Below are 130,987 nucleotides of genomic sequence, written 5' to 3'. Positions count from 1 at the left end.
CTACAAAGTTGAAATTTGCACACTAGGTTGCATTTATAAAGTGTATAAGAGATAAGAAGCGATTTTGAAAAATTCAACCCCTAAGGGGGTTAAAAAGGGGATGAAAAGTTGTATGGGGTACAAGTTTTATTTTAAGCTAGGAATTTGAAACTTTGTAAAAATGTATTATATTAAAAAACAAGAAAACTAATTTCAGCGTTTTTGAAAATTCATCCCCCAAGGTGGTGAAAAAGGGGTTGAAAGTTTGTATGGAGATCAAATATTTTTGTGAGTGTGGGACTTGAAACTTTGTATATGGGGATATTATTATAAGACAGGAAAAGTAATTTCAGCGTTTTTGAAAATTCATCTCCCAACAGGGTTAAAAAGGGGTTGAAAGTTTGAATCCATTACAAATGCTTTGAAACTTCTTAGAAAGGCATAGTAGCCGATTACAAAATAAAGTAATTGCGACGTTTTTGGAAATTCAACCCCTAAGGGAGTTAAAAAGGGGATGAAAGTTCGTCTTGGGGTGCAAATGTCATTTTAAGCTAGGAACTTGAAACTTTGCAAATAGATATTAAATTTAAATACAAGAAAACTAATTTCAGCGTTTTTGAAATTTCATCCCATAAGGTGGTGAAAAAAGGGTTGAAAGTTTGTATGGATATCAAACATTTTTTCGAGCGCGGGACTTGAATCTTTGTATTTGGGGATATTATTAAAAGACAGGAAAAGTAATTTCAGCGTTTTGTAAAATTCATCCCCTAACAGGGTTAAAAAGGGGTTGAAAGTTTGTATGTGGTTCAAATTTTAATTTAAGCTAGGTATTTGAAACTTCGGAAAAAGATATATTATTAAAATACAAGAAAACTATTTTCAGGGTTTTTGAAAATTCATCCCGTAAGGTGGTGAAAAAGGGGCTGAAAGTTTGTATGGATATCAAACATTTTTTCGAACGCGGGACTTGAATCTTTGTATTTGGGGATATTATTAAAAGACAGGAAAAGTAATTTCAGCGTTTTGTAAAATTCATCTCCTAACAGGGTTAAAAAGGAGTTGAAACTTTGAATCCATAACAAATGCTTTGAAACTTCTTAGAAAGGCATAATAGCCGATTACAAAATAAAGTAATTGCAACGTTTTTGGAAATTCAACCCCTAAGGGAGTTAAAAAGGGGATGAAATTTCGTCTTGGGGTGCAAATTTTATATTAGGAAGGAACTTGAAAATTTGCAAAAAGATATTAAATTTAAACACAAGAAAACTAATTTCAGCGTTTTTGAAAATTCATCCCCTAAGGTGATGATAAAGGGGTTGAAAGTTTGTATGGATATCAAACATTTTTTGAGCGCGGGACTTGAATCTTTGTATATGGAGATATTATTATAAGACAGGAAAAGTAATTTCAGCGTTTTGTAAAATTCATCCCCTAACAGGGTTAAAAAAGGGGTTGAAAGTTTGAATCCATTACAAATGCTTTGAAACTTCTTAGAAAGGCATAATAGCCGATCACAAAATAAAGTAATTGCGACGTTTTTTGGAAATTCAACCCCTAAGGGGGTTAAAAAGGGGATGAAAGTTCGTCTTGGGGTGCAAATTTAATTTTAAGCTAGGAACTTGAAACTTTGCAAATAGATATTAAATTTAAATACAAGAAAACGAATCTCAGCGTTTTTGAAAATTCATCCCCTAACGTGGTGAAAAAAGGGTTGAAAGTTTGTATGGATATCAAACATTTTTCGAGCCCGGGACTTGAATCTTTGTATTTGGGGATATTATTAGAAGACAATACAAGTCATTTCAGCGTTTTGTAAAATTCATCCCCTAACAGGTTTAAAAAGGGGTTGAAAGTTTGTACGGGGTTCAAATTTTATTTTAAGCTAGGAACATGAAAATTCATAAAAAGGTATTATTTTAAAACCGAAAAAAAAAATTCAGCGTTTTTGAAAATTTATACCTCAAGGTGGTGGTTTGTATGGAGTTCTAACATTTTTGTGAGAACGGGGCTTGAATCTTTGTACAGAGGCATATTATTAGAATACAAGAAAAGTAATTTCAGCGTTTTTAAAACTTCATCCCCTAAAATGGTTAAAAAGGGGTTGAAAGTTTATATAGGGTTCAAATTTTATTTACTTCAAACTTCGTAAATAGGTAGTTAGGTAGTAGGTTTTATTAAATAGAGGACATGAAAATCTTCTAAGGGGGTTGAGAGGGATTATGTCGAGAACAGTTTTATTTAGTTAGGGGCTAGAAACTTCGTAGGTTGTGAAAGACAAGTCTCATGCGTTATATAATATTAATAATTAACAAATGATTAACCGTCCTAATGCAATATTTTGCTGCATAATGTTCTAAGCTAATGTAGAATATATAACCACCAATATACAAATCCACGCGTACGAAGTCGCGGGCAGCAGCTAGTTATGTAATATCTGGGAGACCGAGCTGCTCGGAAAACATATAAAAACTCAAAAATGTGCGTTCTGCCAGAGATAAGACCTAGCTAGATCGGTTTTTCGTCCCCGAACACCTCCATATAGCAAATTTCATCGAAATCGTTAGAGCCGTTTCCGAGATCCCCGAAATATATATTATTATTATTATTAGAAGAAAAAGAAGAAATACATTTATTTAACATCTGGGTATAGAATAAGAGAATAACACACAAGTTACACAAACTACTTAGATGCTAAACAGGATCCCCACTCAGCATAATGCCACGGAAAGCCATGACGCTGATTTTCAGTGGGTACCTGACTTAAAACTAAACGAGTGACGACACATAATTCAGACACAGATTACAAAATACATACAATACAAGAGGGAAACTACAGCAAATTATATCATATTAATTAATACACTAGCAGTTTCATATTTCAGTGGCAAATTTTGGGTTTTGCATTTGTATGGCCGAGCCTTAGGAGGGTATTATACTTCGTTTTTTTTAGCATTAGAAATTTGGTAAACAATCTTAATGTGTCTTTTAATTGAAAAACACATTTTAAAAACAAGTTACGGTAAATATGTAACAATTATGAATCTAATACGATCTTTTATAGTCTTCTGCTTTCATAAGTAACAGTTATTGATTTTTAAAAAGTGTTTTTCAATTAAAAGACATGTCAAAATCGCTTACCTTCTTTCAAGTTCTTTCTAATGCTAAAAAAAACGAACTATAGTATGTGTATCGGGTGATACCAGATCCTTAACTTTACTATATAATATATCAAAAAAAGTGAAACACACATAAATCTAAATAGACTACGCATTGTGTCATATTTTTGTACAGTCGCCATCAGATATATCGGAGCGGCCGAGGCGCTCAAATATCTGAACACGCACTCTAAAGCCTTGACAATAGAGGCGTGTTCAGATATTTGTGAGCACCTTGGCCGCTCCGATATATCTGATGGCGACTGCACAAACGGTTTAATACGTAGTGAGCTTTTTGAACTACACCACAAAATTGGTTGAAAAAGAAATAAGACATTCCAATTTTAGACCATATTACACTTATTATAGTTATCATTATTCACTGTATCTGTAACATTCAAGTCATTTTCTTTATTATCGTTATATGAGTTCTCAAAAATATAATTTGGTTCTCTTTTTATCTGTACTAGATTATCTTTATCACAGCTATTTTCAGAGCTTTCCTCAATTAATTCTCTCTTTATATTTATGTTCATATATTGGAACTCTCTTTTTATGTTTATTATATTATCTGTGGCTATTTGGTTTTCTGGGGGTTCATTCGAAAGTGCTTGAATATTACTACTAATATCATTCATATTAGTAGTTTTTGATGTATCTTTTGGAACGGATGTCCAAGAATCCAAATCTTTTTCACCAACAATAGTCGTTTTCGGTATGTATTCCAGAACGGATGGCCGACGATCCATATCTTTTCCGCCAATATTAGTGTTTGTAGGTGTGTCTTCGAGAACAGATGGCCTAGAATCCATATTTCCATGTTCACCTACATTGTCAATTTCTTTTTGATTTATAATGTTGTCTGCATTAAGGGAATCGTCATTTTCATTCTCAGGTCTAGTATTGTGGTCTGTTTGTTCTGCATTCTCTGTTGGGTTCTCTGTTTCAACATTAGTTGTGTCATTAGCTATCAAGCCATTCGATAAGTTTACTTGGTTAAATACTTGTTCTTCACGCATATCTTTAGGAACTTCCTTTTGATTATTATTAAGCTCCATGTGTCCACGTTTTTCAATGCCTGGTGGTAGAGATGGAAGAAAAAGATCGTCGTCACTGTAATCATCTTCATTATTTTCTATTTCTTCATTTAGAATTCGAGCTGGGTTATTCAAATTATCTCCGTGACCATCATTTTTATTCAAATCTGTTAGAGCATTACCTCCATTATTAACATCAAGTCGGTCGCGTATTTCTTCAATGTTGTTTAAAGAATCATGAGTATTATCATTGTTAATATGTGATATTTCATTTAATATTTCTTCATCATTTATACCGTTATTAATAGTCTGTTCAATAACTGTTGGCGCATTGCTAGATACATCGTTATCTGTATAATCATCGCACATATTACTATGTCCTGCTTCTTCATTCTCTGGATTGATGTCTGTTTCCTCATCATCTGTTAACAGTGACTCCACTAGAACTAGTAGATTACTAGAACTTGGACGCATTTCTTGCCTCAAAGACTGACGTTTAGAAATATGAGAAAAGTCAGTAGGATCATACAACCAAGATTTCTCTTTTTTAATAGCAATTTCATTAGATGGTTTGGCAGTCGTAGTTTCAATTTGTTCTCTTATATTTTCGATATCAGTGTTTATTTCTTTGTTTAACGCACCTATATCCCATGCATTTAAAAACCCGTTTTCAAATGGGTTATGGAATGGGTTTATTAACAAATTTGACGCAACTAATTTTAATTGACCCTGCTTGTTTACATCAGGGGCTTGGGTAACAGCATCTGAGCCCCTTTCTGTAGTTTCATAAGAAATTGTGTCTTGAGATTCGTCGTCAGTCATATCATTATTAATTTCTTCCATTTCGTGATTCGATATATTTTCATCTTCTTTTGTATCATCTTGCTCTGTTTTTTCTATAGCTAATGTTGCGGCTTCTAAAGCCACATGTTCTTCGTTTCGGACGCCTGCGTCAGCTGCTGCCATCCCTACCGTATTCACGTTCTGGTTGCCAGCCTGGCAACCAGTGCCAGCCTCATCACTGGAACTTTGGATTGCATGTTCAGTTTTTATAGCTCTAATCTGAATATTGTTTAAACCTTCATTTTGTGCTTCATCTTCATCACTTGAATCAATTTCAATGACTTCCCCGTCCGAATCAACCTCAATAACTTCAGGAGTAATATTTTCAATAACAATTGGTATTCCGTTCTGATGATGTTCATAGGCATGTGCCACTAACTCTCCCTGAGTGAAGAAATTGTCGCATTTTAGGCAAGGATATTTGGCATCTTTTCCCGGGCATACAATTATGTGTTTATCAGCGGTTTCTTTTCTTACGAAACAAAGGCCGCATAGGCATTTATACAGTACTTTGGAATGATTAGCATTACTGGTGCTCGCAGTATTCTGTAATTTGTTAGCATTAAGTACTTCATTGTTTTTTTTATCATTTTCATGGTTAAATAACACAATCTTATATGCTTCTTCGCTTTTGTGATTCTTTGTATGATTGTTTATAGCCAATCGATTGTTGAAGGTCCTTTTACAAAACTTGCAAGGATAACTACTTTTTACTTTGACACAAGTGTCGTAGTTCACAGTATGGTTGTACACCGCGGCCGGATCGACAAAATTATCACATTTACAACATCTGTAAAGGCTGTATGAACCTTCACGCAAGACCCTCATTTTGACAGATCGTGTGTCAGCATAAATGCTTTCAGAGATCATTTTTTTCACTACAGGCTCGGCCATATCAAAACAATTGAACCAATTTTCAAAGGACAGGAATTCATATCTGTATTTAAAGTATTTGAACGATTCTCTGTGTATTTCTTTGTTCCTGTAATGCAAGTCAATGTGTTTCTTGTAGCATAATGGTTCAAACTTCAAATCGCATATTTCACAAATTTGCGTCACGAATTGTATATTATTCGTTATATGGTTTTGTGAATGCTCAACAGCAGCGTCGTAGGAACCTGTAGAAATATCACAAGTGGTGCATGTAAGTATAACATTAACATCATCTGAGCTCACTACTGGAATGCTTTCTTCAGCATTTGTTACTCTGTTTCTTGGAGCTACATTTATTTGAAGTCCCTTTTTGTGGCCTCTAGCATGTCTCTCCGCTTCCATCTTGTCATACATTTGAGTATTACATTTAGTACAAATAAAAACTCGAACCCTCCCATTTCTACTTTTCATCAGTTTCTCAACAATTATTTTTTCATCGTCATCTTTCTTCTTCTTTTTATACACTGAAGGATGTTTTTCTCTAACGTGTCCATCAATGTCTTCAAAGAGGAAATTCTTGTTACAAATCTTGCATACAACTTCAAAACCGTGTTGTATTTTCATGTGCTCATCGAACTTGCTTTTTTCTTCATAATAACAATCACATTCTTTACATTTGTGCATTTTATCTTTAATGTTACCATTATTCACATTAGTAACATTATTATTAGCTGTAGCTGTATTTGGAACTACATTGCTATTAGTAGTATTTTGAGTGGGAGCTACAGACGCATTTGCATTAACTACATTGCTATGAGTAGTTCTATTATGTGCATCTAGTGCACTTTGCGTGGGAGCTACATATGCACAGATAGGACATTGTATCTCTCTGAAAGAAGCATCGAGACTAACTACAGTGCTGTTAACAGTGCAGCCGTGTAACCTCTCTGGGTTCATCTCCTTATGAATACCTTGGTAGTGTCTGAAGAGTGTCGTTTTGTTGGCGTAAAGTTTGTGGCAAATCCGACATTCTTCTTTGATGTTCGGCTTAGGTTCTGCTGGTCGCTTGATGCCCCTGAGAAAAGTTAAGGTATAATAAGTGATGGATGCCCCAGGCCCTTGTTTCAAAATGGTAACTGTACAAATGTCAGTGTGGTGAAATAGGCCCTGTACTGCTGTATGGTTAAGGCGGATTTGCGTGAACTCCTAGTCAATAATTGGCGACAGATAGCGTAGGACCGAGAAAAGTGGTGCTATCTTGTGTCAGAGGCAAATTTTCATTTTGGGTCACTCAACCAATGGAGTAAGAACATACTAAAATAACAATAAGTTTAAAAATGGTACACTCATTGTCATTTATGAAAATATGTCATAGGTCGAAGGCTGTGAGGCAGTTCAAAAATGTTAATGCGCACAGAAAAATTTGAAATACGCGCAAAATACAATTACGGCTTAATGGCAATATTTCCGTGCATGATTGAGAAGTAGAATATTTTTGGTATATAATGTGCTAGACCTTCATGCTGTGGCAATCATTTCATAAAATTATTACATATTTGTCTATTCTAAAATGAATGAAGTGTCTATTCTAAAATGGCATTTCATGAAATGATTATATTCTATGTTCTGGTCACGACATATACGAGAAAACACACATTTAATCCCATCTCTAATCCAGATGCATGTTGCTAACATTCTGGCCTCTTAGCCCAATCGGTATAGTTTGTCGATTGGGTACAGGCCCCGAACAGCTTATCCTTTGTCTATTGTTAAGTGAAACCGCACGTGCTTCTACCTGCCTAAAAAATAGTTTGGCTGTTTTTACCGGTTATTGTATTACCACTCTATGGAGATAGCCATAAGGTTCAAAATGAACGAATGGAAAAAGAATTTTCTAGGCTGTGTGTGGTCCATTTGACACGCCGGCACTCAGTACCACGTTACTATAAAATAGAAAGAACGAAAGAGGCAGATATAGAAATTCAGATTTTTGACAATTTGTCTACTTCACTATTGGTATACATAAGTACTGAATGATTCAAGGGAGCTCACAAGTGTGATGAAAAACATTGTGCTTGCCACGTGCGGTACAGGAATTACGACGTAAATTCTTGTTTACCACCCTTAATCCTTAATTACAGTAAAGAGGGATTATAACGCGGTTTAAGAGGAATTTCCTCCCGCGATGCTCGGCTGTGGAATGAGCTCCCCTGAAGAAGTTTTCTCGAGGGGCTACAGTATGGGGTTCTTAAAGAATTCTCGAACAAGATAGGAGGATGAACTCAATCTCACAGCGGGCCCGAAATGGAGAAGAGTGGCCTATGATAGACCCCAATGGAAAGAGCTAGAGGCCTTTGCCAAGCGGCACACTGAGCTTAGAGTAAGTAAGTAATCATTTATTGTCAGATTGTGCATGTCAGTTTACAGATATTACAATATTATTAGATTGGTGAGTGTCACAATCAACCGGTTTACGGTATACAATTTCCTTATACCTAAAATACATACAGAGAGACATACTCTTAACTCTTAATAATAGATCAGTGGTTCCTAACCTGGGGGTAATTACCCCCGTGGGGGTAAAACTGGTATTTTACGGGGGTAATAAGCTAACCTAATATAAAAATACAACAAACGTACACGTTTTATTTTATTTTTACCATTGGGAGGAGGGGTAAAATCAGGTTCCCTCGTTAGTCATAGGGGTGACCGGACTGAAAAGGTTAGGAACCACTGTGATAGATAGATAGAAAGAAATGAAGGAGTTCACAGATTTTTAAACAGTCTGCAATGTGCATGCAACACCCCTGGAGTTGCAGACGTCCTCAGGCAATGCTGACTGCTCACCATCAGGCGGGTCATATGCTTGTTTGTCGCTAACGTGGTATAAAATAAAAGGGTAAAATTACCTGTCTCCAGAAAGCTGTTGTATTCTCTCCGTAAGGAACCTCAGCCCGTCTTGGATCTGCGACAGCTCGCTCTGATATGATGGCTGACTGCGGGCCTGGTTCGGCTGGCTCGGCCTGACTTGCGATGCGCTGGGTGACGGGTTCATGGTGCTTGTGACCATTTGGGAGCGATTGGTGGAGTTGCTGCGTTGTTGTGTCCGGGAGAACTGAGATGGATCAAGAAAGTCCTCATCCTCCATCTTTGAACTGTAATGACAGACAGACAGAGTTAACATCACATTTATATTATAACAATAACAATTATATTAAATCATTTTCAATTTTACACTCTAGGAACCGTGAAATTAACTGCCATCAGCATCACCCACACTGTTAACTGTCCATCGGTGGACCTTGTTACAAATGACATAAGGTCCACTGATGGACAGTTCAGAGTGGTGCTGTTTATACAAAGATATCAGACCATGCTAAGGCCCACTTGCACCATCCCACTAACCTAGGGTTAAGCGGTTAAACCGTTAACCCAGTGTCAAATTGTACTGGTAACCATGGTAACTCCAGGTTTAACCGGTTAACCCCAGGTTAGTGGAATGGTGCAAGAGGCCCTAAGTATTCATGGCACATGCTATATCAAGTATTTAGCTTATAAGGATATGTATACACTGTGTATGTATATATTCTTACTTGTGCAAAGTTAGAGTGGTCAAAGTTTAATATTATTGATGTTGTATCACAACCATGGTAAGTCAGTATTCTAAATTTCTAATCACTACATAGTATAAAACAAAGTCGCTTCCCGCTGTCTGTCTGTATGCTTAGATCTTTAAAACTACGCAACGGATTTTGATGCGGTTTATTTTAATAGATAGAGTGATTCAAGAGGAAGGTTTATGTATAATTTGTTAACCCGTGCGAAGCCGGGGCGGGTCGCTAGTACTTATAAAGGAAGTGAGCAAGTAAATAGTCCTAATACTCATAACTAAAAATTGTGGCATTTGATTATACTTATCTAAAGATTCTAAAGGAATGTACAAAACTGACCCTACTATCTACTATTGCAGTTGGACGTAGTAAGCGGCAACAGACAATCGTGACACTAAAACTGTGAAAAAGTAATTTAAAATGTTACCTTAGGACACTATTAAATGTATAAAACTATTTTTATGCAATGTACACACCTTTAAAGATAAATTTCTTAACTATTATTCGTTTTTAGCAATGTACGCACAATATACAAAATGTGGCGGCCCGGTAGGATCCGTTTTTCCATTTGACATTTGATTTGATTCGGGTTGCCATTACCATGCTATTCTTTTGCCAAAATTTTCAAGATCTGGTTGACCAAGTATATGTACCAACTCGTTCTCTCTAGGACTGTGTACAGCCAGCATAATTGAACTATTAGGACCAGCTCGTCATGGTTATATATTATATAGCTGGTCAACCAAATCTTGTCAGTAAGAAAAGGCGCAAAATTCAAATTTTCTATGGGACGATATCCCTACGCGCCTACATTTTTCAAATTTGCCGCCTTTTTCTACTGTCAAGATCTGGTTAACCAAGTATTATATACTTATATGTAATTGCGTAGCATTAACAACAGTAGAGAGTAACATTTTTATAAACAAGTGTGTCGGTCCAGCAGTTTGACCATGTGCGAATGTGACCCACACGATCTGCGCTGTGGTAAGTTACTCACGACCTACCATAGTGTATAGCAAGTTTGTGTCGTGGAATGAAGAAAAATGAGTGTGAAGTGTGAACGAACGCGAGTGTGAAGTGGGCTTTATATGGACTCTCAATCGCTCATAAAAATCGGAAATTGTCAGGATTTCCAATATCTGGCAACTTCTACCAAGGTCACCTTCTCCGGAAAGACCCGATTGTAGACAAGTTCGCCAACAAAAAGGATTAACAAAAAAAATACTGTAAAATTTTATATTCACTTTACTTTTTGACGAAAGATAAATTAAGTGAAATTCTGTCTTTAATTTTATTTAAAGCTTAAAGTTAATTCATAAAATTTTATTAGTCTTCATTACTCTCAAACGAGCCGTCATTTGACTACCGAGCGTACGTTCAAAAGTATACAGATTTTATGTTAGGTAAGTACGTAATGCAATCAATGTATCACCTCACGGTGAAAATAATTTATCTTTACAAATCTTATCTGTTTTAAATCTCCTTGTCTTATATTACGTACTAAAATAAAGCAGCAAAATTGTATATAATTTAGAAGTTTGTTACCAATTTGTTACTGAGTCTGAACGTGGTCTGAACTCCGAACACTCCTCAGATATTCTATATTCTATTCAGGAATTTCAGGAGAATTCCTGGAATAACTATTCCAAGGCCAAGCCAAGTAAATAGTATTGATTGTTGATGTTATTGTTATCTATCACGCACACGCTTCCTTTATGCCCAGTAAACGCACTGGTTATGCCGCTTTGGCTTAGTGCGCATTTCCTGTGTACGGGAGTGGTGTAGTGAATTGGTGTTATTTACATTGGGACCTGAAATTACAAACATAAAACTTATTATTTGAACTTGAACTTGGATTTCACGAGATATACTGAATTTATTACTGATGTGACAGACTTGAGACTAGTTTCCCGCGTATATTGAGCGATTCTGAAGTAAGTATATTTTGTTTATGATTATGAGTCATTGTTTGTTGTATACCTATACATGTTCCTCTTCCTATGGAATCTATAATATGAGGGGACTTGCAAGTGCTGATTGTACGTAAATGAGATAGTTTTGTTTCAAGCCATTAGATTGCTTTTATTTATATTTTAGATATTTTACAAGTATGTTTATTTAGTGCAGTGCATAAGTATTTTATTTTTAAAGGGGTTTTCTTTTCACAACTTCGTTTAAGTATGTATTTTAGTTTTATTTATTTTTATATTCGTTTTAATTTTTTAAGTAGTTTTCAAAAATGCTCATCAGACTGCTTACCTGTCAGCTCCCAAGGGCTCAAATTTGCGTCAGAACGCTTATGGGTGACGTCATATCGTGGGAAATGACGAGTTGTGCTCAATCCAACATGATCTTATATTATAAATTCAGAAAAGTCCTAAATTGAGAAGTTAAAATTATCAATTTTGTCTAGTCTAGTTTGATTGAAGGTTTTGAAATTTGAACAAGTTAAAGCCACTTAATTTTGCACTAAAATTATATTTTTAATCTACTTCTAAAAGAAGGAGCTTATATTTTTGTGTTTGGTTGTTTTTCTGTGTCAATAATTCAATAATTCTGAGACTATTTTAGTACCTAATTGTTTTTTAGGGCTCTATACCTCAAAAGAAAGACACTGGAACCCTTATAGGGTCACTAATGTCTCTGTCAGTCCGTCTGTCACAGCCAATTCACTCAGAAACGACTCAACCAATTCAGTTGAAATTTTTGTACACATATGTAAGTCGACAATGATGGTAGGCGATACTTTTGTTAGGAAACTGACTTTCTCACATGCATTAGATACTTTTGCATGACATTATGACTCTAAATCAGACATGTGAGAGTCATAATCATATCCAGCACCTACCCGAGTGTGCGATCAGGGTAGAGCGAGATTAAGTTTTGGCGCTCCATGCTCAGTATTTATTCCCTAGTTACCCGTCCGTTTTTTCAAGATGTTTGTTTTCACAGTATTTGCCATTTTGGCGCCCCCCTATCATTTGGCGCCTAGAGCGGCCGCTCCAATCACTCTACCCTAGATCCGGCCCTGATCATATCATAGTCATAAGTCATTATTCAGAGACAATTTCAATGTGGCGGTTTGCTTACAAAGTTAACAAGTTCCATAAAATGACACTTTAGGACTGTAACTGTACAATGTAGTGGCGACTTAGTAGTTATTTTGGCTTAAGGTTCCGTCACACAGGCGCGTTTTCCGGGCGGGCTTTTACATATAAAACGCTCACGCCCCGCCCGGAAAACGCGCCTGTGTGACGGAACCTTAAGACATGGTGTTAAATATTAGTACAGTCGCCATCAGATATATCGGAGCGGCTAAGGCGCTGAACACGCCTCTATTGTCAGGGCGTTAGAGACGTTAGAGTGCGTGTTCAGATATTGTGAACACCTTGGCCGCTCCGAAATATCTGATGGCAACTGTACATGACAAACAAAAAAACACATATACAAGAAAATTAAGCATGCATAGGTACACTAAAAAAGCATAAAAGCATAGTCTTTTTATTTGAAATTTCAGTGTTTACTATAAAAAAAAATATTTTATTAAAACAAACTTTAAAAGGTTTAAACTAGAGATGCCCCGAATAGTGGTTTTGGCCGAATACCGAATATTCGGCGACCGAATATTCGGCATAAGATGCGAACATTGTGAGTCACAATTATTACGAAAACTGTTCGCCAACAAAGCACAACGTTTGCTAAGGTCCTATATTTTTTGTAAAACAGAACTAATGAATGTAGTTAGAGTTAATCAAATCAGACCCATGATAAAAATAAAATATTTCATAATCAAAAAATGCTTAAAAAAGGGTCTTCCTATTTAACAACTTTCCAATAAAACATTTTAAATATTTTACCTAGACGAAACTGCTTGTTAAAAAATTGATTTACCTAATTTTTGGTATTTTTTTTGTGTAATTTTTCTTATTACGTAGGGCCTACAGATATTCTCGGCCGAATAGTAGGCAACATTCGGCCGAATACCGAATATTCGGCAAAGTGGCCGAATAGACCGAATACCGAATAGTTGCCGAATATTCGTGGCATCTCTAGTTTAAACAGTACAAGAAGACTTTGAAATGGGAGATGAAATGACATATGGTACATGCCATTCCCTATATGGAGAGCACGCGCGTATGGCACATGACGTATTTATAAAGTAACTTTTAGTTAGGTAATAAATCCAAATTAAACATAAAATTATTTTCCACTATTGTCTTATGCAACTGGCTTGTGTACTCACTTGCACGGGAGCTGAACTAAGGACACCAGCAACTCCAGACCATGACCTTAAGCGACGCAGCGGCGCAGCGCTACCTACGCCAAAAAATAACTCATGCCTTTTTAGTCAGAAAACCAAACATTATTTTATGTGTCGTTACAGGTAAACATGGATCACGACAGTTCAGATAGCGACGATGATCAGAACAATCATAATCGCCAGTTTAACGCAAGACAAACGGAAGCAGTGATTAAATGCGTGGAGTGGGTATTAAAAGTTATATCCAAAAAGGCCACGCAAATTAAAAAAGAAGTTAAAAAACCCACTCGAAAACAAAAAAAGGCAAAGCTAATAAAGTTCAAAGTTACTGATGTAAACATTCATATTCGAGCTTTGTGCGATACGCTCAAAAGCATACCTTCTTCATCGAGATGCCCTCAAGTAGAGGTTCGTGGCCCTGCTAGACACAGTGAAGCGGTTCCTGTAACTTCTAGACACAGTGAAGTCATTCCCGGAACTTTTAAACACAATGAAGCGGTTCCTGGACCTTCTAGACACAGTCAAGCAATTCCTGTAACTTCTAGACACAATGAAGCGGTTCCTGGATCTTCTAGACACAGTGGAGCGGTTCCTGTAACTTCTAGACACAGTGAAGCCATTCCCGGAACTTCTAAACACAATGAAGCGGTTCCTGGATCTTCTAGACACAGTCAAGCAATTCCCGTAACTTCTAGACACAATGAAGCGGTTCCTGGATCTTCTAGACACAGTGGAGCGGTTCCTGATACTTCTAGACACAATGTAGCAGTTCCTGCAATGTCTAAACACAGTGAAGCAATTCCTGTACCTTCTAGACACAGTGTAGCAGTCCCTGGAACTTCAAAACACAGTAAAGCGATTCCTGGACCTTCTAAACACAGTGAAGTTATTCCTGAATCTTCTAGACACAGTGAAGAAATTTCTGAATGTTCTAGACACAGTGATGTAGTTCCTGGACCTTCTAGACATAGTGAAGCAATTCCTGGGTCTTCTAAACACAATGCAGCGGTTACTGAACCTTCTAGAGACAGTAACGCAATAACTGGAAATTCCAGACCTAACATCGAAACAGCTCCTGTATCTTTAAAACATGGCACAGAAAGGGTTGTACCTGAAACTTCTAGTTTTAAAAAACAAAGCGAGGACATTACAAAAAAACACACGGACACATCAGAATCTTTTGGAGCAGGTCCTAAAACTGGTACAAGTAGCACAATAGACGACCATGGAACTTCTGAAAATTGCACAAACGCAACTTCTGGTATTCCTAGAACCCATGTGGAAGTGGCTACTGGATCTTCAAGAACTCATTCTGAAAACATTATCCCCGAATCTTCACAAAATCATACAGAAAGATCAGAATATTCAACAAGTCATTCTACTGTAGCAGAGCCCATAACTCACATTAAAACAGTTCCTGATATTTCAGGCAGTACTACAAAAACAATGCCTGGTACTTCTAAAAATCCCTCTACCAAAGCTCCAGAAACTTCGAATAATCACCCTGAAAAGGTAGCAGAAAGTTCCAAAAGTTTTACAGACGCCGTTAAGGAAACTTTCAAAGAAGCACTTAATAGAACTGCTGAAAATCCTATCATAGTCGGTTCTGGAATACATCTCAAATCTTCACTACAAAACATGGAAACCGAGATATCTGGGACTCCAGCAAGTCAGTCTGATGTAACCAAATCTGAAACCTCGTCGCAAACTGAAGTAGTTGTTCCTGATATTCCAAACAGTTCTACAAAAACAATGCCCAGAACTTCTAAAAGTCCGACGGAAACAAGCCCTGTCATTTCAAAGAAATACCCTGATACTGTTGTAACTGAAACTTCTGCAAGATTTGTCAAACCCGTTGAAGAAATTTCAAAAAGTCGCACAGAAACAACAAACCCTATAATTTCCCGGAATCTTACAGAATTGATGGTCTCTGGAACTACTGGAAGCTGCACTGCAGACCGTGAAACTGCTGCATGTCACACAAAAGACCACCATGGAACTGTCGAAAGTCGGACTAAAGTAGGGTCTGAAAAGTCGGGAAAGCATATGATAGTAGGTTCTGCCACTAAAACAGTAAATTCTGAATCCATGCCTGGAACAACTAGAAATGATTCTAATGCAGAACTACATGGGGCTTCAAGTAGTAAAGCAGTTACAGAATCCTCCGAAAGTAACAATATAGCTGTTGAATATAATTATTTAAATAGACACGACGAAGTCCCAGCTATAGAAGGTAATTCACAGATCAAAACTGAAATTAGAGTGGCTACTACAGAGAGTGAAGAAATAAATAATAGAGCAGCAAAGAAAAGAAAAACAAGAAAAAAGAAACGTACCAATTCAATTGACGATGGGCCGAAAAGAGCTAGAATTAGTAATAAATGTCCTTTATGTGGTAAATCAATCAATAATGAGAAATTTGTCAAACATTATAAGAAGCGACATGGCATACACTATGAAATTCAATACAATAACAGGAATTTTGAAAACAAAACAACAAACACAACAACAAACAATGAGCAGAACAATAAAATAACAGTTGATAGCAAAAAAAGAACGGCAACTAATTCAACATTTGTTATAATGGCAAATAATGATGATTTCGAAGAACCAGCAGATAAGAAAAAAAGAAAATCAACGAGGTTGGATTCTGCACCAAATGAACTAATTGAACAAACAAGTTCTATAATACTTAAAGAAGAGACTAACCAAAATAAAGTATTGGATGGCTCTGTCATTGATTTGACTGAAGACGATGATCTTGGTGATCCCAAACCATCTACAAATATAACAGTTACGAAATGTAGTCCAAAACCTGCAGATGAGGACCAAATATTGAATGATAGCAAATTCATTGATCCCAGTGATGATACTAGTTTATACGAGACATCTGGTGAGAATGATACCAAAATCGCCGAGGCTCTATTATTGAAAAATGTTAAAAACGAAGAAACTGTCAACAATCAACTTGATAGTGATATTGAAGTCGTGAGTGACGTGTTCCCTACATTGTCAAATACTGAAAAACCGTCTGGTATAGAACGTTACACAACTGCTAAACAAAGCACAAAAAACAAAAGGCATACAACAAAAGGAAGCGATCAGCGTGATTCTTTAAAAAAACAAAATTACAGTGAAGAAATTGTGTCTGAAACATCCGGAAGAGGAATAGCCGTAATCCCTGGGTCTCCAATAGGTAACCCAAAAATAAAAGATGAAACTTCTATAAATCTCTCAGAGCCAGGAACTAATCGGTTTAATTTTACTGAAACTAACACCAAACCTTATGACGTTAATACGTTAAATGCTAATAATACGTCGACTGGAACTATTCTCGCGAGAACACCAGTGTCTGTGTCCAGTCCAGATTCAACAAATGACACATCTAAAGTATTGAAAGAGGAAGCTAAACAGCCCAATTCTGCTAGAATGCATACTTCCAACACAGACAAATTAAAAACTAGTTTGCCTGGGCTTTCTATCACCCTCAATAGCCCTAAAGATTCTGTACCAAATTCATCTCTGTCTGTGTCTTTGCCGCCTTCGAGTACTATCACGTCAATACCAGTGACGCCAATAGCCAGTCAATCTTCTGCTGTACAACATAGTACCAATGCTTGTACAGATAAAGCCCAATTGAGTACATCTTTACGCCCAACGACAAACACCCAAATTAGCCCGAATATAACTATATCACTCTCGGCCGGGCATTCAGCTTTAAAGCAACAGTCTCTGCCTCAAGAACGAATTCAACAAAAGAACATTCAACTGAATTCCGTAAGCACATCCAGACTTGCTTCTGATTTCGCCTCAGTTTTGCTCCCAAGCCGACACTCAGATATAAATCCAAGAGAGCATTTACAAAAACAAAAGAATCTCGCGAACGTACAAAACGCAAAAAAGCCTGTTATAAAGTCGACCAACAGGCGTCCCGTGACTCCCGTGTCGCCAGTATCACAGGCTCGGGATATTTCTCAAAATACTGAAAATATTTTACCTCGCAATACTAATCTTACTCCATCTACTAGTAGATCAGCACCAAAGCAGACTTCAAGTACAACAATACAAGCGAACACATCAGTTTTTCAGAACACTCCAGCATCATCGGCTCCTGGCTTTACACAATCATGCCGTAAAAAATCAAACACGGCTGTTAATGTACAGTCTCCTCAAACACAATGGTATTCACCATTTATAGTAGACGCTTCAACACGGGAGCTAAACACATTAAATTCAAATTTAGCTCCACGAAACAGAAACGCAAACCGAGCGTCCACCGCGGTAAATACTCATATTGCTCATCAACAACCACACAGCTGGCATATACCTTTTGTACCGCACAATCGGACAACAGAAGGAATCGCTCAAACATTAGAGGGAAGAACTCAAAACAATGTACCCTCTTTATCGAATCTAACACCTATAATAAACCAAAGACCCGCAGACAACCAAAGAATAAACACAACCCAATCTTCGTCAAATTTAGTAATTCGGCCAAATCTCTTCCCAAGACAGCAGTCGACATTGTTAGACCAAATACCACGCCCAATTCAAAACGGTCGTACTTGGCATACACCAGTCCGCGAACCTAGAACGAATAATTAATACTTTTTAAAATGATGTTTTCAGACCCATTACAAAATGTAATTTAAAATAACCCAGATATTATCTTACCAAGTGCAACTCTTAAGTTTTCATGCAAAGTAAGGTAATGACACTGCTTGGGATATATATTTAATTACATTTATATTCTTTATCTTATATTTATGTATTGTTACTGCTAAGGCGATTAGCGTTATTGGAGTCCCACAATTTGGTATACAATCTGTGTTAAAACTTGATTTACTTGCATTCCAATGGGGTTGGCCGGTCCAAGTACAGTCAACAGCAGAAGTTGCTAAGCGGGCTAGTTCGAAATTATCTTTACGCGACTTTATTGTTAAGAGAATAAGAGCGTGTCACTGTCAAGGTAATTATGAACACCTCGCCTGCTTAGCAACTTCTGCTGCTGACTGTACTTTACAGATGGCGCCAGGCGCCAGCATAGGTTTACCTGTCAATCCCTAGAATTGTGTCAAATTCTTTTTTTAGCATTTTCTGGCCAAGATGCCCTTTAAGCCAAATCTCTGAACAAACTACAGACAAGGAAAACCTACCCTGGCGCCATCTATGCAAATCTTTGACACTTGCTAACCCCATTGAAAACTACGAGGAATGATTTTTAACCGACTTATTTCATAGGAGGTTCTGTATTCGGTTTGGTGTTTTTTTTTAATTACTATAGAAATTCTGATGCCATGATTGTCACATTGATGTGACAATTGATATTGATAAGTAAATAGTTATAGAAATGACATTTTTTAAGATTATTCGATTCTTTTGTATCCACCGCCTATCGTATTAACGTATTATCGTATAATATTTGATTATAATATACTCGTAAGTAATAACATTTGTTTAGCAACTAAGCTTTGACAGTTAATAATTTACGAACAAGTTCGTATATTTATAGGTAGGTACCTACTTATATACTAAAGTTTCGCTGTGACGCAATTTATTTGTGACGTTATCTATGAAAAGGGACCTTATTGTCGCTGGGGCTTACGCCGTTATTAACGAAGCTCCGATATAAATACAATGCCTCGCGACGCTGTGCGGCGTAAGCGCCATCGACGATAAGGTCCCTTTTTATAGATAATGCCCCATTCTTTGCAATTTATTTTTAAATGTTTAGATGTTAAGTACTTTGCTAGAAGTGCCATTATAAGAATATGTTGGCTATAAGTGTATTATTCGTATAATTTAGTGTTTAAGTTAAAAGACTAAATCGTCTAATATGATTGTTAAAATTGTCATTTGTCTACCAAAGTGATTTGTCAAAATGACAAAAGAAATATTTTCAGTTTCAATGTTTTGTGTAGTTACTATACTACCTATAGGTATGTGTGTACCTACGTTATTCGTGTCTTTTTGCTAGTCTTTAAGAAGTTAATAATTTAATGTTATATTTTATTAAGAACATTTTTTACCGCCAAATATAAGGTGCCAAATATATCTCTCATCTGTATGCTGGATGTACAGCGGCCATCAGATATATCGGAGCGCCAAGGCGCTCACAAATATCTGAACACGCCTCTATTGTCAGGGCGTTAGAGTGCGTGTTCAGATATTGTGAACACCTTGGCCGCCCCGATATATCTGATGGCGACTGTATCTATATTTAACTTTGTTCATTTTTAAATATATATATATATATATATATGTCTGTCAAACTAATTTTTCAGTAAAAAAATGGCGTAATTCTAAAACTTTATGGTAAACCGACCCATCGCACCAATTTTTCAAAATTCCCGGCGCGCCGTTTATACTGACTAAATTAGTTTAAAGACTTTAGAGTCAGGCCAAGCTCTGAGGGGCTACCGCGAAAACCGAAATACGCAAATTGCGGGGATCTTTCTCTTTTACTCCAATGCAGGCGTAATTAGAGTGACAGAGAAAAATGCCCGCAATTTGCAAAATTTGATTTTCGCGGTTATATCCCTGCATGGCATTTGCTAAGGGAGGTATTCCGTCTGTCCAATATCTTTTTCCAATGGCATTGCACCTCACTCTTATTAAGCAAAATGTGATACAAAATAGAAATATACATTGGACAAAGAAATTGAACCGGTGGAAATACCACCCTAAAAGTGCTGAAATGACATTAAAACTTTGTAGTATTGTTTAGATATTAAGGATTGCAATAACTCCAAATTTGTGCAGCAATGTAGGTTTATTCAAATAGATTTAGTCAAGTGGACGAAAACTGAAGTGGAGTCCAGACGAGACAATTTTTCGCCAATCTGATGAAATTGTCCGATCGCATCAGGCCGTGCGGACGTAAACGCAAATTTGATTCCCCGATCAAATCAGCAGGTGCGGACACAAAAATTACAATTTTCGAAGTTAGTATCTATGGAATGCAAATTGGTGATTAAATTGTGTACGTGTGGACGCTAGATGAGATTGGCGCCAATTATTTTCCTGATCAAATCAGTTGATTTGCCCAGGTCGGCTGGATACGGCTTAACCTTTTCAACGCCGTGTCAAACACAAAAGCTGTCACTCAGACGCCACGTCATTGAAATGTCAAATCTGAATTTGAACTTTATGCATATCCACGTAGGTATATGTTGCTCTGTGGTCTGTGACCGATTAATCGGTCTTTAGCGTTGAACCTACGGTGCGGATATATCGGTCATTGGCGTCCAAAAGGTTAACGCATGTGCACCTACCCTACGGACTAAACGTTTCGTGCTGTACTTATATTTGTGCCATAACGTAACTTTACTGGTCATGATGTCGGTATAATACCCGGAGAGCTAGTCACGTAAATAGGTATGCAATTTATAGAGCAACGAAATCCCGAAAAAAAAACGAAAAAAAACAGCTGCCAGGCGCCCGGATTAATTAATAATGATAGTATGGCACACTAACTAGAAAGATTTCGTTGCTCTATAAAGTGCAAACCTATTTTGGTAGTTTTTCGCGAAATCTTGTACGTCACCTGGCACTACTTTTCCCCCAATTAAAACGCCTGGCATTTATATATTTGAATTAAATACATAATTAGCTATCATATCACACCAAAATCAGAGCTCTATAAATTGCACACCTTCAATTGATTTTACAACCCCTTTGTTGCCCATCCACTCCCGCACCCACCGCTAAACAGCTGCCAGGCGCCCGGATTAATTAATAATGATAGTATGGTATAATAACTAGAGGGATTTCGTTGCTCTATAAATTGCATACCTATTTACGTGGCTGGCTCTTAGACCATAATTAAAGCTCGCAATTATAGTGCTATGGTGCTATTAAATTCATTTATCTTTATTAACGATAAGCGCATTTTGCTAAATTAATCTAATTGATACTCGTAAAATTATCAAATACAGGTCAATTACCTCTGGTTTGAGATTCGGCATTTTTTTTAGAAGAGTAAGGTAAACGTACTGCTCGACATGCTAGTGCCCAATATATGGCACCCTGCTGTCACCTTTATTGACAATGATTTAAGTTTCAAGATGACATGTACTGGGACCTCGTCATGCACCAGTACGTTTACCTTACACGATAAAAATAACACGAAATAATCTTCTCAATTGTGATTGTGTTCTTTTCTCAATTGTGATTTCATCATATCCTTGCAAAGGGTCTACCTCGAAAATCGAAATTTCGTTCTCTGCCTCCTGCCTCTGTATCGCTCCGATGTGTCGCGATAATTTCGATTTTCGCGGATTACTGGCCATTAGGCCAGTTATGAGAGTCATCATCATTCTCTTGCCCTTGTCCCATTTACTTGGGGTCGGCGCAGCATGTCTTCCTCTTCCATACCTCTCTGTCACCCGTCATCTCATCATTCACTTGCGTTCGTTTCATATCATCTCTCACACAGTCCATCCACCTTTTCCTCGGTTTTCTTCTCCTTGTACGTCCCTCCACATTCATTCGTAATACCTTTCTCGTCACATGACTTTCAACACTCCGCATCACATGTCCGTACCAGGCTAGGCGGTTTGCCCTTACTTTTTCTGTTATGGGTGCAACTTTCAGGCTTCCTCTTATATACTCATTCCTTATCCTATCCATTCTTGTCACGCCACACATCCACCTTAACATTCTCATCTCCGCTACATGCAATCTCTTTTCATCCGTCACCTTTAGGGGCCAACACTCTGATCCATACATGACGACAGGTCTTATGACTGATTTATAAATTTTACCCTTCAACCGAAGAGGCATTCGGGCATCGCAAATGGTTCCCGTGACCTGTCGCCATTTCATCCATCCAGTGCTAATCCGGTTTTTTACGTCACGATCGATATTGCCATCGCACTGTATGAGCGAACCGAGGTACTTGAAGTCGGAGCAAACCGGCAATGTAACGCCGTCGAGTTTTATGGCAGCAAAACTGGAGAGACCGCCAAAATCACAGAACATGTGTTCTGTTTTAGATCTGCTGATCTTCAGGCCAACATTCTCCAATTTTTGCCGCCACTTCTCAAGTCTGTTTTGCACCTCGAGTTCGTTTTCACCTACAAGCACAATGTCATCGGCAAACAGCATACACCAGGGTGCCTCCTCCTGTATTTCCGACGATAGAGCGTCCATAACAAGCAGGAAGAGGTAAGGACTTAAAGCCGATCCCTGGTGCAAGCCTACCGTGACACTGAACTTGTCGGTAGTGCCAGCAGCTGACCGGACGCGTGTACAACATCGGTTGTACATTGACCGGATTAGCTCCACATACTTCCCAGGCACGCATTTCTCTTTCAGAGCCCACCACAAAACCTCTCGGGGTACTCGGTCGTATGCTTTATCGAGGTCAACAAACACCATATGCAGGTTCTTTTTGGCATGTCTGTATTTTTCGCACAGATGGCGAAGTGCAAAAATGGCGTCTGTTGTTCCTCTCCCCGGCATAAACCCGAACTGGTTTTGTGTCATATCACTCTCATCTCTCAGGCGTCTCTCTATCACTTTTTCCCATACTTATAGTTATGAGTGTTAGGCCAGTTATGAGAGTATAGTTCTGAATCAGGGATGTTGCGAATATCCGCATCCGCAACCGCGGAACTTCCGCATTATTTTCAACATCCGCATCCGCATAAAATCGATGCGGATTTAATGCGGATGCGGATGTGGAACAGGTCGGTACAGGAACGTCTTAGCATCGGCGTAAGTGCTAGACTGCTAGGTAATTTAGTCATTAACCAAAAAAACCTATTAGAAATGAGCAGTCAAGCGTGAGTGGGACTTAATGTACGGAACCCTTGGAACGCGAATCGCACTTGGCCGGTTTTTTGAAATAAAAATTACTAAAATGTAATATTTGACGTTTTTTATGGTACTATCTTGACATCCGCGGATGTGAGCCTTTAAAAATCCGCATCCGCGGATGTCAAAAAATCGGCATCCGCAACATCCCTGTTCTGAATCACAAAGGAAAAGTTAACATCTATTTTAAGGTGTTATTACATTTATCCTTTGTCAGGACACTAGCAGTTGAGGGGCAGAGTGGTATACCTACTTTGGCATAGCACCAAGATACAGTCAGCAGCAGAAGTTGCTAAGCGGGCGAGGTGTTCGAAATTACCTTGACACGCTCTTGTTCTCTTAACAATAAAGTCGCGTCAAGATAATTTTTTACATCTGGCCCGCTTAGTAACTTCTGTGGCTGACTGTACCAAAAAGTGTCCGACGAAAGGATAAACGTAATATTTTTAAAATTAGTCATTTATCGTAATTCTGCATTTGTGTATGTGTGTCGCATGTGTACGTGCCTATGGTTGTGCCTAATAAGTAACTGTACGTGTCAATGTGTTAACATTAAATGCTATTTTTATATTTTGTTACAAATTAAGAGTACAACATTGTTGATGAAAAATGACGGTAGAGTTAGGGCTCATTTAGACGATGCGAGAACTCGCATGCGAGTTTCATTACATTGCGGGTTTTGATCGGTGGGTTGAATTGGGCAAAACCAATCAGTCCGCAATGTAACTAAAATCGCATGCGAGTTCGCGCGCCGTCTAAATCAACCCTTAGGGCTCATTTAGACGGCGCACGAACTCGTATACGATTTTAGTTACATTGCGGACCATTGTGGTTACATCAATTTAGCCGACCGATCAAACGACGCAATGTAATAAAACTCGCATGCGAGTTCTCGCACCGTCTAAATGAGCCCTTAGACCAAGCTAAATTGGCAGCGATTTCGATAGCACACACTGTGCTAGTGTTATTTTAAACGTCATAATTTCATACAAGTTTGACGTTTAACCTTTTCGACGCCGTGTCAAACACAAAAGCTGTCACGCTGATGCAACGTCATCGAAGTGTCAAAACTGAAATTGAACTTTATGCATATGCACGTAGGTCTATGTTGCTCTGTGGTCTGTGACAGATTAATCGGTCTTTGGCGTTGAACCTACGGTGCGGATATATCGGTCATTGGCGTCCAAAAGGTTAAAATAACAACTTGCATAGTCTGTGCTATCAAAATCGCTGCCGAGTTAGCTTGGTCTGACTCTACGAGCCATCTTCGAGAACTAGAGCTCCTAAGATATTTTTTCTACCGCATTTATTTAGAAGAGAAAGATTTATTTTTTTAAAGTATTAAATTAATGTCATTGTCATTGATGATTATTACACTTTTGTTTTATTTCTTCCTTCCCAAATAGCCTCACGAAAATATGCCCTTTGACCGCCAAGGACGTCAAATGACGCGCGAGGCTACAGCTCAATCAGGGATGTTGCGAATATCCGCATCCGCAACCGCGGAACTTCCGCATTATTTTCAACATCCGCATCCGCATAAAATCGATGCGGACGCGGATGTGGAACAGGTCGGTACAGGAACGTCTTAGCATCGGCGTAAGTGCTAGACTGCTAGGTAAATTAGTCATTAGCCAAAAAAACCTATTAGAAGTGAGCAGCCAAGCGTGCGTCGGACTTAATGTACGGAACCCTTGGAACGCGAGTCCGAATCGCACGTGGCCGGTTTTTAGAAATAAAAATTACTAAAATGTACCTAATATTTGACGTTTTTTATGTACCTATCTTGACATCCGCGGATGCGGATGTGAGCCTTTAAAAATCCGCATCCGCGGATGTCAAAAATTCGGCATCCGCAACATCCCTGAACCCAATATCAACCTTCGTGCATTTCGACAAGGTTCACAATGACGCGCCGCACACGATAGACGTGGTGTTCATAGGAACTGACACATATTTTACGAACTAAACATAGAAGGTAGGATCCTATAGAAGTGGTCTACGCGTGCCTCCGTGAGGGACAAAACATACGCAATGCGACGCTATGATTGGTCGAATAAATTATTTGTTGCCCATCATAATCCATACTAATTATTTATTTAATCGTATGGCGTAGTATAGTAAACAGAAAACAAACAGTTATAAATTCAAATTAAGTCCAATCAGCCACTTGGTGGCCATACTAATTTATGGTTGGGAATAAAAAAAATGTGAGACTGTGACAAGGACAAACAATAATAGCGCTTTCGCTGCTACTCCTACTGAAAGATACATATAAGATTATCCCGTTCGGTCACTTCCCCCCACTCCTCATCTCATGCCTGGTCCAGTTAAAATACTAGGTTCATGGAACTAAATATTTTATAGTTTGTTCCTTTCGGAAATGAATTTTGATGTCTTATTATTTCAGGGGCAGGTAAATTGTCAAAAATTTTGAAAAAATAAAACGAACGCACTGGATTTGTATAAATTATATTATAATAAAAACAACCAATAAATGAAAAAATACTCTTCAAAAATACTTTCAAGGCTAGGAAAATAAGTCTGGAAACATAAACTATCAATCCTGCCTACAACCGACATACATTAAGTTCTTTCTTTAGTACAAAATTAAATTATTATTAGTCTTATTATACAAAGAGTTGAGACGAGTTAATGATAAAGATTGGTATCCATGCAATTTTAAACGTTTTACCATCCGCAGACAGAACTCTACAATAAACATATGACACTATACCTATCGCGTGGAATGATGATCCCAAATCCCAATGACAGTGAACTAAACATATAAAAGTGTTTAACGTAATGGACCCTATAATGGACGTGGAACCGGTAATGGGATATAAAACCACAAATCCTCTAAAATAAGTATGTAAAAGTAGTTTATAAACACTGGCAATATTTTACCATAAATAAGAGTCATAGAGCTGTTTAAGTTCGACTTTTTATTAATTTCGGTTAATTTTTAAGAAATTGGCGCCAACCCAAAAGTTGTCGTGTCACTGGAAAAAATAACCAGTAAGAATTCTTAACAACTTCGCTAAGAGAGGTGAGTTCATATATTAAATTGTAATTAATTATTACTTGGTGTAAACTAGAATGTGTTTTGTTAATTGCATTTACCATGAGATAAGGTATACAACACATTATGTTGTGACTCTAGAGATGTATAAAAAATAGTGGTATTTTGCCCAATCCCATTATAGGAGCTGTAAAACTGCATACCTCCTATGATGGGATAATTTACATAATGATGCTTGCCATGGCGTAATTTCATGTTTAAACAATACAGAAGTATAATGTAGTTACTCGTACGAACTATGTCAGGAGGTCATCTCGGACTTCGGATAAATTAATATCGTTTTTACAAAATTTTATTTAACTTGCCCTGTTAGTTTGTATACAGGGTGGATTTTCTTTTTGGGTCAGTGAGGGCAGCTACCAGATCCCGTGCTGCGACGAGAAAACGGTCTTAGAAAACCTTCCCTCGATTTCAAATTAATGACGATTGGCTTTTACAGATTTTGGAAAAAACACACAGGGTGCGAGAAAAAGGTAATTTTTGACAATCTTTTTTTTGATGCCAATCGATCCCATTCCTATTGAGGATCAAAAGCTTGTATGGAACTAAAAAAAAAATTCCGGCTAGAAAAGCCACAAATCGAGGAAAACTTTTCCCAAACAATTTGTATGAAAATCAAAACTTTTATTTTTCACATGCTTTTTTTCTATGCCAATTGATTCCATTTTTATCTAGTATCAATAGTTTCTTTGGGGTCAATTTACGATAATGTACTAAAAAGCCACAAATTAATAAAAACTTTTTCCATAGGTACATTTACTATGGAGAAAATGTGAAATTTAATTTTGACCCCAAAAAAACTATTGATACTCGATAGGAATGGAATCGGTTGGCATACAAAAATAGCATGTGAAAAATATAAGTTTTCATTTTCATACAAATTGTATGGGAAATGTTTTCCTCGATTTGTGGCTTTTCTAGCCGGAATTTTTTTTTTGTTCCATACAAGCTTTTGATCCTCAATAGGAATGGGATCGATTGGCATCAAAAAAAAAGTTTGTCAAAAATTACCTTTTTCTCGCACCCTGTATGTTTTTTCCAAAATCTGTAAAAGCCAATCTTCATTAATTTGAAATCGAGGGAAGGTCTTCTAAGACCGTTTTCTCGTAGCAGCACGGGATCTGGTAGCTGCCCTCACTGACCCAAAAAGAAAATCCACCCTGTATTAGTTAGTGTGGTTCAAATCTTGGAAATGGCATTTGAGCCACTTTCGGATTTCCGATTGAGTTGAAATTTTGGATACGTATGCAAATCGGATGACAATGCAATCGGGTGACAAAAATGACTAATAACTAGTTTTTTGCCAAAAACTTATTCCCTATTCCAATATCTTATACTGATAGGGTATGCCCATTATAGGGGGCCCATTACTGGATCCACGTCCATTACCGGGGTTCCATTACTGGAGCTTTGGTGTCCATGACTAGAGAAAAAAAACATACTTTTAATTTATTAATTATGTGGAAACTAACTGCAGTATCTTTAATACAACACGCCTGAAACATAAAAGAAGGATAGGATATTCATCTTTTAACAAGCTAAGCGGTAGAACTTTTACATGTATCAGGGAAATATCACAAATACTCCAAATTTCCTCTTAAATGTCCCATGACTGGTGCCGTTACTATATATGGAGTAACTGTCCCGTAAAATGTTTACATTTTTTGGAAGTTTAGCACATAAACTTATTTATACGGTAAAAAACTCGTGTCTTTAACCTTTTCGACGCCGTGTCAAACACAAAAGCTGTCACGCTGACGCCACGTCACCGAAGTGTCAAAACTGAAATTGAACTTTATGCATATGCACGTAGGTCTATGTTGCTCTGTGATATGTGCCCGATTAATCGGTCTTTGGCGTTGAACCTACGGTGCGGATATAGCGGTCATTGGCGTCCAAAAGGTTAATTATTGAACGAGCTATTATTGTTGTTAATTATTGTCATAGTAGAGAGCATCATTCGACGCGAGGTTTAGCAGTCTTTATTATTTACTCGTCTTTGGTTTGCAACTGTTACACAGTTAGTTATTTCAGAGTTCTTACATTAGTTTAGACAGTAACATTGTAATTTTAATGTGTTATTTCACTAAATATCTGCTATCTTAAGGTGTATTTGACTAATTCCGAATCACTCCCAAACGTCGGCTAAACAAAAATTGTTTATATACATAGACAGACAGAATCATACTGTCTTTGTCTTACCCTAGTACTGGCACCCAAAAGAAAGGGATAAGCATAGTTTTCTTTGTTCTTATTTACCGGCAAGTTGTGTTTGCCAGACTATAATTCCATCATATCAGAGTCCAGTTTCGGAATTATCCAAATATACCTTATTTCATTTTCAGGCATAGGTACAGTCAAGTGTAGAAATATATGTGCACAAATCATACTCAAAAATATGTCCCATAGCTCAGGAACATAATATTTTTGAGTTACTATAAGTTGTCTACACCTATAGGTAATTTACACTTGACTGTATAAGTGTACGACTAGTCACCAATGATTCTGAAATTAAAAACTATCTAATTACAAATATTTTTTCTTTGCTGAAAGGTATTGATCAGAATAAATAGGTAAGCGGACGAGGTGTTAATTAGTTATTTACGATACACGTGCGGAAAGTAGGACATTCGCAACGAGTGGCGATAAATTAAGACATGATCGAAGAGAGTGTTTTAAACCGACAAGAGTTGCGAATAACCTATTCGCACGTGTATCGTACAACGTTTTACAATACATATGGCCCTTTAAATTTTCGACAAAGGCACGGAAAGTGCTCATTCCCGCACTAGTGCAGTAAAGTAGCACCATATGTACTGTAAAAAATATTTACATTACATTAATTGCATTTACATTGAAGTAGTTTTAAAAACAATTTTATCACCTCGTCAGCTATATTATGCTTTTTGACCTCCTAGCATGGATGTTTTTTTTTGTATTTATTTCATTTACAATATAACAATATGTCTGATACATGTTTTGTGCAATCTAATTAAAAACAACACAACATTTACCTTAAAATTATGTATTTGCGCTTTGGAATTACAAAATAATTACATATACTTGGTGAAGCAGATCTTGTCAGAAGAAAAAGGCGGCAAATTTGAAAAAAGTAGGCGCGAAGGGATATCGTCCCATAGAAAATTTGAATTTCGCGCCTTTTTTACTGACAAGATTTGGTTGACCAGCTATATATACATACAAAGATGGAAACGACGTTAGATTTGTTGAGTCCATTTCCTAAATTCTAGTTACGAAAGTGAAAGTAGGTATATATTTTAAAATTTAATTGTCATTAATAAAAAAACTGCAATTAACACTACTAATAGACACGAGAAAACGCTAAACAAATAGAATCAAGACAAAGTAACTAACGGATACATATTTTCCTACTTCGTAACTGAATTAAAAAAAAATACTCGAAAGAAAATGTTTACTTTAGGCATTATTCGATGTGAAATTAGGCATACATATGAATAGACACGTTGAATTGATAATAACCTCCTAACGCATAGCCATACAAACGAAACATCCAAAATTTGAACCTAAAGGGTAGGACATAGAGTTGATTTTGCGTTGTTTGAAAATTGAACGAAACAAAGCAAAAGCGACTCTGTTCCAATTGAACATTGTTTAAATTACATCGAACCGAATAGGTACTATAGGTAGGACCTTGGGCCATAGGAGGATAAATAGTGAGAAATAAGCTGAAATACTTTTAATGTGGTGAGTAATAATGTAAAAGGTACATTGGGGCAATTTCGAAAGTGTAATTATGAAAATGGCAAATATTTACTAAACTAGAAGCAGCCTTGGTAAGCGTTTAGCGTACCCAAGTGTTGCTAAAGTATGGACAGGCGTGGCTCACTCCGCGATTTCGTCGCGTAGCTACAAGTACCTACAAGTACACGCGGCCCACACCAATTTTGGTGTCTAGCCATAGTAGTTGCCGCGCACCGCTACGGAACGGACGCCTGCTCGCGCTTGCGCCACCTAGCGGTCATATCTGTCGGAATAGACGCGTTTTGTTAGAGAGTGAACCTTCTGTACCTAGTACTATTATTTATTCTGTGGTATGAAGTACTTATGGCTTTATAGATATTTGCCAATTTCAAAATAACCCCGCATTCGAAGTTATCCCAATGCAATGCCAAGCAAAGAAGAAATGATTTAGTGAGATAAAACGCTGAAGTGTATTTTTGCTTATATATTAAGAAAACATTTAATATTTAAGATAGACAATACGAGAATAATGAACGACGAATCTCACTTTTGGAATTACTTACTCACAAATTAAAATACAGTTCATTTGAGAAGTAAAGGTACGATATTTATATCACACAAACTTATTGATGATGATGATTTAACAATTAAAATTGATTAATACCTATATTAAGTTTTGATTTTTTCCTCGCAAGTGTTTTCGTATGAAACACGTGTGCTTTGGTCATTACACACATCGGCTTACTTATTGTGCGCGCTTGTTACGACCAACTACGTAACATACCTGTATCATACTCGTAAATGTACTACCACACCATTCTCGAAAGCCATACTTTTAAGGACGGGATTTTAATTATTTAGATAAAAAAACTGACCATAGCATATATTTGAACTCTCATTGCACTAATATGGCCGGACATAACTCATTTTCAAATAAAAAATAGGTACAAAAACACGACAAAAACGCACTTAAACATGTGTGATCATGATAAACATTGTGCGATATACAAATCGCTTTCTCGCGTTCGAGTCGTTTGTCACTTATCGCTGTGGATAAACCATCTATTATGTCGTAAATTATACAATATAAATACTGATAAAATCGAGTAATAGGTACAATAAAGAGAAACAAAAATATAATACTTAAAAATTAAATACTTTGAACAATCATTTCATCAATGGCGATTGGTAACAATTCTCAACAAAACGTTATATATTTACAGAAAAATTCAAATCCTATCTACTTTAAGTACATTTAATACATATTCCGAATACTTTTAACTTAATACTTTACAACATTTCTAAATCAAATCTCGCTTTTTTTATACAAATCCTTGGGATTTCTTTAAAACCCTTTGGCTGCGAAATCTGCTATTTTGGTATCAAAACCTTTGTGTCATATACAGCCGAAATTGACTTAGAATCCCAAGAGCTACAATATCTCACCGACGTAGGTACAGTCATAGTCATAAATATCTAAGTAGTCAAGGTCAAATACATGCAAAAACTACTTTTTTGTCAACATTTACAATATCATTATTTAACTCTGACTGTACTTTTCAAAATATAATCGAGAAGAATGGACATGATTTTACATTTATAAACTCCCTGCCGGGCTAGCACAGTATCTCGCCCGTGATATAGACTACCCTTCCCTCTAAGTAATAGTTAAAAAAAGACGAGTTGTCTAATTTGTCTATCTCGCGGGCGAGAAACTGTCGCGTCAATCATGTGCTAGGCCCACATGTGTATGAAACATCAATTAATATTTAATATTATACTTACGTCTATAACTACAGTTCTTTTTTTTTAGCATTAGAAAGAAGGTAAGCGATCTTGACAAGTTGACATGTCTTTTGTTATCAAATTTCCATTAGCGACAGAAAATACATATTTGTCCGGTATTTATAGTTCTTAACATGACCTTTACTTATTTTAAGTTGAATCTATGAATGTACTAGTATTTAAGCATAAATTGGATAATTACCATTGTATCAATCAAATTAGCATAAGTTTTAAATGAATAAATATTATCTTATATTATATATTTTAATTGAAAAACGCTTTTTGAAAATCAGTAACAATTGTTTATGAAAGCTGAAGAATATAAATGATCGTATTAGATTAGATTCATAATTGTTACATATTTGCCGTGACTTATTTTTAAAACCTGTTTTTCAATTAAAAGACACATCAAGATTGTTTACCTTTTTTCTAATGCTTAAAAAAACAAACTATACTACTTCCCATTTCCTTGGAAGCTACGGTAAATTAGTACAAAATCTTATGATAGCCTGTCCCACTACAAGTGATTAAATACTTAGATTAAGCGTCAATATGTCAATACAATTATAAAATATCTGTCAATTTAATAAAAATAAAGCTAGATTGAATTAGATCATTCTTATTCGTTTGACCGCTATACAGGGTGATTCAGGAGACGTGAGCAGGATCAAACCCACGCATACAGTAAGTTATAAACAACTGGTTCGTACCAGTATTTGTGAGATTAACTTTAATTTATTTTACACTGTTTAAAAAAACTGTTAAAAATTTATTTACGACATTTATGGTCACCCTCTTTGTTTTATCCATAACAAGTGCCAATTTGAATGTCATCGGAGTCTGGTTACTTTTGAAAAATCGTATCTCACTCGAGTGTGACATTTTATTTTCTTCATACTCAAAGTGCTGTCATAACGGTTAAAAAGGTCTTTATCTTTGTTCATTAAATGTTGTACGGTATCCATGATTGTAGACAATTAAATTTGTCCTTATCAAAAAGTATAACAACAGAAAAAAAGCGTGATTGTTTTACTTAAATATTGTGGTGAACGATTCTTTTACATTTACTGATTGTGTAGGCTTAGTCCTGCTCACGTCTCATGAATCACCCTGTATGTCGAGTGGATGCCCGTATGGAATGCACCTTCATACTTCACGTTTAAGATTCAAATGTTGTTGTCGCAAGGTTGGCAAAACTATTAGCCCTATTAACCCCTGCCCCTGCATATTTCAATGTATACAGGGTTCTAGAGTGGGACAGAGCTATTTCTGTCTCAAACTTGACGCCTAGCGTCTACTTGAACATGTCAAAAAGACTAGCACTAGTCATTGCGACTTTCCGTCCTTTTCACACTTTACAAATATTTATAAGTTTATTTGTGCTAACATGAGAATACTTCTTTTAGCGTAGCGTTAAGTAATAAGTAACAAAGTGTGGTAGCGTCATAATTAATGTAATTTCTTTTTTATAATGACACTCCCTCACTTTGTTATATTCAAGTCCGTGCAAAGTGTGCTTAATCGGACGCTAGCATGATTTTTCTCTGACCAATTATTTCTTTATCGACTATATTTAAGCAAAATACACGTATCTCTTCAACTGCCGGTCTACCTTGGTCATGTTGGTGCACATCTCTTGATCTCTGAAAAAAACGTTGCTGTTAATAAAAGTGCAATGGGGTTGGCAACTGTCAAAGGTTTGCGTAGATGGCGCCATCATAGCTTGCCCCTTTTTCTATGAGATTTGGCTTAAAGGGCTGGCATCCAGGGCATTTAAAAAGCAAAAATTAGACACAATAGGGTATTTGTCTGTATTTAAAATATCCTGATAATTATTAGAAAAACACATGTAGGAGTTATTTTTAAACACAAGTTTTATTTAATAAATCGGATAGAAATATAAAAACCGGCCAAGTGCGAGTCGGACTCGCGCACGGAGGGTTCCGCACCATCAACAAAAAATAGAGCAAAACAAGCAAAAAAAAAACAAAAAAAACGGTCACCCATCCAAGTACTGACCCCGCCCGACGTTGCTTAACTTCGGTCAAAAATCACGTTTGTTGTATGGGAGCCCCACTTAAATCTTTATTTTATTCTGTTTTTAGTATTTGTTGTTATAGCGGCAACAGAAATACATCATCTGTGAAAATTTCAACTGTCTAGCTATCACGGTTCGTGAGATACAGCCTGGTGACAGACGGACGGACGGACGGACGGATGGACGGACGGACGGACAGCGGAGTCTTAGTAATAGGGTCCCGTTTTTACCCTTTGGGTACGGAACCCTAAAAAGTAGGTGAGTTGACCGTGACGTCACGATGTAATGTTTCATATAAATTCCATATTAGCAAATTGTTTTGACAATTCTAAAAAAGTAACTGATTTGACTATTAGGAAAATACCATAGAAGGTAGGATCCTATAGAAGTGGTATACGCGTGCCTCCGTGAGGGACAAAACATACGCAATGCGACGCTATGATTGGTCGAATTTATTTGTTGCTCACCATAATACATACCAGGGATGTTGCGAATATCCGCATCCGCAACCGCGGAACTTCCGCATTATTTTCAACATCCGCATCCGCATAAAATCGATGCGGATTTAATGCGTATGCGGATGTGAAACAGGTCGGTACAGGAACGTCTTAGCATCGGGTAAGTGCTAGACTGCTAGGTAATTTAGTCATTAACCAAAAAACCTATTAGAAATGAGCAGTCAAGCGTGAGTGGGAGTTAATGTACGGAACCCTTGGAACGCGAGTCCGACTCGCACTTGGCCGGTTTTTTGAAATAAAAATTACTAAAATGTAATATTTGACGTTTTTTATAGTACTATCTTGACATCCGCATCCGCGGATGTCGGCCTTTAAAAATCCGCATCCGCATCCGCATCCGCGGATGTCAAAAAATCGGCATCCGCAACATCCCTGAACATACTAAATTTACGGTGGGGAATAAAAAAAAAAGTGAGACTGTGACAAGGACAAACAATAATAGCGCTTTCTCTGCTACTCCTACTGAAAGATACGTAAGACTATCCCGTTCTGTCAGTTACTCCCACCACTCATGCCCAATCCAGTTTAATACTAGATTCATGGAAAATACCCTATTCTAGGGATAAATACTTCGACCGGCCGAATGGGATTGCCATTAAAAAAAAATCTTTCCAAGTTATTGTAGATTTCAGACGATAAGATAAGATACATTGAAATAAGATAGCCAGTTTTAATATTTTTTTTCTCGTTACACTTGCATACAATTTGGCACCGAACTATTCGGCCGAATACGAACATTGAATCTCTAGTCCAGTGGCTAACCTGGGGGTAATTACCCCCGTGGGGGTAAAACTGGTATTTTACGGGGGTAATAAGCTAACCTAATGTAACAACACATCAAACGTACACGTTTTATTTTTTATTACCATTGGCAGGAGAGGTAAAATCAGGTTCCCTAGTTAGCCATAGGGGTGACCGGACTGAAAAGGTTAGGAACCACTGCTCTAGTCCATTGTGATGTAATTTTGACAGTTTCCTAGTGACAGTTGACTTACCTCCGGTCCCCCCCCCCCATTCCCCTTCACCAGTTTCTTGTTGTGCTTGGCGCCGCCAGGGTTGGACGCCGTCAACCCCTTGGGGTACAGGGGGCTCAGCACGGTTCTATTTTTATCGACTATCACTATGCCCGTCACTTCGCACGTACATACTTGTTAGAACGTGACAGGCATGGTGGTAAACGATAAAAAAACGACCGTGCTACTAGGGCAGAAGGTGCTTCGTGCCTTGTCCACATTACCATTGTGATGTCATCTTGACAGTTTGCTAGTGACAGTAGACCATAGACTAGGAATCCTCTAGACGGAGTTTAGAGCATTTATTCCATGGAACCGATGCTGCCAAAAATACTGGGGTGCGGGGGACGAGGTGAGCGAGTCCCGTGCCGTGATTGGTCCGTTCAAAGACACGGACGTCACACAAAGACACTTTGACTCGAGAATGGAGTAAAACTACAGTATATTTGTGGTACAGGGGGTAGTGTTACTAGAGTTAGACCGACAAAAGTCTGCAGCGATTTTGATAGCCCACGCAGTGCAAGTGTCATTTTAAACGTCAAACTTCTATGAATTTATGACGTGTAAATAACACTTTCACTGCGTAGGCTATCAAAATCGCTGCAGACTTTTCTTGGTCTAACTCTATGCTCAGTCTAGAGGATGTCTTGTCTGTGCAGTTGACTTACCTCCGATCCCCCCACCCCCCATTTCCCTTCACAAGTTTCTTGTTGTGCTTGGCGCCGCCAGGGTTAATGGATGCCGTCAATCTCTTGGGGTATAGCAGGTGCTTCGTGGTCTGAAGGAGCTTCTGGACCTTGCTGATGACTAGATTAGCGTTGCAGTTGGATTTCTTGTGGTGGAGGCCGCTGGGGATACAAGAAAAAACACGTTAATCCACTAAGCACTAAATCGTTAAGCACTGTTACTAATGTTAGTGCTTGAGAAAGGAGACCTAGGCTCTCCGAAACCTGTTGCGCGAGTGACTAAAAACATAGAGAAATATAGTAAGAACTAAGAATAGAGTGCTCACTCCAAACATCAGTTTTGGTACCAAAAAGACTATTATTTTCGTAGTTTGCGTCCTAAAGGTTAATCCAGTTCCCCATCAACCAACAGTTTTAATTTAACCATGGTTTTCGTAGACACTGTGCGAGTGCTGGTGGCCTAGCGGTAAGAGCGTGCGACTTTCAATCCGGTGGTCGCGGGTTCAAATCCCGGCTCGTACCAATGAGTTTTTCCGAAGTACGAGCCTACGAAATATCATTTGATATTTACGAGTCGCTTTTCGGTGAAGGAAAACATCGTGAGGAAACCTGATTAATCCCAATAAGGCCTAGTTTACCCTCTGGGCAGTGGGAAGACACTCCTGACTTCGGGCAAACTCGGCTCCGTTCGTCTCAGCATTGCTCCGAGCAATTATTAGGGTTGACACAACTCGACGTCACTGCGTGCACGACCACAGATAAGATAATGACTTGAATTTTGACAACCCTAAATATCCGAAAGGGATAGTGCCATACATTAGAGAGGGACAGCATGTGTCCTTCCTGAATCGCTGTAAAACTTCGGTTTTGTATGAAGTGTCCTTTCTGTACGGTAGTACTATTATTTATTCTGTGTTTTTTCATACTTTTTCTACTCCCGTACTTTTGTCATTTAAAGGGTCGTGCACACATCTTTAAAACCCTACCTTTTAGTTGTCAAGACAAGTCTTTAGTATATTCCCTGAAAAAGCATTTGTGCATACACGCAGTATCTTTTTGGCACTTTTTCGATACTTCGTGTAATGACCACTTAAAAAATATGGTATGAAATACATTGTTGCCAACCTTATAGTCGTAACACTATCGCACCGCCACGCGACCTTTTTGACCTCTCTTAAACAACGGTTGCATAAAATACTATTTTCTACTACCGTACTTTTATTTGTCATTTAAAGGGTCGTGCACACACCTTTAAACCCCTACCTTAAAGTTGTCAATACAAGTCTTTAGTCTATTTCCCAAAAAAGAATTTGTGAATACACGCAGTATCTTTTTGGCGATTTTACAATACTTCGTGTAATGACCACTTAAAAAATATTGAATGAAATACAGTGTTGCCAACCTTATTTTAAATGTCATCTCTGACAAATAAGTGAACCATAGACATGTTTTTTTTTAATTTAATTCATTCATTCATTCTTTTCCCGCCCGTACCCTCCATTTTTACTACTTCTTGAATTAAAAATATTTGTTAATGTACAATTTTATTTCAAAGTAAGTGCGGTCGTAGAAAAAGTATTGTATGCAACGTTGTTTAACTGAGTCAAAAAATACTCGTGGCGTCTTTATTAACAATTTTCGGCTTCGCCTCAAATTGTTACTCACGCCACTCGCCTTTTTTGACCTCTCTTAAACAACGGTTGCATAAAATACTATTTTGAAGGTCTAGTAACTCACCACTCCCCAATATGGAACACCCTCGGGCCCTTGCACATCATGACCTTGAACTTATCCCGTCCCTTTCTGTTCTGAGAGAGATGCAACAACGAGTAGTCCCAGTTGTAGTCGTCGTACTCACAGAACTGATCCTGAAATGCATTATTATTTAGCATAGAGAAAAAAATAATCATAATCATAATCATTTATTTGCGTTAAAAAAGGTTATATACAAGTTCTTTCTTTAAAATATACATTTTCAACTCCCATCTTTCTTAACTGACTATGCAGCATGCAAATGTTAGTGTAATATATTTCTATCTTAACCTATTTAAGCTTGTTTTGTAAAATTAAATATCAACGAAATTAAAAATAAAGTAAAAATAAAAATACACTGTCACTACTGTCAGAAAATAATAATATATCACATATCTCAATTGTCATAACTAGATGGTTGATTAACTAGGTATTCATTAATAGTATAAAATGTCGAATCCAGCAGCCATTGAAAGAGTCCTCTATTAAATTTACTAGAATACATAGAGTGCTCACTCCATACATCGGTTTTAGTACCAAAAAGACTATTAGCATCTAGCATCGAGTAGCGGAACTATCAGTACTGCTACTTGACAATAGATGTAGCACCGACCGGAAAGTCTTATGCTGTTGAGATAAGACTTTCCGGTCGGTGCTACATCTATTGTCAAGTAGCAGTACTGATAGTTCCGCTACTCGATGCTAGATGTAGACACTGAAATTAATAGTCTGAACTGATGTATGGAGTGAGCACTCTTGTCTTACTATATTTCTCTATGTTATTTAGTTAGATAGAGGAGAGTTTCGTGATGCACAATTATTGATTTCTTATTTTCTTGCTGTTGTTGTCCGTACATGTTTTGTGAGCGTCTCTATTGTTTCCCAAATAGTTTTAAGCCATAATGTATTGTTTGCCCGCATTTTCGTTAGTCGTAATTCATTTGGTTCAGAAACGCGTGTACAACTGTGAAAAGTAGGGAATTCGCAACGAGTGGCGATAAATTGAAACACGACGACGAATGGAGTAATAATGTATTGTTTGTCATATTATCATTAGTCATAAAACTGAAACCGTTAACGTTTCAGGATTTTCGTTAGGCTATCCTATAGATAGGTTAGGTTAGGTTTGTTTTATGGCAATCCTGAAAAGTGACGCGTTTCTGAACCAAATTAGGTAATTATGACTAACGAAAATTCGGGAAAACAATACATTATGGCTTAAAACTATTTGGGAATCAATAGAGACCCAGATAATATACCTGCCGAGCCATGATGGAATTCCACACGGTCCTATTGAAGACCATACCCATGTTGTGGATGCTCGAGTGCCACGGTGTGATCTCAACCTGAAAATGTTATACGTTGAAAAACATCCATGGGCACAGAGAAAAAAAAAACAGATTGCTCACTCCATACATCAGTTTTGGTACCAAAAAGACTATTAATTTCAGTGTCTACATCTAGCATCGAGTAGCGGAACTATCAGTACTGCTACTTGACAATAGATGTAGCACCGACCGGAAAGCGTATGTAGCATAAGACTTTCCGGTCGGTGCTATGCTATATCTATTGTCAAGTAGCAGTACTGATAGTTCCGCTACTCGATGCTAGATGTAGACACTGAAATTAATAGTCTTTTTGGTATCAAAACTGATGTATGGAGTGAGCACTCTTGTCTTATATATTTCTCTATGTCCATGGGATAAATGTATCAAGGAGGTCATTAATTTTGGAAATTTGTCATCGAAAAATATTTGTGGTATCCGCGTACATATTAAAATTAGAAGTCATTCGATAGCGTGACGTGACGAACGCGTTTGCGTTAAGTGTTATTTTGTGTGGGACTTTGAGTTGCCTAAACGTCCCGCTTGGCGCGCTGTTCAAAATCCCATACAAATACTTAAAATACGCACGGAAAGTGCTCTTTCCCGCACTAGTTCGGGAAAGTAGAACCATGTTCTGTAAATACTTTTACCAACCGTACATATTTGAAAATCTTGTTTATTTTTTGTTAATTATATATAAAAGCATGCACAGACGTGATTAGTAATTAATAATAAACTAAGGCTTAATTAACTTTCGGTTATTTCATAATTACCAGGCAAATCACAACCATGAGAAGTGCTAGCATCGAAAGCAATACAGACTCAACTTAAACTTAAACATGCAAATATTAATTTAACTAAGATCTATGGCTGTCTACATATTGGATGCGGATCCACACGCCGCTCCGGTGTGAGAGCGGGACGTCGCTATAAACGTGCATAGCGCTGTCTAGCTCGCACACCGGAGCAACGTATGGATCGCGTCAGCGTCAGTGTGATTACATGAAGGCGCTACTGTAATTTATATGTATAGTTATGTAGCATGAAAAGTAATGTTTGCGCACAGAAAATTTTATTTTAATCGTAGTACTAAGTAGTTAAGTTATTTAAGGCAATTGTGAAATAGGTCACGATACATAATGCATAAAAGTATATTTTATCATAAAGACATACAGTACCAGGTCAAAGATAAAAATAAGGCAACGAAAAAAATACATTTTCAGGAAAAAGGTACCGTAAAATGGGGTGAGTAGGGGCAAAACTGATATTCAAACCTCGATAACATTTTATTTTTACATATGCAAACTGAATGGTGTATATGTCGGCGGCCGATCGTAAGATCAGGCATATCGTGAAACGTGAAAGTCTTTGACCCGTTCCCTGAGTCGACGGCTCCTATTTCTGGGCAGTTTGCCCTTCGGGCATCTAAAGCAACCTAACGAACCTATCCTACCTATATATTGGTTTAATGTCAATATCGTCAAAACATTACACAGGAACATTACGATCTGCCTGATCTTACGATCGGCCGCCGACATATACAATAAATAAGTGTTCCGGACGTTTGTATTTTAGTTTTTATTTTATTTTGGGTAGTTCCATTTCATAATGAAGATAAACAGGAAATCCCACCTCACCCCGTAGGCCCTCTTAATTGGGGTGAGATGGATTTTCATACAAAGGTGGTTTTGGAAGATTGTTGGATCGTTTTTTTTTATTATGAGTATTACTATAGCTCTATTTTAAATTGGAATACATTATTTTTGTAGCCTTAAAATCCCATCTCACCCCTCTTTCATCCCTTCTCTCCCCATTCATAACCCAACTCTCCCCGCGAACCCTACTCACCCCATTTTACGGTACCACTTGGCTAATTTAAGTTATTACAGTTTCCTAGTTAATATGAAAGAAACAACAATATTAACAAATAAAACTAAACATAAACACAAGTTTGTCTACATTACAGAAAAGGCAATTTAAATAAAACTCTTGATAAGAAGATGACAGCAGAATTTCTTATTATCGTTTCATATTGTGTTTGTTGGAAAGAGACAGAATGTATGAGGCCTGTTCGGTTTCTCAATAATGGCGTTAAAGCGTATTGTATCTACAGCTATTCCTATTTACAATAAATTGAGGTTTTGAGCAATATTTTAGCTTTAATAATGCTTAACACATTCAGTGCCGAAAACCCGACTATCGTGTATTTTATGATTTCGTTCCCAGGCCGGACGACCCGATAGTCGGGATCGTGGTACTACAGATTTATATGACGAAATTTTTGTGGCCTGGCGCGGATGTCTTGTTTGGCTGGGTGGCAATGAATGTGTTAATAGTGATTTCGACTAACCACCCATTCGATATTAAACTAAAAAGCAGAAAATTTAAGGCTAGAATGTGTTGTGGTTTACGATATTATCATGCCAACCACCATCTGACTTTTCAACACAAAATATTTGATTAACTCAGCATTCGATTCCTCTAAATAAAAACATTACCTGAATAAGCGTTCATTTAATAGACTCATTTTAATGTCAAGAAGGTTAAATATTCACTTCGAAATAATGGTAAAAATATCTTGAGAACTTATACGTTAATCACTACATAGTATAAAACAAAGTCGCTTCCCGCTGTCTGTCCCTATGTATGCTTAGATCTTTAAAACTACGCAACGGATTTAGATGCGGTTTTTTTTAAATAGATAGAGTGATTCATGAAGGTTTATGTATAATTTGTTAACCCGTGCGAAGCCGGGGCGGGTCGCTAGCTTTTTGTAAAACATGCTCAAAACCCTAAACCAAACTACCGTGCTACCTAAGCGTTAAGCTTCTTAACCTTTTGCGTGTACCCGTACAAATTCGGGTACACCTGGTAGTTCCAGCTCGTCGAGTCCATCTTCCGTCTCCGTCGCTCCTCATTAGCTGCCCGCACTTGCTGGATGTACGACAGAGTCAGCTGCTTCTTTCGCTGTTGCGTGTGAAACATGTTTTAGGGTGGAAGTTGCCAAAGAAAATATCTATTTCGTAACTAGTTACGAAACTAGTCCCTAGGGAACGTTTTCGTAACTATTCGCCGTGGTAATATTTTAGCTCAAATTAAGATTGCTTTATAATGTACAAATGTGTATTGCAGTTAGACTTTTTCCTTGGCCAATTATAAACATAATACACTAAAGGAGAAAAGAAATATAGGTTAAAAAAATATTGTACTGATCAAGACACTTCACTTGTCCCACTTTCGTAACTTTAAAAAAACAAAAGTTACGAATGTGTACCAAATTTTCAATTTAAATAAACAAAGAAAGTAAAAGATACCTTGATAAAATAATTTCAATTGTATATGTTTCTCCTTTTAGTGAATATATAAACGAAATGGTGCGTTGGCAAAAACACAATTGCACTTGTATATTTGCAATTCCAGTGTGTAATCATATAATCAAATTGCATATTTCTTAAACAAATACTAATAATAAAATATTTATAAAAGAAGTGGTTTTCTGGATTTAATTTTCAGTTATTAGTATGTGTTTAGTGCAAAAACGCTATACCAAGAAATCCATAGACTAAGAGCGGTTTCGCACTACGTCCGATTCGACTCCGTGAAAATATGGTCCGAAGTAGCCGTAGAACTATTTCTATGATAATTTACGCACTAGATCTGGCAGCCTATTATGGATAGCTTTATCCATCTTTATCCACGTGATAAAATAACTGTCACTGTTTAACACCGTGGGAAAGAAAGTGACGGACACCGTTTTATCACGCTGTCACGTAGACAAGAACGACCATCATATCCGTATCTCCGTCATCCGATTTCGGAAAGAAATCAGACGGATCTAGTGCGTAAATTACCATAGAAATAGTTCTATGGCTACTTCGGACCATATTTTCACGGATTCGGATCGGACGTAGTGCGAAACCGCTCTAAGGGTCGGTTGCACAAAACTGTTTGTCACCGTTAAAGCGTTCGCAAAATTTTATTGTATGGGAACTTTCATAGTTCTCTGTCGAGTGATGTTGATCAGTCTGTCAATTGTTGTGGCCTGTACGGCTACCATCAGTTTGTCACTGACATAAACGCCGTCGAGAACGTAATTTACTTTCTATACATCTCGCTCGCACTCGCATATTAGTGCAAACGAGATGTATAGAAAGTAAATTACGTTCTCGATAGCGTAAATGTCAGTTTTGACACTGTCAGTGACTCATGGTACGGGCTCTGGTGCCGATGTTTTGTTTAGCTGAGTGGCAATGAATGTGTTAAATCGACGCATTAAGGGTAACGGATTGTGATTTAATCTAATACCACATTTTACAGTTTTTTTTAATTTTCTTGGCATAACGGATGCTTGGTTACAAGCAAGCTTTTTTTGAATTAATATCAAAGTACATTCAGTGCTACGCACAGTTAGCGAGTGTCAACATTAAAGAAAAAGCTTGTGTTATATCAAAACGAACAACAAAAAAATCTTTTAGTCTTTATCATATTTGTTTTTTTATACATTATAACATATAGCTGGTCAAGCAGATCTTGTCAGTAGAAAAAGGCGGCAAATTTGAAAAATGTAAGCGCGAAGGGATATCATACGATAGAAAATTTGAATTTCGCGCCTTTTTTTACTGACAAGATCTGCTTGACCAGCTATAATAGGACTTATACTCTGGCAAAACCACTTTGTCAGTAGAAAAAGGCACCAAATTTAAATTTTCTATGGGAGGACCAAGCGCCTGCATTTTTAAATTCGCCGCATTTTCTATTGACGGAAATGGTTTGCCAAACTATACGCACTTAGTCACGTCAAAGGAATTTTATCATCTGTCATCATGCCTGTCAGGTTCTAACAAGTATGTAAGTGCGAAAGTGACGCTTGACATGACAGGTGATAAAAATGCGACCATGATACCGCCGCAGAAATAATTTGACTGGGGTCTCTTTGTTTCCCATAAAGTTTTAAGTCAAAATGTATTTTTCATTTTATCATTAGTCATAAAACTGAAACCGTTAACTTTTCAGGATTTTCGTAAGGCTATCCTATAGCTGGTTAGGTTAGGTTTGTTTTATGGCAATCCTGAAAAGTGACGTGTTCCTGAACCAAATGAATTATGACTAACGAAAATGCGGGCAAACAATACATTATGACTTAAAACTTTTTGGGACACAATATATACCCAGTTTGACTCCATGTTTATATATTTTTGACGTGATAACGTCTTATAAATCGATGAACACCAGTAGCATGCACGAAAAAGTGTCACGTTGTGGACAGATCTCCATGGTAACGTTGTGGACAGATTTACCATGTATAAAAGTATGTTTTTCATCAATGTTTTCTTATGACGTTAAGTATCACGCAAAATTATCGTCCGTAAACCGACTTTACAGACAACCATATTTTTACATTATTAAATTGTACAACGGGACTTAATCGCGTATCTAAGTTTTAAGACTCCTAGTGAGCAAAACGTTCAAGCTGATAAACAAGACCAAGTGTGGGTAGTTCGAAAAAGCGCGGTTAGAAGATACTGATGTCAACTTAGCCAGTCTTCTCCGAGACCACGGGGACAACGCCGTCCTCGAAACGTCGGAGGTAAATCTTAAAACATAGATACGCGATTAAGTCCCGTTGTACAATTTAATAATGTGTAAAAATCGTGAGAGTTTAAATCAGTGTTAACCATATTTTTTCTTACCTTGTCTGCCGTGGCATGGTACTGATAAGTCTTGAGATATGTTCCTAGTGAGAGTAGCTCGCACTGAGGGCACGTCTTGTCGGCCGTAGTCCTCATGAGGTTTAGGACGTGCAGGAAGTCCTCGGCCACGTAGTGATCTTCTTCCAGGAAAACCACCATGCCTGTAGTGAATTTAGGTATACAGGATTTTGACTCTTGGAGACCCTATACATCTCTAAGGATAATTTGATTAACTATCTAACTAAATAGTAACTTTATTTTTTAATTTAATTGCAGTGAGACGCCTCATTCGGTTCTCGTATATTTTTTTTTCTCGTAATGTGTTAATCATACAGGATTCTGACTCTTGGAGAGATAATTTGATAAACTATGTTATTTTTTAGTTCTGACACTTAGAGACATTTACACCTCTAAATAAGTTTAGTTTTTTTTTCATGTATCCTTTTTGTTTTTATTTTAATATTATTATTATAGTTTTTTTATGTAATTCGACATTAAGAGACCTTATACATCTCTAAGTAGGTAATTGTATTACGTTAGTTTGATTTGGTAGTTGTAGTTGTATTTAATAATTATTGATGTATTATTATTATTTTTTTGCTTGTATGTAAATTCAATGTTGACGTGTAAAAGTGCCCTTGTGGCCTATTTGCTGAATAAATGTTGAAGTTGAAGTATACTTCAAAATATATATATTGTAATCTTTTAGTTATGACACTTAGATACATTTACACCTCTAAATCATTTTAGATTATATAGCTGGTCAAGCAGATCTTGTCAGTAGAAAAAGGCGGCAGATTTGAAAAATGTAGGCGCGAAGGGATATCGTCCCATAGAAAATTTGAATTTCGCGCCTTTTTTTACTGACAAGATTTGCTTGACCAGCTATAGTATTTGTATCTTTGTGTTTTTTTTTAAATACTATTATTATAGTTTTATTGCTATAAGTTTTAATTCGACATTTAGAGACTTTATACATCTCTATGTAATACTTTAGTTTGATGTTTGATTTGATATTTGCGGTTTAGATGTATTTTAGATATAGATGATATGATATTAAATGTTAACACAGCAAACCTTCGAAACACTAGAAGTAAATATAAGATACCGATTAGGAACAGCGCTGCAGCTAGGAGGCACTACTCATATATTGGACCTAGGCTTTTTGACAAATTACCAGGTGACCTACAGGATATACTGCAATTGAGCTATGCAAGCGTGTCTACTCAAAATAATCAAAATTACATAATTAGGCTAAATAAAAAAACCAAAGTGTTTCTCCTGAGTTTTTCCTTTACAGAATTTAAAGACTTTTACATACAAATATTTCCTCAATAAATACAAAGCTACGTAACTCCGTGTCATATTTCTCTATTTCTCTATTCTTCCATATAATATATATATATGTATGTGTATATTGTTAATATTTATAGTAAAAGATCAAAATTAATATTTATATCTAAAATTACAAATTAAAATTATAAATTAAAAAAAAAGACAACGCTTCAAGTCGTTCCCGGCGCAAAGGTGCCCATGATGCTCGCAGCATTGCCACGCTGGATCACCAGGGACAGCCTTTCAGCCTTTTAGCCAGCACGAGGAACGACTCGGAGCGGGGGCCTTCCCCTTTCTGTCTGAGTCGACGTCCTAAGTCGCGTGTGAAGCGTTTCGCGTCGGCTCCCCAGCAACCCGCCGTTTCAACTGCGAAAGGGACGATTATGTAGGCAGGGGAGAGGGGATCATATTTACGACGTTTCACATCCGCTTGTGTTTCCGCTGCCGCTCCGGCCACGCGTGAGGTACGGCTGACATGGGAGGCGGCGAAGGTGCTGACGCACGTAGCGTCCCATACCAAACACCGCCCCCTTTCCCAAGGTACCAAAGTCAGGCCATCAGGCCGTTTACCGTCGGTACGACTAAGACCTGGTGGCTCAAGTACCGATGGCACACCAGCTGATCTAAGGGCCCGCTGGATCGTATCGTTTAGGGCATGGTGGCGCGGATGCCTACCTGCACATCGGCGACAACTCAGTGCGTGATGACCGTCAGCACCCACCATGGAACCGCAGATGCATAAATGTGGTTGGCATACATCGCAGCCCAGGCGGAGAGCAACGGCCACGCGCAACGAGTTGCCGTCGAGTAAGGTACCCAATTGGGGCGAAGGCAATGCGTGGAGCCATGCCCCTGATTCTGGTTGTGATACTGCCAGAAGCCTCGCACGGTCTACACCCGCGGCACTCTCAATAAGGTTGTCAATCGAGGCTTTAGAGCGGGTGTCGTCCCACGCACGCTGTATTTTGGGATTCTCTGGCACAGTCGCTCCCTGGTTGATGCACAACCATTCCCTTAAGGCGTCAGCCACAAAGGGAATGCACACCCTGTCGCCATTTTTAGGTAAAATACGAGCAACGAGGTCTGCCACGCCATGGGCCGACGCCAAAAAGGCCTGTAGACTCACATCTTGAATACGACGCACACCAAGGCCACCGTGACGGACTGGAAGATAGTAGATAGACTATTATTATAGTTTTTTTATGTAATTCGACATTAAGAGACCTTATACATCTCTAAGTAATTGTATTACGTTAGTTTGATTTGGTAGTTGTAGTTGTATTTAATAATTATTGATGTATTATTATTATTTTTTTGCTTGTATGTAAATTCAATGTTGACGTGTAAAAGTGCCCTTGTGGCCTATTTGCTGAATAAATGTTGAAGTTGAAGTATACTTCAAAATATATATATTGTAATCTTTTAGTTATGACACTTAGATACATTTACACCTCTAAATCATTTTAGATTATATAGCTGGTCAAGCAGATCTTGTCAGTAGAAAAAGGCGGCAGATTTGAAAAATGTAGGCGCGAAGGGATATCGTCCCATAGAAAATTTGAATTTCGCGCCTTTTTTTACTGACAGGATTTGCTTGACCAGCTATAGTATTTGTATCTTTGTGTTTTTTTTTAATACTATTATTATAGTTTTATTGCTATAAGTTTTAATTCGACATTTAGAGACTTTATACATCTCTATGTAATACTTTAGTTTGATGTTTGATTTGATATTTGCGGCTTAGATGTATTTTAGATATAGATGATATGATATTAAATGTTAACACAGCAAACCTTCGAAACACTAGAAGTAAATATAAGATACCGATTAGGAACAGCGCTGCAGCTAGGAGGCACTACTCATATATTGGACCTAGGCTTTTTGACAAATTACCAGGTGACCTACAGGATATACTGCAATTGAGCTATGCAAGCGTGTCTACTCAAAATAATCAAAATTACATAATTAGGCTAAATAAAAAAACCAAAGTGTTTCTCCTGAGTTTTTCCTTTACAGAATTTAAAGACTTTTACATAAAAATATTTCCTCAATAAATACAAAGGTATAGTCCGTCAACCAAATCTTGTCAGTAGCAATGTAAAGCAAACTAAAGTAGGGCAACACTCAAAGAGCAGTATTGCGCTAAGAAAAGCAGCAATGTACATCGAACATAAAGATTTTTTTTCCGCTGAGCGCGCCCTGCGTACGTCAATTCAAATTGTCACTCGCGGTTTATTGAAAAAATTTGAAACGGAAGGACAATTTAAAAGCGATGTTAAAACAATGTTAATCAAAATGATGAACAAATTTGAAGATATCAAAAACAACTCCCTATCGTAGTGCTTATATTCTCTTTGTTCCCTATCTATGTCTTCTAAGTTTACTAAAATAAAATCATATCAAAATGCAGATAATTAGATAGTGCATATATTTGTTATTTACAATATAATATGCCACTGTTATTTATTAGGTACAGAAATTTACAAACTTAATATACTTAGGTAAATATAAAAATTAATTGTTACTGTAAATTAGTGTACTCTTCTGGATGAATATGACATACCTGTGTAATTTTTTTGATTGGTATATATTGTACAATAGGATTACATATTAAAAATAAAACAACTGATATTTGGGTGTTTATTTAATTTAAAGGTAAATAAGATAAGGGTCACTTTAGCTTACACTATAATTCAGGTCATTAATTGAAAAAATATAATGAAGTTACCAATGTTACCGGGTCACTTCAACCAAGCATAATACTCTGTAGTATTCTATTGCATCTTTGTAAATAGTCACAACTGATTGCTGAAAATATTAGACATGTGGGCCTATGGACGGTTTCCAGGACACAATTTATGGTCTTGTTGGATAGATTTAGGCATACGTTTTAATTTTATTTATGCCTTTTAACCCTAAAACAAAAAAACTGAACATAATCTTAAAAGTTCGAAAGAGTTCTTCCAGTATGTACTTGTCATAACCTCAATTTTTAGTAATGTTTACCATCAACGAGCATGATTGTACATTGTAGGCCCCTTAGCTTTGCTTATTCTTATTTAATGTATTGGTATTTAATGGTGACAGCAGAAATATCTCTTGAAACAGAAACGATTCAGAATGAAAACCAAATGAAAACAAATAAGGTGACGGCTGTCGTTCACGATCCACATTCCACAGATAAAACACAGATGACACGCATTTTGGAATTATTCGAACACAGTGTTGCTAACCCGCGATTTTTCAAATTTGCCGCCTTTTACTACTGACAAGATTTGGTTGACGGACTTTACGTAACTCCGTGTCATATTTCTCTATTTCTCTATTCTTCCATATAATATATATATATATGTATGTGTATTATATAACAAATAATATATATAGCTACTTACATAATTATAAATCCAGTATACGTATATAAAGTCTATTTTTTTATTCGGTAGACTGAAATGACAGTTAATAGTATGAACATGAAATGTCATTCCATACTATTAACTGTCATTTCAGTCTACCGAATAAAAAAATAGACTTTAGTATGTTATATACGAACATAAAATAAAAATAAAAATAAAAAAAATATAGCCAGTAATGCATGTTTAATTAAGCATTTTTCGTTGACTAAGTAAATTTTATATTAGGTATAGGAAATTTATTTATCCGATCGCTCTCTAAACTTGTGTCACATATATTGTAACTAGCCCTAGCACAGGCCCCGGTCTTTTTGGGCTGTTACTGCACACTATGTCTTTAAACGCTGGCTTCAATTAAAATGTATAATTAGATATAGTGAAAAGTTTCCTGTACATATTTAATGAATAAACGAATAAACGAATTTTATAATTGTTGATGTGTTTTTTTTGCTTGTATGTATATTCCATGTTGACGTGTAAAAGTGCCCTCGTGGCCTATTTGCTGAATAAATGTTGATGTTTGAATAAATCAACGATTTTATTAATCAAGCGAGCTTTGGCAGGCGTGGGTCACTCCGCGATTTCGTCGCGTCGCTACAAGTACCTACAACTCCTACAAGTACATGCGGCCCACACCAATTTTGGTGTAGTGTCCGTGCAGATATGGGTGTAGTTGACTGACAGACGACTAACCTGTGTGGGAAGCTGTACTCTGCAGCTGGTTGAAGATCCTGTTCGCTTTCCACCACCAGTGGTGTTTGGTCTGAGTGTACTTGGCTTCCCTGTAGTGCCCGTGCAGATCTGGGCGTAGTTGACTGACAGATTACTGACATATTACTGACAGATGACTGACAGATGACTGACAGATGGCTCACAGATGGCTGACAGACGACTGACCTGTGTGGGAAGCCGTGCACTGCAGCTGGTTGAAGATCCTGTTCGCTTTCCACCACCAGTGGTGTTTGGTCTGAGTGTACTTGGCTTCCCTGTAGTGCCCGTGCAGATCTCGGTGTAGTTGACTGACAGATGACTGACATATGACTGACAGATGACTGACAGATGGCTGACAGATGGCTGACAGATGACTGACAGATGGCTCACAGATGGCTGACAGACGACTGACCTGTGTGGGAAGCCGTGCACTGCAGCTGGTTGAAGATCCTGTTCGCTTTCCACCACCAGTGGTGTTTGGTCTGAGTGTACTTGGCTTCCCTGTAGTGCCCGTGCAGATCTGGGTGTAGATGACTGACAGATGACTGACATATGACTGACAGATGGCTGACAGATGACTGACAGATGGCTCACAGATGGCTGACAGACGACTGACCTGTGTGGGAAGCCGTGCACTGCAGCTGGTTGAAGATCCTGTTCGCTTTCCACCACCAGTGGTGTTTGGTCTGAGTGTACTTGGCTTCCCTGTAGTGCCCGTGCAGATCTCGGTGTAGTTGACTGACAGATGACTGACATATGACTGACAGATGACTGACAGATGGCTGACAGATGGCTGACAGATGACTGACAGATGGCTCACAGATGGCTGACAGACGACTGACCTGTGTGGGAAGCTGTGCACTGCAGCTGGTTGAAGATCCTGTTGGCTTTCCACCACCAGTGGTGTTTGGTCTGAGTGTACTTGGCTTCCCGGTAGTGCCCGTGCAGATCTGGGTGCAGCGCGTTGTTGCATTTTAGCTTTATCGCTCTGAAAATTAAAATCCATGGTATTATATTAGTCATTATATTATAAAAAACACCAAAAAGTATAGGTAGATAACAAGCGAAACGTTTGAATACGAGTAAGTGTAAGGCCTGAGTGGACGCTCTTGTTGTGCGTGCAGCGGGGCGGGGCGTGCGGCGTGCATGTTAAACAAATGCGCACGTATAGGAGCGGCCTTAGTGCACGCTGCTCACATCACGCGTGAGCCCACAGCCACGCTGCACGCGTCGCCGAGCGAGCGTCCACTCAGGCCTTACACTAAGATATATTCGTATATTAAAGCTACCTAAAGTTCTCATTAAATGTTCTCGGTATGTTTTTCGGCACGTTTATTGCCAAATCTTCTCACAGTTAGTTTCGATCTTTGTGACACTTGACTTACTATTTCTTTTATACTATAGTTCGTTTGCGTTAATAATGCAGTAAAATCATCATTGTCTATGCTTGTACCTAACCGCCAACTCGTCAGATGGCAGTCACTTCCGTAAAAACTGTGCCAATGATAGTACACTCACCTGCAATAATACGCTACACAACGAAGGCCGCAAAAATATCTGGCACGATCTTATTTGCAGAGCCATAAGAGCGTGTCACATATTTTTGCGGCCTTCGAAGAGTAACATGTTATTGCAGGTGATTGTACCTATTAGGTTGCCAAGTGGATCCACGACTTAATTATAGTTGGTCAAACCAAATTGTCAGTAAATAAGAACAAAAAAAACTATACTCATCTTTTTCTTTAGGGTGCTAGTACTTGTTTAAAACAAAGATAGTATGATTCTCTCTGTCTATGTTTGAAATGATACAGTCCTTTGACAAACTATAGACAGATGTACTCACTGCTCGAATTTAGCGTCCCTCGGACAATCGTTAGGATCCACGCCTGGGAACTCGTTTGGATGCGTTTGGATGGAGAAGGGGTAGAAAATCTGCATCACCTGGTAAAGTACAATAAGTTAATGTTAAACCTTATTATAACAAATAGCTATATTGAGGTTTAACATTAACCTTTTACAAAAAAGAACCGACTAGGCTACAACCCTAGTATTAGGGTCCATGACTGTACTTATTTCATTTTAAGAACATCTGTAAGCTGTAATACCATGGTTTTCAACAAATAAATGATTATGATTATGACTTTACATCACCTCAAAGTATAACAATATGATCAACGATAAGGCATTATTTTAAAGAGTCAAACAAACAACCCCAAATCGGTCCAGCTATTTACGAGATAACACAGACAGGTTAAAAAGTTCATAAAAAAAAACACGAATTGAGAAACTCCTTTTGGGAGTCGATAAAAATGTACCTAATCATTCCTACATGAACATATCTTGAGACGATCCTTTTCTTTCTTCTAGGATCCGCACGCCACTCCTGTGTGCGAGCGGGACATTGCCATATACCGCGTACATGCATAGCGATGTCTTGCTCACACACCGGATTCGAAACATTCTTATAACGGAGTAACTTACGCGAGGGACACGATGAGGTGGCGGAGGTAGGTCAGACGCGTATGATGATGATATCTAAGTGTGCCCTATAAAGGGATAAAGTAACTTACTTTAGTAAAGTCGATGGTCCGCACCAGACTATTGATTTCCTCGTCATAATAATCGTGTGAGAACACGAGGAGCGTGCGCTCGATGTCGCGCGCCTGCGCGAGGGACACTATGAGGTGGCGGAGGTAGGTCAGACACGTATGATGATGATATCTAAGTGTGCCCTATAAAGGGATAAAGTAACTTACTTTAGTAAAGTCGATGGTCCGCACCAGACTATTGATTTCCTCATCATAATAATCGTGTGAGAACACGAGGAGCGTGCGCTCGATGTCGCGCGCCTGCGCGAGGGACACTATGAGGTAGCGGAGGTAGGTCAGACGCGTGTGATGATGATATCTAAGTGTGCCCTATAAAGGGATAAAGTAACTTACTTTAGTAAAGTCGATGGTCCGCACCAGACTATTGATCTCCTCGTCATAATAATCGTGTGAAAAGACAACACGAGCAGCGTGCGCTCAATGAGGCACTATGAGGTGGCGGAGGTAGGTCAGACACGTATGATGATGATATCTAAGTGTGCCCTATAAAGGGATAAAGTAACTTACTTTAGTGAAGTCGATGGTCCGCACCAGACTATTGATCTCCTCGTCATAATAATCGTGTGAGAACACGAGGAGCGTGCGCTCGATGTCGCGCGCCTGCGCGAGGGAGACGATGAGGTGGCGGAGGTAGGTCAGACGAGTGTGATGATGATGATGATGATGATATCTAAGTGTGCCCTATAAAGGGATAAAGTAACTTACTTTAGTAAAGTCGATGGTCCGCACCAGACTATTGATTTCCTCATCATAATAATCGTGTGAGAACACGAGGAGCGTGCGCTCGATGTCGCGCGCCTGCGCGAGGGAGACGATGAGGTGGCGGAGGTAGGTCAGACGAGTGTGATGATGATGATGATGATGATATCTAAGTGTGCCCTATAAAGGGATAAAGTAACTTACTTTAGTAAAGTCGATGGTCCGCACCAGACTATTGATCTCCTCGTCATAATAATCGTGTGAGAACACGAGGAGCGTGCGCTCGATGAGGCACTATGAGGTGGCGGAGGTAGGTCAGACACGTATGATGATGATATCTAAGTGTGCCCTATAAAGGGATAAAGTAACTTACTTTAGTAAAGTCGATGGTCCGCACCAGACTATTGATTTACTCGTCATAATAATCGTGTGAGAACACGAGCAGCGTGCGCTCGATGTCGCGCGCCTGCGCGAGGGACACGATGAGGTAGCGGAGGTAGGTCAGTCGCGTGTGATGATGATATCTAAGTGTGCCCTATAAAGGGATAAAGTAACTTACTTTAGTAAAGTCGATGGTCCGCACCAGACTATTGATTTCCTCGTCATAATAATCGTGTGAGAACACGAGCAACGTGCGCTCGATGTCGCGCGCCTGCGCGAGGGACACGATGAGGTGGCGGAGGTAGGTCAGACGCGTGTGGACCTGTGGACAAATGGGCAGTATACATATTAGTTACTAGCTTTTGTTGCGACTTTGTGTGCGATAAAGATAAACATAGATAAAGATAAAAGATTTTTATTCGTGACGATCACAAAACATGTACGGACAACAGCAAGAAAAGAAGAAATTAATAAGTGTGCATCACGAAATGGACCCAACTCAGCATAATGCTGGCTATAAAGCCAGCGCTGGTCTTCAGTAGGGCCCGTTAGGTGATGCCTATTTTCATGTTAGAGAAATTATTCAAAACAGGTAGGTATATAGAGTTAGACCGTCAAAAAGTTTATCACGCACAAGGTGCTTTTTTTTTGCACAAGGTGCTTGGAACCACACTTGTTTTATTGTAACTTGTAAGCACGACGCAGATTTGATGCCGATATCCCGCGCAAGTAATTTGCACAATTGCACATGTTACATGTTGGTTACATGCGCCCACAGACATTAATGTCATCGCTGACGCTTGACATGCGCCATATGCAAGATATATGACAAATTTCATCGTCAAAAAAAAATCAATCGCGACAACCAAACTGCCACGTGTCAAACTGACTGTTGCAAGTTTTGATGCATTTACACGATTTTATAACAATTTAAAATGCCGGTAAGTAATATTGGCCAGATTGTATTCAAAATCTTTTACCTACCTTGTGTGATTGTAGGATTTACAATGATTAACCCCAACAACTACTTAACTAGGCCTTATCACTACATAGTATAAAACAAAGTCGCTTCCCGCTGTCTGTCCAGGTATGCTTAGATCTTTAAAACTACGCAACAGATTTTGATGCGGTTTTTTTTATAGATAGAGTGGTTCAAGAGGAAGGTTTATGTATAATTTGTTTACCCGTGCGAAGCCGGGGCGGGTCGCTAGTTAAACCCAATAAGGCTTCCCATAACATTTATTATTTATTGTTGTATATCTCTTAGGGAAGCGTATCTAGGCTGTCTACGAAGAGTAGGTATTAGACTATATAACGCACCCTAGCGGTAGCTCTCTAGGTAGAGCAAGGTCGCAAATTCGAATCACGCCCGAGCCCGACACAATATTACTTGAACTAAATAAATAAATATCAGGGGACATCTTACACAGATCAACCTAGCCCCAAACTAAGCAAAGCTTGTACTATGGGTGCTAGGCGACGATATACATACTTATATAGATAAATATATACTTATATACATAGAAAACACCCATGACTCAGGAACAAATATCTGTGCTCATCACACAAATAAATGCCCTTACCGCGATTCGAACCCAGGACCATCGGCTTCACAGGCAGGTTCACAGCCCACTAGGCCAGACCGGTCGTATTATTCCTAGATTTACAAATTGTAATTAGAACATTTGTCACAGGAAGCGGAATCTCCACCGAAGAAACGCAAACGGGAACAGCTAGTGATACCACGAAGACAACCATCAGTGGTCATACCTGGACGGAAGGTACTCAAATCAGTGGCCCGTAGCTACAGTAAGCCCCCTCCACACTCGTGCGCGAATCGCGGCGCGATGCCGCAAACGCGAGTGTGGAGCAGGGATGGTGCGGATGTCGATTTTTTGACATCCGCGGAGGCGGATGCGGATTTTTAAAGGCCCACATCCGCGGATGCGGATGTCAAGATAGGTACATAAAAAACGTCAAATATTACATTTTAGTAATTTTTATTTCAAAACCGGCCAAGTGCGAGTCGGACTCGCGTTCTAAGGGTTCCGTACATTAAGTCCCACTCACGCTTGACTGCTAATTTCTAATAAGTTTTTTTTGGCTAATTACTAAATTACCTAGCAGTCTAGCACTTACGCCGATGCTACGACGTTCCTGTATCGACCTGTTCCACATCCGCAACCGCGGAACTTCCGCATTATTTTCAACATCCGCATCTGCATCCGCATCCGCATAAAAACGATGCGGATTTAATGCGGATGCGGATATTCGCAACATCCCTGGTGTCGAGTCGATTTTAACAGACAGCGAAATCGACACCACACTCGCGTTCGCGGCTTCGCCCACGATTCACGCACACAGTCTGGAGGGGGCTGTACAAATAATAGTACTAGGTACAAAAGGTTCACTCTAACAAAACGCGTCTATTACGACTGATATGGTCGCTAGGTGGCGCAAGCGCGAGCAGGCTTCCGTTCCGTAGCGGTGCGCGGCAACTACTACTGCTAGACACCAAAATTGGTGTGGGCCGCGTGTACTTGTAGCGACGCAACGAAATCGCGGAGTGAGCCACGCCTGGCTGCAGTCAGAAGTCGCTAAGCGGGCGAGGCGTTAAAAGTGATGTGAGCACATATAAGAGTGTGTCCATATAATTTTGATTCCCCGCTTGGCTACAGATGTAGTGAACAATCCTTTGCCATCGTATTTTCTCGGAAACGATCGTATTTGTCATGCGGGTTAAATGTACGAAATTCCTCGCAGAAAGCGTCCTTACTCTAGAACGTTTGACAAAGTTTGACCATTCTACAATAAAAACGAAGTCCATTTGGGATTTTAAAAAGTGTTGCATTTAGGTAATACCTCATACTGACAAATTGCCTACATATCGATCTACACAAGTCCCCTACCGCGTCTGTCTGTGTGTATGTATATTCGCGATAAACTCAAAAACTACTAAACGGATTTACATGCGGTTTTCACCTAGCAATAGAGTGATTATTGAAGCGCTGGTGTCCTAGCAGTAAGAGCGTGCGACTTTCAATCCGGAGGTCGCGGGTTCAAACCCCGGCTCGTACCAATGAGTTTTCCGGAACACATGTGCGAAATATCATATATTTGATATTTGCCAGTCGCTTTTCGGTGAAGGAAAACATCGTGAGGAAACCGGACTAATCCTAATAAGACATTTTACCCTCTGGGTTGGAAGGTTAGATGGCACTGATGGCAGTCGCTTTCGTAAAACTAGTGCCTACGCCAATTCTTGGGATTCGTTGCCAAGGAAAATGATGAATAGAGTGATTATCAATGAGGCCATTGAGGGAGGTTTAGGTATATTTAAGGTTTTGTGTGTGTAAGGCCTGAGTGGACGCTCATGTTGGGCGTGCAGCGGGGCGGGGCGTGCGGCGTGCATGCCAAACAAATGTGCACGCTGCTCACATCACGCGTGAGCCCAAAGCCACGCTGCACGCCCCGCCGAACGCTCCGCTCCGAGCGTCCACTCAGGCCTTACACGTGTGTAGTGGCATGGCGGGTCGCTAGTAAGTTATAATTATAATCTTGCATTTACAGATCGTGTATCCCACCCCGGACAAGACGACATGTGCAGAATGCACGTGCTTCCCGAAAGATGCGCCTTATAGAAAGCCAGCGTACGTACAAGTGAAAGCACGCTTTTTTTTTTTTTTTTTTTTTTTCAATTTATTTGGGACAAAAAACAGTAACACACAGGGTTAAGACACAGAAATAGAATACAAAGGGTAATAAAGTGTGAGACCAACAACATCGTCCACAGATTACTAGATTACCTACTGATAAATCTAAAATATATAGCGCTAGGTAACAACATAAAGCTAAAAGTAACAAAACCATGAGGAATTGCGCACATTCCCGCCTATTCCTGTCTCTATCACACGCGCATAATTATACTGCTGTCCCGCTCGCACAGTGACATAGACCGCCGGCATCATGGGCGAGACAGCAATATAATTACGCGCGTGCGATAGAGATAGGAACAGGCGGTCAATGTACGATATTTTTCGTGCTTTGTGTCATTACGTTTTTTTTCAATGGTCGAAATGTGTGCGAATTTACTTCGTAAAGATTCAAAAAATAAATTAGGCGGAAAAAAAATCACTAAGGTATAAGGTACCTAAGGTGTGGGGTAAGAAAAACAATATAAGGATTACAGGTGTTTCTCTTACCTAAATATTTCTGTTACCAGTCTTACCCCATCTGATCTGAAGGTTAAGTGGAAGAGATCCCTGAAAGGGATAAGTTCGCCTTTGTACAAATTATGTGTTTTTTCATGTTTTATCAGTTTTATGTGTCTTTTTGTACAATTAAGTGTTTACTACTACAACTACTGACCTTACAGAGTTTTACGGGTGCAGTTGGAACCATAATTATCTGCACATTGACGCGACAGTATCTCGCGGCGAGATAGACCACGTACCCGTCCCTCTTTTATGAATATAGTTAGAAGACTGGTAGTCTATCTCACCGCGAGATACTGTCGCGCCAATCATGTGCTCGGCCTACTGGTCCGCTACTTGACGCCAGATGTAGACTATTACGAAAATAATCGTTTTGGTAACAAAACTGATGTATGGAGTGAGCACTCGTATGTGTAAGGCTTGAGTGGACGCTCGAGTTGGGCGTGCAGCGGGGTGGAGCGTGCGGCGTGCATGTTAAACAAATGCAACCGCATAGGACTGGCCTTAGTGCACGCTGCTCAAATCACTTGTGAGCCCGACGCCACGCTGCACGCCCCGCCGAACCCTCCGCTTCGAGCGTCCACTCAGGCCTTACACTATGTCTTCTTAATTGTCTTTGCTTATATATGTTGGCAGGAAGTTGAGACCCTGTTTGCGAACACCACCTACTTTATACGAGCTAACAGCGGTAGTGGTAGACCAGCTGAAGTTTCCAGAGGCGTTCCATTGGTCAGAGGAAGACGTAGCTCAGTGGGTCGAGGGGCAAGTCGGACTGCCGGAGTATACGGTATTCACAATACGTGTATCCACGATCCAAGGGAGTACTTGGTTATAGCACAGAATAAATAATAGTACTAGGCACAGGATGTTTTTGTTAGAGATAACAAAACGCATCTATTACGACAGATGTACGCGTCCGTTCCGTAGATAGATAGATAAACCATTTATTCGCTTGCCACAATACACACATATTGACAAAAAAAATAGAAACAATATCAAACTAAAAATAAAATAAAGAACAAGAAGATTCTGCTAGAACCCAGATCAGATCTCAACTCTCATCAGATCAGATCTCAGATCACGAACGTAGCGGTGCGCGGCAACTACTACTGCTAGACACCAGAACTGGTGACGGCTGCATGTACTTGTAGCGACGCGACGAAATCGCGGAGTGAGCCACGCCTGGTTATAGTCTTTTATTGGCGTAACAAACACCCCTCTTTTTGCATCGGGGGTTAAAAATGCATGTATGATTCTGGTCTCGGTCGCTGACGGGCTTGGCTTAATTATTTTTTCTTCAGTACATGACATCTATTTCATGACTTTATTTGACGACTAGTCTGGCCTAGTGGGTAGTGACTAGTGACCCTGCCTGTGAAGCCGCGGTCCTGGGTTTGAATCCCGGTAAGGGCATTTATTTGTTTGATGAGCACAGATATTTGTCCATGAGTCTTGGGTGTTTTCTATGTATTTGTATATATTATATATATCGTTGTCTGAGTACCCGCAACACAAGCCTTCTTGAGCTTACCGTGGGAATTAGTAAATCTGTGTAAGAATGTCCTATAATGTTTATTTATTTATTTTTATTTCATAACCCTACCGTTTTCTTGTAGGAGTGCATTATGGATAACAAAATCAACGGACGTAGGCTGCTGATGCTAGAACACGCGTATCACCTGCCTCCGATCGGGGTACACAGCTTAGAGCATATCCAGGTGAGTGCACTAGTATTTTACCTAGTACCTAGACTTTGGAATCTTTGGGGTTCTGCGTACGAAATTGGAGGCCGTAGGTTCGAATCTCAGTAAAGTCTCATAACTAAGGGTTGATAATTCTCCAAAAATCAAATCGTTTTTTTTCAGGACGTTTTCAGGATATTTTTGCGGCCTTCGTTGTGTAGCATATTATTGCAGGTGTCTGTACCTACTATTGGTGATGGCAAGACAGATACCACATAAAGATAGATTAAAGCATTACAAAAAAATAACTAGAAAAAACAAGCAACAACGGTTGCACTCCGGGAGTGCCGATAGAAGTGAAAACTCACCTCACTATGTTACCGACGCCCGGCAACACGATACAATACGTTTAGCGGAGGTATTCTATTTATTTATTATATATTATTATCATTCTCAAATAAGAGTGAACTTTTTCATTGACATGTTTATTTACATACTGCCATGACAACGTCAAATTATTTGTACATAGGTAATAAGATACAAAATAAGAGTCTTGAAAAGGAGTCCGCAACATAAATGTCAAATAACATTGAGGTTTTCTTTATTTATTTAAATGCCATTTAAATTATAAATGGCCACCTTACGGGGCTTACGCGCGGTCACGTGATCGCCTTACGCCCCTTACGGTCACGTGATCGCCTTACGCTGTCTCGAGTTTATAATTTTTTTCCCCACCTCAAAAAGTGCCCAGCGCCGCTAAAGAAGTATACACTTCAAAAAAATCTTTCAGAGGATAACTTCAGCGGTGCGCAACCTCTTCAGTACGGAGTTCATAAAATTCAGCCGCAGCATCGGACTACCCACTCGCTATCCGCTAACCCATTGTACCTGGTTCAAATCCCGGACCGGGCCCAGTTGGGGCATACGACAAAATTGGACCAGGTAAGTAGGTGTATAGTTCTTGGACACAGATAATATTTTGGGAAAATAAAATGGAAACAAATATATTTTTTTGTAGTTTCTGTTTAATAGCATGTTTATTAGAAATATTTCAATTTAGCTAATTCGTAAACCTTCCTATAAACTTTCCGGTGGCGAATGCACTAGTCTCAAAACGCACTATTAGTCAATACACTCTAATTTCGAAAGCCCCTCTTCTCATAAGAAACTAGGCCCAAAATACCATATTTCCAAAAAGGCTCATTCTCGATTTACACGAGAACCATTGAGAACTACGAGGGGTGTTCAAAATATTCTCGGTATGAGAATGAAAACAAACAAGTACGAAAAGTTTGATATTTTTATTTTTCAATATACTCCCCCCCTATGTTCATACACTTAAAAGATCGATCAATTATTTTTTTTAATCCCTCGTAAAAATATTTTTTATCTTTCGTGTAAAAATGCTCCTCCACTGCCGCCTTCAATGCTTCATCGTCAGAAAATTTATTTCCACGCAGATCCTTTTTAAGATTGGGGAGCAAAAAGAAGTCGCTGGGGGCTAAGTCCGGACTATACGGTGGGTGAGTAACAGTTTTAAACCCACGTTCAACAATAGCTGCCTTGGCAATATGAGCAGTATGGACGGGGGCGTTGTCATGCAGAAGCAGAATACCTTTGGTTAACTTTCCTCGCCTCTTTTCTTTAATTACATCCTTTAATTGACGTAGAATGTTAGCGTAGTACTGTCCTGTGATATTTACACCTTTTTCTTTATAATCGATTAGTAATACTCCTTCACAATCCCAAAATATCGTGGCCATGACCTTGCCAGCTGAAGGGATGACCTTGAACTTCTTGGGATGAGCTGAACCCTTAATGTGCCACTGCATGGACTCTTGTTTACTCTCTGGGTCATAATGATGAACCCAGGTTTCATCTCCAGTAACTATTCTTTGCAGCACCTCATCAGAATTTTCACCGCACAGGTCAATAAAATCGGAACAACAAGCTACACGCATGTCTTTTTGAAGCCGAGTCAGCATTCGCGGAACCCATCTTGCACTTACTTTTGACATATTAAGATGGTCATATATAATATCATGTACGGTACCAATAGAGAGATTGGTTACTTGTGCTATAGATTTTACCTTCACTCGACCATCTTCCAATATAAGTTTTTCCACTTTATCAATATTTTCTTGTGAAGTAGCTACTACAGGCCGGCCAGGTCTAGGGTCATCTTCAATACTCTCCCTTCCGCGTTTAAATTCGCTTGACCACTTTTGAATGGTAGATAAAGAAGGAGCAGACTCAAGGTAAACACAATCCATTTCCTCTTTTATGGTTTTTAGATTTTTACCCTGTTTTGTCAAGAATTTTATCACGCATCGATGTTCTAATTTACTTAACATTGTCAATTCGCACATGATGTTCATGTTTGTTCAGCAATTGCAGAAAAACAAAAGACTATCTCGGTTCGAATTATACTTTTTTTTAATGTCAATGAATAAACCTTAGCGGCCAGTAACGAAAGAAATTTTAGAAGAGGTCGTAAGATATCAATACCGAGAATATTTTGAACGCCCCTCGTAGTCCCAAAATACACCTTTCCCAAAATACTCCAAATTGTGTTCACCTGTGCGTGGCGTAATACTTTATTCTCATAATGCATAGGTCTCAAAACACTCTAATTCCAAAATTAGAATTTGAAATTAGAGTGTATCGATTAATAGTGCGTTTTGAGACTAGTGCATTCGCCACCGGAAAGCCTATAAAGCCTAACCCCAAACCCCGTCACGCAAAATATAGACGCTACTGGCACTAGTCACTCGCATGAGGAGGTAAACTGACATTTTATCACGCCAAGTGGCGCCTCCATAGCAATAAAGCTGTCACTGTCAATCTGTCAAATCAGTGTTACTGTCAATCTTAAAATGCAGCCTATAAAATCGGTCTTTGTCATTTGCCTTAGTTTTTGATACTCAAAGCTTTTTATCACCGATTTCTGCATATCGGGTCCTTGGGAAAAAAGTGAGGTCCTATATTTCCACAATTTGTCGCAAAACATTGAACTATTTTGGAGAAAAACGAGAATGTTTACAATTTATTTGAAAAAATGTATGTGATTTGTCAATGACAGCTTTATTGCTATAGAGGCGCCACCTGGCGTGATAAAATGTCAGTTTGTCTCCTCATTGGAGTGACTAGTGTCAGTAGCATCTATATGAATTAGTAATATTAGTAATACTGTATCTATATTAATTCCAGATGCGATATTCTCCGAGCTATGGGGATTTTAATGCCTGCACCTGTGTATATGGACCACTGGGACTTAGTTTGGTAAGTGAAGCCAACCAGGGTACAGAATAAATAATAGTACTAGGTACAGAAGGTTCACTCTCTAATAATACGCGTCTCGTCATCTTCCTCGCGTTGTCCCGGCATTTTGCCACGGCTCATGGGAGCCTGGGGTGCGCTTGGCCAACTAATCCCAGTAATTGGCGTGGGCACTAATAATACGTGTTTATTACGACAGATATGATCGCTAGGTGGCGCTAGCACGAGCAGGCGTCCGTTCCGTAGCGGTGCGCGGCAACTACTATGGCTAGACACCAAAATTGATGTGGGCCGCATGTATTTGTAGCGACGCGACGAAATTGCGGAGTGAGCCACGCCTGACCCTGACAGGGAAACGTTTTATAAAGCTATAGCCTCCTGACCCAGAAGCGGTTGTTTAGGTTTTGAATTTGGAACTCTTAGGTACTCTGTAAAACGTTCAGAATCGATTGCGGAATATGTACAAAAATTTGTACGCTGGCCCTCAAAAGGATGGGGTACAATTTGTAGCTTCATAAAGGCCTTGGCTGCCTTTTTATCTACTACTAGCTTTCGGCCGCGACTTCGTCTGCGTTGAATGATATAACGTCAAATCTACATTATTTTAGGTACCAAAAGCCAGATTTCCCCAAAGTGAAGTTGGCGAGGATCCCTAAAAGAGATAAAGTCGATAGTATACCGCATTACATAGCCCGGGAGAAAGAGGTTTCGAACGAAATTCTGGTGAGTGAACTACAGTTACATATAAACTAGTGGCTCTGTGCATAGAGAAATATAAGTAACGTGCATCAGTTTTCTTACCAAAACGCGAGTTATTTCGTAGATGTCGACTAGCGTCAAGTAGCGGACATTATCAGTTCTGCTAGTTGACAATAGATGTCGCGGCAAAGTAAAACTCTAATGCTCAACAATTTTCAGCTAATATTATAACCAGATGCACCGGAACTCTATTTTCAACTCCTTTAGCTTATAATATTAGTTGTTTTACTCCTTCCGCTTATAATATTATTTGCAAATTGTTTTAGGAGTACATTTTTCGTCAGTAGCGACACTTGTGACATCTGGTGTCAAGTAGCGGTACTGACAGTTCCACTACTTGACGTTAGATGTCGACTACGAAATAACTCGCGTTTTGGCAAGAAAACTGATGTATGGAGTTACCACTCTTTCTTTACTTATATTACTCTATGGCTCTGTGAGCTGTAGAGCCTGTAGACTCGCGATTAGCATAGAAAATGTAATTGGGACACAGTGAACTCACTATGGTCCTAAGCACCATAGACCTTGTTGGTGCTTAAGTCCTTTATGTAAATTTCCGCATTTAGAAAAAAAAATCAAATACTGGATTGACAAAAAAAAATCTAATTACCTAATCATAGAATCTGCCCTAGTAGCACGGTAGCATTTTTATCATTTGTCACCATACCTGTCACGTTCTAACAAGTATGTAAGTGCGAAAGTGACGGGCATAGTGATAGTCGATAAAACTGGAACCGTGCTGAGCCCGCTGGACAAAAGAAAAGAAGATGCAAGTCTCGCAACGCAGTTCTACTACAAAAAAAGTTTCGAGATTTAATGTGAAACGTCGGTTATTTAATCAGTTGTTAAAACCGTAACAATATTAGATACCTTTTATCGAAACTGAGTGTACATCCTAATGTACATTGGGCACGAGGTTAGATCAAACACAAATTGCAGGTCCCGAGAAAATTCATCCTAGAAAAGCATATCCCGCCAGAGCTGCAGATGATCTGGATACAGAAGATAGACTATCCCCCCCTCTTTCCTGAAGAAAAGAAGAAGAAAAGGCCAGCCAAGCCCTCGCGATTGGCTCCTAAACCGGTGAAGATTGAGGGCCTGAAGGGCGAGCAACTTCTGCTGGCTCGGAGGAAGATGCCCAAACCCAAGTTCCTGTCTTAGTGTAAGGCCTGAGTGGACGCTCGAGTTGAGCGTGCAGCGGGGCGGGGCGAGCGGCGTGCATGTTAAACAAATGCGCACGTATAGGAGCGGCCTTAGTGCACGCTGCTCACATCACGCGTGAGCCCGACGCCACGCTGCACGCCCCGTCGAACGCTCCGCTTCGAGCGTCCACTCAGGCCTTTTGGACGCCGTGTCAAACACAAAAGCTGTAATTCAGACGCCACGTTAATGAAGTGTCAAAACTGAAGTTGAACTTTATGTATATGCACTTAGGTCGATGTTGCTCTGTGGTCTGTGACCGATTAATCCGTCTTTGACGTTGGACCTACGGTGCGGATATATCGGTCATTGGCGTCCAAAAGGTTAAGAGTGCACATTTGCACAATGTTCTAAAATACATGGTTCAAAAACTGTTTAACAAAATAAATGGATAGCTTGAAGTTTTGTGAGAATAAAAAGAGTTCCTACGAGACCACATATTATTATATTTTACATGAAACATCTCAAAAAAAGTATTTAGTTTACTTATAACCTACAATATACAATGGTATGTGTTATAAAAATGTTTTAATCCCCTGAAAGTTTGTTGACTATCTTTATCTCGATTTATCTTGGCCTTACATGACATGCTCTATCTGCAGTTGTGATCACTGACCTGTATGGCTATAATGACGGTATCGTTGAGCACGGGGCCGTAGATGTCCTCATTGTAGATGGTCTGTGCGTCGTTGTATCGTTTTATGGCGCGGCGGATCTCTGTTATGTTCTTGGGCAGGTCTGTTGAGTTTGCTGGAAGAAGAAAAATATGTTTATTTGGCAAAACTACACACGGGCAAGTTGCGAAAAACTTTTCGCATATATATTTCGGGGATCTCGGAAACGGCTCTAACGATTTCGACGAAATTTGCTATATGGGGATTATCGGGGGCGATAAATCGATCTAGCTAGGTCTTATCTCTGGGAAAACGCGCATTTTTGAGTATTTATATGTTTTCCGAGCAAAGCTCGGTCTCCCAGATATTGAATCATTATTGTAAAGCACTAATAAGTAAAATACCTACCAGTATTGTTCCTAGGATGGACGGTTAGATATTTATGAAGCTCCTGTGGCACCAGCGCCAGCACCTGCTCCGACGTGTCGTTCCCGTTCATCAGCTCTTCTGGAAACAGAAAGGGACAGCATGAGATGACATAAACAGATGTATCACGCACAGATGTAGGTATAATTATTTTCATGTATGTATTACAGTCACAGCCAATCCAACCTCTAGACATAGCATAGTCGCGCTACCCCCTCTGCCACACATACGGTAGCGTTACTCCATCTTCGAGTCAATCCCGTGCCGTGATTGGTCCGTGTCTTTGAACGGACCAATCACGGCACGGGATTCGCTCACCGCGTCCCCCCGCACCCCCGTATTTTTGGTAGCATCGGTTTCATGAAAGAATTGGCCTAAGCTCAGTCTAGAGGTTGGATTGTCAGTGTGTACAGTCATCAGGGGCCCATTTCTCAAAAGCTTGTAACTTGTAATACAAGTGGAAGTCCCTTTCTAACTGAAGCTGTCAAAAAGTGACATCCGCTTGTATTACAAGTTACAAGCTTTTGAGAAACGGGCCCCAGATATATCGAAGCGGCCAAAGTTCTTACAAATATCTGAATTACGCCTCTGTTGCCAAGGCGTTAGAGTGCTTCAGATATTTTTGAGCACCTCGAACGGTTGGATATAACTGATGGCGACTGTACAGTCAGCAGCAGAAGTTGCTAAGCGGGCCAGGTGTTCAAAATGATCTTGGCACGACTTTATTGTTAAGGGAATAAGAGCGTGTCAAGGTAATTTTGAACACCTCGCCCGCTTAGCAACTTCTGCTGCTGGCTGTACGAACAACAACACTTTAATGATCATCGGTGGACCTTATACATTTGCAATAAGGTTTAATTTTGACTAAATACATTAGTGTGGAGGACAGCACCCAAACAAATGAAACGTTGGTGAAAAATTAATTAAGCACAATTTTAATTATTTGCTTTGTTGACAATGACGTTAGACTTTTTCAACCTGTGGGATAGCTAAGGCCTATATAAGCCTATATAAGGCCTAGCTAGGACCTATATAAGCCTATATAAGGCCTAAGTATTGTATTATGTTAGCTCTAAATATATAGGTATACTGTTTTGCATGGTAGGTTTTAATGAAAATTAGTATTTAAGTCCTGTTACTAACACTTATTTATATAGGTCTTGCATGAATTAAATTTTTATTTAATTTAATTTAAGGTCTGTATAAGCCTATATAAGGCCTAGCTAAGGCCTATATGACCTATATACGGCCCAGCTAAGGCCTACATAAGCCTATATAAGTCCTAGCTAAGGCCTATATAAGCGTTACGAGAGCTAACAATGATGAAAATTTGTGGAAGAGTCCGTTTAAGCTAACTTTGCACCGATTTGAACAGAACAAAGTGTAGAGTGTCATTATAGACGTCATATTTTCATAGAAATTTGATATTAGTGATGACATCGCGACACTTTGTCACTGAAAATGCCATGCAGTTAGCGTGGTCGTGGAGCGACTTGACAGGCCAGTGATGAAAGTTCGTGGGAGTTAGTATAAAAACAAAGCACATTTTCTTAGCACCAAAATTGCACAAATTTGGTTATCAATATTATAAATTACATGCGACAAGCAAAATAATCGTGATTTTCTGTTATCCTTTAATATTTTAATAATAATATATTATGAATAAATGAATCGGGGACTTCACATACACCTTAGAATTTCTTCGCAGATAAATACTTATTAAATATGAACAGAAACTTACAATAACAACATTAAACAATATTCAATAACGTCCTTTTCCTGACATTTAAAAGTTATAGTATATACATTTTTATAAAAAATACAGTAAAATAAATCCAGCTTTCTCTTTGTATGTAAATGTGCCAACACCATGCTATTATTGAACAGAAAAAAACGAAAATAAATAAATTAAAAAACCTCTTGCAGTAGTTACTAGCGTTTCACTATCTACGTCTACTCCGTAAGTGGGTCCTGAAAATTAGTAGATTAATGTTAAAATTAGTAAAAAGTTGCATTTTGAAGTAATGCTACATGCAAAAATTAGTATCCAATTTTGAAAGAAAAAGGTGCTTGAAAGGTGGTTAGTTCAACCCATAGACTAGGAATCCTCTAGACGTAGTTTAGAGCAATCATTTCATGAAACCGATGCTGCCAAAAATACTGGGGTGCGGGGGACGAGGTGAGCGAGTCCCGTGCCGCGATTGGTCCGTTCAAAGACACGGACGTCACACAAAGACACTTTGACTCGAAATTGGAGTAAAACTACCGTATATTTGTGGCAGAGGGGGTAGCGCTACTATGCTTAGTCTGGAGGATGTCTTGTCTGTGGTTTAACCATACCCTGTAAGCAGCACTAAGGTGCAGCATGCAAAATTTGAAGTATAGTCGCACTACAACATAAAATTAAGACAAAAATATTAAAAATAACACATCAGATTAATTATTAACATTACAAAAGTCATGCTGCGATTCATTATTTACAATTTCAAATTCCTACAACTATTCCATTTCATAATCAAAGTATTCATACTCGTATATGTATAGAATAAAAACACTAGAGTCTGTGCCGAAAGAGAAGAGTCGTGAAATGTATGGGATCCAATACATTCTACGACTCTTCTCTTTCCGCACAGACTCTAAAATGGTGTTGAGTACACTGTACAACTTAGATGTGCTGCCCGAATAGCAATTCATAAGTAAAATTGCACCATGTGTGCTGACCTCGATCTCTTTGTAAACTCTTCATAATGCGGTGTCTGTGTAGTCTCTGATTTGGCAGTGAATGCATACCCTTAGGTGCGCCTGGTGCGCCCACAGACAATCCAACCTCTAGACATAGCATAGTCGCGCTACCCCCTCTGCCACACATACGGTAGCGTTACTCCATCTTCGAGTCAATCCCGTCCCGTGATTGATCCGTGTGTTTGAACGGACCAATCACGGCACGGGATTCGCTCACCTCGTCCCCCCGCACTCCCGTATTTTTGGCAGCATCGGTTTCATGAAAGAATTGGCCTAAGCTCAGTCTAGAGGTTGGATTGTCAGTGGGTGCGCCATACCTGACGTAGCACTTGGCAGGAAAACTTGGCGCGGTCCGACTCTAATTCACATAATAGTAAAAATAAGGCAGTAGTTGTCAGAGGGAGATGCATTGTGAGTTAGTTTACGCAGTCGCTAGCGAATATGTCTGTGTCGAACTCGTGGTAAGGATACTGACACATCTGTGTGTATTTATTTAATCTACATTGCACAAAAGAAAAACTGTATAGTACAAAAGGCGGACTTAATGCCATAAGGCATTCTCTACCAGTCTCCAGCTAATAGGGTTGACAGGACACTTACTTAAAGAAACAATAACAGTATTTTGCCAATATTCGTTGGCCTTGAGACAATTTATGTTAATTATTCAAACTTTTAACATACAGTTGAAAGAAAAACGTTACAAATGCATGTTAAGTATAGGCTGGCATAGGTACAGTCGGGAGCATGAAAATTAAATTTCATTAAACGATAAATTACAGAAAATTATTACAGTACATAATTTGTTAGGGTTTTGTGTAACCCGTGCGAAGCCGGGGCGGGTCGCTAGTTCTAATATCGGTTTGATGTCAGGTCGGCGTGGCTCACTCCGCGTCGCTCCAAGTACCAATAAGTACATGCGGCCCACACCAATTTTGGTGTCTAGCCATAGTAGTTTCCGCGCACCGGCTACGGAACGGACGCCTGCTCGCGCTTGCGCCACTTAGCGGTCATATCTGTCGTAATAGACGCGTTTTGTTAGAGTGAATCTTCGTTATCTACTTCTGTACCGTCTGTGTACACTGTACATAACTAGATAACTACATACGCACATATTTACATACACCGTCTGTCTATTGTATCGTACATTCTCGTCAAGGTTATTGTGTCACAGTAATTATCACAGAACAAGTAGAATGGCGATGCGAGCAGGGTACGTGTCGCCGCCGGTTATAAGCAAACGCTCGCATGCTAGTACTCGCCCGCGCTGACCGAAAAACGTAAACATGCCTTTTGCGCCACAATAACGTTCAGATTAAGAAGCCAGACATCAAATCTGTCTAAAGGAGGCGTATCCATTCACCAGGCACACAAGTTTTTACTACCGTTGCGCGAGAAATGTGGAAATGTGGAGAGGAACGAGCGGCGACACCGGTTCCGATACTAACTGCGCGCGATAGCCGTTCTAACCTCTTTAATATGTTCTGTGGTAATTATGGTGAATCATTTTCTCATTGGCGTGTATAATACGTTCAGGTTAATTGGAAAATGTCCCAGGGGGTTCGTTTGATGTTTAAAATGAATGTAGGGTAATTCGCCAGTAACTGGCCACCGGCCAATAACTGGCCACCCTAATCTAAAAATGATTTCTACATACCTATAAACAGAATTTTAGTATAAGGTTTCAATAACTGGCCAGATTTCAATAACTAATAGCCACCTTATACTACAATGAATTCTGTATAGAATTCATTTGGTGGCCAATGAATTCTATTCACCTATAAACAGAATTCATTTTAGTATAAGGTGGCTAATAGTTATTGAAGGCTGGCCAGTTATTGAAACCTTATACTAAAATGAATTCTGTTTATAGGTGAATAGAATTCATTGGCCACCAAATGAATTCTATTCAATTACTAACAGTGGCCAGTTACTGGCGAATTATCCTATATGAAAATCTATGTGCAAAGCGTCTTTCTAAGCGTCATATAGGATATGTGCTCTCAATTAAACAAGTTGAATCGGGCCACTACAACTACATTGACATTCATGTACATACATGTACACCGTGACAACCATGCATGTTAACAGTTAACCTTACAAACAAAGACCTATTAATATTTATAAGCGTTCACCGTTCGCATTAATTTCATCCAATGCTAGAGCATTGAGTAACTGTTATGTGATTCTAGTGATTCTACATTCTATCACAATAATAAACTAGTGGATCTGAGATGTAGACCTCGCGAATAGGCTACATGACTAATTTTTTTTTATGGTATCAATCGATCGGGTTTGTTTTTAGGATTAAATGTCTATATGGGACCCATTGCATTAAAGTAACACAAAAGTCAGAAGAATTGTAGTCAAAGTCCGACAGTCGCACTTCACTCGCGAAATGCCCTATACAAAACGGCCAGAGGCCGTGACGTCATCGCCCATCTTGTAGTATGGACAAAACAAGAAAATTGCGTTTTTGTCGGTGAAATATTGCGTTTATGTATATAGTTGCTATACAATATTTTTTTGGATGAAATGTAAGGAATCGAATGGTACCCTTACTTTTATCGTTTTTGGAAGTTAAAAAAAACTTAAATTTTGAAACTTTCAGGTCCTGTAATTTTGTAATTTTTCAATATTTTATTTTAATATCCACATTATTGTGATAAATTGCTCGTTTGCTATCTATTTTACTAGATTTTGTTATAAAATTCAACATGTGTCATCATCCCTATTCCAATAGCTACGCCATTTCGAAAGATTTCCAAATTTTTTTTATAAAAAACAATCGTTAAAAAAATACCTATATGTATTTATCGAATCTGCTCACAAAATACCACGAGAATATAGGTTTCTAATAGGGAAGGCTTCTAAAGATAGAATATGGTATTTATAGTTGGTCAAACCAATTTGGCAGTAAAAAAAAAAACAAAAAAAAAATACCCATCCTTTTCTTTTAGGTGCTAGTACTAGTGTAAGACAAAGATAGTATGATTCTCTCTGTCTATGTTTGAAATGAGACAGTCCTTTGACAAACTATAGTTAAAGTTGACCCGATAGAAAAAATGTGACATTTTTCTACCTAAAGGTATTGGCGGTTGTCGATAAGGTTGATTTCAAATTAAATCTATATGGAAATAGCATCTTATTGACAACCGACATTAATACCCTTTTGGTAGAGAATGGCACAAATCACGAAAACATGTCTAATTTTTATTTATAGCCCTGCATAGCATATAGCAGTATATTTTTGTATAAAATAGCTAGTGACAAAGCCGAGGGATTCACAGTTTTGAGGTAAAACGTTAAAACCCGCGCGATCGCCAAATCTTCCGTCGCAAGTTTCGCGCAGCGCGCAATATTCTTTGTTCCTTTCTAATTTCCTCTTAAAACATACCTCCGTCCGTCTCCAGCCCGCTGGACACCATGATCTGCAGCCACACGCAGAACAGCCCCAGGATGACCAGGACCCGAAGGATGGTCGCATATTTGATCCGCGGCATCGTACATTTCTAGATGGCGCCAGGTGCTCACGTTAACAAGATGGCGGGCGACGCCATTTTGATTCTGTAACAAGGATATGGTATAAATAAATAAATATTATAGAAAATTATTACACAAATTGACTAATATAAGTCACATAGTAAGCTCAATAAGGCTTGTGTTGTGGGTACTTAGACAAAGATACTTGAAAGAAGACTTAGAAAATTAAAAAACAAAAGTAAATTAAAATACGTAATTTACGTTACACTTCCTTCTTTGCTTTGGGTCACCGTCTCACCGACTGACATATATACTCGACTGTAGCAAATTTCCACTCAAACACTCTAGTTTCGGAGCATATTGGCTGTAACAGACAGACAGACGGACACACTAGAGATAAGCGCCCTGTTTTTTCCTTTTAAGTAACGGTTAACCCTAAAAAACGCAACTTTCTGTCTGTCACAGCCAATAATATATGCTTATATTATAAGGATATCGTGGCAAATTTCCCTCAAAGTTGTCATTTAAATTATCGAATACATTTTAATGTGGTTTTCCTCATGAACAGTATTTAAAGTTATACAAGTTGGAAAGAGGAAATGTAGATACATATATAGTAGTATTCAGTATCCCTACTAATATAATAATAGTACATTATTACGATATTTACGATACAAGTTCGAAAAGTAGGAACTCGTGCCGATTTAAAATACTCCCTTCGGTCGTGTTTCAATTTATCGCCACTCGTTGCGAATTGCCTTTTCGCACGTGTATTGTACAACGTTTTACAATACATATGGCCCTTTAAATTTTCGACATAAGGCACGTATTGCGCTAACGCACTAGGGCGGTAAAGTAGGACAAAAACCAGCTGTGGGTTTTTGACCTCATTATGATTATATATGGTTTGGTGCAATGCAATAGGCCCTTATACGAGTACCTACATTCATTCATACGATTAAAAGGTTATTGAACTATGCTTTTACCAACTCAAGGTTTAGGAATGTTGCCATTGCCACATAGGTATCTAAATAATACTTAAAGCTTACCGATCAAGTGCCAAACCAGTATAGATCTTAACATCTAGGCAAGAAGATTCACATTGTAATGGCTTGTTTGGCTTCTGCAGCTAAAGGTACAGTCGCCAACATATACATCGGAGCGCTCCAAGGCGCTCACAAATATCTAAACACGCCTCTATTGTCAAGGCGTTAGAGTCGGGTTCAGATATTTTTTAGCACCTCGGCCGCTCCGATATATCTGATGGCGACTGTACTTATGCTACGTCTATTCCATTAGCAATCCACATGACTCGATCAATCGGCGATGTGGTACTTGAATCATTTTGTATCTGTGGAAAATTGCGGAATAATGTCCATCATTCAAGTCTTGTGGTTTTTAGGGTTCCGTACCAAAAAGGTAATGAACCCTTATGGTGCGACTCTGTTCATCTGTCCGTCTGTCACATCGCTAAATATCTCAAGACCTACTTTTTGTATTGATTTTTGTAACCTGCTCTAAGACCGAGGTCCATTAAAAAAATTCAAAACTGCAAAAAATTACTCTGGGACTTAGGTGTAATGTCTTACCCACATTAGGAGGTTAAGAGCCCATCAACGTACACATTAGCGCCACTGCAAAATCAAACTAGTTTATATGTTGCTGGAGTCGTCAATCTATGCGTCCAAAATTAAAACTGCCGTTTTTGTTTTGAGTTCATATTAGATTGACGAATCCAGCAACATAGTTTGATTTATTCAAAAGGTACAAGATACAGTACGTAGCGGCCCCCTTTTTTAAATATCTTTCGTTAAATTTAAATAATCACGATTATTTAGCAGTGGCGCTAGTGTGCACGTTGATGTGCTCTTAAGACCTAAGTGGATAATTTGGTTATTGGTATAGCTGCTGCTGAAGTCCTTGCTGCTCCCGGTCCTTGCTGAAGGTCATCATCATAAACTAAGAGCTGCGCCCTTGTCGGTGAAGCAATCTCTAATATCTCTATGTATTTATTTCCTTAGCCTTTTCCTTGACAGCCTGATGCGACACGACGTTCGCTTTGAGGCCAACAAACTACTCTGTGGTCGACACAAAAATATATGTAATTAGCGACCCGCCCCGGCTTCGCACGGGTTAACAAATTATACATAAACCTTCCTCTTGAATCACTCTATCTATTAAAAAAAACGCATCAAAATCCGTTGCGTAGTTTTAAAGATCTAAGCATACATAAAGACAGACAGCGGGAAGCGACTTTGTTTTATACTATGTAGTGATGTAGTGATTAGTTGTAAGCAAGATTTGTGAATAAAGGTTTTTTTTTCTCGTTCACTTGATCAATGCACTGCCCTTGGCTTCCCTTTTTCCTGTTTCCTTTGACTTTCGCTTTTATGATGGTCCTGATGAATTCATCGTGTCGTGTCGTGATATTTTCGATTTTGATAAAGCTACGTTGGCCGACTTTACTACATTTTAAACCAGCTTTGAATGAAAAGGTTTACATTTACAAAGAAACCTTAGTCGGGTTAGTTTTTCAAGCCTGTTGCTTATTTGCAGCATTCATCAAATTAATAAGCAACTACAGTAGAGCGGAAATTCATAATTTAACTGCATTTCCCACGGATAGCTACAAATTGGCATAATTGTGACTTTTGTACCTAATCTATCATCATTACTGCACTGCCCCACCAGGCATAATAGCTGTATAGGGAGCGTTCAAGTATTACGTAACGCAATTTTTGGACATTTTTGACCCCCCCCCTGCCGGTTCAGGCGGAGTATGTCACTTTCTTAGGACGTCACATTCTGAGTTCGTCACTTTCTGACTTTGTCACTTTCTGAGATCGTCACATTCTGAGTACGACACTTTCTGAGGACGTCACTTTCTGAGTACGTCACATTCTGAGAACGCCACTTTCTGAGGACGTCACTTTCTGAGTTCGTCACTTTCTGAGTTCGTCACTTTTTTAGCATAGGTACGATTTAACAGTATAATATACCTGCACGAAAGATGTATACTGCCAGCTACCAGATTAGCTGTTCGACATACGGTCGCTTTTATATCCTACATACCAATACCAATCTCTGTTTGCCTTACACCTGACTGGTAGAGAATTCCATTTGGCAAAACGTCCTATGTTTCGTGCAATAAAGTGAAAATAGAGAAATAAATAATAATAATAAAACAATCTAATTATGTTTCAATCAGAGTATTTAATTCAGAATAAGTACTTAGAAACTACAAGCACCAAAACATTTAGCCACAGATTGGAGTTAGGCCGGCAACAGCTTCGATTCAATCAATACACATAAATGTTTCGCACAGTAGGAACCATGATTTTGTCATTCGCCGCTGTGATTAGCTCGTGAAGGCATCACGGCAAGCTCGCTGACACCAGTAGAAGGTCATTCCAACATATGTACATTTAAATGGACTGCCGCTCCTTTCATGACAACATATTCTTCAGCATCTTCTGTCATGTCTCCAGTCTCCATAAACTCAAACGTCTTTTTTTCTGATGGTAGTGTAAATTTTGGATACCTATCTGCGTATAAAATCAGCATTGCAGTTTTGTTTCAGACAATATTTCTTCTCGTGTCATCTGTGGAGAATAGGCGTCAATGGATTTTTTCTTCAAAGCGTTGCCGAATTTCAGAATATATGTTCAGCCTCAGCCATCAATCACTTCTGCGTATGGAGTGATCCATACTCTCATAGTTCTCATGTTCTTTATTTGTTTGTTTTCTTCCTATATGTATAGGTTACACGATGAATTTTTAAATTATTATTACATTATACTTTTAGCCTGACAATAAAAATCTAGCATGTCGCCGATTTGACATCGCTGATTTTTTTTCTATTTAAAATGCGAAACTACAAAAAGGTTATATATAAGTAGTTTGTCAAAGGACTCTCTCATTTCAAACATAGACAGAGATAATCATACTATCTTTGTCTTACTCTAGTACTAGCACCCAAAAGAAAAGGATGAGTACAGTTTGTATTGTTCTTATTTAATGACAAATTGGTTTGACCAACTATACTTACAGTCCGTTAACTCTCAGAATGAAATTCGTTTTTCGGGTAAAATCGGACGTAATCGCGTAATAGAAAATAGAAAATATATTTTTTAATGTTGATCCTAGCGAAAAAAGTAGCATTTATTTTATAAGAAATCTCAAATAGATTATTTACGTAAAAGATAATTTTTTGCTGTGGGCTACCGTTTACGAGTTATTTACGAAAAACTAAAAAATAACAACCTTAGCATAAATTATACGTGACTTTCCCACTTTAATATATTTTAAAACATTGATCCTAGCGAAAAAGTGTACTGAATCTTTTTTGTAGGAAATTTTATATGGATTACTTATGTAGTAGAACATTTTTTGCTACGGGCCACCGTTCAAGAGTTATTTACGAAAAACTCTAAAAAGGGACCTTAACACCATAATAACATCATAATTTGACAGAGTCGCCGGTCAAAGGAACCGAGGTGGAAAGTTCCCAAATTAGTAATCTGATAGCCCACGTAGTGAAGAATCTAAAAAAATTTTTTTTTTTTTTTTTAATCTTTATTTATTTATAGAGGGTTTTTACAAATGCCACCCTCATAGTGGCTCTCTAAAAAAACTACAACAATCTAACTTTCACTATTTCTAATTTGTAAGATGGCCTTGACCATATTATAAAGAAGCCCAGCCTCTTCGGAGGCTGGACATGCCAGGATGCTATTGACTCTGCCGAGGTCATAGCACCTGACATTGAGCAAACGACGCTGTGCAGCACCTCGGCGACATTCCATTAAAATATGAAACACATCTTCAACTACTCCGCATAAGTTACATTTAGGCGAGTCAACTTTACGCATCATAAACGCGAAACTATTTAAAGGAATGTGGCCAGATCGCAATCTAAGAGCAACAATTAAATCTTGCCTGTTCATCCTACAGAAAGAGAACCATGGAGCACGAGGAAGTGTGGGTTGGATCGTTTTATACCATATACCCTTTGTGCGAGATCTTTCATCAAAATATTCAGACCACATGTCAAAGCACATATTTTTGACCTTGTACAGAACATCGGAGAACCAAGGGGTATTATGGCATTTAACACCCATTTCGGCTGCTTCCCTAGCCAACCGATCCACCACCTCGTTCCCCACAACACCACAGTGGGACGGGATCCACTGAAAAATAACTTTCTTTTTGGCAGCGCATAGTTTAAGTACTAGACGAATTATAGTGTAAGCCACTGGAATGCCCCTAAAGACGTAAGTACAACGGTTCAAATGTTGAAGTGTGCATTTAGAATCCGTTAAAATTACAAACATATTGTGACTATTGATGCTGTCAATATATGAAAGTGACTCTGCAATTGCAATCATTTCAATAGCCATTATCGAAATATTGTCCATAATGTGTAGTTTAATTACTTCGCCGGTTTGCCAATCTAGGAATGCTGCCCCACTACCAATATCTGTTTTAGATCCATCTGTAAATATCTTATAATAGTCATGATAGGTGTCTGTAAGCATTGAATTGCATATACTTCGTAACTGAGATCCGTCGTACTTACGTTTAGCTTTATCGATTTTCTCCACATTTAATACTAGATGAGTACTTAAATCTATATTAGTAACCCAGGTATCGAGTGAAAACATTTCTAGCTGGTTACTACAGTATACCGGGGTGTCCTTAAACTCATTAAATACAAGTCCAATTAACGGTTTTGTTTTGTTACGCCAGTAAAGGTTATCAAAAGAGTTTTTTAAATCCGACAGAAGACCAGGTAGGGAATTTGTACTTTGAGATTTAGATTTTAACAACATTTTCCCTGCAAGATACTGTCTCCGAATTGCTAACGGAGGTACGGTCAGTTCTGATTCCATGACATGGATAGGTGTACTTTTTATAAACCCTCCAATTATTCGTAAGCAAGTGTTTTGAAGTGTGTCTAACCTAGCTAAATTAGTTTTAGCGCTATTCCCGTATAAAAAACTAGCATAATCGAGCCTACTTCTTATCATTGCAATGTACAGTCGTCTTAAGTGGACTTGGTGCACTCCCCACCCCGCTCCCGCCAAAACTTTAAATATATTTATAAATTTAGTAACTTTAATTTTGATTTCATTTATGTGTTTCCCCCATCGCAGGCCTCGGTCAAGCCAAAGGCCCAAGTATTTAACGGTATCCACAACTTCAAGTGCTTTGTTGTTAATTTTAATAGAAATGTTATCTTTTTTAAATCCCCTTTTAAACAGACAAATTTTACTTTTACTCTGAGAAATCTCTAGACCTATGTCTAAAAATAAGGTATGTATTTTATCTAAAGCCTGCTGGATTTTTACTTCTCCCTCAGCAGGGTTTTTACAATGGCAATATAAAACGTAATCATCAGCATATTGAGAAATGAATATCTCCTTCTCAAGGGTTTTACAGATCTTCATAGTGGCTATGTTAAAAAGTAACGGGGATAGCGGGTCCCCCTGGGCTAAACCGCGACCAGTCGATCTTTCTATAACTAGATCATCTAATTGAATTTTGAGGACCCTATGCTTCAAAAAATTCCAAAGGTAGTTGCAAACTCTACGTCCTACTTTTAGTGAGTCCAGGGTAGAGATTAGCACAGTATTATCAATATTATTGTAAGCACTGTCAATATCTAAAAAGCAGCCTAAAGTTGATAAACCTTTTGAGAAGCCAATTTGAATCCTAGTAACCAGGATGCTCAAATTATCTAAACATGATTTACATTTCCTAAACCCCAAAGTATTTTCAGAGAACACCTTATTACGTTCTAGAAGCCACTCGATTCTATGGTTGATAATTGCGTGGAAGATTTTGCATACACACGACATTAAAGAAATAGGTCGTAATGATGATACTTGGCTTGGATCTCTGCCCGGTTTTGGGATAGGGATAATACCAATATCTTTCCACTGACTAGGGACAAATCCGTTTACGAAAAAGTTATTGTATAGGCGCAACATCTTGGACATCGAGGTTTGTACCACCTTGTATAGAGTAGTTAATACCACCATAACTAGTAGGTAAGTAAATATTTAAATTCATTAAAATATGTGACTTTTAAGTACTTACTGTATATTTACAAATTAAATTTAAAATTATTGTTTTAATTTATTCTTTTATTTTAAAGTAAATTTGAATTAAAACTAAAGATAAAATAACAAACTATAAAATATACTTACTTACCTACAAAAAAAATTGTGACTGTTATTACCACTCTATATAATTTCAGCCAGAAGTAGTAAATGACGGTGTGACGTTCTGCTTTCAAATTCTGATTCTATTTTATATAGAATATGACAAAAAGTCAAATAGCAATATAGTCATCAACCAAATAATAAGCATAACGTCATTAAATTAGGGCTTATTTTACATTGAGACAATAGGTATCCCTAACTTTTTGCGGTAAGTTTAAAACTTTTTGTGAGTGAGTAAGAAAGCAGAATAGCAGTATCACCTTCGCGTGTTACCGCCGATACCCGATGTAAGTATCTTTCTAAAATCCGAAGGTCATTAGAGTTAACGGACTGTATAGCCTGACCAGTAATATATGATAATTGTCAAGAGGGCGCTGTTATTCTCATGTATAGGGTGACAATTCAGTGTAGTATGAAAAAATTATTTCCAGTGAAATTCCGCAACATGGCGCACCCTCAATAGATCCTGGTTCACCTTGCGCTAGCTTCGACCCGCGACTTCATCTGCGTGGAAATATAATGATGATGATGATGATTTATAAACAATAATTAGGTCCTTTGCGTCGTAGCGCAAAAACAATCAAATTTTCGTTCCCCTTTGAAACCCCTTATAATATTTAAAAAACACGAAAAAAAAAAGAAAGAAAAATGTTTATAGGGTTGTATCTTCTAAACCGAGCGCGAAAATATTAAAATGTTCATTCCTCTGTAAGAAACCCCTAATTAATATTTGAAAATAAAACACAAAAAAAATAAAAAATAAACAAAATAAAAACTTTATAATGCTGTATCTCCTAAACCGTGCGTCGTAGCGCAAAAATAATCAAATTTTCGTTCCCCTTTGAAACCCTTAAATGATGTTTAAAAAACACGAAAAACAAGAAAAAAATAAAAAAGAATGAAAAAGGTTTATGGGTTGTATCTCCTAAACCGTGCGTCGTAGTGCAAAAATAATAGAATGTTCATTCCTCTGTAAGAAACCCCTAATTAATATTAAAAAAAAACAAAAAAGAAAAAAAAAACAAAAAAAAAACTTTATAATGCTGTATCTCCTAAACCGTGCGTCGTAGCGCAAAAATAATCAAATTTTCGTTCCCCTTTGAAACCCTTAAATGATGTTTAAAAAACACGAAAAACAAGAAAAAAATAAAAAAGAATGAAAAAGGTTTATGGGTTGTATCTCCTAAACCGTGCGTCGTAGTGCAAAAATAATAGAATGTTCATTCCTCTGTAAGAAACCCCTAATTAATATAAAAAAAAAAACAAAAAAGAAAAAAAAAACAAAAAAAAAACTTTATAATGCTGTATCTCCTAAACCGTACGTCGTAGCGCAAAAATAATCAAATTTTCGTTCCCCAAGATTTGAGGCCCGGGGAAGGACATATACTTGGTCAACCAGATCTTGACAGTAGAAAAAGGCGGCAAATTTGAAAAATGTAGGCGCGAAGGGATATCATCCCATAGAAAATTTGAATTTCGCGCCTTTTTTTACTGACAAGATTTGGTTGACCAGCTATAATTATTATCATCATATTTCCACGCAGATGAAGTCACGGGTCGAAGCTAGCGCACCATATTATCAAATTACAGTTGGTTAAACCAATTTGTCATTAAATAAGAACAATACAAACTATACTCATCCTTTTCTTTTGGGTGCTAGTACTAGAGTAAGACAAAGATAGTATGATTATCTCTGTCTATGTTTGAAATGAGACAGTCCTCAAACTATATATAACCTTTTTGTAGTTTCGCATTTTAAATAGAAAAAAAATCAGCGTTGTCAAATCGGCGACATGCTAGATTTCTATTGTCAGGCTAAAAGTATAATGTAATAATAATTTAAAAATTCATCGTGTAACCTATATAGGAAGAAAACAAACAAATAAAGAACATGAGAACTATGAGAGTATGGATCACTCCATACGCAGAAGTGATTGATGGCTGAACATATATTCTGAAATTCGGCAACGCTTTGAAGAAAAAATCCATTGACGCCTATTCTCCACAGATGACACGAGAAGAAATATTGTCTGAAACAAAACTACAATGCTGATTTTATACGCAGATAGGTATCCAAAATTTACACTATCATCAGAAAAAAAGACGTTTGAGTTTATGGAGACATGACAGAAGACGCGGTATGCTGAAGAATATGTTGTCACGAAAGGAGCGGCAGTCCGTTAAAATGTAAATATGTTGGAATTATGACCTTCTACTGGTGTCAGCGAGCTTGCCGTGATGCCTTCACGAGCTAATCACAGCGGCGAATGACAAAATCATGGTTCCTACTGTGCGAAACATTTATGTGTATTGATTGAATCGAAGCTGTTGCCGGCCTAACTCCAATCTGTGGCTAAATGTTTTGGTGCTTGTAGTTTCTAAGTACTTATTCTGAATTAAATACTCTGATTGAAACATAATTAGATTGTTTTATTATTATTATTTATTTCTCTATTTTCACTTTATTGCACGAAACTACTGGTAGAGAATTCCATTTGGCAAAACGTCCTACACACGTCTACACGTCACGTAAACGTCTTACACCTGACTAGGTGTAAGGCAAACAGAGATTGGTATTGGTATGTAGGATATAAAAGCGACCGTATGTCGAACAGCTAATCTGGTAGCTGGCAGTATACATCTTTCGTGCAGGTATATTATACTGTTAAATCGTACCTATGCTAAAAAAGTGACGAACTCAGAAAGTGACGAACTCAGAAAGTGACGTCCTCAGAAAGTGGCGTTCTCAGAAAGTGACGTACTCAGAAAGTGACGTCCTCAGAAAGTGTCGTACTCAGAATGTGACGATCTCAGAAAGTGACAAAATCAGAAAGTGACGAACTCAGAATGTGACGATCTCAGAAAGTGACAAAGTCAGAAAGTGACGAACTCAGAATGTGACGTCCTAAGAAAGTGACATACTCCGCCTGAACCCCCCCCCGGTCGCCCCCCATGTAACGCGCCGTAAAGTTTTTCTGTACCCCCGCTCCCCCTAGTAAAACGTTACGTAACCACCAAGCAAGCAATTTTGTGAAGGTAAAAAAATTTCAAGTGGTCATTCCATCTGAAATTTTGAGAAAATATACGTTTTAAAAAATGCGTGAGAGAATCTCTCTACGCGACCGTTCTGAATGGTTAAAAAACAATGTTACGTAACGCGTAGTTCAAACCCCCCCTCCCGCCCCTGTAACGCATCGTAACATTTTACAAGACCCCCCCCCCTCCCCCCAAATTCGTTACGTAATACTTGAACGCTCCCATAGGCAAAAAACCGGCCAAGTACAGTCAGCAGCAAAAGTTGCTAAGCGGGCGGTGTTCAAAATTACCTTGACGCGTTCTTATTCTCTTAACAATAAAGTCGCGTCAAGATCATTTTGAACTATTGCTGATGACTGTACGAGTCGTGCCCCACAAGGGTTTGATCATTAGGATCGATAAAATTGAGTAAACTTTCGGCTATTTTCTTAAATTATTGGTCCCTTAAAATTATAAAATACACATTTGAGATTCTTCAAGAGTTTGCAATATTGGTAACGGGGTTTGGTCATAATAATAGTCCACAAAGCCGCGGATTACTAAGACTGATAAAAACTACGTAATCTAGTTATAATGAACTAATAAGAGATAACAAAGCCCTTGCTACACGGTCGCCGACAAGCCTTCTGACCTTGGTCAGTTTTGGTCAAATTTTGTTGGGAACAACTGTCTACACGGTCCGTCCAGACCAAGGCCACGCGGTCTGAGGGGCTTGTCGGCGACCGTGTAGCAAGGGCTTATGTGTCCTTCACATTTATTACTCCATTTGAAGATAACCGCCTCACAAGCCTAGACATAAAACGCCAGTTATGAAAAGAGAGACCTAAGCCCTCCTACGTATACACGGTCAACGCAGCTGGGCCAACTTTATTGTCACGCGTGCAACAAAGTATTTAAGACCAAGTTCGGCCTGGCCAGCCACATTAGGGCACACGCTAGCCAACGTTCATGATATTTATTTAGGGTCGCCGTCATCGAAAACGATGAGGGTCCTCCTCATCCTCCTCATACATTCCTCATATACTCCATTTTTAGGGTTCCGTAGCCAAATGGCAAAAAACGGAACCCTTATGGATTCGTCATGTCTGTCTGTCTGTCCGTCGGTCTGTCCGTCCGTATGTCACAGCCACTTTTTTCCGAAACTATAAGAACTATACTGTTGAAACTTGGTAAGTAGATGTATTCTGTGAACCACATTAAGATTTTCACACAAAAATAGAAAAAAAAAAACAATAAATTTTGAGGGTTCCCCATACTTAAAACTGAAACTCAAAAATTTTTTTTTCATCAAACCCATACGTGTGGTTTCTAATATCATTTTTTTAAACTGAATAGTTTGCGCGAGAGACACTTCCAAAGTGGTAAAATGTGTCCCCCCCCCCCTGTAACTTCTAAAATAAGAGAATGATAAAACTAAAAAAAATATATGATGTACATTACCATGCAAACTTCCACCAAAAATTGGTTTGAATGAGGTCTAGTAAGTAGTTTTTTTTAATACGTCATAAATCCCCTAAATACGGAACCCTTCATGGGCGAGTCCGACTCGCACTTGGCCGCTCTTTGTTAAGGACGAATAGCGAATTTCTAATGTTTTTTACATGATAGGTATATTAGGAGGAGACGTGTCGCCTGACACAATTCGTCGGGAAAATTTTACAGTCACAAAACGTTAGTGAGTCAGTGAGTTAAGTACAAAACTCATTTTAGTAAATTTTGGAATCGAGGGTGGTTCACGAAAGCCGCAGCTACACACAGTGTTTTTCATCACACTTGCTCGAAAAAGATCATATTTCACATATATCCACGAAAGGGATAACTTTAGGACTTTACGACCAGAGTTCGCAATTATCCAGATAATAATAATTTATTTACAAACAAGATATATCCAGATAATTATAGTCTTTGATAATTATCGCGATAATTATCCGATAAATATCGGTCCATATGGTGCTATATTAATTTTCTTTGAATTCTTTGATAGTAATAAAAAAAAAAATTAAATTATGTTTTGTTATTCTTTTACAAATTTTATTAGGTTATTATGAAATCGATAGTTATCATGCATAAAAATCACGATAAGTAATTATCAAGATAACTATCATTGATAATTATCCTTTCGAACCCTGTATATGAGATTTAACTCTATCCCTTGGCCTTGGCCGTATGACCTTTAGTCCTTCGGACACACATCGATGTTCGATGAAAACTAGGGCATTGCGTGTCTTATATTAGGTACTTTACTACGTTAGCATGTCGGTAAGAGTAAGAGCACGCAATTTCCGTTCACAATCACAATCCTTTTTAGGGTTCCGTAGCCAAATGGCAAAAAACGGAACCCTTATAGATTCGTCATGTCTGTCTGTCTGTCTGTCCGTCTGTCCGTCTGTCTGTCCGTCCGTATGTCACAGCCACTTTTCTCCGAAACTATAAGAACTATACTGTTGCAACTTGGTAAGTAGATGTATTCTGTGAACCGCATTAAGATTTTCACACAAAAATAGAAAAAAAAACAATAAATTTTTGGGGTTCCCCATACTTCGAACTGAAACTCAAAAAAATTTTTTTCATGAAACCCATACTTGTGGGGTATCTATGGATAGGTCTTCAAAAATGATATTGAGGTTCCTAATATCATTTTTTTCTAAACTGAATAGTTTGCGCGAGAGACACTTCCAAAGTGGTAAAATGTGTGTCCCCTCCCCCCCCCCCTGTAACTTCTAAAATAAGAGAATGATAAAGTGATGATAAAACTAAAAAAAATATATGATGTACATTACCATGTAAACTTCCACCGAAAATTGGTTTGAACGAGATCTAGTAAGTAGTTTTTTTTATACGTCATAAATCGCCTAAATACGGAACCCTTCATGGGCGAGTCCGACTCGCACTTGGCCGCTTTTTTTTACAAACTGTATTCTACTTTATACCCGAATAAGGATTGCTGTTAAATTCCAACAATGATCTACAACAGGGATAATTGCGGATGCAGATTTTTTGACATCCGCGGATGCGGATGCGGATATTTAAAGGCTCACATCCGCGGATGCGGATGTCAAGATTAGGTACTTTGAAAACGTCAAATATTACATTTTTAGTATTTTATTATTTAAAAAAAAACGAAACGTTTAGTGTTTGGGCAAGAATATAGGTGTGTTAATCGAACGAGCGAGCGAAGCGAAGCGAAGTTCTTACATTCGACTTTGAACACACGGCTGGCTAGGGGCACGTCCCGGCATTTCAATGTTTTTAAGCTGAACTTTCAGAGGATAGTTTGATACTCAATAACTTAAGTAAATTTATTCTAATTTAAATGAAATTGGGTGAACGTATAGTCGAGGGCATTATATTTTAGTCATTAAATTTTGAGCTGGCTTGAACAAGAGGTTATTGAGCTAGAAGAGCTTAAAATGCTAAAAAGCCATTTGTGAGGGGTCTTGCTATTCTGGTCATGTTAATTGCAAGAAAGTATGGTCGAGTTGAAAGTGCTCGGTTTACACATTTATAATATTGTTTTTTTAAAGATTTTTTTTTTTAAATTATGACAATTTTGGAATCCAAGATGGCGGCCATGCACTGTCATTAAATCGTAATGGATATTATTTTATAGGTTTTAGGGGGCGCAGATTTCGAAAATGATGATCATTTTGGATTCCAAAATGGCGGCCATGCACTCCATGCAGTATGTCATAAAAGTCGTCATGGATATCGTTTTATAGGTTTTAGGAGGCGCAGATTTCGAAAATGATGACCATTTTGGATTCCAAGATGGCGGCCATCCAGTATGTCATAAAAGTCGTCATGGATGTCGTTTTATAGGTTTTGAGGGGCGCAGATTTCGAAAATGATGACCATTTTGGATTCCAAAATGGCGGCCATGCACTATGTCATAAAAGTCGTCATGGATGTCGTTTTATATGTTTTAGGGGGCACAGATTTCGAAAATGATGACCATTTTAGATTCCAAGATGGCGGCCATGCACTATGTCATAAAAGTCGTCATGGATGTCGTTTTATAGGTTTTAGGGGGCGCAGATTTCGAAAATGATGACCATTTTAGATTCCAAGATGGCGGCCATGCAGTATGTCATTAAAGTCGTCATGGATGTCGTTTTATAGGTTATAGGGGGCTCAGATTTCGAAAATGATGACTATTTTGGAATCCAAGATGGCGGCCATGCACTATGTCATAAAAGTCGTCATGGATGTCGTTTTATAGGTTTTAGGGGGCGCAGATTTCGAAAATGGTGACCATTTTGGAATCCAAAATGGCGGCCATGCAGTATGTCATAAAAGTCGTCATGGATGTCGTTTTATAGGTTTTAGGGGACGCAGGTTTCGAAAATGATAACCATTTTGGAATCCAAAATGGCGGCCATGCAGTATGTCATAAAAGTCGTCATGGATGTCGTTTTATAGGTTTTAGGGGGCCCCGATTTCGAAATTGATGACCATTTTGGATTCCAAGATGGCGGCCATGCAGTATTTCATAAAAGTCGTCATGGATGTCGTTTTATAGATTATAGGGGGCGCAGATTTCGAAAATGATGACCATTTTGGATTCCAAAATGGCGGACTTGCACTATGACATAAAAGTCGTCATGGATGTCGTTTTATAGATTTTAGGGGGCCCCGATTTCGAAAATGATGACCATTTTAGAATCCAAAATGATGGCCATGCAGTATGTCATAAAAGTCGTCATGGATGTCGTTTTATAGGTTTTAGGGGGCGCAGATTTCGAAAATGATGACCATTTTGGATTCCAAGATGGCGGCCATGCAGTATTTTATAAAAGTCGTCAATGATGTCGTTTTATAGATTATAGGGGGCGCAGATTTCGAAAATGATGACTATTTTGGAATCCAAGATGGCGGCCATGCACTGTGTCGTAAAAGTCGTCATGGATGTCATTTTATAGATTTTGGGGGGCTCAGATTTCGAAAATGAAAACTAGTTTGGAATCCAAGATGGCGGCCATGCACTATGTCATAAAAGTCGTCACGGATGTCGTTTTATAGGTTTTAGGGGGCGCAAATTTCGAAAATGATGACTATTTTGGATTCCAAGATGGCGGCCATGCAGTATGTCATAAAAGTCGTCATGGGTGTCATTTTATAGGTCATGGTCATCATTTTCGAAATCTGCGCACCTGTTTCAAATAAGATATAGATGCATCCTAGTAAGTCAACAACATCTATATCTACTATCGAAATGTACTTTTGATAGTAGTAGTACGAAATGTAATCTGAAAGGAATCAAGTAATGCATTCCTTTAATGAGGAATCGACATTGATTCCAATTACTAGTAATTGTAATATTCGAGAAATTGATTCCTGATTCCTCAAATGGAATTGTACTTAGTAATTCGGTATTGTTACATTACAAAGTACCTAATCTGGGAATCGGTAATCAGATTAAAAAGTAATTTCAAGTAATCGTGGAATCAGGATTCAATTACGAAATGCCCATCTCGGACTAAGTAGCACTGCATTCAATTAATCTTTTTGACGAACCGCGAGTTCTCAGTTCGGGGCGAACTACTAGTATTTAATAAACAGTAACTTCGCCGACTTTTCTGGATCTAGACGATTTCGAAAGGTAATGACGAAATTACCTAGCACTTACGCCGCCGCTAAGACGTGCCTGTACCAACTTTGGGCTTTAACACTTGGGCTTTAACTCATTCTCATTACGCTCAGGATTCAATGTACGCCCTTGACGGAAATATATCATTTTGATCTCTTGTAACACAAACTACTATTTACTGCATTACAAGTGTTTCTACTACATGCAATCTACTGAAGAATGACCTTTATCCAATATTCATTTAATTGCACCAGCCTTGATGCATTACTAATGCTCGTCCTTGTATATGGTTCGGTGGCCATCTTGAAAAGTTGCCAGTGCAGAAAAATCGCTCTAGCGTGTATAATTCACCTTTATTCTGGCACTTAGGTAAAGTAACTGAAATAATGATTTAATGTGTTATTCCAGTGTTATTCACATTGACATAGATATCTAGGGACTGGCTTTACGGGCAAAAAATGAGGCATGACAGGGGCCAGTACATCGGTGTGAAATCGCTACAACGCGATTGGTTGGTGAGTTCGCATGACGCGCGCGATTGGTTGACGAGTTCGCATTACGCGCGCTATTGGTCGCAACTAGTCGCGTTAGACTGCAAGACTGGCTGGAATTCGTGGGTAGCACCGATGAACTAGTACGATTTTTAGTGCCCCATTAGCCCGTCCTTAGATATTATACGTCAATGGTTATTCAACAATTTTAGTCGGCCTCCTAGCCTAGTCGGTAGGTAGTAATCCTGCCTACAAAGCAGGAGATCCCAGGTTCGAATCCTGGTTATTATTTGTACCATAACTAACTCCATATCAAATTTCATTTAAATATTGTACAGCAATATATTCTCTTTTTTTTAATTTTAACAAGCAGAAACGTCTGCGATCGATGCTATTAAGCTTAAAATAAATTTAAACGTGGAAAACTGTCTTGGGTGAGACTTGAACTCACGGCCTCTGGATCGATACTCCAGCGCTCTGCCATCTGAAATATATTCTCTACCTGTAAACCATTGGATGTAAAAGTTGTGGAAAATTTCAAGTTCTCTGAAATTTCAGTAAAATCAAACTTTCGTTTTGGAAATGGAAAATACTTATTTATCCTCATATAAAAACCGGCCAAGTGCGAGTCAGACTCGTGTTCCAATGGTTCCGTACATTAAGTCCGACTCATGCTTCTTCTTCTTCTTCTTCTTCTCAGCATATTTGCGTCCACTGCTGAACATATGCCTCTTTCATGGATTTCCATGTTGTTCTGTACGCGGCGGTTCTATGCCAGGTCGGCCCTGCCGTCTTTCTAATGTCGTCCGACCATCTGGCTCGTGGTTTTCCGTCACTCCGGCTTCCCAGTCGAGGTCTCCAGAGCAGTACTCGCTGGCCCCATCGGTCGTCATCCCTTCGACAGATATGGCCGGCCCATTCCCACTTCAGTTGCGCAATTCTTTTGGCGATGTCGGTAAGTTCAAAAGTTCAAAAGTTCAAAAAGACCCTTCCGACAGTCAACGTCCATGTCTCGCATGCGTAATATGTCATCACTGGGAGGACGCATTGGTTGTAGACCCTGGTTTTCAGTGACTGTGGGATTTTGGACTTGAAAACATCGGCTAGTTTTCCAAATGCGCCCCAACCCAATTGAATGCGCCTACTAATTTCAGCCTCCAAGGGGTTGCCGTCAAGCGTTATTTTCTGGCCCAAATATACGTAATCGCTTACTCTCTCCATCGTTTTGCCTTCCAATGCAATGGTTGCCTTTTCAGCAGTGCTCATCCACTTTGTTTTCTCCATATTCATTTTTAGACCAACTTGCATTGATGCCTGGCTTAGATCATTGAGCATTTGTTCGAGATCTTCAGGTGTCTCTGCGAGTAGAACGATGTCGTCAGCAAAGCGTAGATGGTTTAAGTACTTTCCATCTATTTTGATACCCATGCCGTCCCAGTTGCAGTGTTTAAATACATCTTCTAGAGCATTTGTGAAAAGTTTTGGAGATATTACGTCACCTTGACGCACTCCCCTTCCGAGTGGTATTGAGGTTTTGGAACCTTGAATCTGCACTATCATTGTCGCTGAGCGGTAAAGGTTTTTCAACAGCTGGATGTACCTGTAGTCTATTCGGCAACGCTTTAAGGAGTCAAAAACTGCCCAATGCTCCACCGTATCGAACGCCTTCTCATAATCCACGAAGGCAAGGTATAGTGGCATATTGTACTCAAGTGATTTTTGTATCACTTGCCTCACTGTGAAAATATGATCGACTGTACTAAAACCGCTCCTGAAGCCCGCTTGCTCTTTAGGCTGGTATTCGTCCAATCTTCGTGATATTCTCGATGTGACAATTCGTGAGAATACTTTGTACACTTGGCTTAGGAGGGCAATAGGGCGATAATTTTTAAGACATGTCTTGGCGCCTTTCTTGTGAAATAATGTGACCATGCTGTTATGCCACTCTTCTGGTATTTCACCGGTGAACAGAGCTTCGTTAAAAATCCATCGCAGTTCTTTCAGTATTGGACGTCCACCTGCTTTAAGCAATTCCGTGGTAATGCCATCTTCCCCCGGAGCTTTATATTGCTTAAGTTGTTTCATAGCCTGCTTAATTTCATAGGTACTTATATCTGGAATATCTTCAGTGTAATGTTTTGTCAGAGTTGCACGTGAGCACTCTGCACCGCTCGTCAAGTACTGTGTACTTTGTGACTCATATAGTTTCCCATAGAATTTGGCTACCACATTTAACAGCCCTGGAGTGTCCGTTACTATATGTCCATCTTCGTCTTCCAGTTTGTTAAGCTGGCTCGTGCCACTACTCGTAGCTCTCTGAAACACCTTTGGGCCCCGATGCTTTTCTATTAAGCGGTGGATTCTTTGCGTGTTTCTTCTCCTGATATCCCGTCTTACTGCCTTGGATATTTGCCTGTTTAGCCTCCGGTGTTCCGGGGAGTTGTACTGCTCCGCAGACATATGTTCGCGCTGCTTGAGAAGCAAAAGCGTATCAGGGGACAGTTTATCCTTATCTTTAGTCACCCGCCCGAATATCTCCTTGGCGCTGCTAGTGACGTTTGTGATAAATGTGCTATACTTGTAGTCTAGGCTCTTATCGAAGTAATCAGCATCAGAACGTGCACGAGCTGAGCTAAGCTTCCTTTCAAACTCTTCGTGAACTCCTATGGGGATTTGCAGGTTAGCCAGTGGTTTTGATATTTCCTCCTTTCCAGCTTGGTGTTGATGCATATCGTACTCCGCACGAGGCGGTGGTCACTCATCTTAAGTTTTTTGAGGACTGTCACGTCAGTAACCACGCGTTTCTTATCTGCACATATAAGGTCAATTTCATTCTTTGTTTCCCCGTCTGGGCTAGCCCACGTCCACTTCCTTTGTAGTTTTTTGCGAAAGAAAGTGTTCATGGCAAAGAATTTCCTCGACTCCAGGTAGTTAACTAGCATCTGCCCCCTGGCATTCCTGCTCCCAACTCCGAATGGGCCAATATAGGTTTCATCTTCGCTCTTGGTCCCTAGCTTCGCGTTGAAGTGAAGACTCATGCTTGACTGCACATTTCTAATAAGTTTTCCTGTCATCAATAGGTAAAGAACTATTATGTGTATTTTTTTCAAAATGTTAGACCTAGTAGTTTCGGAGATAAAGGGGGGGGGGGGATGGTCAGACGAACAGACGCATGAGTGATCCTATAAGTGTTTCGTTTTTTTCCTTTGAGGTACGGAACCGTAAACTGTAAAGGTTCCGTAATATATCAATAGGGAAATTTTGCAAACTTTCTGATGCGACGGCACAGTTATATAGGGAGATCAGTAATAAAATTTTGCTGTTTAGCAATAAGTCCGCCTGTTTTTACCTACCTACCAATTTATATCTTTTCCTAATTTCTGTATGTTTTTTCATCTACAGTTCGTTTTTTTAGCATTAGAAAGAACTTGAAAGAACAAGCGTTTTTGACATGTCTTTTAATTGAAAAACACTTTTTAAAAATCAATAACTATTACTTATGAAAGCAGAAGACTATAAAAGATCGTATTATATTCATAATTGTTACATATTTACCGCAACTTATTTTTAAAATGTGTTTTTCAATTAATAGACACATCAAGATTGTTTACCTTATTTCTAATGCTAAAAAAACGAACTATAGTGTGCACAATAAAGCATTTTATTATTATTATTAAATTTCATTCATATTTTTATACAAGTGAATTAAGTTATATCATGTTATATCAGTTCTGATATGATTCACGATTCTCATAATATAATCAATGTAATCATACTAATGACTGGCCATTGCTACTAATGTTTAATTATGAATGTGAAAAGCTTGTATCACTGTTTTGTTGCAGTCTACAGTTTCTTTAAAACTCTGGTTTGTGCTAATATGTCTAGATTTTTATATATTTAGGGTTTTTAAGATTTATAATGTGTGTTGACTGTTGACTTCACTTAAAAATATTTAATACTAATGAACACCACCTCCCTTTATAAAAAAAAATTTAAATATGGAAATGCATTTCAAACTTTCATATATAATATAATTAAAATACAGTAGGCTTCAAATTCAAAAACAAAATAATAGCTTTTGGGTCTCGGGAAGTCTTAAAAAAATGGAAACTTAATGAAATATACATTTTTCTAAATATATTTACCTAGGTCAATAGTAACTTAATAACAAAAAATAAAATAAGATTGTGGTATAAACAAATAATAGAACTTTTCCTCTCTCATCTCTGTGTACTCAAGAAACCTGATTTTAAGTTGTCTAAAGTCGCTTAACTAAATCTTATTTGAATACTCACCATGTAAACCGCTTGTAAACAGTTTTCTGTGCCCCCGATACGAGTGTTGTAAGTTGTATCACATTACAAGACCACTAGTTACGTAAAAAAATCGCACTTGTCTACAAACGTAATATTATCGTAACAATCAATTAACGCTGCAACAAAGCACCTCTTAAATTAAATTAAAAATACCGTCGAATCGTTCACTTAGTCATAAAACTTAAAGCGTGTAAAATGAAGTATTTATGACCAAACGTAAGTCGCACCAAAATATTGATTATTGAGGAAATTATTTTATTTATTTATGCGTGCGTATAACAGTTTTTTTACACAGTCTAATAAGTTTATGCCGCCTGGACACTTGTTTCACGGTCACATGATTCTAATTAATTCGTTTGTTCATCGTCAATTGTTTTCTAGTGTATGGAAATTCGAAACATCGTGAAATGTGTGCAGTTACCGAAGTAGAGTAGCGGCAGTGTTGCCAGGGCTCTGGAGTCATAAGTTACGTTTCGTTTCCCTAAAAGTCACGTTTTTGCTGCTTAAGTCACATTTTTAGGGTTCCGTAGCCAAATAGCAAAAAACAGAACCCTTATAGATTCGTCATGTCTGTCTGTCTGTCTGTCCGTCTGTCTGTCCGTCCGTATGTCACAGCCACTTTTCTCCGAAACTATAAGAACTATACTGTTGAAACTTGGTAAGTAGATGTATTCTGTGAACCGCATTAAGATTTTCACACAAAAATATAAAAAAAAAACAATAAATTTTTGGGGTTCCCCATACTTCGAACTGAAACTCAAAAATTTTTTTTTCATCAAACCTATACGTGTGGGGTATCTATGGATAGGTCTTCAAAAATGATAGTTAGTTAGTTAGTGTTTCTGGGCATTTTCCGCAAATCGACAACCATTGTGCCTATTTTGCGTGAAACGAGGTAGCGCTACTCTAACCACCCCAGCTCCTCCATGAAACCTAGCAGTGTTTTCAGGTTGCTGACTGCCTCTTTTAGTGTGCTCGGAGTTCCTAGGTATTTGTTCCTGTATGTTTCTACCTGTTTACAGTCTAGGAGTATGTGTTTTGTTGTTTCCTCTTCTTCCATGCATGCTCTGCACAAGGGGCTGTCCGTTTTACCCATATTGTGTAGGTGTTTGTTTAGTGTGTTATGTCCTGTGATAAGTCCTATTATTTTACGTAGTTGTTGCCTAGGTGTTTTCAGTAGTATTTTGGTGAGCTTGTAGTTCAGTTCCGGTAAAATATCTTTAGTCTGCCTGCATGTGTCCATTTCATTCCAGTACTTATTATGCAGTTGTCTGTGATGTAGGTCTAGTTGGTTGTGTATGTAGGATATTGGAAGGGGTATAATGGGCTCGGGTCCGTATGCCGGTGTCTCTGAGCCTTTCCTGGCCAGTTATCTTTCATGATTATGTTATCTTTCATGTACCCAGGATAACCCTGACTGTTTGAGCTCAGAGTTGTTTAACTGTATTAAAAAGGAATTTGATGCCTGTTTCATTCCAAAGAAGTTGCAGGGCAAGATCAAGACTAAATTTAGCGACTGGGCTACGCCGGATATTCACGAGAAGAGACGCCAACTCTATGATTTATATGATTTGAGAACAACAGATAAAAGGCCGGAATTTCTAGAGTACGTAAAGAATTTTTCAAAATCTTTTAAGATGATGTGTGTCGCCGCTAAAGCTGATTATTTGTCCAAAAAGATTCTAAATTCCAGCGATAAAGTTAAAACTGTATGGCAAGTAATCAACAACGAAACTGGAAAACGTAAAATGAAGGATCCGCATTACAACCTACGAATCGCTGACACTTTAGTAAGTTCCGACCGTGAAGTGGCAGATCATTTCGAGCAGTTTTTCTCGAATATACCGGTAGAAACAACAAAGTCACTTAATTCATCGCCAGAGGTCGCTGAAGAAATTCTGAAGACAACCGTAGCGGAATGTACAGAAATGTTCACATTTTCTTATGTCACTCCGAATATAGTTCTTAAAACTTTCAGATCATTAAACTTAAAGAAAACGGAAGATCTCTGGGGATTATCAGTAAAAGTATTACATTCTATTGTAGAATCGATCGCACCATATTTAGCCGGGATTTTCAACAGATGCATTGATACTGGAATTTTTCCAGATATTATGAAACACAGCAAAATTATCCCACTGTTTAAATCTGGAACGAGAACAGACCCCACCAACTTTAGACCAATTTCTATACTACCGGCGTTAAGCAAAGTTTTCGAGAAACTTATTCTTAATCAACTTTTGTCTCATTTTAACAGAAATAAATTGCTTGACAATAATCAATTTGGTTTTACCCGAGGTCGGTCAACTACTGACGCCGGTGCGGTACTTCTAAAACACATCTTTGACGCTTGGGAAAAAGCTCAAGATGCTGTTGGAATTTTCTGTGATCTATCAAAGGCATTTGATTGCGTTGATCACGAGAATTTAAGAAGAAAATTATGCCGCTATGGGATAAAAGCTACTGCCCTTGATCTTGTTTCTTCGTACCTTTCGGATAGAACTCAGCGAGTAGTTATCAATGGAGCTCAATCGGCGGGGTCTCCAGTAGCTCTTGGAGTGCCTCAAGGTTCCATTCTTGGTCCCTTTCTGTTTTTGGTATACATTAATGATCTACCAAAACTAGTGCAAGATAGACATGATATAGTGTTATTTGCAGATGACACGTCTCTTATATTTAAAGTAGACAGGAAGGAAAACAGCTTCGATAACATTAACGATGCACTTTCCACCATAGTAGACTGGTTTACGGCAAATAACTTACTTTTGAATGCCAAGAAAACCAAGTGCATCAAATTTACGCTGCCGAACGTCAAGCAGGTAAACAACAGCAATATTAAAATAAAAGGTAATACGCTGGAATTCGAAGATCGAACGGTTTTCCTTGGAGTCACTTTAGACGCAAAACTGCAGTGGCATGCACATATAGCCACTCTAGCCGGCAAACTTAGTTCTGCTGCCTATGCAGTGAGGCGAATCAGACAGCTGACAAACGTAGAGACGGCCAGGCTGGTATACTTTAGCTACTTCCACAGTGTTATGTCGTATGGAATCCTGTTGTGGGGAAAAGCGGCAGACATTCAGACAATATTTGTGCTGCAAAAACGAGCTGTACGTTCTATCTATGGACTGGGCGCTCGAGCATCCCTGAGAGAGAAATTCAAAGAAGTGAACATTCTTACCCTTGCATCTCAATACATACTTGAGAATATTATGTATGTTCGGAAAAACGTCCACGAATTTAAGCTTAACAGTGATATCCATAACTATAACACTAGAAACAAACATAAACTTTCTGTGCCCGCCCACCGCCTCCGTAAGGTTAGTACGTCTTTCGTCGGGAACTGTACACGTTTTTATAACAAAGTTCCCACTGATATAGCGAATTTACCACTTAACAAATTTAAGTCACACATTAAGCGCTCCTTGTTGAGTAAGGCGTACTACACTGTAAATGATTTTATAGATGATAGAGATGCCTTTAAGCCGGCAGCTTGATTTCGATAGTATAATAAGAGTTAATATGTATTGTTTTTCTTTTCTTTTTTTTTTTCTTTTCATTGTGAATTAATCATGCTAGTCTCCAGTAGAATTGACACATGAGACCATCATGTTCTCGATTAATTAGGTATATTGTTTATATTGCTTAATTTAATTTTAGTTTTTGACACTTGGAGACCTTATACATCTCTAAGTTTTAATTTTATTTTTAATTTGTTTGTACATATTTATATTTTTAATGATTCTGACACCTGAGAGACCTATACATCTCTTAGTCAATATAGGGCATTTTGCTTAGTAATTATGTGAAGATATACCGTTTTTCATGTAACATACAAGAACAAAATGTTGTGTCTCACAGCTATACGTTATTACAATTTAAATATTAATATGGCCCGGCAGCTTGAATATGTCATGCTCGCTTAAAAGTCTTTGCTTACGGTGGCGTTGTTGATCGGGTCGCCACTTTCCCGAATGAAGGTTGAGAGAGGCGATGGCTGAGATACGCGTCATACTCGTGAACGGGTGCTGTTTGTGGAGACTGGTCTATTTAAGCTAACACGAGCTATTATATTTAGTAACTTTATTTTTGAGTATAATTACATGGACACACCTCATTCGGTTCTCGTATGCTATTTTATTTTTACTATCATTTTCTTTAATTTAATGAATGTTTTAATTAGGTATACAGGATTTTGACTCTTGGAGACCCTATACATCTCTAAGGATAATTTGATTAACTACTATATATTTTAATCTTTTAGTTATGATGACACTTAGAGACATTTACATCTCTAAATAATTTTAGATTATAGTTTTTGTATCTTTGTGTTTTTTTTTTTCAATACTATTGTTATTGCGTTTTCTGTAATTCGACATTTAGAGGCTTTATACATCTCTATGTTAGTTTGATTTGATATTTACGGCTTAGTTGTATTTTATAATTATTGATGTGTTTTTTTTTTTGCTGTATGTAAATTCCATATTGACGTGTAAAAGTGCCCTTGTGGCCTATTTGCTGAATAAATGTTGATATTTGATATTTGATATTAGTTCATCCGCTGCATCGTTTCCTCTTGATCCACTATGCCCCTTTATCCATTGGATTGTTACTTTGTTGCCTTCCTTGCTCACCTCAGTAAGTCTTCGATGACATTCCAGTATAAGTTCCGAAGTTAGTTTGTCACTGCCTAGCGCTTGTAGTACTGACTTACTGTCTGACAGTATTAGTATATTCTCGTGTTTCACTTTTCGTCTTGTTATAGCATTGCAAGCTTCTATTATACCTACGCATTCAGCTTGGAATACTGTGTTGTATTCGCCCAGGGGTTTTGAGATGTGTATGTTCAGGTCCTCTGAGAAGACACCACATCCTGTTCCTGTGTTTGTTTTTGAGCCATCTGTGAATATTCTTAGTTTTGTTTGGTCTAGTCCTTCTTTAGGATCTTCTGTTAACGATATGGCGTAGTCTTTCCAGAAGATCATAGTTTTTGGTATTTGGTCAATTGGCGCTTCCAGCATGGGCAGTTTTGAGATCATATTGTCATAGATCCTCTTGTGCGGTGAGCTGAAAGATGTCCATAGGTTTAGATTTTTCAACCGAAGAGCTGTGGCAGCCGCTTCTTTTTGTATGTATATGTGTAATGGCAGGAGTCCTAGCATTGTTTCTAGGGCCGCAGTCGGAGTAGTTCTCATACAGCTCGTCGCAGCTACACATGCTAGTCTTTGTGTTTTGTGCAGTTTATCTATTGCCGTGGTTAGCTGGGTGCGGGGCCACCATACAACCGCTCCGTAGCTGATCATTGGCATTATTACCATTTTGTACAGCCACAGTATAATGTTAGGGGCAAGTCCCCATCTCTTGCCCACCATCCTCCGGCATTGCCAAAAGGCTACTGTTGCTTTGTTCAGTTTATTTTCTAGGTGTTTGTTCCAGTTCAGTTTATCGTCCAGTATTATGCCTAGGTATTTTACATCCTTTGAAAGTGTCAGTCTTGTGCCAAACAGGGTTGGCATTTGGTATGTGCCCAGTTTTCGTTTGTGTGTGAAGAGAATTGTGTCGGTCTTTTTTGGGTTTACCGATAGGTCATTCTCCTTGCACCATTTCTCTACTATTTTCAGTGCTGACTGTGTGAGATCGCACAGTGTGCTTATTACTAGGCCGCTGATTAGTATTACTAAGTCGTCCGCGTAACCTATTGTTATGAATTGTTTTTTGTTTAGTTTTGTTATCAAATCGTTTACAACCAGGTTCCACAGCAGTGGTGAGAGTACTCCTCCCTGGGGGCATCCTCTCATTACTAGTGCCTGGTGATTTTGATTTTCAGATAGTTTTATTATTCTTTGTCTTAACATATTCATTATCCATTCGGTTATGAGCGGATTTGTTCCGTGTCTGTGTAGTGCTTGTTGAATGCTGCTAAAATTGGTCTTGTCAAAAGCTCCCTCTATGTCGATGAAGGTGCCTAAGCAGGAGTTTTTCTTCGCTAGCGCATTCTCTATGTTACTTACTACAGCATGGAGAGCTGAGTCAGTTGATTTACCTTGACTGTAGGCATGTTGGTTTGGATGGATTTCTATGTTTTTTAGAGCCGTGTCCTTCAGTTCTCTGTCACATAATCTCTCTAGTGTTTTAAGCATGAAGGATGTAAGGCTGATTGGTCTGAAAGATTTCGGATCCGAGTAGTCGGTTTTGCCTGGTTTTGGTAGGAAAATCACTTTAACTTCCCTCCATTTCTGTGGTATGTATCTAAAGGTTATACAGCTGCACAGTAGATTGGATAGATGTTTCATTAGTGTATGTCCTCCCCACTTTAGTAGGGCTGGGTAGATTCCGTCCGTTCCCGGCGATTTAAAGTTTTCAAAACTATTTATCGCCCAGGTCGTTTTGTTTTGCTTTGTTATGCTTTCTGCTGTTTTCCATTCGCTTTCAGTTGGATTATAGTTCATTGTGTGCTGTTCTGGATCTTGTTCATTTACTACCTTGCATCCTGGGAAGTGGGTTTCCACCAGTAGCCTTTCTGTCTCAGCTGGGCTGCTGGTGGTACTGTTATCTTGTCTCCTCAGGGTGCCGAGTAGTTGTCTTGGTTGGTCTGCAAGGATTTTCCTTGTTCTGTTTGCCTGTGTTACAGTAGATATGTTGTCGCAGAAGTTCCGCCATGTGGCTGACTTTCTGTACCTTAGTCTTTTCTTATAGTCTGTTTTAGCTGTTTTGTACTTGTCCCAGTCCTCTTCAGCTCTTGTGTTCATTGCTCTGTTTAGTAGCCTTCTCATTTTCGTTCTCAATCGGTCCAACTCCGGTCCCCACCAGCTGTTGTTATTGTTACTGTTTTTTCCTCTAGCAGATGGAGTCGATAGTGGACATGTGTTTTCGTAGCTATCAGTTATGTTTTTAATTAGTAAGTTTACCTGCTCTTCCAGTTCCTTTATATTTCTAGGCCTGGCTGTATGTGTGTTATTGTCTAGTTTACCTACCAGAAGTTCCTTGTACGCCGCTATGTCCGTGCGTCTCGGGTTTCTTCTAGGTGTGGGTGTGTGGATGTCGGCTGTCAGGTCATACCGTATCCATCTGTGGTCGGAGCAGGATAGCTCGTCCGACACGTGCCAGTTGGATATGTGTTGAGCTGCCAGTCCTGTGCTTAGAGTGATATCAATTATAGTATTACATCTACGTGTGACAAAAGTTGGTTTGGATCCTGTGTTCAATATATCTAGGTTAGTTGACATAAGGTATTCAACAATATCGTTACCTCTTTTGTTGTTGGTTTCCATTCCCCATAGGTTGTGATGGCCGTTGCAGTCTGCGGATATGACCAGCTCGAGCCTTTCATGTTCGCAGTAGCGTATGAGGTTGTTCATCTCCACTGGAGGTGGTTCGTCCTCCGCCGCCATGTAGGTGGACGCCAGGACTATCTCCGGTAGACTTGAGTTTTGTGTTCAAAAATGATATTGAGGTTTCTAATATCATTTTTTTCTAAACTGAATAGTTTGCGCGAGAGACACTTCCAAAGTGGTAAAATGTGTGTCCCCCCCCCCCCTGTAACTTCTAAAATAAGAGAATGATAAAACTAAAAAAAATATATGATGTACATTACCATGTAAACTTCCACCGAAAATTGGTTTGAACGAGATCTAGTAAGTAGTTTTTTTTTTATACGTCTTAAATCGCCTAAATACGGAACCCTTCATGGGCGAGTCCGACTCGCACTTGGCCGCTTTTTCTTTATACTTAATGCTATTTGTGATCGATTTCATGAATTGTAAGTTCCTTTTTTTTCTTGATTTTTTTTCTTGTTGAAAACGAAAAAAAAAATTACGATAATAAGTTATTATAAAGTCAGTCAAATTACTTTGTCAGTAGAAGAGGGCGCGAAATTAAAATTTTCTATGGGAAGACCCGTCCCGTCGCGCCTACATTTTTTAAATTTGACGCTTTTTTCTACTTACTGAAATGGCTTTACAGACTATAGTATAGGCCTGTCCAGACGAGGACAATTTTTCGCCGGTGATTGAATTGTCCGATCGGGTCGGGACGTGCGGACGCAAACGCCAATTTGGCCCGCCGATTATGACCGATACTACCGATACAATGGGGTGCGGACGCAAGAATACCAATTTGTGACGCTAGTTTTCGCGGTTAGGGGCATTTTTAGGGTTCCGTACCTCAAAAGGAAAAAACGGAACCCTAATAGGATCACTCGTGCGTCTGTCTGTCTGTCTGTCCGTCCGTCTGTCACAGCCTATTTTCTCCGAAACTACTGGACCAATTAAGTTGAAATTTTGCACACATATGTAAATTTGTGACCCAAAAATGGACGTGTAACGTAAATAAATGAATTTTAAATATGGAGGCCATTTTTGGGGGGTAAATGAGAAAATTATAAAATAAAGTTTTTCAAACTATATCGTGTTACATATCAAATGAAAGAGCTCATTGTAAGAATCTCAAATATTTTTTTTTTATAATTTTAGGATAAATAGTTTAGCAGTTATTCAAGAAAATAGGCAAAAAATGACCATTCCCCCCCCCCTTTATCTCCGAAACTATTGGGTCTAAAATTTTGAAAAAAATACACGAAATAGTTATTTACCTATAGATGACAGAAAAATCTATTAGAAATATTAGAAATGTACAGTCAAGCAACTTATCACCATAAAATTAAAATTGATGAAACTGGCCAAATTGGTGTTTGCGTCCGCGCGTCCTGTTTTGATCGGATAGTTTGGTCGGAGTGGGGGGGGGAGGGGGGGGGGGTGATCTTCGTCTGGGCACGCCTTAATCTACCAACCTTAACCCAGACACATCAGTCCACAAACTACTAAGAAGATACGAGTCACAGTCAGTCAGTGCGAAAAAAAAGTTTTAAAAGTTTACACTGTCGCGGTGTGGAAGCGCGAACGCGAGTGTGGAGTCGATTTCCCTGTCTGCGAATCTTTAATCAAAAGAAAATAAAAAAGTATATGCGTAAATAATTTACCCCCGGATAAAATTAATGGTTTTAGAGCGCTCAAAAATCTCAAAATGACTGATGCAGTACAATGAGTAGTATAGATACAGACTAAAATAAATGAATCATTACACTAAAAAAAACTACTACTATCAAACTATATTACACCGTCACGTCAAGGTAACAAGTCTCATTTTGCCATGACTGATAATAAACATGATTGTTGATGTAACGTCAAGGGTCAGTGCAAGTATCAAATTTCTAGAGTTCCTAAATTATACGAATTGCAAAAATAAACTTGTCCAAAAATCGACTATCTTAAAAAGTCACAAAAATTGCCTCAAAATCAAAAGTCACGCACATGTCACACGAGAAGGCGAAAAGTCACGAAAAATGTGACTTTTGTGACCATCTGGCAACGCTGAGTAGCGGAGACACAGACACCTATCAACCTACATTTTCTTGACAGTTTTAAAAGTGTTGCTGATGAAAAAACTCTTACATGACAAAATATAAACATTTTTAATTTGATAGTTTAAAATTGTACATTTTATAAAAGACTTCGTTCGTAGCTGTTATAATAAAAGGTGTTACAGGATTACTATTAACATTAGAGCGTGATTCATTTACTACATAGTTTAAAATAAGGGTGGTTGTGTTTTTTGCATACAGCAACTTTAACAAACTGTCAAATTTCTTACGCTTCATTTCAGGTACTACACGTTGCAGAATCTTATAAAAATCTTCTCTAATTCTAACTTCTAATTTTATTTTGTATATAATTCTAAATTGCTAAACGTGAACTTTAAATACTTTAATTTGATATTTTAGGCAGGGTTTTAAAATATTAATATTTGCGCATAATACATAACAGAATTCTGTTCATGACACGTAGAACGGAACTTAATTTTACTGTCAACTTGACATTTGGCCGTATTATAAATATTGAGGAAAACCCATGGAAAACCATAGGAAAACATTGGCACCATATGATTACATGGTTTTCCGTCTCTCTAAAACTTATTTGTTTATAACCTTAATATTTTATTTATTAAATGGATGACTCGGAGTTGAGCTCATCTGAGCTGGGTACCCAGTCGTACTGGCAGCAGGCATACACAAAAGAAATAAAAAATTTCGAGGAGCACGGGGATCCCGGAGACGTGTGGTTTGGTGAGGACAGCGCTTACAGAGTCGTGGACTGGATATGTAGAAACGTTGAGGATAAGAATACCTCTATTATAGATTTAGGTGAGTTTTTGAAGTAGCCGTACGTCTTAGAACTGCTTTACCAAATGAATGGGATATCAATTTGATAGTTAACAATAATAACAATGCAATACAAATCCTCTTGCACAACCTCAGAATAAATGTACATGAAAACACAAATAATACCTGAAGACAGAGGGACACAACAGGCGGCCTTATCGCTTAAGAGCGATCTCTTCCAGACAACCTTTAGGTAGTGGAGAAATGAAACTGATAAATTTGCATTATGAAAATATTTAAAAACTTTCTTACAGAGGTGACCAAGCTAATGTGATTTTGATGGCCCAGACTGTGCATGGTTGATAGTAAGCTGTAGCCGTGTGCATAGGACATGCTTTTTTACTGCGTAGGACGTCTTTTGCGGTCCAAGGGTTATTATGGGTGCTAGCCGACGATATACATACTTATATAGACAAATACATACTTATATACACATAGAAAACACCCATGACTCAGGAACAAATATTTGTGTGTTCATCATACAAACAAATGCCCTTACTGGGATTCGAACCCAGGACCATCGGCTTCACAGGCAGGGTCACTACCAACTAGGCCAGACCGGTCGTCAAATATGTTACTAAGGTGTTGATAATGCATGTTACAGGATGTGGAAATGGCTACTCACTGTGCGAGTTGGCACGGGAAGGCTTCACTAAGCTGCTGGGCGTAGATTACTGTTCAGAAGCCATCACCCTCGCCGAGAAGGTGTCTAAGAGGGAGTTCCCGATTATTGACTTTAAGGTACCCTCTAAAAGCATTAAAAAGGTTAATGTGGGGAAGACCATATATAAGGCAAGACCGTCTACAAGATCGTTACCTACATTTACTCCACTGATATAATAAAAATAGTGGGGGCCAACTGGATATGGGAGGCCCAAGACCGAAAAAAATTGAAGAATCTGGAAGAGGCCTATACCTCTTAGGAGGGTTCTGGAGTAATTTAGGATATAGATAAAAGATGGAGATGGATGAATGGATGGATGGAGTTAAAGATTGGTGATTAAGTTATGATGATGATATTGATGATGAAGTTAAAGATTGGTGATTAAGTTATGATGATGATATTGATGATGAAGTTAAAGATTAAGTTTTTGTTACCCAGAAATAAAAAGGCCTTTTTATTTATTTTATTTAAGGTCAACTGAGGTAAATGTGCACTTGAGGTAAATGCGTCTTTTAAAGATTTCTTTCTAAACGCAACATATTATAACTATTATAGCCGTCTGCATTAAAAGTTCAGTGACCACACTGAGGGTTGCAATAGTTATAAAATGTTCCGTTTAGAAGAAATTTATAAAAGACGCATTTACCTTAAGTGACGCATTTACTTAGTCTAAAAAAAAACGATTGTTTGACAGCTGAAGCAGATGGCGTAATACGGTGCCATGTCATGTGGCAACTGAATTGTCAAATATAAACGTATAACAACCAGAAATACGGCATACCTTATGTATAGAGCCTTACTTTCAAATAGATTAATGTTTAGAAATAAATAAAAGTTAAAAACTCACCGTATCCCTCATATGCGCCTTAGGGAGGCACCTAGCGACATCTACCGTAAGAGCATTACACTTCTTAAAACGGCTACCGAAGTTCCAAGTCATATTGGAAATTCACCATATAGATTAGCTGTCCAATTCGAAGCAGGTCAATGAATCAGTGATTTACCAAAAATGTGTTAATTTGTTAAATATTGAAATAACGCCATCTACCCGACAGGCGTTATAGCGCCATCTCTCGAAAACATTGCACCATACCTTTGGCCTACTGTCGAGTAGATGGCGTTAATTTCAATATCTAACAAATGAACACATATCAATATCAGTGAAAGAATAAGGGTCAAAGTCAAATGGCGTTCTAACAGTTTTAATATGCTGTCGAAAGATGGCAACATAATTTACTTCGACAATCCGCCTCTATATCAAATTTTCTTTGGAGGTTCGCAATATAAATCGATTTTCATTCATCATTACAGGTATTCGACATAACAGAAGACCCCGTGTCCCAAGTAGGCACATTTGGCGTTGTACACGACAAAGGCACATACGACGCCGTGAGTCTACATCCAGAGAACGCCGAGGAGCGACGACAGAAGTACATAGACCAGGTGGCGGACATGATGGCACCTGACGGTAAGAGTATTCATCCTAACCACAGAATTTATAAACAACTAGCGACCCGCCCCGGCTTCGTACGGGTTAACAAATTATACATAAACCTTCCTCTTGAATCACCGCAAAAGAAAACCGCATCAATCTCCGTTGCGTAGTTTTAAAGATCTAAGCATAGGTACATAGGGGCAGACACAGCGGGAAGCGACTTTGTTTTATACTATGTAGTGATAGTACTACCGTACAGAAAGGACACTTCCTACAAAACCGAAGTTTGACAGCGATTCGATGTCGAATCATGGTATCCCTTTCTAATGGCACTATCCCTTTCGGCTATTTAGGGTTGTCAAAATTCAAACCTTTATCTTATCTGTGGTTATGCATGCAAAAGGACGTCAAGTGGTGCCAACCGAGCCGAGTACTGGAGCCGAGTTTGCCCGAAAGGAGTGTCTCCCCATGGGATAATGGCTTGGACGGAAATGGCTTGCCAACGACAGACGTTACAGGGAATTCCCTGTGTTTCTAACCCCATCTACGAGGGGAGGCTGAAATATTCGCGGCCTAAGCTAGAAAAAAAAGAATTAAAAAAAAACATGCTACTTTTTTCTTTTTTTTGGGGAAAACTATGGGGTTATTGCGTCTCTCAGTTCTTTCTCGAATACGATTGGTCGAAACGCCCTCTACTATGCAACGTTTCATTTCCAAGTAGCTCAGGCATGAAACGTTGCATAGTAGAGGGCAGGGATGTTGCGAACATCCGCATCCGCATCCGCAACCGCGGAACTTCCGCATTATTTTCGACATCCGCATCTGCATCCGCATCCGCATAAAATCGATGCGGAGCTTATGCGGATGCGGATGTCGAACAAGTTGGTACAGGAACGTCTTAGCGGCGGCGTAAGTGCTGGGTAATTTCGTCATTACCTATAACGAAATCGTCTAGATCCAGAAAAGTCGGCCAAGTTACTGTTTATTAAATATAACGCACCTATATTCTTGCTCAAATACTAAAAGTTTCGTTTTTTTTAATAAAAATATACTAAAAATAAGCAGCAAAGCAGTGGTGGCCGAGTGGATATGACGTCCGACTTTCAATCCGGAGGTCGCGGGTTCAAATCCTGGCTCGTACCAATGAGTTTTTCGGAACTTATGTACGAAATATCATTTGATATTTACGACTAGCTTGTCGGTGAAGGAAAACATCGTGAGGAAACCTGCATACATCTGCGAAGAAATTCAAAGGTGTATGTAAAGTCCCCAATCCGCATTGGGCTAGCGTGGGGACTATAGCCCAAGCCCTCTCGCGCATGAGAGGAGGCCTGTGCTGTGGGACGTATATAGGCTCAAATTATTATTATTATTATTTATACTAAAAATGTAATATTTGACGTTTTCTAAGTACCTAATCTTGACATCCGCATCCGCATCCGCATCCGCGGATGTGAGCCTTTAAATATCCGCATCCGCATCCGCATCCGCGGATGTCAAAAAATCTGCATCCGCAACATCCCTGGTAGAGGGCGTTTCGACCAATCGTATTCGAGAAAGTACGGAGAGACGCAATAATCCCATAGTTGCATTTACCTCACTTGACCTTAGCATAAAAGTAGTATGTGTGTTTAAATATTGCCGCCATTACTAACGATTATTAATTAACATTTAAATAAATAATAATAAATAAATATTATAGGACATTCTTACACAGATTGACCAAGTCCCACAGTAAGCTCAAGAAGGCTTGTGTTGTGGGTACTCAGACAACGATAAATATAATATACAAATGCATAGAAAACGCCCAAGACTCAGGAACAAATATCTGCGCTCATCACACAGTCGCCCGTCGTAACCTTTGTTTATTGTTTCCAGGTATATTCGTAATAACTTCATGCAACTGGACGGAAGAGGAACTAGCAACCCAGTTCTCACACCGGCTCAAAGCGAAGTGTGTCATACCCACCCCCCAGTTTAAGTTCGGCGGCAAAGTGGGAGGGGTGGTGTCGTCCGTTGTTTTTGTACATAAGGATAGTAAATAGATTTATATATACAGTCGTTTTATTTTAGAAATTCCGCCAAAGGCGTGGCTCACTCGCGAGCACCTACAAGTACATGCGGCTCTCACCAATGTTGGTGTCTAGCGATAGTGGTTGCCGCGCACCGCTACGGAACGGACGCCTGCTCGCGCTCGCGCCACCTAGCGGTCATGACGTAATAGACGCGTTTTGTTAGAGAGCGAATCTTCTATACCTAGTACTATTATTTATTCTGTGCCAAAGGGCGCCGTAAACCTTCAAGAGATTGCATTATACTCGGGAAAATTCGACCCATACCGCCTAGACTCGGGTGGCGGAGTGGTTGAGGCATTTGCCGCGAAACCAGAGGACCCTGGTTCGGTCCCAGCCCTGGCCACTGGAGGCCTTGGTTTTCTCTTTCGTATATGACATCTATGTCAGTTCAGTAATTTTGTAGAAGAGAGAAGTCTGAGAAAAACGTGCCGTAGTTTGAAAGCTCAACTATATGGCGCTATACTTCGCCAAGTTTTGTGGTACCTAAACCAGATCCCAATGTTTTTTTCCCAGTTGGCTTGGAAGGTTAGATGGCAGTGGCTTTTCGTGGAAAACTAGTGCCTGCGCCAATTCTTCGGAAGGTTGTCAATGCGGACCTTGGGCTCCTTTAGTATGCAACCGGGAAAACTCTTAAGATGACTATTAGGGTGTTGAAATAAAAAATAACTTCATCTGTGATATGAATATATTAAATCTGCATAACCCATATAAATAACATAATTGCATAACCCAAAACTACCATCCATCTACTTAACATAAGGTGCATTCGGATCATTTAAAATCACTTCCGAATGTCGGATTCCGAAAATGAACAACATGATGTAAATAATAGTTATTTGTACAACAAGAGATCAAAGTTTGATATTTCTTCGAGTGCTTATTTTGAGTCCCGTGCAAGCGAAAGATTCTATAATAGATTCACGAGCGTAGCGAGTGAATCTAATTTAGAATCTTGAGCGTAGTAAGGGACTCAAAAGCGCACGAGATGTAAATAACTTTGATCTCGTGTAGTACACAACATTTTTCACCTCAGCAGTGAGAACATATTAGAGAACCCGAAAAATGTATTCCTTCTTCATCACTTACCTCTATTCACTCATGTTTTCTTAAGATATACCAACAATTAAATTTTCACCTCAGCAGCTCGAACAAGGGTACTTTGCTACTTAAAAACAGTGAGCAAAATCGCATTTTGCTCACTGAGTGAGCAAAATCGCATTTTGCTCATTTTGTTTCACTCAGTGAGCAAAATGCGATTTTGCTCACTGTTTTAAAGTAGCAAAGTACCCTTGTTCGAGCTGCTGAGGTGAAAAGGTTATTTTCAGAATGTGGATAAAAACTCACAGATTATAAATGGTTTCAACTGTCAACAATAGGGTATTTGACTACTAGTCAAATCAGTTTCTTTTTTCGAACTGTCAAAACGATTTTGCTACTATGGAATTTATATTAAACACTAGTATGTGACGTCACGATCAAATTATCTACTCTTTATAGTTTTATACGGGTTTTAAAATAGAAATGGTGTCTAAAAATGACTGCTGTCTACATTTCTCGATTAATCTTCTGGTGCTTTATTTCTTGCATGGCGTAAAAAATTCATTTTAAATACAGTCACCTATACAAAAAGTTTGTAGTCTGTGTTATATGTTTCTTTGTATTTGGCATCGGCCACTCCAAGGGACGCATTTATGCGTTAGAGGGAGCAAGTGATATTGCTATGGCTGGCATGGCTGCGTCCCTTGGAGTGGCCGGCGATGGCCCATTGTGTACTGGGGCCTTAACGTGCGCGGCGCGTCATTGTGAACCTTGTCGGAATGCACGAAGGTTGATATTGGGTTGTAGCCGCGAGCGTCAGTTGATGTCTTTCGCGGTCAAAGAGTCGATGGCATGTGTTCATTCGGAAGTGTAAATTACCCGAATGCACCTTAATATGTCCACACAGGTGAACTTTTAACTTAATATTGTGCGTCAACTTTCACCTATTTTGTTGCCATATTCTATTTGACATCTGTCAACTGATAAATAACTATTAATGTATTCAATAACCGCCAGGCGGGCGCTACTGACTTGCACACAGCCAGCGACGTGGTGTGAGGAAGACGTAGGTAAGGCAGTTATCACACTGCCGCATCCGCAAATCGTATCAGTGTGATAACCGCCTACAACTTATTTACACACCAGTGTGGACTTGCCTTAACATAATTTAATTCCCTAACCAAAGTACATTAAATAAACTAAATGCATATGGGGCATTATCTATGAAAAGGGATCTTATTGTCGATGGTGCTTACGCCGCGCGGCATTGTATTTATATCGGAGAGCATCGTAAATAATGGCGTACGCGCCATCGACAATAAGGTCCCTTTTCATTGATAACGTCACATAGGAATATTTTACCTTTAGTGTGAAACTGAAGAATTATTAATTCTCTCTTTAAAATGCTAGAACAGTATGTAAAATAAGTCCTGTTTCATTGAAACGCCATATACAGGTGTTTTATCGATGTACAATAATGCATTACCTGTGTGTATGCTACTCGCTAGATGGCGTAAATGGCGTTATAATTTACGTGACCGATAAGGACGCAGCTATCTGTTAGAACACAGACTACTTTATGGTTAGAAGGAGATATACGTTACGTACCTAGTATATATCCTATTAACTATAGCTTGAGTCTCTGTCGGTTGTGATAAATTGATAGGTTTAAAGAACGCTTTAGACTGAAATTATTTGGATTGAATGGACATAACGTAATAATCCATTGAAACATCGACCTTAATGTCTCCGCAAGAAGGTTTAAATTGTAATAGGCCTTTGTTAGTGTTGAATTTTCAAATAATAATTATACCTACAATACAATACGGAACAAGTATGTATAGTATTTTTGTAGGCTTCTAGTACTCTAAAATTGTGCTCACACCAAAAGCATAAATAATAGAAATACATAATATTACATACATACATACAATCATCTCTGATTTATACTACGGAACTTTTATACAGGGTGGGCCAAGAATACGCCGGCAAAGATTTTTTACTGTGCATATTGTTGATATTAATTTTAACAAATATCAATACCAAATAAAATAGTTAAATTTTTAACAAGCTTTTATTAGGTCGACCTGTATGTAACTATGTAATGGAATCTAAGGTAACTAATTTAACCATCTTCCAAGGATCGTAGCGTCATGAAAATTGGCAGCTGTATGTAGTTCTGATGACGATACAATAATATGGTACTGTCGAACTGATCTGATGATGGAGACAGGAGGTGGCCATTGGAACTCTTGTGATGAAACAACGCAACCTAATTGTGCTAGGGGTTTTTAGAATTGTCTCGATGAGTATTAGTTGTCTGTCGTAAGAAAAGTACAGTCAGCGATAAAAGCTTGTACCAAAAATTAAGTTTTTGCCAAAAACTTATTTAATGACATTTTGTAAAAATAATTTAGAACCCCCGCTTAGTAACTGCTACAGTGCTACTGCCGTTTGTATAGTAAATACTTTCATAACATTTTCGTGAAAATTATTAGCAGATTAATATGTTTGATAAGATATATAATCACTGTTGCCGAGTGCTACAAGAGATAACATACTGTATGTTTCAATACTCGTATCTATTGGCTAATAATTCGACATTGGATTTAGTGGAAACCTTATCGATAAATACTACTTATAATTAAAAATTGTATATAAAATGCTATATAAAGTGCGAAATATCTATGTGACGTTACACGGATAAAGGTACCTTATGGCGCTTACGCTATTATTAACGACGCCACAATATGCGGTGCTAAAGGGCCACTTTCGCCATTCCACTAACCCGGGGTTAAGTGGTTAAACCGTTAACCCAATGCCAAATTGTACTGGTAACCGTGGTAACTCCAGGTTTAACCGGTTAACCCCGGGTTAGTGAAATGGTGCAAGTGGCGCTATTTAAGTGACGTAAGCGCCGACCGCCATAAGGCACCTTTAACCGTGCATGGAACGTCACTTATGCGATGTTTGCAATAAAAGGTACCACTTTGTTATGTCACAAGTATACAAGTATACTGTTTTACCACGCATATAATTAGTGTCCTATGAAATTTCAGTTTCGGCCAAAATACTGCCGAACCTTTGGCCGCGCCGAAACTGTAGTTCGGTAGTGTTCAACCGAAGATTCGGCTTCGGTATAAAAATCATGTTTCGGCCGAAGGTTCGATTTCGGTAATTAACGCATTCACTGCCAGGGGGCGTGACCTAGGAACAAACTTGTATGACGGTCGACGCACATGTGCGTCGGTGGCAGTGAATGTGTTAATGAAATGTTTCATACTTATAAAATCATATCATATAATATATATGCCAATAGCACCTTATTGTCAATGTGAAATGACAAAGTAGTACATTTTACCAAAGTACCTACTACACAAATATTAAAACTATGCGTTTTTGACAAAACTAATTTATTTATAGAATCTCTTATAGCTCCCACTTCGCTACTATTAATATACTTTTTAACATTATTAAAATATTTTTTTTGCCTTTGCCTAAAAACGTAAATATTTATGCTTCCCAAGCAAAGGGTCCTAAGCTAAGCCAAAAACCATTTCCTACCCCTTAGATACTTAATTATATTTATTTAAAACTTAAAATCGACCCAAATTTTTATTACTTAATATAATTGATCATTTGGAATGTGATGTTTAATTACATTATATATTAATTTAGAATTTATTACGGTATTAAACAGACAGAAATAGTACATTACAACACAAGTGCGAAAAGTGTCGATTTAAAACACTCCCTGCGGTCGTGTTTTAATTTATCGCCACTAGTTGCGAATTACCTTTTCGCACATGTATTGTACAATATTGTACAGTACATTATGGCCCTTTAAATTTCCACATACGTACGTATGGTGCTAGTTACCGCACTAGGGCGGTAAATTAGCACCATATGTACTGTAATAGTTATTTTCGATACAAGTGCGAAAAAGAGGAAATTCGAAACGAGTGGCGATAAATTAAAACACGACCGAAGGGAGTGTTTTAAATCGACACGAGTTGCGAATTACCTTTTCGCACGTGTGTCGAACAACGTTTTACAGTACATATGGCCCTTTAAACTTTTGACATCGCACGAAAAGTGCTATTTTACGCACTAGTGTGTGAAAATAGGGCCATATGTACTGTAAATAGTTATTTTCGATACAAGTGCGAAAAAGAGGAAATTCGAAACGAGTGGCGATAAATTAAAACACGACCGAAGGGAGTGTTTTAAATCGACACGAGTTGCGAATTACCTATTCGCACGTGTATCGAACAACGTTTTACAGTACATATGGCACTTTAAAGTTTCGACATACGCACAAAAAGTGCTATTTTACGCACTAGTGCGGAAAAGTAGTCCCATATGTACTGTAAAATACATTTCAATTTCATTATACAAAGCTTTCCAATAAATCATTATGAAACCATTATATAATAGTCCAGATGTTTTATAATAATCACGATAATGAACATTGAAATCAACAACATAAAAAACTAGTAGGTCCTAATGACCTACAGCTATTTACAGATATATCGGAGCGGGCGAGTTGCTCAAAAACATCTGAACATGCACTCTAAGGTGGAAATAGAGGTGTTTTCAGATATTTCTGAGCACCTCGGCCGCTCCGAAATATCTGACGGCGACAATACAAGTCTAAATAAAATGGCCCGGTTACAAATGAAGTAAGCAATTAACGATGAAACTAATGGCACTTTAATTAATACGAGTAGAACACGCCAATGAAGAGCCTTGAAAATGATATGTGACGTTCCACGTACCTTTAGTACAGTCTACGTCAAATATATGTTTACAATTATCCCCTTATTACAAAGGAGTAAGGTGCAAAAGTTCAAACATATCTTTGACATCGCCTGTACCTTATGGCGCTCACGGGTAATAGTACTGTACATACCTAGGGAGGTGAATTCGTGAATGCTCCAGATCGCAGTTGTTTGTGGCCCGAACCGAGGGTGAGGGCCATAAATATGCTATCTGGGGCTTTACGAATTACCGCCCGTGGTTTGTCTAAAGTTTTACGTCTTGCCTTGGCCAGGAAGTGGCCACTTACGGGTTCAGGGTGACGTAAAGGTATTATAATGGCGGTTTGCGCTTACGCTATTATTCATGTATCTAGTATAACTGGATCAGGCAGGGGTGGGGGGAAATGACCGAACGGGATAGTCTTATGTATCTCTCAGTAGGAGTAGCAGCGAAAGCGCTATTGTTTGTCCTTCATGTCAGTCTTACATTTTTTTAAATTCCCCACCGTAAGTTTAGTATGGATTATGGTGGGCAACAAATAAATTCGACCAATCATTGTGTCGCATTGCGTATGTTTTGTCCCTCACGGACGCACGCGTATAGCATCTATAGGATCCTACCATCTATGCTATTAAAGAGGCTCCAATACTAATGCATTGCTTTGCGACGTAAGCGCAGACCGCCACCACAGGGTACCTTTAACCGCGGAACGTCACATAATGCATCTTCAATTAAACATTTAGTGAACCATTATTTTGAGCTATAGGTATAGGTACATTATCAGTAATTAAAATAATGTTTATGTAAATAATAATAATAATATGATTGTGATTATGACTATTAAGTGTATTAAATATTTAAATAAGGTATTTATCACTCATATCACTGTGAGTAGATATTTCTGTGACCTTGATATTTCAAATTATGAACAGAACATTTTTTTTTGTGAATTTGTATGATGAAAGCAAAAGTACATACCAGAATATTAAGTTTGGAAAAATCCTGAATATTTATTCCCCTATAGGGGGGGTCAGTTATCTCTGCAGCTTACTGTACATCAGTAAATCTAAGTAGCATGCAACCGCTCCACCTTACGCACTAACTGGCAATATATAACAAAGATAACAGTATTAGTTATCAATATAAACATTAGGAAACCGTTTAACAAGACATTGACGTCCACAGTGGTATCTAATACCACCATTTCCATGGGCTACATGCGCTCACAATACTTGTCTTCGTTAGAACTCTTATAGACAAGATAACCAAGTAAGACAGCGCAAGCTGTTAGAATCAACGTAAACAATTGATATATTTTAAGCATTTTAACCTGTTTATGAAGCATTTCATAGTTAACCTGCAAGTTATTTAAAGCATTCGTAACTGAATCGGGCTTATCCTGACTCCTACCGTCCACCATGCTTCCGTTCTTCGGCATATCCTTCTCCGGGAAGTGACACTTCAGCCTGTACTCATCAACTTTGCTGCCCGATGACTTTTGCCAGATATCGGTGAGCTCCTTTGGTGTTACATCCAGCTTCGGGATTTGTACGGACATGACGAGGAATCTATCTTTAGTGACAGTACGGAATTGGAATCCTGGCTGCACCACAATTTGTACGGTTTGTGAGGAGCCAGTGGCTAGTGTACCGGAGCTGGGTCGCACTCGAAACTTCTCTGGCGAAGTTGTTCTTATTTTAAAGGATATGGCACTTTCATCCATATTGGTTATAGTGAATTGTCCAGATATCTCATCATTTTCATTCTTGAAAACGATTGTATCGTTGGGATTGAGTCTTAGCATTTCTCCAGGAGAATGCTGGTTGTCTCCTTGCTCTGCGAATGTTACCTTTTTCGGTGTATGCACATCATTAGTACCCCTGTTTTCCGGAATGAATTCAAACACATACGGGTCCTTGCCGCCCCAGCATGCCAATGCCTGCTCGGGAGCCACAACGTCCTTCAAATTGTCTTTAGTTGAAAACTTCATACGCTCGACAGCTTTCGCCGGCAACAGTGACTTAACAACCTTAAATGCAGCAGATAAAACCCATGGCATTTGGTAAATGATGATAAAATGCAGAAAATATGGGTAGTAGAGCTTCATCAAACTAATTAAATACTTAATGAGCTCCATGTCCATGTTTCCGAGGCCGCAACCGTCCATATCAAAGAATAGAGTAATAGGTTTACCCTGTTCCTCTCTTTCAATGCGATCAAACCAGTATATAATCACTTTCTTAAGCTCTTCAAAGTCTTTTTGACCTTTCACATGCTGTTTAGACTTGATTATAAGCAGTAAATTGCCATCTACATCGCGTCCGTGAGGAAAAAACGCACCTTCCTTTATATAGTCCATTCTCACGGTGTTTTCATTGATATCGTTCACATTATTCGTTTTCCGCCACACAAGAATGTCCCATAACATGTCGGCTGCCATCTTCGAGTCATTTTCTTGGTGTAATAACAGCCGTGTTAAGTATTTATCGTCCTTTACCCTTTCCAAGTCCAAAGGGTGAAACTCGCCTGGAGGGTTAGGAATCCCTTCTTTTAACTTGGCCTCGAAAACGGCGCGCACGTCCGCGGGGGTCGCCATCGCGGTATAAAACTATTGTAGCATGTATTCACACACAGTTTTGTAGTTTTATTGTTATTTTACTGAACGGTAGAATCACCGTCCATGTAATGTGCAAGTAAACTAAATGTCATGACATGACATTTGGCCTTAGGGATACCAGTGTAATAATTTCATATATCGTGCAAATGCAAATAGGAAAACCAATATTATACTACTCTTTGAGGAAAATTGAAAAAAAGTGAATAATATAAAGTTGGTCAAACCAAATTGTGAGTAAATATGAACAAAAAAATCCTCCTCATCCTTTTCTTTTGGGTGCTAGTACTAGTGTAAGACAAAGATAGTATGCTTATCTCTGTCTATGTTTGAAATGAGACTGTCCTTTGACAAACTATAATAGGTGTTCATGTGCATAAGGACCCTTCTCAATGGATAGCCACATATTAACAAATTAACAAGTAGAACGTAGTCCGATATGCAGTTTTAGCAATAATGTTAGCGATATATTTTAAATGAAATACTAGTTATATTCTGGCACAGCAACCGTGCAACCTTATCAGTAGAAAAAGGCGGCAATTTAAAAAAATGTAGGCATTTATAGCTGGTCAACCAAATCCTGTCAGTAAAAAAAGGCGCGAAATTCAAATTTTCTAAGGGAAGATATCCCTTCGCACCCACATTTTTCAAATTTGCCGCCTTTTTCTACTGACAAGATCTGCTTGACCAGCTATAATTTCGCGCCTTTTTCTACTGACAAGTTGAATGTGTTTCAGTATAGTTTTTTCGATAGCCCTATGCTCCCATGATGTCAGTGTGACAGCGAAAAAACACCACAACCCAAAAGTTCTTTAGAGACCAAGATAACTCTGCAAGGATTTTGACAGCACAGACTGTGCAAGTGCTATTTATACGTCATAATTTCATAGAAGTTTACAGTTGCACAGTCTGGGCTATAAAAATCGCTGCAGACCTATCTTGGTCTAAATCTAGTAGGTACCGTATGAAAATATGAAGGATGAAATATTCTCGGATATTATGCATATTAATATATAATATCAGAAATTAATTACTGGCAACTCCATATTGATACAACAGATAAGATAAAATAAGGCGGACCTACTTTCATTAGCGGATAATTTTTAGGGTTCCGCACTTTCCGGTCTATACGTATTTACTAACAAACTAGGTTAATCTCTCAGGGTATATGGCCCAGACCAACATCAAAAAATTTTGATGTGATGGGATTTGTTTTGACGAGTCCAATAGTACTGTCCCGGGCGTTAAAGGCTTCGTCACACAGGGACGGGGCGTAAGCGGGGTATGTAAAACGCTCACACGCCGCTCGAGAAACGCGCCTGTGTGACGGAACTTTAAGTCTGCATTGTCTGCAATGGTCAGATGATAGCGTGATTTTAAAACTATTCTTAGCACGTATCCATTTTTTAAATCCCTCAGCACTGTTTAGATTCTCGCTTAACTAATTTGTGATTGAAAGTAGTTTTTAATTACTTATTGATAATTTCTGTAGATAACATATCTTTGTACATGTACAGTACAGAGTACAAGACAGGATAAAGATACAGTCAAGTACCCAGTACTTTATCCTGTTTACCTATAGTTCGTTTTTTTAACATTAGAAATAAGGTAAACAATCTTGACGTGTCTTTTTATTGGAAAACACGTTTTAAAAATAAATAATGGCAAATATGTAACAATTATGAATCAATACGATCATTTATATTCTTCTGCTTTCATAAGTAATAGTTACTGATTTTTAAAAAGTGTTTTTCAAAAAAAGACATGTCATGATCGCCTACCTTCTTTCTAATGCTAAAAAAAACGAGCTATCTATAGGTAGACTGCTAATTTATACACAAAGTTCTAATAATACGTCAATCTAAGACCTAAGTCCAGTTTTTTCAATAGAGTCACTGACTTAATATAAAAGAAATAGACACACAAAGCAGAACAAAAACGTCAAGAAATGTGGATCCCAATGACGTTTCGCACCATTTGCATTGATGATAAAAACGCTTGCGTAAATTTTGAGTCAAGATAAATGTTTCGTACAGAAAAGAACTTAATGTCGTAAGCATTAAGTGTCAAATTTGCAAACATAAGTACCAACACTGTTAAAAAATGTAGTCCGATGGCACTAAACGTAACGTATTTACGTCAAACAACGTCAAACGAGAATAATGAACGAATGGAGTCACTTTGGTACACTTTAATATGTATTACTGTACAGGAAAACCAATTGAAGTAATAAATAAAACAAATTTAATTTAATCGGGAGCTCAAATAAAATTAATTCGTGGTTCAAATTCAAACAAATTAAATTTTTAATTCGTAAGTATACGTCTTTAAATACTAATTTCCTTGAAATAAATTCTACTTATTAAATAAGTGTGTATTTAAGATCTACATTTACTCATAGCGCGGGTGCACGGGGACATTTAGATACTGATTGGATTTTTTTTATAAAGTCTACCTATACTTTATAAAAAAAATCCTGTGGTTGTCACTGTGTTCCGACAGGTTTAGCATTTACAGTTAGTCGATATAAGCCCTTATTGGTGATGTATATGTCGGAAACAGGGAAATGGGCCAAACACACAAGTGCCGTTTTGCCTTGTTTAAAACTGCATCACACCTATCTCTTGCTATAATTAAATAGCAGTCCACTTTGCACGTCGCATAGGTTTTCTTGGAAATCTTGAATTTAAACATAATATTATTTCTTATGAATTCCATATAAAAATAAAAAAAAATATTGACCTCACATCGACTCATTAGATTTTTGTTCCTTAACATCCCTTCTTTGGTACTAACAAATTAATTTATTCAAAACCATAAAATTACCACCAGATTACATAAATTATGTAATGCTATCCAAAGAACTAACCGAAAGAAATACATTCCATCCTTTTTCCTTGTTTTATCATTGTTATTTTTACATATTTTAACGGCACATTTCGTAATTGTTGACAACTTCACATTTGAGCGTTTCAAACAAGACTAAACGAAAAAGTAATGCATGATCTGTTTTGACATTACTTTTGTGGGGCCATTTTTGGCGGCTGATTGGGTATCCAGTTCTTTATACTATATCAATGAATAGAGTACCTACCTAATGGGGTTGGCCGGTCGAAGTATTTAGCAGCTTATGATAGCTTGCCCTGTAAATCCTATAAGTTTGTTTTTTTAGGATTAGAAAGAAAGAAGGTAAGCGATCTTGACATGTCTTTTAATTGAAAAACGCTTTTTAAAAATCAGTAACTTATACTTATGAAAGCAGAAGAATATAAATGATCGTCTTAGATTCATAATTGTTACATATTTGCCGTGACTTATTTTTAAAACATGTTTTTCAATTAAAAGACACATCAAGATTGTTTACCTTTTTTCTAATGCTAAAAAAAAACGAACTATAGATGGTCAACCAAATCTTGTCAGTAGAAAAGGGCGGCAGATTTGAAATATGTAGGCGCGAAGGGATACCGTCCCATAGAAAATTTGAATTTCGCGCCTTTTTTTACGCACAAGATTTGGTCACATTTGTTTGACCATCTATAATTGTGTTAATTTTTGTTTTTTTAACGCTTTGGATGCCAGCCCGATAAAGTCAATCTCAAAGAAAAACTTATAACACCCTCTTTTTGCGTCGGGGGTTAAAAAGGGGCAAGCTATAATGGCGCCATCTTTGCAAACCTTTGACAGTTGCCAAACCCATTTCATACAAACATGTTTAACGAATATAACCCTAGATGGCGCCGTACCGAGATGACCGGGCTTGAAAACCCAAGTTTGTAACGGAGATACAAATAGTAATGAAACGGAAAACTCAGCCCGGCCATCGAAAATCCATGACACCGGCCCGGTGTAAGCCATTACCATAGCCCATGGACACCTGCAACACTAGAGACCCCTCAAGTACGTTGTCGGCAGTTAAGATGGCAGTACGCTCTTTTCTTGAAGGTTTAAAAGTTTTAAGGGGAAGTTTTTAATAACTGAGATCAGGGATCGGAACCGGTTTTTTGCAAAAACTTAGAAATAACCATATTTTTCGAATTATTTTATACTCGAAATGTAGGACTCAGTTGTGTTTTTAGGGTACGACTTCGTATTATTAGATTGCCCAATTAGAAATGAAGTAATTAGCAAAGAACGAAAAAATACCGTTTCCGTTCCCATACAAAAAATACCGGTATCCGATCCCTGACTGAGATGTCAATCGCAATTTCGTTTTATGGCTTGGGTTCTGGGTCACAGGATGCATTAAAAAAAAACAAGTATTAGGGAGGTTTCTATTCATTCATCTTCCTCGCGTTGTCCCGGCATTTTACCACGGCTCATGGGAGCCGCTTGGCAACTAATCCCAGGAATCGGCGTGGGCACTAGTTTTTACGAAAGCGACTGCCATCTGACCTTCCAACCCAGAGGGTAAACTAGGCCCTTATCGGGATTAGTTCGGTTTCCTCACGATGTTTTCCTTCACCGAAAAGCGACTGGTAAATATCAAATGATATTAGGGAGGTTTCTATAATAATAAAAAAATATAACTTTACTCGTTTATTAACCCATGAAAACAATAATAAATAATAATAAATACGATTACATTACTAAAAGTAATAAGTAATAACCATTATTAACAACGTATACAAGTTTGTGTTGCAAATAAATTGTACATGCAAAATAGGACCTAACACCCTTCCCGTAAGGTTCAAAATCAAGACTAGCGCATCCCAACTTGGTCTATGTTCCGTACAGTCGCCATCAGATATATTGGAGCGCCCAGGGAGCTCACAAATATCTGAACACGCCTCTATTGTCAAGGCGTTAGAGTGCGTGTTCAGATATTGTGAACACCTGGGCCGCTCCGATATATTTGATGGCGAGTGTACTTCGTTCAGGTGTAAACCTTGGAATATTCACTTCAGTTCCGTCATAGTCTTGAGATCACGTAATCAGGCTAAAACAAAAAAAAAACATTAAGTCATTTGTTTTATGGAGCAAAGTTGTTTAACCTCGTGCTGATATTGATAACCCAGATACAAACTTTTTTTTGTGTTGTTTACAAATTTATAGTTTTCAGATTTACCCCTGTACTTGTAGTGTAAGACGATATTGCTTTCCAAATTTCATAGTTCATAGCTTAACGGGAAGTACCCTATAAATTGTGATTCCCTTGAGAATGTCGAAATAAACGTTTTTTGCGGCATAAACGACCGTATCTTTTTTTAAGTTAATTTAGAAGTATGATTTTTTATAGATTATAGGGACTGTAAGCCTTGGATGGACTGACAGATGGACGGACGGACAACAAATAGTGATCCTATAAGATTCCGTTTTCCCTTTTGAGGTACGGAACCCTAAAAAGAAAAAGATCTACACCCCAACTGATGCTTAATACTTACCGTATTTGGGGCCATAACCGGCCACGCCTCATTTAACAAGCACCTATTAACCCTACGTGTTACAGATAGCCCCCTCTGCAGGGCGTGCATGGAGGCAGAGGAGACAGCCGCCCACGTCATTCTAGAATGCCCAGGGGTGGCAGAATACCGGGCACAACAGCTCGTTTCGCCAGGGTCGCTCCCAGAAGTCGTCGGCAACGTCAAGGGTCTGCTAAGCTTCTTGGTAGAGTTGGGTTGGCAGGAATAGTGCCGCCAATCCACCACGCAAAATAGGCGCAATAATATTTTATATTATTATTATTATTCTATAAGCAGGCAGGCAGTTGTGACAACTGATATTGCCTGTATCCAGTAATCATTGACAGTTGTCATTGACAAGTAGATGTATAGGTGTGCTTGTCTAGTTGATTTTTAAATTGGTTCACATTATGTGCTGAGACCACATCTTCAGGAAGTTTGTTCCAAGCCCTCACTACTCGGTTGCTCAAAAAGTGTTTGTACGGGTTACTGTGGGACTTATGCCTTTCTAACTTTAAGTCACGTTATATGACGTCGAGTTGCGGAAACCAAGCCCGCAAATACCTATAACCTACTTACTGTAACAAACCAATAAGAATCCTTCCGGAACATCATTTTGGCGAGGAACCCCATCTCACTCTCCGGGGCTATGGTGTGCAAGTGGAGATGCTTGACGCTCCGGAACGGTGGCCAGTGGTATCCGAACCTGGCAACATCTTCTGACAGGCCGTTCTTGGACAACATCTCCTTAGCTACGGTTAGCAGCTTCTCAACTGGAATTGTAAAATTATAAAGAAACTAGGGTCCCGCCCCAGCTTCGCATGGGTTAACAAATTATACATAAGCCTTCCTCTTGAATCACTCTATTAAAAAAACCGCATCAAAATCCGTTGCGTAGTTTTAAAGATACATACATACAGACAGACAGACAGACAGAGGGAAGCGACTTTGTTTTATACTATGTAGTGATTATACAAGGGAAGGAAGGGACCATATTTTAAGCAATACTAACATACAGAGGGGCTACCGCGGAAACCGAAATTCATAAATTGCGGGGATCTTTCTCTTTTACTCCAATGAAGGCGTAATTAGAGTGACAGAGAAAAACCGGCCAAGTGCGAGTCGGACTCGCGCACGGAGGGTTCCGCACCATCAACAAAAAATAGAGCAAAACAAGCAAAAAAACGGTCACCCATCCAAGTACTGACCCCGCCCGACATTGCTTAAGGTCAAAAATCACGTTTGTTGTATGGGAGCCCCACTTAAATCTTTATTTTATTCTGTTTTTAGTATTTGTTGTTATAGCGGCAACAGAAACACATCATCTGTGAAAATTTCAACTGTTTAGCTATCACGGTTCGTGAGATACAGCCTGGCGACAGACGGACGGACGGACGGACGGACGGACGGACTGACGGACGGACGGACGGACAGCGGAGTCTTAGTAATAGGGTCCCGTTTTTACCCTTTGGGTACGGAACCCTATAAATGGCCGCAATTTGCGAACTTCGATTTTCGCGGTGATAGCCCAGTAATTCAGATGCTTTGATTTCAGCAGAGTTGAAAGCATTATAATTAATAAACAACGGACATTCTAGACAATTTATTAAGACCAATCGCCTGTAAAGTAATGGAAAAAATCATCGCTAAATATATTAGAAATTTTTTATCTGAGGAGCAAATCATAATTGAAGAGCAACACGGTTTTATTCCCAGACGGTCAACGGTTACTAATTTACTGATGTGTCTCGATTATTGGACTAAGAACTGGGACGAACACCTTCCAACGGATGTGGTTTACTTAGATTACGAGAAAGCCTTCGACCGGGTACCTATAAAAAGGCTCATTAGTAAGCTGGAGCATTGCGGGATTCGGGGACGACTTCTAAACTGGATTCAAGACTTCCTATGTGCGAGAAAAATGAAAATCAGAGTAGGGGAGGAGCTGTCTGAACCGGTTGAGGTTCTTAGTGGTGTCCCACAAGGATCTGTTCTCGGTCCAATCCTTTTTGGGATTTTTGTCACCGATCTTAAGTCCATTGTCAAATCGAAACTGTCCCTTTTCGCTGATGACACGAAAATAATGGGGAACCCTCTCATCTCGCATAATGTCATTCAGGAAGACTTGAATCGAATTAGAGGGTGGACGCAGGACTGGCTCATGTCACTTAATTCGGATAAATGTACCATTCTTCATATTGGGCCCACAAATCCTCAGCTTCCATATACCATGGGTACACAGGCCCTAGAAGAGGTGAACTCGCAAAGAGACCTTGGAGTCACTATAACAAGCAACCTAAAGTGGGATATGCACATCCTGGAATTGACAAAAAGAGCCAACTCACTAGTATACCTAATACGGAAGACCTTTAAGACAATTGATAAGGCACTATTTCTAAAACTATATAAGACGTACATAAGGCCTCTACTTGAATATGCTTACCAAATTTGGAGTCCATACTTTCAGAAGGATATAGCTTTACTTGAAAAGGTGCAACGCAGAGCAACTAAGATGGTATATGGATTACGTAATAAGCCATATGACCAAAGGCTTGCCAATCTTGGTTTGACAACCCTAGAGCGAAGAAGACAGCGTGGTGACCTCATTGAAACATTCAAGATCATACATGATTATTATGACTTACCTGAACTAAAGGACCTGTTTGTTATGAGCAATAATCATCGTTTAAGAGGCCACAGCTCAAAGATTATTCGAGTTCCCAGTACAAGCAATCCTAGGAAGCACTTTCTATCGAACCGCGTCGTACGTGAGTGGAATAAGTTACCAGAAACAGTGATATGTGCTCCTTCAGTGAACAGTTTTAAAAACAGACTTGACAAACACTTAAAACAACAAAAAATGAACATTAATCGTTAAAAAAAACAAGTGCAGTGATATACACGCATCAGCTTTCAGCTGCTAGTGTATTAAACAATATAATAATAATAATAATAATATATCGGAAATATATCCTGAAGGACGGTACGGTCGACATTTGTCGGGCATGCCGCCGTCCCGGAGAGTCACTCAGGCATATCATTTCCGGTTGTTCTCATCTTGCTAACGGCGAGTACTTGCACAGACATAATCTCGTAGCCAGGATTATTCACCAGCAGCTTGCTCTCCTATACGGCCTTGTGGACCGCGAAGTACCGTACTACAAGTATTCACCTGCGCCAGTTCTCGAGAATGGTCGTGCCACGCTCTATTGGGATCGATCTATCATCACTGACAGGACTATTGTAGCCAATAAGCCTGACATTGTGATAATAGATCGAGCGCAACGCCGGGCCGTGCTCGTTGACATCACCATCCCCCATGATGAGAATCTCGTGAAAGCCGAGAAGGACAAGTCCAGTAAGTACCTAGACTTGGCTCACGAGATAACCGCCATGTGGGATGTTGATTCGACGATCATTGTTCCGATAGTTGTTTCAGCGAACGGTCTAATAGCGAAGAGTCTCGACCAACATCTTGAGAGACTCTCGCTAGGTGGTTGGATCAAGGGCCAGATGCAGAAGGCGGTGATCTTGGACACGGCGCGGATAGTCCGCCGGTTCCTGTCTCTGTAGCCCTGACCACCGGTAGCTTGGGCCTTGCCCCGCTGCTGGCGGCACCCTAGGTTAGGTTTTTTATAATGTGTTTATATGTATTTTGTATTGTTTTTGTAAGTGTTTTTGTATTTTATTTTTATATCCATATTATAAAATAACCTAACCTAAGATCAGAAATAAATAAAATGGAAATTATAATAATAATAATAATGGTTTGCTCAATAAATAAATATTTAGGGATTTACCCAAACACGCGCACAAGAGGACACTACCTTAAACTAGTAACAACAAAGCATAAAACAAATATCGGGAAAAACTTTATTGCAAATCGTATAGTAAATGCTTGGAACAAATTACCCTCTGAAGTTGTGAACTCTACAAGTGTGAATCAATTTAAAAATAGACTCGACAAACTATCAAAACAGTGAAATCGTGCTAAGTGAACTATGATTTAGACGCACCAGCATCAGCTGCCTGTCTAAAATGAAATAATAATAATAATAATAATAATAAACTTTAACATATCTAATACCTTTAAACGAGAAATTCTTGTTTTTTTATTTACATATATATTTATTTATATATATATTTCGGGGATCTCGGAAACGGCTCTAACGATATCGATGAAATTTACTATATGGGGGTTTTCGGGGGCGAAAAATCGATCTAGCTAAGTCTTATCTCTGGGAAAACGCGCATTTTTGAGTATTTATGTTTTCCGAGCGAAGCTCGGTCTCCCAGATATTCAATTTTAAACGTTTACATTTGCTATTGTTATCTTAGATAAGAAAAGCAAGTACATATTATTACATTCTTTGTTACTTTACCTAAGTGTTTATCAGCCGCTGTTAAACATTTAACGTCCTCAATATGCCTTTTCGGGATGGTCAAAATGTGGAACCGACTCGCTGGGCGGATGTCACGAAAAACGCAGATTTCTTCGTCTTCGTACAGTATCTCTGTGTTTTCTAGCTTGTTCACAATATTACAGAATATGCAAGCTGATTTAGATGGGGCTTCGGGGGCTGCTGCAGCCATGGTTAACAGGAATTTCCTGAAAAAACGGTAAAATCTGCGTAAAGTTTACGCTTCTTTCAGCTGACATTAGACAATTTTGACACTGACAGTGACAGATGAAAGCTGACAGTGACGTTTAGTAAAACTATTCAAGCAATTGTTTAAAACGTTTCAATACGTGTTAGTTCAAGGCAGTATGGCCTAGAGCTTTAGCCTGTTCAGATGGACGAAAAAAAAAACAATAACGTGTTAGTTCGTCGTCTGGTCTCTAGATGGCAGCACCTTATTTATAGCCTCTTTAAACTTTATATACTATCAAGCAGATCTTGTCAGTAGAAAAAGGCGGCAAATTTGAAAAATGTAGGCGCGAATGGATATCGTCCCATAGAAAATTTGAATTTCGCGCCTTTTTTTACTGACAAAATTTGTTTGACCAAGTATATGTACCTGGCTATAACCGCAAAAATCGAAGTCGCAAAATTGCGGGCATCTTTCTCGGTCTCTCTATTACGCCTTCTTTGGAGTAACAGAGAAAGATCCCCGTAGTTTGCGAATTTCGATTTTCGCGGTAGGCCCTCTGATAATCGCATGCCATTCGCGATTCGCGTTTGCGGCATTTAATCGATCGATTGAATCCGCTCCTCCTATGCCATTTTAAGCAAGGTTTGCAGAAATTGTTTTGCATGAGAATTTTCTCATGAAAGTTTTCAGAAAATTTGAGAATGTTCTGATGCAACACGCACATTGCTAGGTGTAGGTACCTCAAGGTAGGTACATTCTAGCATTCAAATAATAGTCAGTATAGTCACACTTGGACTTATTTGAGCTTATTTGGTCCATAATTGCTAGGTGCGACATTTTGGACTATACCTATTAGTTGGGTTGTTTTACGTAGGTAAATGACACAGCATATATAGGCACTGGTCCCACCGCGAGCTAGTAAGCTATGAGCTATCGGATATTTTCTAGCCCAAGAAACGAACAAAAGATAATCGCTTCCGTGTACATAAAAGAGAGTTATATTTTTATAGTTCATAGCTGGCTGTTCACACTGCCGGCGATGATACTCTCCCACCGCCCGGCGAGTAAGCGATAATTCCATAGAATTGTTTACTAGCCGCCCGCCGATTGTCAACTGTTTCTAGTACAGAATTTTACTAGTTGACCGCCGAGCTCGCCGATAGCTGGCGGTGGGACCACTGTCTACTAGTTGACCGCAGCGATAAGCTATCGACTATAAAACTAGCTCAACGGTACTCGCCGAAGCCTGCTTGGCGATCAGAGCGATCATTCTACCTTTCAAAGTGGATGCGAGTGCACGTATTTACAATGAATTTAAAACAATCATACGAACTATCTAACTTTGTTGTCTTATTTGATTCCCATGCCTATGTAGAACATTTATACAGTAAACGTCAAAGTGCACACAGCTCAGCATTTTGCACTCAGAGAGTCCTAGGATTCAAATTGATCGACCGTACAGTCAGAATCATATAGACATCCAAATTAGCCAAATAGTTTTTATCTCACATACTTGTCCCTATAGTAACAATCGTAACATCATCATCATCATCATCATCTCAGCCCACAGCAGTCCACTGCTGGACATAAGCCTCCCCCAAGGCACGCCACAAAACCCGGTCTTCCGTTTTCTGCATCCAGTCGCTTCCCGCCCTCCTGCAAAGTTTTTATTTGCTCTTCTTTGCTCTTTAGTGAATAAAATGCAACTTTGCTCACTGTTTTTGAAGAATAAAACAGCTCTTTCCGAGCTAGTGTGGTGAAAATGTATTTTTGACCTCGACTGTACATCGTATAGGTCATTGGCGAATAGCCCCCCGGCTGAGCTAGTGCAGCGAGTAATCGCCCGTCGCACGCAAACACTCGCTTATAGCCGAGCGTCTAAACTAGCAAAACTATACTCGCTTCTCGCCTCTCGCCCACTAGTTTGTAGTTTATAGTTTTACTCGCTAATAGTTTGTAGCCGCCGGTGGGACCAGCCAGCCTATTATGGATAGCTTTATCCATCTTTATCCACGTGATAAAATAACTGTCACTGTTTAACACCGTGGGAAAGAAAGTAACGGACACCGTTTTATCACGCTGTCACGTAGACAAGAACGACCATCATATCCGTACAGTGCCATATGCTGTAAAGCAAATATATTTGCTCTGAGCGGGCTCAGCACGGTTCCATTTTTATCGACTATCACTACGCCCGTCACTGTCGCACTTATATACTTGATAGAACGTGACAGGCATGGTGATAAACGATAAAAATGCGACCGTGTTACTAGGGCTTTGTCGATCGACACGTGATAAGGTCTATCGCGAACCACGTTCAACGTGTTGCCTCTCTCGCACTTGTTAATTCGTACGTAAGTGTGACAGGGAGGCAACACCTCGAACGTGGGCATACCGCGAATTGCGGGCATCTTTCTTTGTCACTCTTAGGGCTTAAGATGAAAGGGGATGACTTCTTCTCCATACAAACGTAATCCCCGTTTTCTTCTCTGGATATTAGCATTGCAGAAAGTACCTATGTTTAGTACAAGCAACGTCTATTACAATGATGTCGAAATAAAGAAGACCATCACATCTATGTAAGGCCTGTACGGATATGATGGTCGTTCTTGTCTACGTGACAGCGTGATAAAACGGTGTCCGTCACTTTCTTTCCCACGGTGTTAAACAGTGACAGTTATTTTATCACGTGGATAAAGATGGATAAAGCTATCCATAATAGGCTGGCTGAGTGGACGCTCTTGTTGTGCGTGCAGCGGGGCGGGGCGTGCGGCGTGCATGTTAAACAAATGCGCACGTATAGGAGCGGCCTTAGTGCACGCTGCTCACATCACGCGTGAGCCCACAGCCACGCTGCACGCCCCGCCGAACGCTCCGCTTCGAGCGTCTACTCAGGCCTTACACCTAGAGTCTGTGCGGAAATAGAAGAGTCGTGGAATGTATGGGGCCCAATACATTCCGCGACTCTTCTCTCCGAACAAACTCTATCATGTTGTATAACACTTACTCGTAAAGAAGATTGTGATATAGTTTTCAATTTTCATAGATCAACACCGTGAGCATTAAAATTTCCCAGTGGTGAGCAAAGTAGCCACATTTTACTGTATCTCATCGGCGCCCAAAACTGACCGCACGGTCACAGAATAAATACGTAATAATAGTACTTACTAGGTACAGAAGACTCACTCTCTAACAAAACGTGTCTGTTACGATCAGCACAGATATGGCCGCTAGGTGGCGACAGCGCTACGCGCGGCTTATGGCTAGCCACCAAAATTGGTGTGGAACGGATGTACTTTTAGCTACCTGTACAAAGCGACGAACTCGCGGAGTGAGCCACGCCTGGCACGGTTCAGCTTTAGCCAAGGTCTGTTTCTTTAGACATAAATGAAAAGTAGAATAATTCTCGGGCGAGACTCGAACTCGAGATGCTGGATCACTAGCCCATCGCTCTGCCAGCGGAGCTACCGAAACTTCACTCTATGACAGCGAATATTTCCACCATATCACTCATAATTATGTGCCTTATGAGCGTAAGCGGTGAATTTCTAATTTATATATTTAAGAAAAAAAATCAAAAATTATCGCTTACGGCAAGAGTCGAGCTTGCGACCTTTCGGAACACCGGTTAAAAATTGGTAGTATCGCTCGCAGAAGTATTCTGCTTGATAATAATTAGATGAAAGCTCGATCATCTTAAGCCCACTTAATGGCACAGAATAAATAATAGTACTAAGTACAGAAGACTCACTCTCTAACACAACGCGTCTGTTACGATCAGCACAGATATGGCCGCTAGGTGGCGACAGCGCCACGCGCGGCTTATGGCTTTCCCCAAAATTGGGGCCGAACGGATGTACTTTTAGCTACCTGTAGCAAAGCGAGTGATCGCGGAGTGAGCCACGCCCGCTAATGGTAAGATTTCGTTAAAAACACGTGACGAAAGTATTTTTTATAGCACACGTACACGTATTTTTTATAATTATTCCAATTTATACAATAATTCGTAGGTACATAGACGAGACCATAAGACTTTCATGAATAATGTATGACTAAAAAAGTAATAATTCAATTGTAATGACGCGTGCAGGCTGAAACACCGATATTAATATATGTAATACAAATAATACTTTTTCCACGTAATTACACGACTATATTTTTACGGCTTATTAATTTATTCATCATACAATCTCTTAATAATAAGGTATAGGTACCTAACAGCATTATAATAAACTAGCTGTTGCCCGCGACTTCGTACGCGTGGATTTGTATATTGGTGGTTATATATTCTACATTAGCTTAGAACATTGTGCAGCAAGAGATTGCGGTAGGACGGTTAATCATTTGTTAATTATTAATATTATACAACGAATGAGACTTTGTCTTTCACAACCTACGAAGTTTCAAGCCCCTAACTGAATAAAATTGTCCTCGTTATAATCCCTCTAAACCCCCTTAGAAGATTTTCATCTCCTCTATTTAATAAAACCTACTACCTAACTACCTATTTACGAAGTTTGAAGTTCCTAGCTTTAAATAAAATTTGAACCCTATACAAACTTTCAACCCCTTTTTAATCATTTTAGGGGATGATTTTTTAAAAGCTGAAATTATTTTTCTTGTATTCTAATAATATGCCTTTATACAACGATTCAAGTCCCGCACTCAAAAAAATGTTTGGCCTCCAAACAAATTTTCAACCCCTTTTTCACCACCTCGGGGGATGAATTATCAAAATCTCTGAAATTAGTTTTCTTCTCTTTTGACAAAATACATTTTTACGAAGTTTCAAGTTTGTAGCT

The 130,987-nt window shown here is 38.7% G+C and overlaps 5 protein-coding genes across 5 annotated transcripts; 2 read left to right on the top strand and 3 right to left on the bottom strand.

Moving 5' to 3' along the window:
• Nucleotides 1-33,734: 33,734 nt before the first annotated feature.
• LOC134660271 (alpha-1,6-mannosyl-glycoprotein 2-beta-N-acetylglucosaminyltransferase-like) lies at nt 33,735-93,540 on the bottom strand. The gene is made up of 13 exons (XM_063516015.1): nt 93,370-93,540; nt 72,646-72,815; nt 66,492-66,590; nt 66,086-66,219; nt 54,514-54,657; nt 52,490-52,587; nt 51,489-51,634; nt 45,191-45,351; nt 42,336-42,467; nt 39,435-39,521; nt 38,161-38,291; nt 36,406-36,585; nt 33,735-33,811 (listed from the first exon to the last, which is right to left on the bottom strand). The coding sequence occupies exons 2-13, from the start codon at nt 72,749-72,751 to the stop codon at nt 33,742-33,744; spliced, it is 1,488 nt and encodes a 495-aa protein (XP_063372085.1). The 5' UTR covers nt 72,752-72,815; nt 93,370-93,540; the 3' UTR covers nt 33,735-33,741.
• On the top strand, nt 55,236-65,430 carry LOC134660275 (uncharacterized). The gene is made up of 9 exons (XM_063516019.1): nt 55,236-55,280; nt 56,034-56,116; nt 57,906-57,985; nt 59,186-59,336; nt 60,166-60,267; nt 61,022-61,173; nt 63,442-63,513; nt 64,119-64,233; nt 65,209-65,430. Exons 1-9 carry the CDS (start codon nt 55,271-55,273, stop codon nt 65,428-65,430), a joined length of 987 nt encoding a protein of 328 aa, XP_063372089.1. The 5' UTR covers nt 55,236-55,270.
• Nucleotides 93,541-103,357: 9,817 nt separating the features above from the next.
• On the top strand, nt 103,358-107,750 carry LOC134660267 (EEF1A lysine methyltransferase 2). Its single transcript, XM_063516010.1, has 4 exons — nt 103,358-103,588; nt 104,211-104,347; nt 105,582-105,738; nt 107,584-107,750. Exons 1-4 carry the CDS (start codon nt 103,393-103,395, stop codon nt 107,748-107,750), a joined length of 657 nt encoding a protein of 218 aa, XP_063372080.1. The 5' UTR covers nt 103,358-103,392.
• A 6,887-nt stretch (nt 107,751-114,637) lies between these two features.
• LOC134660317 (motile sperm domain-containing protein 2-like) lies at nt 114,638-116,293 on the bottom strand. The gene has a single exon (XM_063516065.1). It carries the CDS (start codon nt 116,173-116,175, stop codon nt 114,793-114,795), a length of 1,383 nt encoding a protein of 460 aa, XP_063372135.1. The 5' UTR covers nt 116,176-116,293; the 3' UTR covers nt 114,638-114,792.
• A 4,762-nt stretch (nt 116,294-121,055) lies between these two features.
• Nucleotides 121,056-126,231, bottom strand: LOC134660269 (adenosine 5'-monophosphoramidase HINT3-like). The gene is made up of 3 exons (XM_063516013.1): nt 125,975-126,231; nt 122,172-122,365; nt 121,056-121,129 (listed from the first exon to the last, which is right to left on the bottom strand). Exons 1-3 carry the CDS (start codon nt 126,183-126,185, stop codon nt 121,103-121,105), a joined length of 432 nt encoding a protein of 143 aa, XP_063372083.1. The 5' UTR covers nt 126,186-126,231; the 3' UTR covers nt 121,056-121,102.
• Nucleotides 126,232-130,987: the final 4,756 nt, after the last annotated feature.

Source organism: Cydia amplana, chromosome 26 (genome assembly GCF_948474715.1).
Source record: "Cydia amplana chromosome 26, ilCydAmpl1.1, whole genome shotgun sequence".
Lineage (NCBI taxonomy): Eukaryota > Metazoa > Arthropoda > Insecta > Lepidoptera > Tortricidae > Cydia > Cydia amplana.
The sequence above is the reverse complement of the archived record's forward strand: the minus strand, read 5'-3'. Positions and strand labels throughout refer to the sequence as shown.

Coding starts and splice junctions, on each gene's coding strand:
- LOC134660275 (XM_063516019.1), top strand. Junction 59,337..60,165: donor TCGGACTGCCGGAGTATACG/GTATTCACAATA, acceptor GTTTTCTTGTAG/GAGTGCATTATGGATAACAA. Junction 64,234..65,208: donor AGGTTTCGAACGAAATTCTG/GTGAGTGAACTA, acceptor CACAAATTGCAG/GTCCCGAGAAAATTCATCCT.
- LOC134660269 (XM_063516013.1), bottom strand. CDS start 126,185: ATGGCTGCAGCAGCCCCCGAAGCCCCATCTAAATCAGCTTGCATATTC. Junction 122,366..125,974: donor AGCGGCTGATAAACACTTAG/GTAAAGTAACAA, acceptor TTACAATTCCAG/TTGAGAAGCTGCTAACCGTA. Junction 121,130..122,171: donor ATTCTTATTGGTTTGTTACA/GTAAGTAGGTTA, acceptor TTTTTGTTTTAG/CCTGATTACGTGATCTCAAG.
- LOC134660317 (XM_063516065.1), bottom strand. CDS start 116,175: ATGGCGACCCCCGCGGACGTGCGCGCCGTTTTCGAGGCCAAGTTAAAA.
- LOC134660267 (XM_063516010.1), top strand. CDS start 103,393: ATGGATGACTCGGAGTTGAGCTCATCTGAGCTGGGTACCCAGTCGTAC. Junction 103,589..104,210: donor TACCTCTATTATAGATTTAG/GTGAGTTTTTGA, acceptor TGCATGTTACAG/GATGTGGAAATGGCTACTCA. Junction 105,739..107,583: donor GGACATGATGGCACCTGACG/GTAAGAGTATTC, acceptor TATTGTTTCCAG/GTATATTCGTAATAACTTCA.
- LOC134660271 (XM_063516015.1), bottom strand. CDS start 72,751: ATGCCGCGGATCAAATATGCGACCATCCTTCGGGTCCTGGTCATCCTG. Junction 39,522..42,335: donor TGTACGGGTACACGCAAAAG/GTTAAGAAGCTT, acceptor TAACATTTTCAG/GTTGAGATCACACCGTGGCA. Junction 38,292..39,434: donor ATTCCATCATGGCTCGGCAG/GTATATTATCTG, acceptor AATGCATTTCAG/GATCAGTTCTGTGAGTACGA.